The 129,660-nt window shown below is 37.9% G+C and overlaps 5 protein-coding genes across 20 annotated transcripts; 2 read left to right on the forward strand and 3 right to left on the reverse strand.

Annotated features, from left to right (window-relative positions):
- Window positions 1-5,070: 5,070 nt before the first annotated feature.
- ING5 (inhibitor of growth family member 5) lies at window positions 5,071-19,667 on the reverse strand. 5 transcript variants are annotated; one of them, XM_070753206.1, is made up of 8 exons: window positions 19,394-19,667; window positions 15,508-15,579; window positions 14,883-15,049; window positions 12,478-12,589; window positions 10,436-10,529; window positions 8,078-8,213; window positions 7,332-7,393; window positions 5,071-7,096 (listed from the first exon to the last, which is right to left on the reverse strand). In XM_070753206.1, exons 1-8 carry the CDS (start codon window positions 19,431-19,433, stop codon window positions 7,057-7,059), a joined length of 723 nt encoding a protein of 240 aa, XP_070609307.1. In that variant the 5' UTR covers window positions 19,434-19,667; the 3' UTR covers window positions 5,071-7,056. The 5 variants fall into 5 exon arrangements, with proteins under 5 accessions (XP_070609307.1, XP_070609305.1, XP_070609309.1 ...); XM_070753204.1 differs by having other exon boundaries at window positions 8,078-8,216; window positions 19,394-19,659; XM_070753208.1 differs by having other exon boundaries at window positions 8,078-8,216; window positions 19,390-19,651.
- A 1,158-nt stretch (window positions 19,668-20,825) lies between these two features.
- On the forward strand, window positions 20,826-26,169 carry DTYMK (deoxythymidylate kinase). Of its 3 annotated transcripts, XM_070753211.1 has the most exons (6): window positions 20,829-20,918; window positions 21,132-21,440; window positions 22,456-22,564; window positions 24,049-24,139; window positions 24,701-24,898; window positions 25,350-26,169. In XM_070753211.1, exons 2-6 carry the CDS (start codon window positions 21,311-21,313, stop codon window positions 25,458-25,460), a joined length of 639 nt encoding a protein of 212 aa, XP_070609312.1. In that variant the 5' UTR covers window positions 20,829-20,918; window positions 21,132-21,310; the 3' UTR covers window positions 25,461-26,169. The 3 variants fall into 3 exon arrangements, with proteins under 3 accessions (XP_070609313.1, XP_070609312.1, XP_070609311.1); XM_070753212.1 differs by having other exon boundaries at window positions 20,826-21,440; XM_070753210.1 differs by lacking the exon at window positions 20,829-20,918 and having other exon boundaries at window positions 21,221-21,440; window positions 24,668-24,898.
- A 2,049-nt stretch (window positions 26,170-28,218) lies between these two features.
- On the reverse strand, window positions 28,219-51,630 carry ATG4B (autophagy related 4B cysteine peptidase). The gene is made up of 13 exons (XM_070753213.1): window positions 51,511-51,630; window positions 47,826-47,924; window positions 46,790-46,861; window positions 44,510-44,608; window positions 43,643-43,744; window positions 40,907-40,979; window positions 39,516-39,595; window positions 38,754-38,950; window positions 37,912-37,990; window positions 33,905-34,050; window positions 33,086-33,142; window positions 31,153-31,246; window positions 28,219-29,782 (listed from the first exon to the last, which is right to left on the reverse strand). The coding sequence occupies exons 1-13, from the start codon at window positions 51,518-51,520 to the stop codon at window positions 29,709-29,711; spliced, it is 1,182 nt and encodes a 393-aa protein (XP_070609314.1). The 5' UTR covers window positions 51,521-51,630; the 3' UTR covers window positions 28,219-29,708.
- A 274-nt stretch (window positions 51,631-51,904) lies between these two features.
- THAP4 (THAP domain containing 4) lies at window positions 51,905-77,301 on the forward strand. Of its 4 annotated transcripts, none has more exons than XM_070753217.1 (6): window positions 51,905-52,045; window positions 57,889-59,042; window positions 69,820-69,979; window positions 72,681-72,790; window positions 72,972-73,075; window positions 76,970-77,301. In XM_070753217.1, the coding sequence occupies exons 2-6, from the start codon at window positions 58,235-58,237 to the stop codon at window positions 77,087-77,089; spliced, it is 1,302 nt and encodes a 433-aa protein (XP_070609318.1). In that variant the 5' UTR covers window positions 51,905-52,045; window positions 57,889-58,234; the 3' UTR covers window positions 77,090-77,301. The 4 variants fall into 4 exon arrangements, with proteins under 4 accessions (XP_070609318.1, XP_070609316.1, XP_070609317.1 ...); XM_070753215.1 differs by having other exon boundaries at window positions 52,041-52,407; XM_070753216.1 differs by lacking the exon at window positions 51,905-52,045 and adding an exon at window positions 52,149-52,265.
- Window positions 77,302-80,374: 3,073 nt separating this feature from the next.
- On the reverse strand, window positions 80,375-116,762 carry BOK (BCL2 family apoptosis regulator BOK). 7 transcript variants are annotated; one of them, XM_070754055.1, is made up of 6 exons: window positions 116,395-116,462; window positions 114,385-114,470; window positions 113,536-113,908; window positions 100,277-100,405; window positions 86,337-86,500; window positions 80,375-81,641 (listed from the first exon to the last, which is right to left on the reverse strand). In XM_070754055.1, exons 3-6 carry the CDS (start codon window positions 113,756-113,758, stop codon window positions 81,516-81,518), a joined length of 642 nt encoding a protein of 213 aa, XP_070610156.1. In that variant the 5' UTR covers window positions 113,759-113,908; window positions 114,385-114,470; window positions 116,395-116,462; the 3' UTR covers window positions 80,375-81,515. The 7 variants fall into 7 exon arrangements, with proteins under 7 accessions (XP_070610156.1, XP_070610153.1, XP_070610152.1 ...); XM_070754052.1 differs by lacking the exons at window positions 114,385-114,470; window positions 116,395-116,462 and adding an exon at window positions 116,522-116,762 and having other exon boundaries at window positions 113,536-113,904; XM_070754051.1 differs by lacking the exons at window positions 114,385-114,470; window positions 116,395-116,462 and adding an exon at window positions 116,522-116,762.
- Window positions 116,763-129,660: the final 12,898 nt, after the last annotated feature.

The raw sequence follows: 129,660 nt of genomic DNA on the forward strand, positions 1-129,660 counted from the left end.
AGTTCCTGGCCAAACACCAAGTGCCAACGCTGCCCCACCCCTCCTATAGTCCTGATGTCACCGGAGCAGACTTCTTTTTGTTCCCAGCCCTGAAAGGAACCTGTTTTTCGTCCATAGAAGAGATCCAATCAGCCGTGACGAAGACCTTGTGAGAGATCCCCAAAGACGCCTTCCAGGGCGTGTACCTGTCATGGCAGAGTCGCTGGGGAAAATGTGTAGAGGCCCAAGGACAGTACTTTGAAGAATTTTAAGTGTTTGTGCAAATCTGTTCAATAATTTTTTTTAAAAAAAATTGCATTACTTTTGGAACACACCCTGTAAACTATATTTATTTGAACCTTAGCCTATCTACGGTCGAGCTCACCCCATTCCTAAGAGTGGTGGGGCATGGATAAGCACCATTGTGCTTACTGTCCCTATCCTACTGTTCTATTTTCTATATTTGTTTGAGCTGGAAGGGACCTTTTAGGTCATCTAGTCCAACCCCCTGCTCAGGCAGCAGTCCCTATATCATTTCGGACAAATGGCAGTCCAATCTCCCCTTGAAAGTCCCAAGTGTTGGAGCGCTCACAACCTCCATAGGCAAGCTGTTCCACTGGTTGATAGTTCTCACCGTCAGAAAGTTCCTCATTTCCAGATTGAATCTCTCTTCAGTCAGCTTCCATCCGTTATTCCTAGTCTGGCCTTCTGGTGTTTTGGAAAACAGCCTGACCCCCTCCTCTCTGTGGTAGCTCCTTAGGTACTGGAACATTGCTATCATCTCTCCCCTGGTCCTTCTCTTTGCTAGACTAGCCATGCCTAGTTCCTGCAACCTTTCTTGGTATGTTTATCATTCTGGTTGCTCTCTTCTGCACTTTCTCTAGAGTTTCAATATCTTTTTTGTAGTGTGGTGACCAAAACTGGATGCAGTACTTTAGCTGTGGCCTAACACTAAGGCTTTATAGAGTGGTATTAGTACCTCCCTAGTCCTAGATTGTATCCTTCTGTTAATGCAACTCGGGATTTTATTGGCCTTTTTGTTTGCCACTGCACATTGCTGGCTCATATTTAGTTGGTTGTCCACCAAGACTCCAAGATCCCTCTCAAAGTTGCTGCTATTTAGCATGGTTTCACCCAGTTTATACGTATGACTTTGGTTTCTCTTATCTAGGTGTAGAATTTTACTTTTCTCTGCATTGAATTTCATTTTAGTTGTTTGGGCCCGGTGTACAAGTTTGTCAAGATCCATCTGGATGCTGAGCCTGTCCTCTGTGGTGTTGGCTATTCACACCATCTCGGTGTCATCTGAAAATTTGGTTAGTTCCCCTTCTATTCCCTCATCTAGGTCATTAATGAAGATATTAAAGAATACTGGGCCTAGAACGGAACCTTGTGGTGTCCCACTGCTTACTTTTCTCCATGTGGACTTGGACCCATTGAGGACTACTCATTGGGTATGATTGGTTAGCCAGTTGTTAATCCATCTGGTTGTGTACCTGTCTATCCAACTTTTTTTTAAGCTTGTGGAGAAGTAGGTTGTAGTCCACTTTGTCAAATGTTTTGCTATAATGTACTCTGTCCACTGCATTTTTCTGGTCTATTCATTTGGTCACAGTGTTGAAGAATGAAATGAGATTGGTTTGGCATTACTGTATTTGTTCTTATTACCTGTACCTACTTTGCTAATGTTTATGTTTATACCAATACCTACTATTTTGTACGTTTGACACATAAATAAATAAAAGTCTTGCTCCACTCACTCAGCTTTTTGGGCACGATAGAAAGGCAGGGGTGGGAGTGAGAAAGAAAAGTGTTCAATTTCCCATCCACACAGATTTTAAAATGTAACTGGAAAGTCGGTAGATAACATCAGTTCTCATTCTCAGTTCAGGAACATTGAGGAGCAGTTGAAGCATTAGCCAAGCATGCTGGCTCGACCATTCTAGAAGTTGAAGTCCACACATCTTTAAAAATTGCTGAGGTTGAGAAACACTGGGTTTATTTAAGGTGTCAAGAACTCAAACTGCAATCACCTGGTGATTCTAGATGTGCTGGAACTATTTATTGAATCCTGAGTTCTAGTCTTTCTGGAAGTCACAAAGTTGGCAGAAGTAGTGCTGTTAAATCAGTTTTGCCGGATAGTAGCTAGCATGCTGGATTTTATTAAGCTAGCATTCCAGGTTAAGATAATGCTATTAAAATCAGCCAAACGTGAGCAGAGAATATGCCCTTGTGGACAAGGGGTCATTCAAACCATAGCTCTTATCCTATACATTGCACCCTCTGCAAGGATTCATAGACTTGTATCTCCTTACCACAGAAAAATACTAAGAAACTCTGATGTCTTCTATGTAGTTACTATAAAATCAGCATCTCTGAACATAGCTAAATTCTGTTACTCCATCTAAAGTTAGGCAGACTTTAGCCACCATTGATGATCACACCATTAATTCTAGTAGCCATTATGTTTTGTTTTGTTCTATTTTATTTTAATGTTCTAATTTTTATTTTAGTCTGTAGCTGTAATAAAATATTGAAGTGAACTGAGTTGCAAAAATAGAGATTTGTCATCAGGATTTTATTTGGATTTAAAATCTCCAACTAAATGAAAGTCAAATTTAGAAATGTAAAGGTTAAGTGAAGGATTACAAAATACTGCAATCACCCAAAGGAATTATTGATCTGATAAGTCATCCAATGCACTGAGATTAATCTTAGAATATTAAGGGCTGAATTTTACTCTTTAGAAATGGACAGGAAATTAAATGTTGTGACTGAAATAACTGCTATAAGTGTGGATGAATTCAAAGTGGTTATGCCATCAAATGGATAACCTTTAAGCTAAATGTTTTCAACAAGAATAGAATGAAGCAGGTCAAAGCCAATGATTCTTCTTCCATAGTTTTCTATAACATTATATAGTGGTGAAAATGGGTTAACTCCATTTGAAGCATCAATAACTTATACTCCAGCTTTGGTGTAAAGCAAAGGTAAAATGTAAATATTCAAAAGTGCTCCTGAAATGGAGCTTAAAATAAAAGTCAACTACGCAACTGAGTTTTCTTCCCAAGAACTTTGAAGCAAGACTTAAAAGTTCAAACCTTAGATAGAGATGATAGATAACATATCTTGATATCGAATTTTCATCACTTAGTTTGTGCACTTTTCTTTCTTAGAAACAAAACATATCCATATATTTGTTCTCAAAAATACTTTATTTATAATATACCTAATATATCTATAACATGATCAAAAATACATTTCACATTTTAATAAAAAGATTTATAATATTCTCTTCATTTACAAAGAAAACATAAACCTAGAGTTATGATTAGAAAATGTATGCTGTGACATTTATTTATGAGGAACAATGGGAAAAAGATAACATTTCTTTTTGAAAAATTGAGTTCTTTATTTTTTAAAATGTGTATTCAGCTTCTCACATTCAAGTTTCAATAATGAAACAGGATACTGTACAAGCAATATTCAGAACAGTTTCTCAAAAGACAAGAATCGAGTTGACAAGTTCAAAACCAATAAGGATTTTAAAACTTCAAATATAAACTAATTGGTATCAATGCAAAGCCTCCTTTCAAATTGGATGATGAAATTTTACTCATTCACTCACTTATACTAAATACCTAATTCTTGATACTGAAGAATGATTTTCAATCTTGCTTATGATAAATTAACTAATCTAATTTGCTTCAGGACCGATGTAGCAGCAGTAATTGTTGGTATTACATAAAAAAAGCATTTACCATCAACCCATAGTACTGTACTCCTTACTGACAGGAAAAACATAATTTAAAAATAATTGCTATTGTAGTATAATGTCACTTTCTTCTAAATTTGGAATGGAAGGTTAAAAGGCATACTATTTGTTAATAACTGAACTACTGATCTGTGAATTCTTACAAAAATTGCTGTCAATAAGAATGCATACTGTTTTATTGGAAGCTAGAAAAACTGACTCAGCAGCTATTATAAAAACTATAGCAATAGCATTTCTAGAATCAGCATATTTGCCCCCAACAATTTGGGTCCTCATTTTACCCACCTCGGAAGGATGGAAGGCTGAGTCAACCTTGAGCTGGTGGTGAGATTTGAACTGCTGAACTACAGTTAGCAATCAGATGAAATAGCCTGCAGTGCAGCACTCTTAACCACTGTGCCACCCTGGCTCATTCTCTCACATTTATTACAAAAATCCCATAAAGTACTCAATATAATTTTTATTATGCTACAATTGGGATTGTGAAACAGAATTACCAAGCGTTTGGCAGATTGTAAAAGATTAGTCAATGATCATCACTACCTATAGAGGCACACTTTATAACAGATCAATATTCTTTATAACAGTTCAATATAAGTACACCCACAATTTCACATTTATCTTTTTGCTCTATTCTAGGAATTGACCATAACTTAGAGCAGAGACTTGGGACAAAGCCAGTCATTCTAAAATTCCTGAACGCTGAAAACACTATACAGTGGTACATTACTACTCAACTGCTTTGAAACTCATCAAATTTGGTACTCAATGCATTCTGATGAGAACATTTGGCCCTGATACTTGTTTATTTGGGACTTAACTTGCAAAGTGTCAGATGCTTATGAGTCACTAACTTTTCCAGCAAAAACAAAGGGTGATGTGATAGTCCTTGCCTTGTGCACATCCCTTGTAGTCTTATCCGGTGGTGGGCTCCTACCGGAACGGCTAATTCCACACAGCTCTGCGGCTCTGGCACACGAGTGCAGGATTGAGCGCAATTTTGCTTCCCGCACCTGTGTAGGTAGCCAAATCTTGCACGGGGACACACATGCGTGCGTGTTTCGGCAAGTTTTTTTGCTTCCCCATATGCAGAAAAGCAAAAAACCCTCACCAAAACATGCATCCCCTTGCGAGATTTTGGGTCCTGCATAGCTGCGGGAAGCAAAATTGCGTTCAATCCCACATTCTTGCGCCAGAGCCACAGAGCTATGTGCAATTAGCCATTCCGGTAGGAGCCCACCACTGGTCTTATTCTAGTTTCTGTGGTCATTTTTTTTGTATTTTTGCACCTTTTTTTCTCATCAGTACAATTAAAGTTTTTATTTTTTATATTTATTAATTTTTAGGTTTGCCTCTCATGTAAAGTAATGATATACAATCCTACGTTTTTACATATTGTCTTAAAATGTGCATTGTTTTTGGTTTGGGAACATATTAAATTTATTAAGATTATTCCTTATGGCGAAAAAAGTTTGGATACTCCTTGTGCCTCTCAGAACCGACAAGTACCGTAGTACCACTATATAGCAATACAACATTACAGAAGAATATAAGGCATGAACACTTCAATGTTATTTCTTCTCTCCTTCTTAGGAAAATAATTCAGTTTGCACTTTTGGAAAGCAAGTATAGTTACAGAAAACATAACATGGTACAAAAAATACTGTAACTGAATTGCATTACTAACTACAAAATTGTGTAGTTTGTCTTATAAATTGTGTGTCTTATGAAATTTAAGAATTTGCATTCTTCCATAATAAAAACTAAACTTATAAATGTAAACTAACAATTTTGAGGATTTTGCAACATTCTACAGATCAGCTTTTCCAGATTGAAATGGGATTCATTACATACTGCAAATGTAACTGTGACAATTGTTTAAAGAAAGGTATTGATTGCTAACATTTCTGGCAATTATTTTTACATTACCAAGTCTAGCAAATTAGGCCACTGGATATTTTCAGGAGAGTATTCCTCCATTTAAACTGATTTCACTTTTTATTTTAAAAAAAATTATATTAATTAAAAGCTGATGGTTGTATGGCAGAATCCTTGGCGAATAAGTGTATGTTTTTGTCTAGCAGAACATAATTGTCAGGTTGATGAATTATACAAAAGCATGCAAATCTTGACCGAACTATGAGAGAATGACAGATGGATAACAAAAAGCTCTATGTGTATGTGAATATGTGTGGTGGGGAATGCTTATCTCTTACCTGAGAAAATAAGAAAAGAATGTTAATATTTACAGTGGGTAGCAGAAAGTATCTCAGTGAAGTCAGAACATGAACATACATTCTATCCAACACTTTCGTGTAGTTATGGAAACTTCTCATTTTCTAAACTGTTATTCCCTCAAAATTAGTTTTCCTGGTCCTTTGTTAATCCAAACTTATTTTAAAATATTAAATCTTATTTTATGAGGGATTTATACTATACTGATATGCTTATCAGCAGGAATGAGAGCAATAAATCCAGTTTCAGTGAAACCCGAATGAAGTTTAAAGGGGATAGTACACAGAAACAATAAGCATTTTGAAATAAGCAGTGTGAACAATCCCTATCAAAAACAAATTCTCTGTTCTTTTTGTGAAATATAACTTTGCAAACTTACTTCCAAAGTGGCAAAATTTCGCATTGAAAATCTCAACCCACTCCTTGACAGAATCAAATGTTATACAAATGGAAAAATCTACCTGCAAAAGTGAACTACATGATTCTCCATCTTATCAACAATGATAAAGATTCTGATATTGGGTTTAAAAGACTTCATGCCTTTATTGTGCAAAGCAAAGATTTGCATCAAAAAATATGCAAGTCTATCCTTCTCACATAACAGGACTCTTACTTCATTGTGAACGTGTTTCCCAATGCTCATTTCAAATCTCTAAAATAATTTTAGAGCACGCATTGGAAAATATAAAAGAAAACATGTCATTCTACCAGTGAAATGGCACTAGTGAAAGCTTCCCAAAGAGACTTCATTTTGTGACAACAAAAGATGCTATCTTTCACATGAAAGGCCACAGGCAATTTTCACAGGTTTCAGGATATTAGAAATTCCAGTGCAGATCTATCTTCAATACTTCATATCTTTGATTATAGTGACGAAGAAGTGTACTTTCTAACCCAAATAATCATCGCTAATGAACTTCCTGTATACCCTACTTTTATTATTTGTATGGCTAATAAAAAGAACACCTGGCTACTGCATTTTTTCAGGCCAAACAAGATGGGTTGGTGATGAAAACAAAATACTGCAATATATGAATATATTAAAAAAAATTCATAGTATATCATTTCTATTTCTTCTTCTTTTCCTGCACACAACGAGGACAGTACCTAAAAGAAGAGAAGTATATTTAGCCCAATACACTTATATAAAACCACTGTTATTTGACAAAGCAATAAATTTATTTATGAATATATTAACACAAAGACCACTGGAGGTCTCATGTCTCCTATTAATATTATCACAGACATACAGTATATCTTGGCAATAGTTATTTTCAACTTTCTTGGGACAAATGATCTATAAAGAAAATAGAACAAAAATTAAACAACTCATGGTACATACCATTTTCCTTTGGGTTTGGTCGTGAGATCCACACAAGCAAAGTGAAACCATTCAATTGGACACTACATTTGGGGTTGAAAAAAATGGCATTAGTTTTCCCTCATTAGTCTTATGAGCAATGTGCTTTTGGCTCCCTAGTCTTTCCGTATCATATGCAAAATAACAAATTTTATTTTTTCTTGCAAAATGCTTACATTGTAAAATTACATGGCTTATTCTTTACAGCAAAGGAAAAAGGAGTGCATTATCGATATGCTCATGATTTCATAATAATATGTATTCTGTGTGTTTGTGAGAGTTATGTAGTATAAAATATGGACCAATGATATCTGGAGAATGTTAATGTGTAGATTTTTTCAAATTAAAAAATAAAATTGAACTTTTCCAAAATTGTATAACAAAGAAAGTCTACAGAAATTTTCCATGGTGTTAGTATAGCTTTTGTGATTTATTATTATTTTGGCTTTGCATCTTCTTTTTCTTTCCTTTAAACCTATACATCAATGTACAGTAATTTTAAACAATTATTGCAGTGCTGCTTCTTCCAAATTTTGCAATACAAATTCTTGAAAAATAAATTATGTTTATGGAACTCAATGTTCCAACACTTTGCAAGAACTAGGGATCGGTTTGTGATTTTATGAAGAATCCTATACTGTACTGGCAGTTGTTTTTGGTTTACACAGCAAATTTCAGCTTATAGTACAAATGGATAGCATTTGTCATACTTTGGTTTCAATACTCACATCGGGATTGTCACACCCAATCATTTCTCCATAAGATACTTGATGGCACAAGCAGTATGTGGGCTCATTGGGATCCACTGGCATGTCCAAGACATCAGAAGGGTGAACCGACAAGATGGTATCAGCTAATTCAGATCTGCTTTGACATAAATTCAATGGAACTGGATGAATATCAGTGACTCAGTAATTCAGAATGTTAAGAATGTCATTAACTAGAAGGGATTCAAAAAATAAATTAAACTTGCCAAACTAACTCTATTGCATGTTTAAAAATCAACAAACATCCTTAATAAATTGCAAGAATGTTGTGCATCCTATACCATGATTTCAGTAAAACATCTGACAAAGTATTCCGTGATGTTCTGATTAGCAAGTTGGCAAGATCTGGATGGGTTGACAATTAAATGGTTAAAATCCCTTCTATTTGTCAACATTTATATTAATGACTTGAAAAAAAAGATTAGGACATGCTTAGCAGGCCTGCAGACAAAAAAAAATAGTACAAGTAGTCCTTGATTTACAACCATTTGTTTAGTAACCATTCAAAGTTAGAACAGCACTGAAAAAAGTGACTTGTGATTGTTTTTCACATTTACAACTATTGTAGCATCCCCATGGTCACATGATCAAAATTCAGATGCTTGGCAACTGACTCATGATAGTTGCAGTGTCCTAGGGTTATGTGATCACCTTTGCAACCTTCTGACAAGCAAAGTCAATGCAAAGCAAACCCGATTCAGTTAACAACTGAGTTGCTAAATTAACAACTGCAGTTTGATTCATTCAACAACTGTGGCAGGAAAGGTTGTAAAATGGGGCAAAACTCAATAGTCTCACTTAACATCATGAATTTTAGGCTCAGTTATGTCATAAGTTGAGGGCTACCTGTATTATTAATGCCTCAAAGCCAGAAATAAAATTTAACACAATATTAATAGACAACGAAAGTTTAAGATACTGCAATGTGTTCAGAAAGGATATAAGAATGATCAAAGGGCTGGAAAGTAAATTCTAAGAAGAGAGACTATTTCAGTATGTTTTATTTTTTAGGAAAAAAGGTGAAGAAGATAAGACTCTTCAAATCCCAGGAAGAACATTCCAGGGTACAAATAAGTATGATCTTATGTTTAAATGTTATTATCAACAAATCTTTTCAAAGATGATACATAGCAGAAAGACACCGCCATTGTACTGTTTTGTCTTGTTCCCACTCATAAATTCATGTCGCCTAATAAAAATATTCTCTTCCACTCTATTCATTGAAACCTAAGACAAAGAGTCACAAGCCTATGGTTTTCTGCTTGAACATGCATCTGCAGTCATTTAGTAGATGCCATTGGTTCCTTTAGGATACCTACAGTTTCATTCATAATTAAACATACAACTTTATCTCCTTGTAATATCCATCAGCCCCATTGCACAAGATCAGATCTCCTTCATTCAGATCTACTACATAATTATCAATGTTCTTTCATTAATTTCACTCCTTAATGGCTTGCTCTTTATCATTTATTCCTTGCACATTCCCAACGGCAATCTTTTGTAAGTAGTGGGCATCACCAGATTGACTCAACAACATTAACATTAGCATGGCATTGGTGGGCAGCTTTATATGACTTCTCCAGGCAACCCCAAGAACCTGTTTTTCTCCCATCATAGAGTCACTGTCTTTACACAAGGGTACCATTTTGCACTTGCTGAAATTGGGGAATAGGGAAGAATTCCCCCCTCTTTTCTGCTGCTTCCTTTTTCCTCTTAACTCACTTGTTTCTTCTGTTCCTCTTTCTTTTCAATGCATCTCTCCTTACCTCTACACCTGTTAGAAAGTACCACAGCCATGATACTCTTGGTCTATTTCTCTATGGCAATGCTCAATGTTTTACCCCAAGCACACGGGAACTACTCTCTATGAGCTAGGATATCTAAACTGGGGATCAATATTCACAATAGCTGTTTTCTGCTCATATTCCAACCCTTGTTCATATTGTTATCCATCTGAAGCCAGCCAGAAAAGAAGGCAAAAAACTAGAAGTAAAATGGAATTTCCTGTCTCCCTTTTTAAGCCTACTTGGAAAGAAACTTTCTTTCTTTTGACTAGTTGCTCAGAGGTTGGGTTCCTAAGCTTTACTCGTTTCCATCCACTCTCTATAGACTGACAGATCTAATTTGAATAATCTTGAAATCTTTTGTCTGAATGGGATTTTTTCTTCTTACCGAAAGCTACAATCCAAAAAATATTTACCCTAGAATAGTTTCATGGAGTCTGAAATGAAAAAGTGTTTCTACTACAAGCTCACTTTGGAAGGAAAAAGCCCCAAACCCAAGAACTCTTGTCTATAAATTGTACTAATTTCTAACCTTCGTTTTGGTTTCTTTTTCACTGGAGCATCTTCCTCTGATGTTCGCCGGCCTCGACCACGGGAAGTTTTCTTATCCTTCGGAATTCTCCCCTCTAAAATACAAGCATTTTTCGTTAACTACATTGTTAAGGAAAATATTAATTTGGTTTTAGATGTATGCACTAATATTATCACATGAAGCTTTTATCCATTGCTATTTTCAATTGACAACTTTTCTCATAGGTATCCAGGCAAGGAGTAAGCTTTTCTTACAGGAAGTGGTGGGCATAAGGAAGGTCACATTAATACATTTTCCTCCTCCATCTATAAAGAAAAGCATATTGACACAAAACAAGCTACTCCTATAGCATATTACTGCACTGCATCACTGTGTTACCCTGATACTAATTAATATGGTATAATTTCAGAACAGGGTTTGGTGGGTTCCCAAATCCCCTCTTCTTCTACTCAGCATCACCTGGTGGCAGGACTTCAAATACAAATTGTTTCAAGGACTATCACTCTCCTGAATCCTATTAAAGGAAGATTAATATGTTTAGTTCAAATAAATTCTCTTCACAAAATCTGCCTAATTGAAAGCATCAATTTGAAGTACAGGTAGACCTTGGCTTATGACCACAATTGAGACCAAAGCAAAATAGTTGTTAAGTGAATTTTGCCCTATTTTACAAACTTTCTTGTCACCATTAAGTGAATCACCATAGTTAAGTTAGTAGCATGGTTGTTAAATGAGACTGACTTCCCCATTGACTTTGTCAAAGTTACAAAAGGTGATCACATGACCCCAGGATACTGCAATTGTCATAAGCCAGATGCTAAACAGCCAAATTTGATCACTTGCTGATGGGGAAGCTACACGTTTTAAATATGAAAAATGGTTGTAAGTCACTTTGTTCAAGGCCATTGTAATTTCGAATACTCGCTAAACAAATGGTTGAGAGTTAAGGACTACCTGTACAACGTAGATGTGCCAAAAATGCATTACTGGATAGTTCTCATTTTTCTCTTCTGAGGACAATTTGTCTCATAAATCATGTTTGGTCAGATAAACAGCCTTTTCTTTCTCCATTCTACTATTTGTGTAGTTATATCATCACTCATACACTTCCTCATATTACAAACTTTCCCATATACAAATATGTGTACACACCCCAAAGACCAAGATTGTTAGCTGAGGCTGATTAAAAAAATTAATTCAAGTTCTAGAGCAGACCTGGGCAAGGGGCGGCCAACGGGCCGCATCCAGACCGCCCACTGTCTGTGACTGGCCCACCCACTATCTGTGACTGGTTTCCTGGAGGAGGAAGCCATGGAGTGGTGGGGGGGGGGACACAAGAGCCTCGAATGAACAGGACAAAAAAGCACAAGGCTCTCTTAGAGCCCCACTATCGCGGGACAAATCGGGGTGGCACTTTTTAGTCCCGTTTTGCCTCAGGAAAGCAACAATCCCTCTTTCCTCACAGCTCTCTCTTCTCTGCGGTGCCGGACAAAAGGCAGTGGGTTAGGAGGGGGGTCAGTTGCTGAGGCTCAGGGCGGCGGCGGCAGCAGCCCAACCACGGCAGGAACAGGCTGGGCAGCTGAGACGGGAAAAAACAACAGCCCAGAGGATAGGATGCAAGGGTGGAGGGCTGCTGGGGGAGACTGCGGTGGGCTGACACAGAGGGGAGGAAGGCTTCATGCCATATGGGTGTTATTATGCCATAAGTGAGTGTTATTGTGATAATGTGGGGGCGGGGACAGCCGGGAATGGGGGTGTGGGCTGCTGGGGAGGGGCAGCGCGAGTGAGAAAGTGAAGGGAGGAGAACGGAGGGGCAAATAAATAAATAAGGAACAGGGGGGAGGTTTGCGCTCTTTGTGTGTGTATGTGTGTATATGGGGGGGGTTAATTTGGGAGAAAGCAAACAAGGAAGAGGGTAGAACTGAGTTAATTATATCAGTCCAGCCCTCTAAAACCATCCAATTTGTCATGCGGCCCCATGGCAAAATTAATCGCCCACCCCTGTTCTAGAGACTCTATCTTATTAGTCATACTATCCATACTTTTTAAGTTTGGTGTCACAGGGCTTTCAAAATCACTGCCTTCCAACTTATCCTTCAGATCAGCTTCAAATCGGGCAAGGTCAGCATCTAGCCGTCGAATGTGCTTATCCACCTGAAACAGAGACAGATACACAATAGAGCTGAAGAAAGCAAATATGCTTAAATAATATTTTAATTAAAAATTAGATTCTTTTTCCATAGTAAAATATTAAATAGAAATTTGGGTATACATGTTTAGAAGATAAAAGAAGAATAGGTTTAAAGTACAACGAAGCAGGTTTTGGTTGGATATCAAGGAGAATTGCCTAATCATAATAGCTGTTTAACGACAGAACAAACTGTCTCAAGAATCAAAACATCTCCTTCACTGCAAGGATATAAACAGCCTGAATGGCCGTCGGATGTTATAAGGCTGGGGTAGGCAAAGTTGGCTCTTCTATGACATGTGGACTTCAACTCCCAGAATTCCTCAGCTAGCATGACTGTCTCAGGAATTCTGGGAGTTGAAGTCCACAAGTCATAGAAGGGCCAACTTTGCCTATCCCTGTAAGGGATTCTTACACTAAGAGGCTCTTACACTAGATTGGGTATCAGCAACGTGCCGCTCTCGTCTTCCTGCTGTGGCTCTGTGTCGGCTGGCTAATCCCACTCCTCGCCCTCTCTTCCCAGTCACTCCTTGCGTAGCCTGAGAAGGTAAGGGTGATGGCGGACATGTAGACTCGCTCCATATTCCAGAATGGGAGGGAAGCGCCCCTGTACTTGCCTCTTATCTCGTGGGCGCTTCTTGGTGCTGTGTGCACATTGGATGCTTGGGGAGATGCACAGGGAGCCACAGCAGGGGGATGAAAGAGCTTCACTTATTTGGGAATCTGAAATGACTCTTGATTTAAATCACATGGTATAAGGCACCCAAAGAAGAAGAAAGAACATCAGCAAAACAAACAAACACGAAAGAAATCTCCCAATCCACCTGTTTTTGGAAATGGTTCAAGAGGAAACACACACAAGAGAGAAAGAGAGGGAGGGAAAGAGAGAAAAAAGGGGAGAAAAAGAGAAAGAAATGAAAAAATGATGATGGGAGAGAATGAGGAAAAAGAGAGAAACAAATGAGAAAGAGAAGGGGGTGGAGACAAAGAAATGAGAGCTGAAGAGAGAATGAAAGAGGGAAAAGTGGGAAACAAGAGATAGAAGGGGAGAGAGAAAAAGGAAGGAAAGAAAGGAAAGAAAGGAAAGAAAGAGGGGAGAGCAAAAGGCAAAGGAAAAATGAGAGGAAGGGAGAGAGAAACCCATTTACCACAGAAAACACCCAGAGCCACAAAAACCTGGATAGGCATAGGGTGGGTGGGTTTTCATGTGACTGAGTGGAGTGATGTTGAGTGGGCCACGCCCACCCAGGTTTTGTGGTTCCATGTTTTCTTTTCTGGGGGAAATGCATCCAAATGGCTCTTTGAGTGTTTAAGATTGCAGATCTCTGTACTAGATTCTTAATAATGTCCCTCCCCACTTTAAATATTAATTAAACATTTTTTTAAAAAAGGAAAAACAGGAAGAGAAAAAAGAAAACATCAGATTAATACTTAATTTAAAAACAATATAGAATTATGCCACATTTTTCAATATTTCAATAACTGAATATACACTGTTCATATATTGTATATATTTTTATAATTTTATAAACCACACAGAAATATTTGTATGTTTTTTCTCATTTACCAATGCAGCTAGCAGACATACTACATTTGCTTGCTTGCTAGCTGTCCTAAAGCTTCATACCAGTAAAAAAATATATGTGGTAGTTACAATTTTTTAAAGATATCTTTGGAAACATTTTTCTATAGGTGTGGAAACAAGGGAACGTTATCGTAAGAATGGCAATTCTTTTTATTAAGCAGAATCTATCAGTTATGTCTCAATGTTAAATGTGCACAATATAGTTATTCTAGCTGTCAATAGGCCAGGGCCAAAAATCATGATTTAGTACAATGTGTGATACCAATTGTTTCATAGCTGTTAATATATTCCTCAATTAAATTCTAATCAATAGTCCACTCCAGAAATATGGCTGAACAGACAATTTTGATTAATATATTTCTGACAAATATTGTTACTTGTCAGACACATTCATTCTAGACTTCATATTTTTTTACTATTTGTTCATTCTGCTAAATATCAAATGAAGAAATAGTACAATATTATACATAATCCCTGAAGCAGAAAATTTATAGTGATAGGTGCCAGCTGAAGTCCAGCGCAGCACCTCCATTTGCCAGTGAACAGTTACTAAATACTATTAAAAAAACAAGTTACCATCTGAAAGACAAACTAAAAGGTTAGATAAGAGATGTCACAAACATAAGCACTGCCTTGGTCTTCTGCAGTATCACTGCTCTGTTATTTAATCTTACCATCTCATAGGTCTGCATGGCCAACTGTACTTTGTCATCACTATATTCTTTGCATTTTGTATAAGCATTTTGGATCTTCTGCAAGATTTCTACTCTTTGCTCTGATGACAGACCCCGCACCGTTGAAATATACTGTGCAGCAAGACTATCAATTTCTGCTTTCTTGTCTGAAGGATAATGAGAAACAGTATAAAACTAAAATTGAAACGGAAACTAAATTAGATGATTACATACAATCAATAAAACAAGGATTTTACATAAAACAATACTGCACCTCTGAAAAGTATAAACATGCATATGAACTCAGTACTTGGTTTGGGCCTCTTTTGCAGCAATTACTACCTCAATTTGGTATTCTAATTTTCTGAGATGGTGGATTTGGGGTTTTCATGAGCTGTACGCCATAATTATCACAATTATGACAAATCACAGCTTGAACTACCTTACTTTGCATGTAATTGAGCCGCCCTGAGTACCTTGGGAGTTAGGCAGCATAGAAATATAAATAAATAAATAATGAGTCTCTCTCATATATTACGTTTCACCTTTTAAGTAGCATTACTGAAATAAATGAAATTTTACACGATACTCTAATTTTTCGAGTTTCACCTGTATTAAAATGTACCTTCTGTTCTCTGATCCAGTTCACGCATAAGTTGGAAGTTTCTCTGTAATTCACAGGGCAGGTTTTCAATGCCTGAAAAAGAGATAGAAAGACTGAATTCTTTTCATAACACAAACCTATTAAAATTAAATTTCTGGCCAAAACCAGTTTGTAACTATTAATGATTTCTTCCCACCAGACATCATTCCCAATTGTATATGCTGCGTGGTCTCATGGATCCCAGTGCCTAAGGCTGGAAAACAAATATTGCTAGAGCCCAAAATACTTTAAAATCTTTGATGTGAATTAAAAGTGGTAATTGCAGCTCATAAACACTGCTCACTTCATTAGTTCTGTTCACTAACATTCTTGTGGGAGAGAGCAGAAAAGCTAAAGTTGTAACAATGTCACCATGCATTTTCCCTGTTTTCTAACAATATTAGGGATAAGGGCAGAAGATATTGCTCAGAAGTCTTTCACCAACTTTACTTGTATCATCAGCATGTACAATATATTTTTGTCACAGGAGGTTTGCCTTTTCCTATTATGATAAAACATTTTCTGTACATTTGAACTCTCTGACACTTCACATTCTAATCCTATGGACCCTTTATCAATGCTGCTGAGTATCTGAGAGAATTCCTTATCCTCACAGTGGTCCGTCCATCTCACCAGTCTACTGTATTACTGAGTAAGAGGGGATTGAATGTAGTCTTCTATTGGAAAATGCATTAAAGCCTTCTATGTGAACCATCCTTGTTATATGGAAGAAGAGTATAAAAGAGATCAGCAACATGCAAGGTTCCAATTCTTCTGTTGCAAAACCACTCATCCCATCTAGCCATGAAAATTTGTTCTTTCATAGACATTTCTATATTGGCTGCTGAAGAGGAAAAAAACATCAATAATGCCAATTCTTTCTTTTATAATAAAACTATTGATCTTGTGGAACAGCTCTTCCAGGAAGCTGATATTCCCACGTACTGTACCTACAAATGGGCTGCCAGTGACAGCATGGTTCCTTACTTTATTTAGCTCCTCTGCTAAATCTAATATTTTTCTTGTTTCTAAGGAAGTATCTTCAGCTTATTAAATGAATCTATTTACTTTTGTAATACTTCACTCTTGAAACTCATTGCCCAGCTGGTTCCTGGGTTCTGCTATGCTGTCTTTTTCTAATAAAAATGGGAGTTTCAAATAATTCAATGTACTGCACGCTATTTCGCTTGATGACCAGTTGCGGCCTTATTTGAACATGGAGTCACCTCTCACAGTCACTCATGCCCTTATCACCTCGAGGTTCGACTACAATGCAATGCTCTCTACATGACGCTACCTTTGAAGAGCGTTTGTAAACTGCAAAGTGCAAAATGCAGCCGCCCAAGCTATTGTGGGTCTTCCAAGACCTGCCCACATCTCACAATCACTCCGCGAACCGCATTGGTTGCTGATTGGTCTCCAGGCGTAATTCGGAGTGTTGGCTATGACCTATAAAGCCCTACATAGCTTAGAACCAGATTACTTACGGGACCGTCTTCTATCTCATGTATCCCATCAGTCAGGTACCTGAGTCGGCCTTCTCCAGGTCCCATCAGTCAGGCAATATTGTCTGGCAGGACCTAGAGGAAGAGCCTTCTCTGTGGTGGCTCCAGCCCTTTGGAACCAATTCCATCCAGAGATTCGTACCGCCCCACTCTCTTGGCCGTTCAGAAGTCCTTGAAAACTTACCTTTGCCAGCAGGCCTGGGACCGCTGAATTTTAACATCTTGCCCGGCCTTTAGTATAACTGTGGGGTGAATGAGTAGGATTGTATGATTTTAAGTCTGGGGTTTTTATACTGTTTTTAAATATTGAAGTGTTTTTTTGTATTTTTATTTGTATTTTTATATGTTGTGAGCTGCCCTGAGTCTTCGGAGAAAGGCGGCATAAGTCAAACAAACAAACAAACATTTCAGCTGCTTGCTCCAAGTTGTATCTCCCAACCACCCATCTTTCATCTCTGTTTTCATGTAATAAAACAACAACCTTTTTAATTGGACATTTAAAAAATGACCAGTAATAATAAGCCGATAGTTCAGTGAATATTCAGGGCTGGAGAAAAGCAGGACACATCTTTCCTATTTCAAGCACTGTTTTCCATAGTCCTAGACTAACCAATCACCGAACATAACATTTGATTCTTTTTATACAGTATTGGCAGCAGCAGATCCCTTGCTGCAGAAAGATGGTACAAAGACAGATGCTTTTGGGGGGGGGGGGGGGGATCTGTCTTCCATTTCTTCAAAAGTGGGGGGGGGGGTCTGTCTTCCATTTCTTCAAAAGTTCTTCACTGATCTTTTCTAGTGCAATAATTCAGTATCAGCAATCTCTGAACTCTAATTATGCGACACGTTCAGCCTGAGCTGTACGTATTTGTAGAGACATACATTTTTCCAATCAAGGATATGAGGCATTCACATACATCCATGGGGGGACATGGATAAGCCTAACAAGGGGAGCAGAACGGATTCTCAACTCAATCTTTATACAGATAGTCCTGGACTCACGACAACTGAGCCCAAAATTTATGTTGCAATTTGTTAAGTGAGTTTTTGCCCCATTTTAAAACCTTTCTTGACACAATTGTTAAGTGAACCACAGCAGTTGTTAATTTAGGAACACAGTTGACTTTGCCATCATAAATATGAACCAATTGCCAAGTATCCGAATCTTGATCACGTGATTACAGGGATGCAATTTTATAAGTGTGAAAAAACGGTTGTAAGTCCCTTTTTTCAGCACCATTATACTTTGAACAGTCACTAATGAACTGTTGTAAATCGAGGACTATCTGTAGATTATGAAAGCTGGTCTGTAGCCGACTTCTGGTTCTTTCCTGGTTGCCTCTTGTGGGAGTTTTTCCTCACTGCAGTCCTGAATTCAGCAATAATAGCATTCATTTTGACGTTTTCATGATTCTCTCGTCGGCACTGGGTACTGAAGGGAAGCTTTCGGTCGAACTCTTCTGAGCCAGCCACAAGAATGCCACTTTGCTATAAAAGTCTGTGACAGCTCAATTTGTTCAAGAACGAAATCGGTAAAAAAGATGATTCGCTTTTGCTATTGAAACAGAGTGCTACAGAGCACTGCAAGCCAAGACAACTAGGCACAAGTTTTTCCCTGAACGCCATCACTCTGCTAAACAAATAATTCCCTCAACGCTGTCAAACTATTTACTAAGTCTGCACTACTATTACTACTAGTTTTTTCTTATCATTCCTATCACCCATTTCCTCCCACAATTGACTGTATGACTGGAACTTGTTGTTTGTATCCTACGATTTTTATTAATATTGTTTCTTCATTGGTCATTTGTGATCCCTATGACAACCATTAAGTTTTGTACCTCATGATTCTTGACAAATGTATCTTTTCTTTTATGTACACTGAGAGCAAATGCACCAAAGACAAATTTCTAATGGGTCCAATCACACTTGGGCAATGCTATTCTGTTTTAAAATAACCGTTTTAAACAACTGCCGCCGACCTGCAGTGAGGCATAAAAAGAAAACGCTTTCATGGCCACGAGGTTGTTTCAAGGGGCCTGTTGTAAACTGGGCGGTCACCCGGGAAAATGCTCCAAGTTTTAAAGTGTTTGCGTAATAAGCTTACAGGTGGCACTGATGGCGAGGAGCGCAGAAGCGACCCCCTACCGGCAAAGGCCACCAATTACAGCGCTAGACCCGGCTGAATGTGTTTTTTTTCGGCGCCCAGTTAAGAGGTGACGCAGCAAAAAAATACCTCTCCGGTTCGTTCCTCTCCGCATTCGAACTCCCCTCCCCGACACCCACCGGGGCTATGACGCCGCTGTAACAGCCGGCGAGAGCACGCGGCGCTTCAATCCTCCCCAAACGCCGCACTCACTCACTGTCCAGGTAGTGCTCCAAATACAAGGCCGCCGCCGCCATCTCGAGCCAGCCAACCGGCCGACGCCCACCTTTCAGCCGTCGCGCGCTCGGCGGCTGTCACCCCAGCGCCTTCGCAATGGCCGGCCAAGCTTTCATCGCATAGTCATGAGGCGCCGCCACCGATTGGTCGCGCCGCCACCGGGCCGCCTATCAATGAGAAGGCGGGGGACGAGGACTGGAAGGCCGGCAGCAGTAGGGCCACAGCTTCCCTCCCCCCCGCCCCCCCCAGCGGGGGAAGTTGGCTGGACACTGGGAAGTTTCCACGCTCTGGCGCCTGCGAGGAAGTGTACTTATCTCCTTCAAGCCTTTGCTTAATATCAAATGCAGCTTGGGATGCCTAAAATTCTCCGCCTCGAAGGCTTTTGGGAAATTGTATTTGTTTATTTTTCAAAGTAGAGAGGGCTTTCCCCTGGTCTTGGTCCCACCGGTGTCCTTTTCTTGTTAAGTGAGGCCAAACGAAGAGGAAACGAACTTAAAACGAACTGCGAACTGCTATCACGTTTGTCAACCCCTGGAGTGAAATTTATTTTTTATTTATTCATTTATTTATTTTATTTATATTTTGTTTGTCAAACATGCATAGGATAGTAATAGTTTGTATAAATATAAGTAAAAAGTAACGATAAAAGGACAGTAGGACAGGTTATTTTTGTGAAATAAAATAAATATTTTTTAAAAAATCGTTGAACTCATCATTTATTAAAATTTCAGGCATTTATAATTTTTTCCAACAGTAAAAGATTTAGCTATTATAGTTAAATATAGTGGAAGGAGGGATGCAAGCTATCTATATCTACCTACCTGCCTACCTATAAGTAAATGGTTTTTTAAAAAAATTGGTAATATATTAGTGAAATAAAATAGATATTTTTCACAACGGATTGGGGTTATAAAGCAAAGCGTGTTACTTTGGAGGGTTCTTTTCCAATGAAGAATTAAGGGAGGGGGAATAGATTTTTGAAAGTGATGCTTTATTGTCGTGGCGAACTTGCAGAAATGGTGTTGAAAAGATCCAGTCCTTCCCAATGATCTCCTTGGTTTATTATATTATTGAAGCCAGCTAACCTGGCCGTGGGGTCGTTGTGGGGATAAACGAGGGCAGTGCCACGTGCTCAAGCCTTCGGCAGCCCAAGCAAGAGGTTTGGTTTATGTAAAGCCTGAAGAAAAATCCTGGGATATACTGTACATACATACATACATACACACCCCGCCCAAATTTATGGGCGACTGTTTACACCAGAATTCTGGGAGTTGAAGTCCACAAATCTTAAAAGTTGCCAAGTTTGAGGACTGCAGGGGCAGGCAAACTTGGCTCTGACTTGTGGACTTCAACTCCCAGAATTCCTGATCCAATCAAGCTATCTCAGGAATTCTGGGAGTTGAAGTCCACATGTCATAGAAGAGCCAACTTTGCCTACCCTTGCTGTGTGGGATTATTTTAGAAGGTACTGTAGCCCCCCAAAGACTTGGTGGTAAACAAATACGGTAGGTTAAGCGATAAAAACGGTAGGTTAAGGGGGGGGGCATAAAAAAACCCCCAATCAATCAAATAAATGCGAGTTTAGAGAAGAAGCCACGAAGCACCGGGCAATCGGCACCCCTTACTCGCACCTTTCATTAACTCGTACTAGGTTTTGGTGCCCCAAAAGGAAATCCCCCCCCCCCCCCGATAAACCTTATTTCTGGGTATTTTTCCAGCACATCGTGTAAAGAAAACGTTTGCGTTTCCGGTTTCACCTTCCTATTTGGTTACCATGGCGACAGCGGGGCCGCTCTGCGCGCCGGAACACCCATTTCTATGACTGCGTTCGAGCGCGGGAAGTTGCAAGTTCGGTGACTTTTCGCCTCGGATAAGAGAGGCTGGAAGGGTTTAAAAAATGGCGGGCCGACGAGGAGCTCTGATTGTCCTGGAGGGGGTGGACCGAGCAGGCAAAAGCACGCAGAGCCGAAGGCTGGTGGAGGCCCTCTGGGCAGAAGGACACCAGGCCGAACTTCTCAGGTTTCCCGGTAAGTGGAGTGCAGACCAGTTAGAGTGGATACACACACTGCAGGAATGGCGTCGCCTCTCATTTCGTTAAAGGAAAAATGATCTCAATAGAATATAGCAGTGCAGCCCTTCAGAATCTGACAAGCATGGTTTAGATAATGTGGTTGAATTTGTATTTCTTGAGCAACTGATAGAAGAAAGACATGGTAACACTAAGAAGGCTTTGGGATGGTGTCATTGGTGGGAAAAGTGTTGTACACCATCTTTGTTTTATTATAATGTGGGATTAAATTGTGGTTAAATACTTAAAAGTAATCCTATCCTACACTTTTAAGCTTTTTTAAAAAGCTCTTTCTATTGGAACACTTTTTTCTAGCATTTTCAGCAGCTGGTTCTACACAGAATATGTTTACATTTCATTAATTTCCGGCATACTAGTGAGATTTTAAACAATGTTTCCTTTATTTCCACTGCAGATTATTTGATACAGTACTACCTCGGTACTCATTGTTAATTGGTTTCAAGAGGTGTGATAAGTACCATTTTTCCCCATAAAGAATAATGCAGTGAATCACAAAGCAGCTGACACGTTTTAGCTTGTGCGTTCAGTACCAAACAATGAGTACTGGAATAAAATGTTCATGTCAAAATTCAATATGTTTCAAAGCAGTTGAATATCAAGGTACCACTGTACAAACGGTATTTAAAATTAATACTCCATGAGGATCTTGTTTCCATGTTCATTTGGATTCTAGCACTAAAGAGGGAAAGGGCACATACAGCTTTATTTCTTACACTCCAAGACATTAAATGTAACTAACAAACATGGAGTCGTAGTCTTTGTATGTACTTATCAGTATTTTAATTACATATTGAAGTCTTGCCATACTTTTCAACTAAATTTTGAAAGAAATGAAATCATCAAATAAAGCAGTGCATTTTATGAAATGCATGTTTAATGCATGTGGTGTATGTTTAAAGAGGAAGAATTTGCAGATACTAAGTATTTCATTTTTTTCTATTTGTTTATTACAGAAAGGTCAACAGAAACTGGACAGCTAATAAGTTCTTACTTGGAAAAGAAAAACAACTTGGAGGACCACACAGTGCATCTACTATTTTCTGCAAATCGTTGGGAGCAAGTGTAAGATAAATTTGTATCCAGTACTAGGGAGTCTAAATATTTAAATCCAATTTGATTTCACATTTTACTTTGGGGAAATTACGAATGCATGTCTTTCAAATATTGTGTTGGCTGCAATCTTATGGTCAGTGTAGAATATCGCAAGATCCAAAATATTTTTAGATGCCCTTCTCGGTTTCAGTTTCAAAGAGGGAAAATGGACATAAAACTCCCTCTCCCCAAAACATTTGAAACATCAGTAGTTCTTTTCAGAAAAAGGTGAAAGAAGCAGGTCGGAATTTGATTATTGATATTAACTACTTGTTATTACTGTATAAACTAGCATGTAATTAAATTAGAATTATTTCAGGAGGTTAAGCATTATTTCTGGGAAGTTTATCTTTTCACATGAAAAGGCAAAGTGCCTTTTCATATTTCTGCTGTAAAAAGTGCACTAACAACACAGATGGGATTGTTATCGACATATTTTCTGAAAAGGATGGGAAAGGTAATCAGGTAACCAAATGAAAAAAAGAATACTATCTCTTGTCAAGTTTCATAAATTTCAGAATTATAGTATAGAAATGCTGGTAAAATATTTAAAGAAATGTTATAGAATAACGTAATAAAGCAGGTGCAAACTATCTTTAACACAAGTTTAAATTATACTGTTCTAAAAGGTTAAAAAAAAGATTCTATCACCCATTAAATCTGGTACAGGTATAGCAATGTAAGAAAAGGGCGAAATCAACTTAGAATTATAACACAATTTCATAGGCCAAAGGATTGCAACTCTGGTGCAGTATTATATAAACTACCCAAAAGTTTGTGTACTGAAATTCTTGTAAAGACTCGCTCATATCTTTTTCTGCCTTTGAGACATGTTGACACCTGGAGACTACCTGGACTAGCCCTTGCAGTTTTCTTGGCAAGGGTTGTCTTAAATGGTTTGCCATTGCCTCCTTCCTAAGACTGACAGGGATGGCCAAGATCACCCAGCTGGTTTCATGACTAGGCTGAGTCTAGAACTCAGGGTGTCTCAATTTCTGGTCTTAAAACTGCATCAAATAGATTCTTAAAAACATAATCTAGTTTTTAAACATTTAAGTAACAAAATGAAAGCACTGAAAACTACACTGTTAACAAAACACCTTAAAGAGCTGCCCAAGTGCCAGTAACTATATATGTCTTAAAAAAATATCTAATGAATTAATTGGTTTTAAAACTAATAATTGGTTATAATTTTGAAGTAGCCCAATCCATTTGATATATTATCTCTATTATATTAAAGGATGTTATAAACAATGCAGTCTTAAAAGTAATCTATGTAAAGGAATAGTACTGAAATCTCCCATTTCTGCACCATTGTTTTCTTCTGGAGTTCTTCCCTAAGATGTGTGAACATTGACCTCTCTCACACATGCTAAATGAATAGTCATGGAATGCTAGTACTGTAACTTAATTTATTTTTATCTATGGTAAATTCATGCCATTCTCTTGTTCAGGCCATCTATAAAAGAAAAATTAAGCCAAGGTGTCACTCTAATAGTGGACAGATACGCTTTTTCTGGAGTTGCCTTCACAGGTGCAAAAGAAGTGAGTAAATCAAACATGCTAGCCTAGCATTGTATCAAAAAATTATTTTAACCTAGCAGAAGTCTCTGGAAATCCGATAGTTTATGTCAATTTTCTGCTTGCTGATAAGATTTTTTTATACATTTTGCAGTGTTGCAAAGTTTTGTTAGTATAAAGGCTTTGACAGGAAATCCATTTTAACATTAAGATGCTTATTTGTCTTCTCTAGGCTCTGATTTACTGGCTAAATGCAGTTATAAATAAAATTGAAACAGCCTGGCCTATTTAATCCTATTTACATTTATCCTTATATATTGGGTTACTGCTCTCAAAAGTCTAGTCTAAATATTATGGGAATTTTAGCAGAATAGACGATACCCTTGTGGATGGGTAGCAGTTTGTAGCACATCTGTCAAATATTTCTATAAGATACAAACACTACAAGAATGCTTAACTGTTGAGAACTGAAAGTATGGACAGTAGTGAATAAATAGAACTATAATTTATCTTCCTATAATCTTATCAAATGATTATTTGTTTACTTTTAAGTATTTACTACAGGTCTTAATTATCTCTGAACAGAACTTCTCTTTGGAATGGTGCAAGCAACCAGATGTGGGGCTTCCAAAGCCAGATTTGATTCTTTTTCTTCAATTGAGCACATCGGAAGCAGCCAAACGAGGAGAGTTTGGAAATGAACGCTATGAGAATACGTATTTTCAGGAGAAAGTTCTCCGGTGCTTTTACCATCTGATAGAAGATAAATCTTTAAACTGGAAGGTAAGAAATTAAATATTAAAAAAATTGAATTAACTGGTAGTACTTGCAGTTTTTGGTTAATCATAAGCCAGTGAGGGCGAACCTTTTTTTCCTTGGATGCCAAAAGATCATGTGTGTGTGCCATCACACATGCACGAGTGCCCACACCCATAATTCAATGCCCGGGGAGAGCAAAAACAGCTTCCTCACCCCTCTCCCAGAGGCCCTCTGGAAACCCAAATTCTGGTGGGCCCAGGAGGGTAAAACATCTTTCCCAATCCCTCCAGAGGCTCCATAGGTTCGCCAACACTGCCATAAGCTATTAGTTGTTTTAGCTTTTTATGACTAGAAGACAGAATGAGTCATTTCTTTCTAGCTGAAAAAGCTAAATTTAGGGCATTCATTTAACGACACTTTTTTCTTAGCTGAATAATAAGTGCTTCATTTCTGTATGTCTTGTTTTTGAACATAGTTGATTGATGCTTCAAAGAATATAGAAGATTTGCACAAAGAAATTAAATCCTTTGCGGAAGAGGCAATGCAAGAAGCTCAGCACAAACCTCTAGGAGAACTGTGGAAATGAAATTTACGTAACTCCTAAAAGTCCAGGCTTATTTGATCAAATTCTGCACTATTTGCATTCACATATTCGGCGAACCTGCATCTATATTTGAGAGGCCAAGCAGATTTCGTTTGCTAATCTTTACTATTTATCAGTTCAGTTTCTTTACAAACTGTGCAGTTTTAGAAGAGTGAAGCTTGTCCTTTTGTTAGAAAGCAATTTTGCACAGACTCACATGTAGGGAAAAAGGCATGAATGGAATATCTTCCATATTCTGTTTAGATAAGACTTGATATGTTCAGTACTACAGTTTTCTATAAATATATTGAATGAAATCATGTATGAGTACATCAACTTTTTCTCACTATAGTAAGGTTTTGTGTGTGTATATTTGTACTATGTAGAGAAAGTATCAATAAAATATTTCCAAATATGCAGTGGGCATGTTTGGCTAATGACATTTAATAACTTATGGTATTAACAATGTGAGTGTATGTCTGGGTAGATTCTAAAGGAAGTTTGATGCCACTGATGTAACACCTTAAAATAGTGTTTGTATGTATAGAGACTGGTAGTAATCTGACACAGACTCTTCCAGGCATTGTAGGGAAACTACAGGTTAGTTTATAGAAAAGTAAAAATCTGGTAGCATCATTTTAAATTAACATTTTATTCTATTGTGTATTGAATTAAAGCAAAATAATAAACTCAATAAACTTTTTAAAATTTTCCCAATTGATAAATATTTTGTCAGGAACAGTTTGAAATAGATCAATTTTGGAAATAATATCTTAATTGCTGATATATGGCCTAAACTCCTATAAGAATTTCTGTTCCACCTTTTTATATTATTTTATCCCAAGCAAAGCCAGAATTATAGAGTACCCAATTTAAATTCTTTAATATGTTAATTTTTATATTTATGTTTTCTTATATTTTATGTGATTTATTTTAAGTTCAAATGGAATTTATAAGTCATGGATATATTTTTTTTCTTACAAGGTGAATATCAATGCTATTTATATACTATCATAGAGTTTTAAAAATGATTTTTTAATTAAACTGGCAGGTATATGTTACAGAGGATTATAATAACTATTTTATGTCCTTGAATTTTATTATTCACACATAATACAACCACTGACATTTCAATAATTAAACACAGACTGAATATAGATTGAAGCAATAGTAATTTCTAAATTATCTAACTGAATTAAACAAAAAAAATATCTTTATCACTGTCTTGTAAGTTTCTTGCAACATAATGGTTGAAGTGAGATAACCTAATTAAGACCATAACAGCCCAAAATTTATGTTGCTAAGTGAAACAAAGTGAGTTGCCCTTTACAACCTTCTTGCCAGTTAGGAGAATCACTGTAGTTAAGCTAGTAAAATGATTGTTAAATGAATCTGCGTTCCCCATAGCTCTGCTTGTCAGAAAGCCACAGAAGGTGATCACATGACCTTAGGACACAGCAACAATCATATATATGAACCAGTTGCCAGTTATCAGAATTTTGATCATGGGGACGCTGCAAAGATTGTAACTGAAAAATTGTCATGTCACTTTTTTAAGGCTGTTGTAACTGGTCATTAAATTAAGTCAAGAATAACCTGTTCTTGATTTGCTAAATTTTGCAAGTTTGTAATTTTGAATTCTGCACTTCAATCTAATGTACTTTTGGGAAGAGATCATTAAATCTTACTACTGTATTTTTTGGAGTATAAGACACACCTTTGTTTTGGGGGAGGAAAACGAAGGCCTCTGCCTCCCAGCAATTTGCCAAACAGCACACAAGATATATATTGTCTGCTGTGTATTTCTATGCATATGTGCCTGACCCAGAGAAATGTACATTATGGCAATATATTAATCCCAGAAAGTTTTCTTAAATGTAATCATACTTCTCCCAATTATTTAAATAAATCTCCTCCAAAACAGGACATTTCAGATTAGACTTTTACAGATCTTTAAAATTGATGTGGATTTCTGGAAATATTCTCTGCTATTTAAAAGAAGGTAAAATAGCATTGGGCCTCTTCAGATCAAGCATTTATTTTAAAAAGCTTCATTTTGTTAAGTTGTCTAGAACAATAATAAAGCAGTCTTTAAAAAATAAGTCTAATAATTTGAACATTCTGTAGACATTTATAGTTATTGACATACCTCCTTGCAGCAAACAGCCAATTTCAACCTTTGTCTCTCCCTTCAGCAATTTGCCTCAGTGTAGCTTTAGTTTCACTTTCATTTCAGCATGTGGGCTTGCCGGCAACTTCAATCAATCGTCTGAGTGTTGGGAGGCAGATAATCAGAGACTTGTGCTAATCAGGCTCTTGCTGTTTGCTGCAAGGAGGTAAATTGTTGGCAGACAGACTAAAGAGTAGTCTGGGTGGGGCTACATTTGGTGTATAAGATGCACTCATGTTTTCACCCTCTTGATGGGATGTGTATGTAAAAGGGGTGTCTTATATTCCCAAAAATATGGTACTGTGTAATCCATCACATTGTTAGGTGTTTTTCTTTTGGTAATATCTGAGCGCTTCAAGTTACTTCATTTGTTACAAACTTCAGATTTTGCTATTTTATTTATTCAATTATTTGCTCTTATTTTAATCTCTGATATTCTGCTAAATCGACTGTACATTACAGTCATTTTAGCATTTAGGTTATAAGCTTCACTTATTAAAATAGAGCTTTTATTAAAAGAAACTATGATTCTCTTTTAAGTTTGTCTTACTTTCAATCAGTAATGCAGAAAAAAGTACCAGGAATACAAAAGCCTTTTAAAATGTGTTTTATTCAGATACAAATTGAAAGCAGTTGATGAATGAAACAATCTGACTATGCTCTTCTTCCAAAAGAAGGAGAAGCACAGCAAGCTATAACAATGACAAATAAGCAACATGGTTCCAATTTGATTTCTAGTAGCTAAATAGGCAACTGGACCTACTATATGCATTTACTTTATAGATGGCTATAGAACCATCTGTAGTTTTGACAGTTCTGCTTATAAATGCAGGCAAGAATGCTTTGTAAACATATTTGCCACTGCAACATCCATTGATTGAGCTAATGCTTGGAACTGATGGGTTTTTGCCAGCCATTCCTACCTTTTAGAAACAGAGGAGCTCTTCTGCTATTTTGGAATATAATAGGCTGGAAATCCTGGCCAAAAAGCTAATCATTTAAGGGATGCTGAATTTGCTTTAAGTTTCTTTAGAATTTCATATTAAGAACTGAAACATAAGAAACAAAGACACCTAATATAAATAGCCTTGTGTAGTATTTTCCAAAAGAGGGAGATGAGAACACACCTTTGGCCTAGGATGGTGGTTTTAAAACAGCTGTTAATGCAAGATTTGTGTCCACTACAGTCTAAACTATATTAAAAGGAAGAATCGGAAGGTACTTTTAATTCATGAGCTAATGGATGTTTTCACCTCATTTTATTAAATAGCAGCCATATTTTTAATACAAAATAGAAAAATGTCCAAATAAAAATTAGATATAAAGAAGCAAAATGTGAATAACACCATTCAGTTTGTGCATACTATGAGAAGAGTCAAGTGAGTAACTTAGAGCCTTCCATATAGTGATTTCTCTTGTCATCTTTAGAACATATTGTAACATGTTCTGTATGATATGCTCTTGTGATTGCTAGAATGCAGACCATTATATTTTTAAAAAACAAATTGCAACTTTGAAATCAAAAGTATGGAAGCACTGTATTGGAGAAAATCTAAAGTACAAGTTGGAACATTTGGTGTAGTCAATCTTGAGAGAGCTTGTGGCCCCAAATAATTCAGAATATGGCCGGCTGGTTAGGGAGACATAATGCAATACCTGTCTCACAGCTGTTATGCTGGTTTTCATTTCATACTATAAAAATGGGAACAGAAGTAATAAGACCCCCTAAGTCTCAATTTAGAGAGACTTAAGACAAACACTCCGAATGACTTTTACTATTATAGTTAAGCCTTTGTGCCTGTTCCTATGAAAATAATTTCCAGCTCCTTGGAAACTTTGCATCCTGTTCCCATGGATATCCTTGCGCTGAGAAAGTAACTAAAGCTATTAAGGCCTTAATGACGACCCGTTTTCTTGATCCCACTGCAAAAATCCACTCTGCTCCAAGGTTTGCACAGAATGCTGGGGTAAATGGGAGGCAAGGATGTCAACAAGCACCTATGAAAGCTGGTAGCCCGAAGCTCTCCAAGGAGCTCCCCTCCCCCCTCAACCCAAATTGGCAGTTATTGTAATTTCTTTTGTTAGAGTGATAAGATTTCAAAATCTTCATCTTCCGAATCAAAGAATCTTTCCAATCTGTCTGCATCAGAAGAATCTACAAGAGATTTACCATATATGCTTCAGTATTGCATTTAGACTGTTTTCACAACACATTCAATTATAATTAAATATAAACTCTGCGAAACACCAGCTGTGATTTGCTAAAATCTGAATAATAAAAACACTAGGTAATGCCAGTTTAACTATTATTTTTAGCAAATGTACACAGTCTATGATAGCTTAATTGGCATCAGCCACAGTACATAGGTAGAATGATAGCTTAGCCTTAAATCTATTTTCAGAATTTTTTTCAATGTACAAAGTAGTTCACGCAACAAAAATCTTGCAAAAGCAGCTCTGCTTTGTAGGATTTAGAATTGTTTTATAATGTAGTGAGTAAAGAGGATGACTTCCAGGACGGAAGACTCCCCTCACCAAATGTGAGTCCAGGTGAAAAAAAATTGCTTTGAGAAAATGCCTCACAGCTATCCTCTCCAATTTTCATGAAGATAAAAGGGAGGGAAGATCTGTTAAACCTGCAGAATTCTGTTACTATAGAGCTCAGGGTATCAAACTCAAGGCCTGCGGGCTGGGTGTGGCCTGCAGGGTGCTTAGATCTGGCCCACAGAACCCTCCTGGAAATAGCGAAGAACTGGCCCACGGTGTCTCTGCCAGCAAAAACGGAGCTTGGGAGGACCACAGATAGAACTCTTTGGCTACAGCAGCCTCCTGCTCCCTCTGCAGGAGGATGCTCACAAGTCCACCTGGGTTACCACAGGTGCTCCTGACATGGGTGATGAGCTGGCCACCCGGACCCTGGCCATGTCCACCCGGCCGCTGTAAGGGAAAACACAACCCTGATGCGTCCCTCAATGAAATGGAGTTTGACACCCCTGCTAAAAGTTGTTCTGATAAAAGTAACTTTAGATCTGCATAATGTCTGTTTCATAGTCTGGTTATCTGATACAGCTGACATTACAATATTATAGTATGAAACTGCATCTAAAAACAATCCCAATGGTTTTTAAAGATCTTTCTTTCTAATTAATTAATCATTAGAGTTGGAAGGGACCTTCATTAATTATTAGAGTTGGAAGGGACCTTGCCGGTCATCTAGTTCAACCCACTGCTGGTGCAGGAGCCCTACATCACACTACTCCAATAGCAGTCCAGTCTTTTCTTGAAGGTCCCTAGTGTTGGAGCATTCACTACCTCTGCAAGCAAGCCGTTCCACTGATTGATTGCTCTCACAGTCTGAAAGTCCCTCCTTATTTCCAGTTTTCAAAATATAAAATTTGAAAACTAGTATTATTTCTTAAGTAACGAAGAAACATGCTATCATAATTTATCCGGAATAAAAAAAAAATCAAATATTAAAACTCATACAGCATTTACTCCTTCTATAACCAAATAAATTAACATTACCTGGAGTGAGATTCAAGACATCAGGACTAGAGAAGTGTGAAGGCTGATGTTCTATTAGCTCAAACATGGGAAGGGCTCCTCTAATCAGTGACAACTGTTAGAAATGTATTAAAAACAGTTATACTCCTTCACTATTTCTATGGGTATTGAATATTTGATTTAAATAATGCACCTTCAGTTTCACTTACAGAACAAATTTTCAGTCTTTATGATTGTAAAGACTTGCTTAAAATGTATAAATGCATAGCATATTGCAATACTAAAAAAAGGTTCTTCTGAAAAGCATAGTGGTTTTACATTTGGTATAATTCTCTTCAGCTTCCAACAGTAAAAAGGAACAAAATAATAAAAGCACAGGAAAATATGCTGTATTTGAGAATAGAAAGGTACACAGTTCCACTTAAGAAAACAAATCAATGCAACCAGTAAGACAACAGCTTTCAAGGGAGATTTGAACCCGACGGGCAAATTTACATACGTAGTTTGATTTCACTGTTTTTCATTACATTAATCTATCCTTATATGCTAGCTTGTACAAATTTGAATATATATTTTTGTGTGCATTTTGCCACAATATGCAGAGTTGCAAGTGCAATTTTATTTAACAATGCATTCAATTCAATTCAAATTTGTATTGTCACTGCACAACATATGTACAATGAGATTGGTTGCGCTTCCTCAGTACGATTTGCAATACAATTTGTTGTATTGCAAATTGCCTCTAAAATGAGGATTAGTGCAGATGCTGGAAAACCAGTAATTTTGCTTTTTATATATATTTGTAAAATGTATGCTTATTTACGAGGGTCGCCCAAAAAGCAATGCACCACATATTTTTCCTCAGCCTACAGTAATGGAACAAATGTGAAACTTTAGATATGCATTATTTGATTGTCAGGAGTGCGTGTGTAAATTTTGCATTTCTTCAGACAGATAGTGTAGCTGCAGCAGTGTTTTGAAAGGGCGTCTGTAAGTGATGTACATTACAAGCAGTGTGTCGTCATTGAATTTCTCACTGCAGAGAAAGAAACTGTTGGGAACATTCACAAACGTTTGTGTAGTGTTTATGGAGAATCTGCATTCGGCAGAAGTACAGTTAGTCATGGAAGACATTTTGAGGATGACAAAGAGGTGATTTGCACAGTGCAGAAATTGCTTCATGACCAGAACAAGGAGTGGTACCGACAGGGCATACACATCCTTGTGTCTCACTAGAGGAAGGCCATAGAACGGGACAGAGATTAGCGAGGATTTTTTTTTCCTAGAAGAAACATCATTTTTTCTTGTGTGTAAGTTTCACTGTGTTCAATAAATAATTGTTGCAGAAAAAAATGTGGTGCATTACTTTCTGGGTGACCCTCGTATACTAATCATATTTATATCCACTATCTCACCAAGGGAGACCTATTGGATAAGTTTAATTATTTTAACCTTCCCCCCATTCCTGTAATGTACAATTAGGTTCCTCTTCCTTTTCCCCCACTATTGATTTAATATACAAAAGTAAGAAAGTTGTTACTGTTACAAATCAAGTCTGCATGCCTTTTAAAGAAATTAAGTCATTTAGACTTTGCTACTGTAATATTTTTTTGTTCCATCCTCTTTAAATACCAAAAAATGTTAGTTTCTTGAAAGTGAAAGCAATGCTAGAAGTGCTACAACTAGCTAGTCTCAAAGCCCTTTTAGTAATCAATATTATTTTACTGTCTAAATAATTTCAGACTTCAGTGTTGAATTTTCTATCCAACCATTTTAGTGTAACCTAAAATCTATTTTGCATTCAATACAATATACTGACGTGGAAATACTGTTTCTAGCACCGTATCATTATATTAATGCTTTAATAAATAGGCTACAGGATTTCCATCACAATAGTTTGTATATTTATTCTTGAAACTACATTCCCAAAGTTCCTTGCCTAGGACATACAAACCTTCTTGATTTGCTGGCACCAGTCACTGAAGTCTTCTTCTTTCTTGCAGAAGAATCCCTACAATGGCAATATTTTTATTATTCTAAAACAGATTCAAATTAAGAAGACCCCCTATTAGAAAAGTGACGAATCCTTCTCTTCCAGCATTATCACAGAGTGGTCAATAAATGTATTTCGAAAGCTCACAAGCTTGTACTTGGAAAGCAATATGAAAACCCGGTAACTAGTATTTAAGATATGCTGCCTATGATTCTATCCTCATTAGTAGGCAATAATAGCCTGATTGTCCATCAACTTGATCAGTTTCCTCTAAAACCACCCCAATGTATTGCCATTATATTTATAGGGAGAACATTCTATATTTAGTTAGATTCTGTATGAAATTATGTCTCTCCTGAATCTTCCTACATTAAATTTCAATGGATGATCTTTACTTGTAATACTGTAATATTGTAACATGATGTAAAGAATATGGTGTCTGACCATTCATTTGTCTAGATTTATCTAGGGTACCTGTCTCTCTTCTGTTACCCCATAATCTAAAAGCCTCAACTATTGTAATCTGGAAATAATTATTTTTCATGCTTCAGAATTTAATTTTATGATGAAAAGGGAGCGCACAACAGAATATCTTCATAAAGAGAGGAATTGGTAGCTAAGTAGAGTGGGGTCTCCAACTTTGGCAGCTTTAAGACTTGAAGACTTCAACTTGAAGTCCACAAATCTTAGTTGCCAAGCTTGAAGAACCCTAACTAGGGGATTGACCAAAATCATAGCACTCCCTTGATAGGAAAGTGAACTTCAGATAAGCATACTCACTACTGCAATAGAAGGATCCAGCTCTGCAATACTCATTCTGCAAGGCGGATGCTGGCAATGAAAGCTTTCATCAGAAATGTAGCAACTGTCTACAGGATCCACTGCAGGCTGAGTAGTGTGTGGGTCAAGATAGATTAGTTCTTCACCTAAATAAAGATCAATGGAAAGATCATTAATCTATAAGCTCCTTAATATTATCAGTAAACTCTGTGCGACACATATCCATTGGAAACTTAAAGTATTACCTGCAAAAGAAAAAGCTGCTTAATAGAAGGTCACTCTACAATTAATCAGTGCCTTATACTTGAACATCTTACTGAGAAATATAGACCCCAGAATAGTATTTCGGTCCTGCCTTTATCTTGATTCCATATCTCAGACAAAACGTATCACAAAAGATGTTTAAATACCACCACTGATCATTGACTTATTTCTTATTCATGAACCACAATAAAATATTCTAATACTGTATGTCATTGTGAGATATCTAAGGAGAAGGGCGGCATAAAAATTGAATAAATAAATAAATAAATAAATATCAGACGACACACCATTCTAGCTACCAAAATTCTAAAACAGAACTGCACATCAGAAACTCTTTATATTCAAATTGTATTCAAACGAAATGGTAGATTGGCTTGATAACCTGAATTTTCAACCACCCAAACAGTAAAGAGGCATATTGCTATTCTGCTTGTTTAGTCATACAATTATAAAGTTATAAATATATGATGCAGTAATCCTCTTGGGGACCCCTATTGCTTGTATATAGCTAAATAAAAAGGAACGATTGGAAATTAATTACAGTGCTCACCCTACAAAAAAAAAATTACTGCATTTGCCAATTGACTCTAAAGGCTCCTGAGTATCCACAACAACGCCACTGAATAAATGTTTTGCTTTAAAAATATAGCAGTGGTCTTTCAAACTAGTGGAAAGAAAATGGGTGATGCTAACTATGTTACACAGAATGCACATAAAATGACAGTGGATATTTTAAGATTTTACTACTCTAGTAAAGGCCAATATAAACACCTGCAGCTCTTAAGATTTTTAAGCCAAACCTCTAGCATAATTATTATATGGTGCAGTTTGGAACAGTCCACAATCTTTCTTTGTTGAAACTCATGCAGTCCAAATTTCTAAGGGAAATTTTGAGTCCTCCACCTAATGAATATGGAGCTGGAAGTGTGGAGATGGGAATGTCCAGCCACATTAAATTATTGGTTGAAGTAAATACTTCTTCCATCAGGCTTAGGACAGATTTCAAAGCAAGTCAAAGCAAGCAAATTCATACGGTTTTGCTCCTATGACTTTCCCTTTTCTACACCTACTGTAATTCTATTTAGGTTATTAGCCATGAAAAACTGTTTGATATATATGTCAAATCAATGCAAGGCAATACAATACTTCTCAGTTTTTCATGGCTAATAAGAGATATATAAAATACCATATATCTTCTAATATATGTTCTAATTCAGAGAAGGGTTTTTACTCCAACCTTACCACAATGTTCTCCCTCAGCATTGCTAGACAATGTTAGAAGATACCCTATCTTCTGGCCCCCGGACTTAGAACATGTTGAAGCATGTTCTTCCATACTGACATTTGTGCAGTATTCTTGCTCCTCTTTTGAACAACATAATAGGATTTGTTATCATGTGCAAATCCTACTTTTGGGCCTTGTTCTGGCAGTTGTTAAGTAAATCACTGGTTTTTAAGTGAATCTGGCTTCTCCTATTGCTTGTTAGAAGCCAGCTGGGAAAATTACAAGTGATGATCATATGATCCCCAGACAGTGGAACTGTCAGAAATGCATGCCAGTTGCCAAGTGCCCAGATTCTAATCACATGATAATGGGGATGATTCAAAAGTCTAAGTGTTATTGTAAGTTCAAAACAGACACTAAATGAGTGGTTATAATTCACGGACTACCTCAAATTGTATGTGTGTTTAATTCTGTGTAACTATGAAACTTGTTATATAATCTTAATAGTTTCCAAAAATACAGGTTAAAGATTGTCAAACCACTTTATCATAGTACAGGCTAGAAACAAAGTTTAATATATTTTTGCATGATCATGTAAGAAGTTTAGTTTAGTTTTAGTTTAGTTTATTAGATTTGTATGCCGCCCCTCTCCAAAGACTCGGGGCGGCTCACAGCATAACGGTAATACAATACATTACAAATCTAATAAATTCATTTAAGAAGACATTAATAACATAACAAAACCCCTAACTATGCAGTCATACACATTCAACCTAATCTATCATACAGTAAGGCCAAAAACATAATAAAAAGGGGGAAAGATGGTAATTATCCCCACGCCTGGCAACAAAAGTGGGTCTTCAGCATTTTACGGAAGACGAAGAGGGTGGGGGTTATTCAAATCTCTGGAGAAAGTTGATTCCAGAGGGCCATGGCCGCCACAGAAAAGTCTTTTTCCCATGGGTCCCACCAGTCAACATTGTTTCGTCAACGGGACCCGGAGAAGGCCAACTCTGTGGGACCTAACCGGTCGCTGGGATTTGTGCGGCAGAAGGCGGTCTCTACTAAGACAAGCTTAAAAAAAATGATTGAAACAGAAATTGTGAATTTCTAATATAATCATAACAATCCGATACTAATTTTATCTCCACAAATACGGTAACTCTTTGGAGATAACCGGCTTATATTTTTTTTCTGGCCTACAATTTTCCTTTTTTTTTATTAACCATCTTACAGTTTTATATAATGTGTACATTTAGAAAATAAGATGCGGCAAAGTTATGCTGGCATATTAATCACTGCTTAGACAAAACCCTTTAAAAAGATATGTAGGGTGTTTTTTAACCTAACCTAACGATAACAAAAGAAAATAATAATAATAATGCAAGAAAAAAGGAAATCAACCAGAAAATAAGTGAAATTGTGGTAAGAAAAAAAAAGAAAGAACAAAGAAAAAACAAATAACCATTTGTATTTATGATACTCTAGTCTTAAGCAACAATGAAACCCTGACCATGTGGAATTATATATTATATATTACATTGTAATTGATAGTCATGTGTGAATAATGTAGATGTGAATATTCAGCCAGATAGCATTAAATGATCCATTAATTTAGTTTTTGCTCTTAGTTTTTACTTTAAACCCTCTCTGAGGGGGTCAATAATTCCCCCCCCCCCGGGTAATGGACGGGACAGATGGAATTATCCTTGGGAGGCAAAACCCACAGCCACTCCGTCTTGTCAGGGTTGAGTTTGAGCCTGTTGAAACCCATCCAGACCCTCACAGCCTCCAGGCACCGACACATCACTTCCACTGCTTCACTGACTGGACATGGGGTGATGATACCTCACCCCATGACCTTGGATGATCTCACCCAGCGGTTTCATGTAGATATTAAATAGCAGGGGGGAGAGGACCGACCCCTGAGGCACCCCACAAGGGAGACCTCTTGAGGTCAACCTCTGACCCCCCACTAACACCGACTGCGACCGACCGGAGAGGTAGGAGAACCACTGCAGAACAGTGCCTCCCACTCCCAACCCCTCCAGCCGGCGCAGAAGGATACCATGGTCGATGGTATCGAAAGCCGCTGAGAGGTCCAGAAGCACCAGGACAGAGGATAAACCCCTGTCCCGGGCCCGCCAGAGATCATCCATCAGCACGACCAAAGCAGTTTCCGTGCTGTAGCTGGGCCTGAATCCCGACTGTTGAAGGCCTAGATAATCGGCTTCTTCCAAGGACCACTGGAGCTGGAGCGACACCTCCTTCTCAACAACCTTCCTGTTACCTGTTTACAGATCAATGTTTGAGGAAATACAAATTTTAGGGATGACTATGTTTGAACAAAACCAGATGTTTCCTACATAGTATAAATATAAACTTGTCAATCAACAGCACTGTTTTGTTCTGATTATCTTGGCTCACAGCAACTGGTTTACATCTGAGAAAATGGTTTAAAATATCTTACAGACCCATACTCTTTAATATATTCAGCATACATAGAGCTTAAACTTACCAACATATCCAATGAAATAATGAGCACTATTGGGTTTTCCTCCAATCACACCTAAGGACTGAGGCATCATAAAACAATGCTGGAAAGTAATAAAGGCATAATTAATCACAATGGAAAACAACACCATCACAATAAAGAGCATTACACAGCTATTTTGAATAGTTTGGGGTTTTTTTTTTACATATATCCACTGATCAGTCAAATAAGTTACTTCAGCACTGGCCATTTTTAAGACAAGAAAACAGAGGAAAGCCATTTACAGTGCAATAGTTTTCATGAAATAACAGTGTCAAAACTACTTTATATAATTAGTAAACTCCAACAAAGATTGACTGACAATGGTAGCATGAAATGATGATTGACTCCCTACACAAACCTACCAGCACAATTTTATGTATACAGTACTACTTACTGAAAACTAAACCCTATTCTCAGGCAAATGTTTATACAAGCTTGTGTTTAATCACGTTATTAACTAGTCAATGAAGACACAATTGCTCAGAATTAGCTAAGAGAAAAATATATCTATAGGATGATCAAAAATGTGCATTAGGCACCTGCATATTTCAATCACTGCAACAATACTACACAAGTACATTGCAACAACCTAAACAATTCTACCTATTCAGCATGAGCTAATAATGACAGTTCTGGATAGCACAGTTGAGCATGTAAATTTATGTATTTCAGACATTCTGAGCTTTATAAAGAATTGATCTTAGAATGCTATTGCGTTCATAGTTAACTGTTAATTATGAATATGGACTAGAAGTTTAAGTATTGAAAATGCATATAGCAAACCACATGGTTACAGATATCCAGGTATTTAAATTATTTTATACCTTTAGTGTTTCAATATAGGCTTCATTGATGTCTGTGAGACCAAGGCGAAGGGGTATCAGCAGCACTAGTGGCTTCCAAAGCAATAAACTGTCTGTAGATGCATCTCCATCTGGATAACCATTGGAAAGAAAATCTGATTCTGTAGAAGGAAATGCTGAGGCTCCAGGACATGGACAGTTGGACTTGCATAACCTTCCTGCCAAAAGATTTTTAAAAATCAGCAGAAATAGCCTTGGTTATGCCCATGTAATCTAACTTGCTAATTTAAAAATAGTGTAGTCTAATTCAAGAAGATATATTCAGCAAACAGAACTACAAACAGTACATCTACCACATATTAATTTCATCTATTATTGATAATTGTTTATTATATTGGTATGGAAATATTTATAATCAACATTGCAAAGCCTGGAAGCAGGTTCTTCCACACATTCTGTTGCTACCATAAAGCTGCAAAAATAAAATTGACTTTTTCATAAGTAGAAAAAATATGTATCCTTAGCTTTGAGAGATCAACAATTCAATTTTATCAAACATAACAGTAAATACTGAAATTAAAATTGCGCTATTTCAGAAATCCACCTTTAACAACAGTAACAATAACAAATTACTCAAATCAATCAATTACAGATCTGATACACTACAGCAGGCATCCAATAAACCTAACAATTGTCTTGTGACTTTCTAAGCCCAATTATCTTAAAATCCATATCCCTTTAAAAATAGGCACATATTTTCACAAACAGTACAATGATACTTACTTATTTCCTCTATCACAACAGTATTGTCCATAGCTATGTGCACTGCCAAAGAACTCCACATATCAAATGTGGCAAGTTTTCTAAGGATAAAAATTAAAGACAGGTGTTTAAGTGAATGTGCATTAAGACATCTAGAAATTTTCCAAGGACAACCACATCACCTGAGTGAGAATCAATGAATCAACACAAAACCCCAAATTTTAATCTGTCATATTTTTAATGAAGTACAGTACACAAAATGATAACATTTGAAGTTATATAAAGAGAATATAAATATGTATTACAAATTACCTACATTCCTCTTTTCCATACAATTTAGTAATACTTACATTTTTATCATTTTGACCAACAGAAAAGAAAGCTTACAAAGAAAAGGACTTTCCAGTTTCCACCTATGGTTAATATGTTCTTGTTATGGTCATTCAAAGTACATTTGACTCCTGATGAAAGGCAGTTTATTTGGCAGTATTTTGAAAATGAATTCTCAGTACCTTTTTCCTTCCAAAACTCAATTCTGCCTATTCCTAGTTTTTAACTACTATACCAAATCTGTTCTATTTTTAATCCTATAAATACTCATTTACCTATACTGTATAGTGCAATAAATGTATGTAAAGCTTTTTTTAAAAAAAAAAATAAAGTAATTATATTTTTTCACAGGTCTTTTGAGCTGAAAATATTGTTTTCTTCATTAGGCAAAAACTCATTACTTTCTTATGGTCTTTGTATATACATCTGGTTGTCCCCTATTGGATGAAGATGCTGAATCAGATAAGTGTTTGGCCTGATCCAGTAGGGAATGGAGCAAGGGGTGAGAAACGGCGACAGAAGAAATGGATAATTCAATATTATATGAGTTACATGAACTTCATTTTGAAGTTTCAGGACAATATTGAATCTCAGTAGCTTTTCTAAAATTCTTGGAAACAGTGAATTATATGGGACCATGATGGCAAACCTAGGGCATGCATGCCCAAGTGGTACCTGGAGCCATGTTGCCTAGCACCCACGGTGTTGTCCATTCCTCTAGCTAGTCTTCTGGTTACTGGTGTGCATGCGTGTGCAATGCTCAACTGGCCTTCACACGTGTGGCAGTGCCAGGAACCAGATCAGCCGGCCAGCTGATTGTTGCGCAGGCATGCGTGCCACTAACCAGAAGACTAACTGGCAGGTTCAACATGCATGCTTAGGGACATCCATCCAAAACTATAAGATCTACTCACAAACTCTAGGAATACCCCATGGAATTTAATATCCCAAAACTTGATACAGAATTTTGGTGGCATACTGAGTAGAAAATACATTTTAATATTTCTTTGGGATAGGCAATTTAACTGTTTTATTTTATACAGTATCAAAAACTATAACTATTGGAGCTACAGAATACTTACTTAAGTACTTGTGCAACTGTATTTGGTCCATACCATTGGCCTATGGATTTGCCTTCTCCAACTCCCATCTGGGCTACAACAAACACATTATAATTGATCCATAGTCTCATTCAAGGCTACTTCTCAATCACTTAAGAAACTTAATTAGACAAGTATTTAGACTCCCTAATAGTACAGAACTAAAGTCCTATAAAAATGTGAAATGTTTCAAATAACAACATACCTATTCAGCAGAGAAGTGTATTCATGAACATTGGAGAAATGTACTATAATAAATTTTTTGAAGGTCATACAAAAAAATTCATCAGGGAAAAATCTTTCTACCCTGTCTGGATAGGGAATCCCACTAGGCTTCGAAACAAAGAACTAATTCCAGGCATATACAGTATATTGCAATGTTTGTCAACCTTCATAACTTTAAGAAGTCAGGACAAAATTCTGGGAAGTGAAACCCATACATCTTAATGATGCCAAGGTTGAGCAACATTGATTTATTGACATCCCTTGCTACTATAAGATCATTATGCTTTTTAGGGCAAGGGCTTTTTCCTCGGGGAGCATTTTAAAATCTGATCTCTGATGCTGCAAGCAAGATGTCTGGCAAAGGGATGACCTTGCTGAGTGAACACAGCTAGAAAATGTTGGCCTTCATTAAGACATGGAAGAAGTTTAATGATTGGAAAAATATAGACAAAGCCTTGCAAAGATGTCATACTTTAAAAAGTGAAAAATAAGCAGTAATGCCTTATTTTGCCATTTTTGGGTGTAGTCTTGAGGCTATGCATTTCAGATTATGAGTTTCAGTGTCAGTGGCTCATCCTGGTGCAGGATAACAGCCTATTTTGAGAGATGCAAAGAATGCCCTCTTCGCACTGAACAGAAAGGTAATTTTTCCCTTTCAGTATCCAGAGAGTATGTTTTCCTGTATTCTCCATTAATTCCTTTAAGATAAAATGCCACCTTTTCTAATTATAGCTCTTAAATCCTTGAGTCACTTATATTTCTTTGTGATTGATGGAAAATTGAGAATGCTGCAATGCAAATGTCTGAAGAGACAGATTTTTAAAAAAAGGATTCTCGCAGCAAGAGATTATCTTCCATAGAGAGAGAAGAGACACAAAAATAAACAAAAATGCTTAGATAATAAAAGAATAATTAGATAATAAAAGTTGCTATTAAATAATTATTTTGAACAAATTGCTGGTTTAAAACGAATCTTAACCAAAGTGTCTGCCATATGTTTTTCAAAGAGGAATTTTCTATCCATAACTAAGAGAAAATGGAAAAATATAAAGATCTGAATGAAGGTCTGATTCATACAGGGGAAATTATATTACCATACGTATTGGGAAGTGAAGGAAAGATTTCACTATGGATGGGCAGAAAAAATGAACTGCAACTTCTAGTTGTTGTAGATGCATATGAAAGTAATTATACCTTATTTCTTATTAAACAAAGTTATATGGCTACCCTTCTATTAGAAGGGACTCTAGGAGCAAACAAAATGTGAAAAGTATTAGAAGGACCTCCAGGGGTGTTGTGGGGGGGAGGCTGTTTTCACCCTCCCCAGGCTCCTAGAAAGGCTCTGAAGGATGGGGAGAGCGAAAAATGAGCATGCCATCGTATGCTGGGTAGGTCACATATGCATATACGGGGCCACCGCATAGAATTATGGATATGGGCACACACACACATGCCCCTCCTGCACGCCCCTCCCCTTTTTGGTATGAAAACTAAGAAAGGTTTGTCATCACTGCCCCAGCTCATGTTTTTAATTACCTTGGCTTAGTATTTCTGATTCCCTTGTTTCAGTTTGTATAACACTGCTTATTCTGAAAGGGATTAAAGTAGGGCTCATGTAAAGTAGGGTACAGCTACAGGTTACATATGGTTTATATACTGTAACTTATAGTTGAAGGCAAATTGAAGTGTTAGTGTCAGGCCAGGAAGCAGGCTTAGGCCTTGGATCTTCAGGCCTGCCACATTTAGTGCTGTGGGAAATTGGGAGGGGAGATTGTAGAGAACTAGGGAGATACAGTATATAGCCATAACAACATTCCTTTCTCTAAGAGTCTGTCCTGCACCTGGAGGGGTGTAGTAGGGAGGCATCTCCAGTTGGGATGGAGCATTGATTGGACCATGTGATGGGCTTATGGGTAGTGGGGAAGGGACTTAGACTTTCTTTTGGATGGTAAAAAAACCTGAAAGCTTCCAGATTTGGGTTTCCCCAGATGTGCCAGTATGACATATCTAGTACAATGGAACTTTGAGGAATGCCTAGTTTCAGAGTCTTCTTTCATTGGGATTGTTACTTGAAATCTTGACATTTAGCTTATTAATCTTATAATCCACAAAACAAAATTTCTTTAGGATTTCTTCTTCCAGCACAAAATGTACAAACTCTTTTAAATAATAAAAGTGGTCCTATGTTGTTTGGATGGATTGTAAGGTGAAAATATAGACATGCTCACATCGGAAGGTAAGTTCTATTAAACTCCGTGGAATTTATTTCTAATTTGTACAGCAGTTGGCCATTACACAATTAAGTTTTATTTGGAAATGCCTGTCCCTAAATAATCTAGATCTATAATAGAAGAAAACTGAAAGGTTGGGCCAGTTTCTACATTACTATTTACCTAACCCAATTACCAATAATAAAACATGGTAATTTATACTATGTTTGCAAACAAACATATTCTCACACTTGATTGCCTATAGTGCTAATAATCATATTACCTATTTGGTGGATTGAGTAGTAACTGTCCTTTTTATCAATGAAAGCATTGAGAACACTGTAATAGTCGTCTGTCTGTTTCTTTCCTTTCATCCACCTCCAATCTAAGAAACAAAAGGCAGTGTTAAAGAAAATACAGCTGCCACATTTATATTTTCAAGGTATTCATACCATAACGATCAACTTGCTTTAAATGGATCCTTTCTAATACAAAAGTTAAAACTGGTCTACATGTAATCTGCATGTAAAATGACAAACACTTTTCTGCTTTTATTTTTATTGTATTTCACAATCAACTCCAATAATTAATTTCTATGGAAAAATGTATGTACAAAATATACTTTACACTGCAAGAAGTAAATAAAATGATCTGTCATCAAACTTACTAATTTCCATAGCCCTTTTAATCATGACAAGAATTGTCATCACATTCGTGCTGGTGGCACTTCCAGAGTGAAAGGATTAGCCAGTGATATCACCACTGCTCATGGGACACCTGTTTGGGGGTCCCTTTCATGTCCCCATTAATGGGCCCACCACTAATGGTGGTACCTATTTATCTACTGGTGTTTTTACACAATTTCGAACTACTAGGTCAGCAGGAGCTGGAGCGAATGATGAGTACACATCCAATCACAGAGCAGCAGTTGCTGATTGTCAACCCAGTGAGTCACCATGTTTCCCAAGAAAAGAGTTATATATTTAAAGGAAATGGTGCTACCAAGGAGAACTTGGAATATATATAAATAGGCCTGCTTCGTTAGGCATTCCCTTTACAGTATAAAACACCTTTATGAAGAACTTCGTGTTACCTGAATATAAGGACAGTCATGATTTTGCATTATAATCATCACAGTAATGTGACTTACCTCTACTTAAGTGCCTGTCAACCAAAGCCTGGGCAAAAATCATCTGGCCACATCTTAGCATACAACCCCAACCAGTGTCAGATGTTGGACCTGTTCCTCCTGCATAAACAAATCACACAACCAAGATTTTTTTTATAAGTACAGTGTTCCCTCGATTTTCGCGGGTTCAAACTTCGCGGAAAGTCTATATCACGGTTTTTCAAAAATATTAATTAAAAAATACTTTGCGGGTTTTTTCCCTATGCCACGGTTTTTCCCACCCGATGATGTCATATGTCATTGCCAAACTTTCGTCTGCCTTTAATAAATATCTTTTAAAATAAACTTTAATAAATAAACATGGTGAATAATAATCTGAATGGTTGCTAAGGGAATGGAAAATTGCAATTTAGGGTTTTAAAGTGTTAAGTGAAGGCTTGTGATACTGTTCATAGCCAAAAATAGTGTATTTACTTCCGCATCTCTATTTTGTGGAAATTCGACTTTTGCGGGCAGTCTCGGAACGCACCCCCCGCGAAAAGCGAGGGAACATTGTAATCACTAATAATTTGAATCATTGGAGTTTTATGATGTACCTGAGTAGGATCAGGGGCCAGAAGTCAAAATACAGTTGTAAATATAAATATACTAATTTGATGTTATGCTCCTCTGAATATAAGGAAACACGAAACTATAAGAAGTCCTCGACTTACAACCACAATTGAGCCCAACACTTCTGTTACTAAGTGAAACTTTTGTTAAGTGAATTTCTCCTAATTTTACGACCTTTCTTGCCTCAGTTGTTAAGTGAATCACTGCAGTTGTTAAGTTAGTATCATGATTGTTAAGTGAATCTGGCTTCCCCATTGACTTTGCTTGTCAGAAGATCGCAAAAGGTGAACACAGGACACCAGGATGCTGTGACTGTCATAAATATAAGTCAGTTGCCAAGTGGATGAATTTTGACCATATGACCATGGAGATGCTGCAACAGTCATAAGTGTAAAAAACAGTCTGGTTGTAACTTTGAACAATCACTAAATGAACTATTGTAAATCATGGGCTACCTGTACATATATAGTGTTATATCCTATTGAGTGTGAGTAATATTTTGCTTCCTTCTATTGTGTTGTTGTCTACTCAGATACTCAGTAAATTAGGAGAGGAAAATAAAGAACATAAATATAGACATTTTAGGACAATGTAACTAAATATAAGTGCAAATGTATATGGTTATGATAATGTTAAAGTTTCCTAACCATTTCATAATAATTAAGTCCCAAAATACTAGACATGACAATTTTTAAATATATAGCCCAAATGCACTATGAATATTTTAAAACATAAGAATTTTACATATTTTTTCTACCTCTGTGTAGGAACAACAACTACAAGAAAATTTTAAGCAAGCCAAAAATTCAATCTTTTTAGAAGTATCTCTGGCTCTCAGGCCTTTTTAGAAATTTCACAATGGCTTAATAAAGGCAGATAAATTATTTTCAAACTTCAAAACTTTTCTATTTTTATCATTTGCTTTTTAATCTTTATGCAAATAGAAAGAAAAAAATGATATAAATGATATAAAGTTGGTTGAAAGATGGATGGCTTATATCAGTGGTTCTCAGCCTGGGGTTTGGGACCCCTTTGGGGGGGGTCAAACAATCATCCACAGAGGTTAAAAGACAAATTTCCCACGGTGTTAGAAACTAAAGCTTCTATTCTGCTGCCTTGGAACATATTTTAACAATCTGACCAATCAGGCGTTTACAGTGGGGGTATCCCTCTGACCTTCCTATCAACCAGCTTAAAGCTCTGTTGGGAGAACTGGGATAGACTTATGGTTGGGGGTTACCACAACATAAGAAACTGTATTAAGGGGTCACGGTATTAGAAAGGTTGAGAACCACTGGCTTATATGCTTTAAATATACAACCCTGATTTTTTTAAAAGGACACCTTTTTATTTTCTGCAATTTCCATCCTTTCATACTATTTTCAAAGTGGAAGAATCTTATTTTCAATAAAGTGAAAGCATATTCAAAAGTCCACAACAGACCATAAACCAATGTTATGTGCTGAAACCTAGATAATTGAGTATGAACTTAAATGTCAGGATGGTTTAACAAACACTAAATGTAACATTTATTTATTATGAAATTTATTTGCCGCTCATCTCCTAACCAACAAATATGCCAGACCAATGTATTCCAATTGGCTTCTTTAGGTTGTAAAGAAATCAGATTTTTAGAAATAAACATGCACCATTTCCAGAACAATTTGGAAAACAAAAACTGGTGCTTACCAATGGCTGGAAAACCTTTTCTATATGTAAACCAAAGACGGGAAGTCACATCCAACAAAATCTCCTCTTTCTCTAAAGGGAGGCAAACAACATTTCAATACACTTGCATGGTTTCAGTGATAAATGTTCACTGAAATACATTCATTTTTAATTAGAGCTATTCAACATTTAAAGTTAAAAATTGTTTGGCACTTATAAAACAGTATATGTGATATAAGTTCTTTGAGGGGGGAACAGTTTAATATCTTTCAAACTTCTCTCATATAAGTATTGCCCACAAGATCATATGCTGCAACGTCCTTCCGGTCAACGACTACTTCAGCTTCAACCGCAACAACACAAGAACACACAACAGATTCAAACTTAATATTAACCGCTCCAAACTTGACTGTAAAAAATATGACTTTAACAATCGAGTTGTCGAAGCGTGGAACTCCCAACCCCCAACATTTCTCCCTTAGACTCTCCACGATTGACCTCTCCAGGTTCCTAAGAGGCCAGTAAGGGGTGTACATAAGTGCACTGATGTGCCTATCGTCCCCTGTCCAATTGTCTTTGCTTATCTCATATATCATATATATTCTCTCCATATATATATATATATATATATATATATATATATATATATATCATATATATATATATCATATATATTCTCTCCCTATCTCTTATATCATATATATTCTCTCCCTCCCATCTACTTCTCTTCTTCTTTACTTTCTATCTTTATATATATTACTTAATGTCTATTCTCTTCCATATGTATTGTATATTGGACAAAGAATAAATAAAATAATAATAATAATATCAATAGGAAAGTAGAATACCATCTACCATTTATCATCTGCAAAACATGTGCTTTCTCTAAGGTTCAGCAGAAAGTAAGGTGTTTGTTAGGATGGCAGAGCTGGTCCAGAATAAGATCAGGAAACTGGCCTACATGCATTCTAAGGCATGTCAAATCTATGAAGAGACAGCAGACTTGAAGTCATGGTACAGAATCATAAAGCCCTTGAAATATTAGCAGAAGAAATACCTGTTAGTGCGCTGTATTTTCTCCCCAGGATCCAAACAGGCTCTTTGGTTTCTGGGAAATCTTCATACTCAAACCGGAGAGTATCATAAGTGAGAGTAGCTGCACAAAACAAACAAAGAGAGTAAACACAAACACTTTTCAGGATCTGCCATTCGAGATACAATATAAAACTGTTTCAGATAATGGGAAATGTAGCAATTATCCTCCAGGTTCTAACATCAAACAACAGAGACAGAAAATATTGTGACTTAATTAAACTAAAGCACTGTTTTCCTTCCCACAGATGTTTTTTTAAAATGAAAGGGGGGGGGTTTCCCCTGAGATTATTATTTTAGGTCTGATCCTATTTTGAAAATAAGCACATTATCAAATGCCAGTAATAACCATTTTCTTCATGTTATGAACTGAAATAACTGCCTTAATTTCTCACCTTTTTTTCAGAACATATAGTGATCACATAAATACGCATTCAGTATTATGACAACAATTCAAATACCACTTCACTATAACTATAACCATCCTTGCCTCCCTTCAAGTGACTTTAATAGTAATTGAATGGATTACTAGCAAGAAACATTGGATGAACATTAACATCCAGGTTCAATATTCTTCTCAGCATCTTTAAACATCAGGCCCGTCTTGCCAAAATCAAGACTGATATTAATATGTGCAGATGTGCAAGCATAAACGGCATGGGCTAGATGGGAAATCTTAATAATAGCACCCATGCTTTAGAACCAGTTTCTTACCTTGTTGTATTTGGCTATTTTCACCCTTTCATTTTGCAACCACTTAAACTATTATACTGCATTCTGCCAATAGAGAAGAATATTTGGTAGCTCAAAGTTGAAATGAAAAGTCCTTGGTGCTCCCTGAGCTTGGTTGTTTTCTTGCAGAAGTTTCATTACCAAAACTAGATAAAACCATCATGGTCACTAGCACAGATTGTGTTACCTAGTTTTGGGAATGAAACTGCAAGAAAACAGCCAAGCTCAGATAGCACTAAGGATTCTTTATTCCTTCGTGCTTTAAGCCCAAGTTGACTGTGAGCATATATTTGCTTCTCTGCTTTCAGAAATTAAAGTTTGTTTTACTTACATTTTTTTTAAAAAGAATTGAGAATCAGTACAATGCACTCTAGCATAAACCTACATCGCATCCTTCTATTTTCCTCAGTTGTTAAATCCAAAAATTGTTAAATCCCAAAATTACTGTCCAGAGAACCCATTCAGTTCAAATTTCACATACTCTGCAACCTTGCCTGAGAGAACATCATGTCCCATACACCATGTGATTCAGAATGGTATTTAATGTGAGAGGTTCCAAGAAAAGACTGCTAAGCCTTTTTCCTCAGCCTAGTCTAGTATGAAGTCTCGTTACATTCAATACACTGTTTACATGAAGTTAAAACATTATCAATACATATGTTCCAAAATTTAAATTATCAAATTTCAGAATTAACATCGGAGATTAGACTGGGAAATAAACATAAAAACAGAAAAAGGAAATGCCAATTTTTAAAGAACAGAACATAAAAAGTGAACTAATATTACTCAGTCATTTAGCTTATATAATATTAACATATGTTCAAATGAAGATGCAGAGAAGGAAATTCATAAAGATTTATTCTGCTAATGGTCAAAACACTAAGTGACTGAGATGGAAATAACTGTTATAGGAGCCAAGCTGGAATAAATGTATTTAAATATCCCAAATAGATTTACATAGAAGTGCATTCTACCTATGCCTTATTCCTCAAGTACAGTACAGCATATATAAAATTGCAGTAAAATTGTAATACATGGGAATAGTATATATATATATATATATAGCTGAAGAGATTGGATACTTTAGCCTAGAGGTTAATTCGCTGCCTTACAAGGCCAAGGTTGCACGTTCAAGTCCCAGTGAGGGTATGGCTAGCTGATGAGGCCAAAATAAGGCCGAAATAGATCTATCCTAATCTCCCTTAATTTTCAAATTCGGCAAAAACATGTGACATATATATACACACATATATATATGAAAAAGCATATATATATATATATATATATATATATATATATATGTTTTTCTTAAGTCGGATCACCCTGGTATATTTAAGGAACGTCACAGCTCCTTTTTGCCTCTAGGCCCAACCCAGGACCACTACAAGGCAGTTAATATATTTATAGCCGACAACTATATTCTGTATGTGTTAAAATTAGAATTTTAAAATTCCAGCTGAAAACATTTTAACATATATATATATATATATATATATATGAAAAAGCATATATATATGTATCACATGTTTTTTGCTGAAATTTTAAAATTAAAATTAATTAATTTTAAATTAAAATTAATTTAAATTTCAGCAAAAAACATGTGATATATATAGAATATAGTTGTCGGCTATGAATAAATTAACTGCCTTGAAATGGCCCTGGGTTGGGCCTAGAGGCAAAAAGGAGTTGTGACATTCCTTCAATATACCAGGGTGATCCGACAGAAAAAACATATACATATATTGTGGAAAAAGCATATGTATTTTATATGCCTTAATTATCAATTGTTTATGAAAGATCAGTTAAAAAAAGATAATTTTCAAAATTCATTCTTTAAATAGAGAGCCGGGGTCCATGAGTGCAAACTGCTTTAGACACAAAGCTAACTGGGTGATCTTGGACCAGTCATACCCGCTCTGGCCTAAGAAGCAGGCAATGGCAAACCATTTCAGGAAAACCTCACTTAGAAAATTACAGAAAGTTTTTGACCTGGAAGTCATCAGATTGATTAGAAGACAATCAATCAATCAATCAATCAATCAATATCCTTAACTGTCATTACTAAGATGTATTTGGAAAGTTTCCACAAGAATTCAATTTGGTATAGATCTACTACAGAACACTGCACTTATCTTCATAATCTTATTCAGACAGTAAAACCAAGGACCAAATGCTTGTTTTATGTATCTAAGTATTTTTTATCTGTTTGGGGAAAGTCAAAAAATTGATGAAAAGGAAAGTATTACTCATTTGCCTTAGAGTCTTAGTTATCCCATTTGGGCTATGGCACTTTGGTAGGTAGTATTAAAACATCACGATTTTTCTTCCTTCATATCTCATGTTGTTGTAGGAATCAGTGCATTCACTTGTAACTACTTCAACCAGAAAACCTTGGGTCCTTTATAAACTTTAGAAAACTTCGAAGATTATTTCTATAAATCAAAGCATTGAAGGGCCAACACTAAAGCTTTATAAACCACGCAATCAATTAATGCTAGGGGAAAAAACATGCCAATGTATACAGTACAGTCTTCAAACTGACAGGCTTTGTTATAGTGGAGTTGCCTCTATTTGAAAAGAGAGAGCGAGGCAAACTACCATATTAGCCCAATTGCTTTAGCAACGTCTATCAATCCCAGTCATTTAACAAATTAAAAAAAATATCCTAAGAAAACACAGTTTCCAAGGCAACAGAGCTGACCCTTCCTCGATCTCTCTCTTTTAGGCAATCCATGACCACAGTTCCACCTACTAGCCCAGTCCGCAATTTAGTCCTCCCATGAAACAAACAAACAAACCGACTTCTTTCTTTCCACACCCATTGCCCGCTACCCCAAATATAGAGAGCTGCATGTCGACCCACGAAGCTTTCCCAATTGACAGCTTCCCCCCACCCCTCAAACATTTCCCTCACTCACCCGCGTCCATCCTTCCCCCGCCCTCTTAAGCTCGGGGGGCCCCACGGCGGTCTCCTGACTGACACAGCTCACCAAAGCGGCGCACTTTATACTTCTCATCCCGTTGCGCTGCTTTTGCCCAATCGCGGAACGGTTCGCCGCTCATCTAAGCGACGATTGGTTCGTTGCAGATTGCGATGGTTTCTTTCCGCTCTATGGCAGGTGCCATTTTGTTGTACGGAGAGAGATTCGCGGGCGCGCAAGGATTACATAAATCGGCCTTGCTTTCCTTTGTAAGCAGGAGGGGATTTCCCCCCCCCCTTGATTACCACGTGCTGCTTTCTATTCCTCGGAGTAGTTTCAATGACCTATGGTTATTTTCAGGTGTAGAAGGGAGCCTCCATATTCTTGTACGGAGTATTAAAAACACCATCCCACTTCGCCCAATATGGCGCTCTCAAGTAATTCGCATCATAGCGTGGTTTTAACAACATTGGCCCGACGGCAGAGCAGCAGTTCTTCGCTGCTTCTGGTTTGCCTGACAGCGAGTCAATCGGTGAGACGCAAAAGGGGGGGAGGACAAAAGAGAATGAAGGAGGGTTGCGGGTGGTTATTAAAGCGCCGCTTCGCTCATATATACCGTCTACCACCGAAGGCACGTGGGGGGTGTAACTGAATGACAGCTTCTTCCGTACGGAAGTTGCTCTGCAGGGTGTGGCGAGACAGCTGTGTGCGACTTGCTTGGCTTCGCCATCTTGTTGTACGGCTGAAGGGAGGTAGGTGGGGCGGAGAGGGGGGTGGGGGTGAGGCAGGGCCGCCCGTGCGGCCTCCAGCGATGGTGATCTGTTGCGCGGCGCTGAATTGCTCCAACCGGCAAGGCAAAGGTCCCCGGGACCGAGTGGCCGTCTCTTTCCACAGGTAACCGGGGGGAGGGATGGGATAGGAGCGCTCACGCCCGCCCGTCTCCTTGCTTCGTGCCTCCGACGCGGCGCTTCTCCAGGCGCACCTTTTCTCCCATCGGGTGGGACCGACGAAGAGCTTCCCGTTTTTTCTCTTCCGCTCTCGCAGTTCGGTGACAGGCTGATGCCCCCCGAAGCTAGCCCGGCTGCCCCCGTTCACGAGCCTTTTTGCACTCGCCTTCTGGGGAGTCGGACGGCTCGCTCTTTTTCTTCCATTGGCATCACTCGCTGCTGGTTTGTCCCAAGCAGGCCAAGTGAGCATCCCTTCAACAATAGGAGAACAACTTCACATTCCCCCCACACACAGACACACACACAGAGAGAGACAGAGAAAGAGACACACACACATAGACAAACACACACACACACACACACACACACACAGACAGAAAGACACACACATAGACACAGAGAAAGAGAGAGACAGACACAAAGAGAAACACACACACATAGACAGACAGACACATAGACACACAGAGAGAGACAAACACACACATAGAGACAGACAGACAGACACACACACATACAGAGACAGACAGAAAGACACACACATAATCACAGAGAGAGAGAGAAAGAGAGAGAGAGATAGACACAGAGAAACACACACACACACACACACACAGAGACAAACACACACATAGACACTGAGAAAAACACAATGAGACAGAGAGAGAGAGAGACAGACACACACACACACACACAGAGAAACACACAGACACACAAAAACCATTTGTTGCCTTTGGGTCAATCTTTGTCAAGTGGACTAGGTGTCCCTACTCGACCACCTTCAATTTCAATTAAACTTACCCCATACTGTATATGGCAGTGTTTCCCAACCTTGGCAACTTGGGGATATTTGGACTTCAACTCCCAGAAGGGAATTCTGGAAGTTGAAGCCCAAATATCTCCAAGTTGCCAAGGTTGGGAAACACTGCCTTATGGTGTAAAACTGAGGCATGCCAAATGTTAGGATATGGACCTAAAATTCGGCACACCTCAGTTTTATACCATGTGCAAAAGTTTCATTGAAATTGAAGGTGATCGAGTGGGGAAGAGCCTGAAAATTGGTCCACTTGACAAAGAATGACCCCTTTCTAATCTTTCTTATTCTCCCTCCCCGCTTCCCCAAATTCTCCTTGCTATCTATGCCCAGTTTAAGATAAAATAGTGAAAGGGGTTGCAGCTCATGTGAAAACGGTTACAACGTTTTGGGCTAAAAGTTTCTTTTCTGTTTATAGAAAGAAAAGGGAAGGACTCTCTGTACTTGCTTGGTTATAGTGACATGCATCCCTACCCCCTTCCCAATCCTCCACTGCCACTCTGCATCATGGATTTGTAGTTGAAGCGTTCCAGTGTTAAGATAGGAATAGCAATAATAGCATTTAGAGTTATATACTGCTTTCTTAGTGCTTTTTACAGCCCTCTCTAAAGCGATTTACAGAATCAACTTATTGCCCCCCAACAATCTGGGTTCTCACCTGGGAAGAATGGAAGGCTAAATCAACCTTGAGCCGGTGGTGAGATTTGAACTGCTGAATAGAGCGCTGGCGAGACCACATTTGGAATACTGTGTTCAGTTCTGGAGACCTCACCTACAAAAAGATATTGACAAAATTGAACGGGTCCAAAGACGGGCTACAAGAATGGTGGAAGGTCTTAAGCATAAAAAATATCACGAAAGACTTAATGAACTCAATCTGTATAGTCTGGAGGACAGAAGGAAAAGGGGGGACATGATCGAAACATTTAAATATGTTAAAGTGTTAAATAAGGTTCAGGAGGGAAGTGTTTTTAATAGGAAAGTGAACACAAGAACAAGGGGACACAATCTGAAGTTAGTTGGGGGGAAAGATCAAAAGCAACATGAGAAAATATTATTTTACTGAAAGAGTAGTAGATCCTTGGAACAAACTTCCAGCAGACGTGGTTGGTAAATCCACAGTAACTGAATTTAAACATGCCTGGGATAAACATATATCCATTGTAAGATAAAATACAGGAAATAGTATAAGGGCAGACTAGATGGACCATGAGGTCTTTTTCTGCCGTCAGTCTTCTATGTTTCTAACTACAGCTAGCAGTTAGATATGGTTCAAATTTTAGCTCTGATTTTTTTACGTATTATTATTAGTTACTAAATTTCATCTGTGAGAAACGGAGGCATGAGTAAGCAGTATTATTGTTGTTCACAGGTTTACCTGTTCTGTCTTGTCTGAGTTTTGCAAGTATACACCCATTGGAGAAACCAACTTTATATTCAGTAGCAAATCGGTCTGTAGGTGGCTTCTGGAGCAACAACTTTCATAAGAAAAAAGCTGACGGTTGATTTTCCTGTCACATTCTAATCCCTGATTTGCTCTGAGACGTGGCATATTTGCCAATCCCTGCAAGAGGTAGATTGTATTTTAGAAGTATCAACTGAATATGGATTGGGTTTTTTTAATTCCATATATAATGCTGTGTGCGAATCCTCATTTAAACTGTAAAAGGAACACGTTACAGCTATGAGAAAATAAGCAAAAAAGTGACAGTATTGTTTAGTATACTGTCAGTGTAAAACAAGAAATGTCATCTGTGTATATTCAAACTGTGAAGGCATTTTCATTTTATTTATTGTACACACAATAGAAAAACTATATTATTATTGTTAACAGTGGATGGTTCCTAATGTTTTTGATATTGGGGTAATTGTAAACATTTTAAGAATTAAAACATTCAATAACTAATAATTATTCCTATCTAAGATTAAATTTTTAAAAAGTGAAAGTAGTCCAGTTAATCAATAATAATTTAATTTAGTTGAGGAAATTCATATGAATTTAAGATAAGGGTTGGAATCATGCTAGATAGTGACTCTGCTTAAAAGCATAAAATGCAATGCATCTAGAAATTCCCAAGTATAATTCAAGGACAATGTCTGTGCCCTGTTTGCTACTCAAAACATGTATTCCCTTTTCAGCATAGGCGTTTGATTCAATTATTACAACTAGTGAGTATTCTTTGGGTCCTAGATTTTTCTTCTGCAATTGTCTTGTGATTTATTTTTTGTGCATGTGAAATGAATTCATATTTCTGAAAATTATTATAAATGGGTGCTAATTCAAAAATATGAATTCATTAGAAATAACCATTGAAGAAATCTATGGAAAGTTTTCTTTGTAACTATTTATTTTTGCTTGTCTCCATATTTTAAAGATGGCTTATAGTGTTTGATAGTATCAATTGTTTATTTTCTGGGACCAAGGTAGGACTGATTATACAAGGATAACTTCTTCAAGAAGTCTTTTCATTGATATATTTTTCCCATTTCTTTGCAATCAATGGAATCTTGCATTGTTCCCCCATTCCAACTTCGTTTAAATGCATTGTTTGCATTGTTTAAATTGCACTGTTGCCCTACTCTAAACCAAACTAAGCATAAAATGGAGTCAATAGTTTTTCCAAAATTTGCTTAAAACTGAGTTATTTCAAATAACTTTGATGTGAATTGTAACATCATCAAGCTTGTGTTATGTGGTTTTAATTTTAAATTAAATTTAACAATTATTCTGATTGTTAAATTTAATTGTGGTCAATCTTACCTCTAAGGGCAAAATAAATTATTACTGCTGCTTAATTTTTGCTGCTTAAAAATTGGAAATAGATGTGTGACATCTTTGCAGGGTTCCAACTACTGTATATACCATATATGTGGTTAAATTTCTTCAAATGAAAAGGACTGGAATTTTTCATTTGTTAAGATACAGAAGAAATTTAATCACATATACGGTATATAGTTGCTTTCCTATTTTCTCTCTGTTTCTTTAAAAAATAAAAGGATCCAATTATTTCTGTCTTTCTTTTGGATTGTAATTTCTTGTACCTTGATAGTTATCATTGATCTTCTCTGAATGTGTTCCAGTTTCTCTGAATAATTCTTAAAGTATGATATCCAGAATCGAACACAATACTTGAAGTGGGGGTGTAACCTCTCAAAATAAAATGAAGTTATAGTTCCATGATTTGAGGCTACTCTTTTTGTTTCAGCCCAACATTTTTGATATCTCCTTGATGACTCATAGCCAGTTTAGATCATTCTAGGAATTTCTTATATACAGTGTTCCCTCGATTTTCGCTGGTTCAAACTTTGCGAAAAGTCTATACTACGGTTTTTCAAAAATATTAATTAAAAAATACTTCGCGGTTTCCCCCCTATACCACGGTTTTTCCCACCCGATAACGTCATATGTCATCGCCAAACTTTCATCCGCCTTTAATAAATATTTTTTTAAATAACTTTAATAAATAAACATGGTGAGTAATAATCTAAATGGGTGTTAAGGGAATGGGAAATGGTAATTTAGGGGTTTAAACTGTTAAGGGATGGCTTGTGATACTGTTTATAGCCAAAAATAGTGTATTTACTTCTGCATCTCTACTTCGCGGAAATTCGACTTTCGCGGGCAGTCTCGGAACGCATCCCCTGCGAAAATCGAGGGAACACTGTATAACCAAAACGTATCCTCAATATTTGATTGTAGCTTTTGAAGAGAACTCTCCGTTTGATTCTGTTCAATTTAATTCTATTTTTAACCATTCTGATTTTTTAATTATGTATTTAATTTCTGTATTAGCTATCTCATCCAATTCTTTGTCATTTTTAGTTTACAGCTTGATCATATGCAGTTAATTGACTGAGAACCTTTGGGGCGTAATTTAACTAGGGCTTAATGTTTGGTGACTAATTTTTTAAAATCTAATTGTTGAACCCCTTTTTGGAAAGGATTGAATAGATAAAAATCTAAAACAGCTCAGCATCTTTATGAAATACTGGTTTTAAAAATGTAATGAAGGCTACTTATGCCTGTATATTATATTATTATTTCAGAATACAGTGTTCCCTTGATTTTCGCGGGTTCGAACTTCGCGAAAAGTCTATACCACAGTTTTTCAAAAATATTAATTAAAATATACTTTGCGGGTTTTTTCCCTATACCACGGTTTTTCCCACCCGATGTCATCATATGTCATTGCCAAACTTTCATCTGACTTTAATACATATTTTTTTAATAAATTTTAATAAATAAACATGGTGAGTAATGATCTAAATGGTTGCTAAGGGAATGGGAAATTGCACTTTAGGGGTTTAAAGTGTTAAGGGAAGGCTTGTGATACTGTTCATAGCCAAAATAGTGTATTTACTTCCGCATCTCTACTTCGCGGAAATTCGACTTTCACGGGCAGTCTCGGAACGCATCCCCCGCGAAAATCGAGGGAACACTGTATTGAGGTTTATTTAATTTAAAATAAACTTCAATCTATGTATTTTCATGATTCTAAGAAAGGGTGGGCCGCTCCGAGTCTTCGGAGAGGGGCGGCATACAAATCTAATAAATAATAATAATAATAATAATAATAATAATACCGGTAGTAACTTTCTGATTTTTTACTTTTTTTGAAGGTTTCCATTAAAGGATTCAAAGCGACTAATCCAGTGGTTGAAAGCAGTACAACGGGACAATTGGATTCCCACCAAATATTCCTTCCTCTGCAGTGAACACTTCACTAAAGACAGCTTTTCAAAACGGCTGGAAGACCAGCATCGGTTACTGAAACCCACTGCCATCCCAACTATATTCCATATTTCTGAAACAAGGAGCAACGGCAGGATCTATGTCAAAAGAAAGAGGAAAATAATAACCCAGACACTACAAAGAAATGGCAATCAATCAAGTGAAGGAAATGGGGAAGTAGTTGAAGAAATCTTATCATCTGGCCAAGATTTGCTGGTGGAAGGAACTAATAATATGGAGCACATGACTCTTCAAGCTGAAATTGGGTCAATGACTGAGCAGGGGGAGAACTTTCAGGTCCAGCTTGAAGGTTCTCTCAGAAGGATATTAGCAGATAACTTAGTTACCAAAGTTACTCAGCATAAGCCAGAAAAGCATTCTATGGAGGACCATTCTGAAGTGGTTATCCACCCAGGAGGTTTCAAAATCGATAAAAATGGAATATCAGAGGATGACTTCACACCTCCTGTGTCAGGTGCATGTAAATTTATTGGATCGCTTCATTCTTACAGTTTTTTCTCCAAGCATACTAGAGAGAAATCGTCATTTCCAAAGGAGCAAATAGAAAGAAAAAGGTTAAGGAGAAGCGTGGAATCAAACTCTGGTAACAACCCTGTGGAGCAGGACACTAGGTTTAGAGAAAGCTCCTCTACTTCTTCTCTTACAGCCGTCCCCCAGAAACCTTCCCAAAGCCTGTCTGCATCTCCTGCAGATCTGACCCCTATATCAGCCACAGAAGCTGTAGTAGGTCAGAAAGGAGAGACTGATGCCAACCCCATGTCGATCAACGAGGTCATTATGTCTGCTTCCGGAGCATGCAAGCTCATTGATTCCCTCCATTCCTACTGCTTCTCCTCTAGGCAGAGTAAGAGCCAAGTGTGTTGTTTGAGAGAACAAGTAGAAAAGAAGAATGGAGAACTGAAGCAGCTACGGCAAAAGATCAGCCGCTCCGACAGCCAAGTTAGAAAGCTGAAGGAGAAGCTGGATGAGATGAAGAGGACTAATTTCCCCTTCTTGAACAACCTGTTGTCCCAGGACTGTGGTTAGTATATTCTGTGCACTTTCACAGCTAAGAAAAATTGATAGCAAAATATGTAGGTATCTAGCATAAAATACAGTGATACCTTGTCTTACAAACTTAATTGGTTCTGTAACCAAAGTTTGTAAGACGAAACAATGTTTCCCATAGGAATCAATGGAAAAGCGATTGATGCGTGCAAGCCCTTTTGCCAGCCGAAGCACCTGTTTTTGCACTGCTGGGATTCCCCTGAGGCTCCCCTCCATGGGAAACCCCACCTCTAGACTTCTGTGTTTTTGTGATGCTGCAGGGGAATCCTTGCCAGCGAAGCGCCCATTTTTGTGCTGCTGGCATTCCCCTGCTGGGATTCCCCTGCAGCATCACAAAAACACGGAAGTCCGGAGGTGGGGTTTCCCATGGAGGGGAGCCTCAGGGGAATCCCAGCAGCAAAAAAAGGGGGGTTCACTGTCAACGGAAGTCCGGAGGCTGGGTCATCCCAGCGGTGTCAGTGGGTTTGTAAGGTGAAAATAGTTTGTAAGAAGAGGCAAAAAAATCTTAAACTCCAGGTTTGTATCTCGAAAAGTTTGTATGACGAGGCGTTTTTAAGACAAGGTATCACTGTATGATGTTACTTACCTCCCCCTGTTCAAGAAAGATTCACACTTGCCTCTTGCCATAGCTCTTTCTCTCAATATTACAGTGTTCCCTCACTTTTCGCGGGGGATGCGTTCCGAGAAAGTCGAATTTCCGCGAAGTAGAGATGCGGAAGTAAATACACTATTTTTGGCTATGAACAGTATCACAAGCCTTCCCTTAACACTTTAAACCCCTAAATTGCAATTTCCCATTCCCTTAGCAACCATTTAGATTATTACTCACCATGTTTATTTATTAAAGTTTATTAAAAAATATATTTATTAAAGGTGGACGAATGTTTGGCGATGACATATGACGTCATCGGGCAGAAGAAACCGTGGTATAGGGGGGGGAAACGCGAAGTATTTTTTAATTAATATTTTTGAAAAACCGTGGTATAGACTTTTCGCGAAGTTTGAACCCGCGAAAATCGAGGGAACACTGTATTATCTTTACTTCTTTCTCTATACATCTTCCATTTCTATTGTTCTCAAGATCTGGTCCTGCCTGTCTAGAAGAGATTCCTACCCATCATTCTCTCGTCTTAATTTTTAATCATGCCAGTCACGCACTCCAATGTTCTACACTTTTCACCCATCAACAACCCCATGACCTTTCTCCATCATTTGGATTCCCTTGCTTGAGTTACTCAGTAGCCACTACTAGTTGCAGAAATGGCATCTAAATGTCCTCTAATTATCCTAATCCCAACCAATATCAATTATATTTCCACTCTTCCCAAACAGACTCTACTGGTATCCATAATTGGAGGAAAATATCAGCCTTAACTTCTGATTTCCCGCACCTACTCTGTGGAGAAGAGCATATATCATTTTCCTTATCAACAGATCCAACACACATATTCCAGTTTTATTAACTTTTCCTTTATCCTTCCTTATTTTATTTATTTATTTATTTTATTTATTTTGTCCAATACAAATTAAAAGTTAAAGAGAATAAAAACATGTAGTAGTAAATATCAGGGAAGGGATAGAAATAGAGGTATGAGAATAGAATACATCAATGAAAAGTAGAGGGAGGATATATGAATGGGAGAAAAGATATATAAAATATAGGAGAGACAATTGGACAGGGGACGGAAGGCACACTAGTGCACTTATGCTCCCCCCTTACTGACCTCTAAGGAGAGGTCAACCGTGGAAAGTCTAAGAGAAAAATGTTGGGGGTTGACACCACGGAGTCTGGTAATGAGTTCCATGCTTCAACAACTCGATTGCTAAAGTCATATTTTTTACAGTCAAGTTTGGAGCGGTTGATATTAAGTTTGAACCTGTTGCGTGCTCTTGTGTTGTTGCGGTTGAAGCTGAAGTAGTTATCCTCACCTCAAATAGATTGTTTTTCCAAATGACCTTCCACAAGACCGATTCCATCTACCACCTTTCCAAACTAGCCAGTGGTCCTCATAGAGTAGTTGAAGTCATGGCCATTTCCTGTTTTCTTCTTGTTCAAAGGTGAAGGCAGTTAAACGACCTCACAGAATAGTCCTTATGGATATACCCAGCCAAGTCAACCATGAGGCTTGAACAGCTTCTGCTAACTATAGTGCTCTGGGCCACCCATCCCATTTTTAATATTGTCTCACCTTCAGACCACTTCTACTGTTCTACTCATTCCTTGCATGCCATCAATGTCTTCTACCATCTGATGCCTCCAACATTCCATTCTCATGTTTAACTAATGTTGCCACTTAGATTTTCCTTCGTTGCATGCCGTATAATCTCAATCTGTCTTTCTTCCCTTCCATTTCACCTTGAATTTTCTTCTTTCTCCAGTAAGCTGACATACTAATCCTTCCATCTTCTCATCTACTCATAGTTCACCAGCTCATTTTCACTAATCTTAATTCCCTTTCGCTTCATGCTGCTGCTATGCAGTTATTCTTTCCTCATTATTTTCTCATATTTAAATTCCAATAAATTAACATCCCTTGATTAGTATAGCATTTCCTAAGAGATAAAATTAATTCTGTTTGAACTGAAGAGTTGGCTATCAAGTGGTGGAATACAGACCTATATAAAAATATAGGTCATGCCAAACATATAACTCAACCAGCATTTGAATGAAATTTCAAACATGAATTACACCCAAAATAAGTTGGAAAAGAAATAAATGATGCTATGCTCTGGGCAACAGCTATAATTATAGAATCTTGCAAGTCTTGAATGTGTTGCCACCCTCCTTCACTTTATCTCGTTGTGAATTAGAGGGGCTTGTTTTTTTCAATTAGTTTCAGTCCTCAATCAATCTAGTTTCTTAGTAGTGACTTTCCCTCCTGTCCTTCACATCCATTTCTTATGCTCTTTACAAGTAAACTGTGTGTTAATTAATGCAAATTTACTAAAGCCTTCAAACAGGGTGATATGATGTGTGCCTGTATTTTTCCAGTTGGGAATCGGCAAATCCTGCCTTTCCTAATATTGAGGCTATCAACACTAGGGCCCAAGTTTTTTCTCCTAAATACTGATTTAAAACAGTAGTTGCCCTTGATGGGTCAAAAGAAAAACGTGTTTGAAATGAGGTCAGAATGCTTTCCTTGCCTGCATTCCAAGACCTCCTAATGGTGGGTATTCTTTGTCCCGATTTCAATTATTTGTATGCCGCTGCAAGTCTTCGGAGAGGGGCGGCATACAAATCAAATAAATTGAATTGAATTGAATTGAATTATATAGCTGATTATAGCTGTTGTCCCAAATAAATCTATGAAAGCCATGCACTTTACGTTAAAAGAACAAGTGTTTCATTTGCGATTATGATGGAAACATTTAGAATTTTTATATAATGTGAGATCAGCACCAAAGAATTGACCGTTGGCCTGTTACGATTTGGCATTACAATAATCTCTGTTGGTTATGTTATATGTGCTATAACGAAGAACTTCTAAGGGATAATTACTGTTACTTATTACTTGTTTAATGAGACTAAAAAAACAGAAAGAGATATATTTCGGTATTCTGTAGGGGAAGTTATGTACTCATTCCTTTAATGTTGGTTAACGAATGTTGCCAGCCTTCAGATTTTTATAGAAGGTTTATTCTGAATGCCTAATTTCTGACATAATCTTTTTAATTTATTTTTAAAATAGGATACAATTTAATAGGAGCATGATGTCAATTTATTTAACAAAATTTATATCCTTCCTCAATCATGATAAATACGGGGAAACCCAAGGAAAAACATTCAAAAGAAGAAAACGTGGATAACATTTAAACCAGATAGTCAAGGCACTTTGAAGGAATTAAGTGCCAGAAATAAACTGGTTCAAATTTTAATGGATTTTGGACTACACATTACTTGAAAGATCTGCACTAACTTTCATCTTTTTCTGGTCTTGGCTCAAGCAGAATTAAATTGCAGCAGCATATTGATGTTTCTGGGTGATCCGCCTATTGATTTCATATTTATGCTAAATAGCATAGGATGCAGGATAGAACTCTGCTGCATCAGATTTTTCCTTAAGTGTAACAGGTAGGCAAGGTCAGATAATTAACCACGTTTCTTAGCATAGAATATTTTTGTTGTACATACTCTTGATCAGTTGGAGGATGATGAAGATATTGAGGATTCAGATTCAGATAGTGTTTATGAAGTAGTGGGGGCCCCGGGGTTACAGGTAGTAGAACAGGTGGGAGGCCAGCCACAGTATGGGGCTATGAGTTCAGGATCTAGTGAGGGAGAATCAGACACACGCTGGGTTAATCCTAAATTCAGAAGGATTCAGAAACGTAGAGAGCAAAGGTCTGGAAGCAGATTTTAAGGAGAGGAATGGGTTAAATATTGTAGTGAGGTACAGTATTTGGCACGTCAAGGGGCTAGTGGAGAAGAAGGGTGGAGTTTAAACGTTGCTGAAAGGAAATATGGAGGTGTTTTCGCCACGCTAAAATAAGCCAAGTATTTTATATTGCATTTAGTCAGTGCTGCTGTCTTTTTAAAAGCTATGTAGTTAGGAAATAAATCTTGTCTCAGTGAAGCAGGAAAAGGAATGTGAGAAATGCGGCTAAGAGAGAGATAATAAGACCGAGTGATGTCTGGAATGTGTTGAGAATACAGGAGAGCAGAGAAATAAACGGAGTTGCTTTATTCATGAAATGATGCATTTAATGAGAGTTATTTGTAATTACTAAACTTCTACCAGAAACCAGAACAATTTTCAAGGGCCAGTTGCTCTGTTTTTCCTCTCTATGCATTTCTCCGGGGGGGGGGGGGGGTCAGGTAAGTAGGATTAAATCTGCTTCAAAATGATGCCTTTCCTGGGAGATGGATCATATCAATTGTTTTGGTTCCTGCTTTCATGGGGTACCTTCAGAGGGCCTTGTGCACAAGCGTTGAGTTCTGTTTGTGAGAACCAGTTGTTAAAGTGACAGATCAAAGTGACACACCTCATACAGGTCCTATTGCTGATTTAGCTGCAGTGATAGTGGTAGGATCCCCCCCCCCACTCTTTGGGCTGGTAGTCTCTATGGATTAGCCTGCCAATCCAGCTGATGAGTGAGAGATCCCAGGCTGCTTGCTCAGCTGGACCACATCTTCATTGGTTACAGGTGAGAGCGATAGTGGCTGGTAGTCCTGTGTGGCAGACTCACTAAATCAGCTGACCACACAGATGAAATTGGGTAAGATAGTTGCCTGGCGGGCAAACTCTTGGATGCCCCCAATCACACACTCCCAACTTAGAGAGTTGCAGAAGATAATTGGAATACACTACCACCTAATTTAGATAACACCCATGGGCTTGGAGAAGGGTTCAGTACTTGAGCCTAACCCTGGTCACATGCACCTGCTTTAGGTCAGTTCCTTATAGCAGTGTTTCCCAACCTTGGCAACTTGAAGGTATTTGGACTTCAACTCCCAGAATTCCCCAGCCAGCGAATGCTGGCTGGGGAATTCTGGGAGTTGAAGTCCAGATATCTTCAAGTTGCCAAGGTTGGGAAACACTGCCATATTGCACTTTCCAAATGAAATCTAGGAACCACATTTATACTATGTTGGCTACAGTTACCTGGTGCTACAGTTTACATCTAATCAAAAGAACCCACAGGGCCACATTGCCTTTTTAACATTCCTTAATTAGATTATAATCTCAATTAGATTTATAACCGTTCATATTTTACCGATAAAGGAGAATATTTATAACCCGGGGTTGAATTGAGGGATCCTTGGTAGTTCTCTATGCTTGGTTGTTTCCTTGCAGATGTTGCATTACCCAAACTAGGTAACATCATCAGCAGGGGTGGGCTACTGGCCGGACGGGGTGGAACGCAGTGGGGTAGCAAAAATGGAGCTCCACCCCAGAGCACCCAATTTGCACTGAAAGATGTTGAAAGAAAATGCAGGGCGTCCTGCATAAGCCACAGCCACAGTGTGGTAGTAAAGATTTTGGTAGCTCTTCACTGATCATCAGTGCAAGTGATAATGGATTAGCACTGATGAAATTACCTAATTTGGGTAATGAAAAATCTGCAAGAAAACAACCAAACTCAAGAGAGCACCCAGGATTCCTAATTTATGCTTGGAACATAAATTTGTTTTCATATATCAGTCATAATGAACTGTAATATTGTTGAGATACGTTTTCATTTGTAAATTTGAATAGGTTGCCACCATTTCTATCCCTTGTTTACTTAGCTCATAAAAAAAAGAAAGCCTGGCAAATTGGATTTCACTAGCAAAATAATTATTTAGTCGTGCTAACATAACAGTCTGGCTTTTAACTTCCTCCTCCTTTGCTTCTGCCCTGTTTTACAAATTGGATACAGCACTGAATGCTTGCCTTTGTTTTATGGGATGATAGCATGTGCCTTATCTTTATGAAAGAGCAGAAGGAACTGAAAAGGATTATGAGCCACAATCTATGCCAAACGTTCACGCCAGTTCTGTGTAACTTGTTAGATTTGACTACAAATCCCAGAAAACACTGCAGTAACCTTTATAGAGTCCAAAGATTGTTTCCTGTTTTGTCTTAGATTGTTGCTTCTTGTCATGGAGGCTAGGGAAAGGATTAGTGATCTAAAATAAGCGAGCTTTAAATAATATTGCAAAATATGACCAGCTTTGAAATCCAAACAGGTACTGTATAAAATAGTTATTTTAAAAAATTGAAGTACGAATACATTTTGCATATAGAGATAAGTGTTGTGTTGTGTTTTATGTATTGTATATTAAATTACGTTGCTAAGCAGACCCTGTACGTGCAGGAATATGCTAGGAAGAAGATATTAAATTACACTGCCGATTGCTATTCTTTTTCCTTTGCATGTAGAAAATATTTCAATCAGTGCTACAATAGGCACTAAAATCTATAAAGTTTCAATTTGTGCTGATTGTTGATTGTTTCTGGACCCATAATAGTACCAAAAATAAGAAAATTCCAGATTTGCACACTCTTTCTCCCACTTTGTTAAAGTTAATATTAAGAAGGGACCAGGAAGTTCCTATATGTTTTTGAATTCAACTGGGTCAATATTTGTTTGTGGTGGCAAGAATTTGGCTAACATTGAGCTCAATTTCCAGGGCGTGAATGCAAACAAAATATTATTGTATTCAAGATACATACACATTTTTAAATGTATAGCATGTTATTACTTTTCTAAGTCCTCATAAATGCTACAATACATTCATAAGATTTTAAACTCTATTTTTTATTATTTTATATTAATAACTGCATCTAATAGCACTACTATTAGATGAACTATTCAGAAGAGGATTGTGAATTTGATGGGTCAACTTGAAACATTTGTAATGTTTGTTAGTTTTTTAACTATATCAATAAATGTAGTTTCGTGAGTTTCTCCTTTTCAAAATATATACAATCATCATATAATTATAAAATTGTAGTACAGTACATAGGTATAAAAAATTTAAATCAGGTAACCATACTAATTTATTGGAAAACAATACGCATTCGGTGAAATTGTGCACTCCGTGAAGCTGTTCAATTAAGTACTATTGCAGCTTTTGCAATGTAAAATAGGAGCTTGAGTCGCTCCAAATAGCATTTAGCATAGTACTAAAAGGGAAAAAATGAGCAAAAAGAACTGGCTTAGACACTGTTTTTTATGTGGCTTTTGAAGAAGGCTACAAGTTAATAATGTGTAATGTTTTGTTCCGGATCGCTTTTCTAAATTAGAGAACTATTTATATTTCACCATTCTATTTGGTCTAATTCAATCCAAAAATAAAAATAAAGCTTCTTGCATGATCAGGTTGGAAAATTACCGTAGTTAAATTATGAAATAGAAGTTGCCTGTGATTGATTTGGAAATCTATTAAAAATGTATCTTTTAGTTTTTAGATCAATTTTTATATTTAAATTGTATGAATCATGATATAAAATTTCTACACGCAGTAGAAATTTTATATCATGATTCATACAATTTAAATATAAAAATCATTTCTAACCTCATTTAAAACCTTAATAATTTCTCCATTGAAATTTGTGGGTAACTTTCACGTTCATCCCTAGGGAAATTTAAAAATAATTTTAAGTATGGTTGCAGATTGCTTACCCAAACAATAACATTGTTCAATCCATCCTTTTATCTATTTCATCCTTTTCTGCATTGATTGTTAATAGCCACCAATGCATTCTATTCCTCTTCCCAATCTGTTTTCACGTTTTCCTTTCTGGTACCTAAAAATCTAAAGCCATTGAGTTCTTAGTCACTTAGTTGCCCTCTTCATTCCCTCCTTGAGTTAGTGTGTTTTATTTGTTTGTTTATATTCCTGTGCCACTGTACTCCTTAAGGACTCAGGGCAGCTCACAACAAAAATAAACATGGGCCAATATAAAAACATTTCAATTTAAAATAATTGCAGCCATCCATACATTCATGGGCCAACCTCACTAGTAACCCTCCGCCTGGTGGTCAGTGGCCCCAGGCTTGTAAGAAAAACCATGTCTTTATGGCTTTCTGGAAGGCCAATAAGGTGGAGCAGTGCATAGGGATGTGTCAGTGAGAATACAGGTGTACCTCTATCTACAAACGCCTGTACTTATTAACTTTTCTAGATAAGAACCGGGTGTTCAAGATTTTTTGCCTCTTCGCAAGAACCATTTTCCACTTACAAACCCGAGCCTCCAAAACTGTAACCAGAAAAGGCAGGGAGAAGCCTCCGTGGGGCCTCTACTGCGACTTGACTTCCTGACTTCAATCCTCCTCCGCAGGGAGGCGGAACCGATTAGGCAGTTCTGCCCCAGATGCCTGATGGATCCAGAGGGCTTTCAGAGGGCGCTTGGGGCTATTCCAGAGACACTCATCCACAGTTCGGCGGAGTCTCTTGCTGAGGCCTGGAACAAGGCTGCAGCGGAGGCTCTTGACCCACCCCAATCATTCATTCCATATATATTACTCCATCTACCTGTTATCCATCAATTAAAAAAAAAAACCCAATAATTTAGTTAAAAAGTTAAATTAAATTAATAGTTAAAAACCCACTAATAAAGGTAAAAATATATAAAATATATAAAATATAAAATATAGGGAAAAATACAATTGACAAGCAGTTCTTTAAGCAAATTAGCAGCAAAATGGTGCCAGACTCTTAAGTTGGCTGAGTTCCAGAACATCAGAGTCAATAAGAGTATCCAAGTCATTGAGTATGGTGATCTCTTTGGTGCCGGACGCCACTGGCCAGCACTCCTTGTTACCTCGGGCTCCTCTGTCTCTGCAACACCCCCAGTTCTCTACAGACATTCCAGTTGCCCTCCAGTATCTGTTGTTCTTATGGGGCGACATCTCTGGCCCTCCACGTTCTTCGCAGATGTGCACGATCTCTGGGTAGCTCCCAAACAGCCTCTGCCCAGCCTCAGCACAACCCGTCAGCCCTGTAATACCTATAGAGCATGTATTTAACTTGAATATGTGAATACATTTTTATTGTGCATGATGATACAGTTCTGGTTGCAGTTCTATAAGCAACCATAATTCCCTCTAAGCTGAGCAGTGAGCAATCGCTCACTTAAAAATCATCATCAACTCAGAGTTTTCCAAACCTGCCCAGAAGCCGAGAGGGAAAGAGTGAGAGAGGAAGAGAGAGAAACAGATAGAAAAAAGAGAGGAAGGAAAAGAGAAAGAAAAAGAATGGGAGTAAGGAAGAGAGAAAGAAAATCAAAACCTAGTTTGAAACTAGCTCAACTATTTAAGTGGCATTTTGATATTGATAGAGTTGCCCTATTATGAGCTCACTGTTATACACACACAGTACAGTATTTTATTTTGAAATTCTCTGAGGCAAAACAGGGTGGGTTTTTTATTTATTTGTTTGTTTGTTTGTTTGTTTGTTTATTTATTATTTCTGTGCCGCCCAGTCCCGAAGGGACTGCCGCTCAGACACTATACTTTTCCGCCCACCCCCCCCAAAAAATTAGAGGGAACACTGTAAGCAACTACATATTGAAACATTTGCAAAATGTTGCTTAATTTGAAAAGTAATTGTGTGCTGTGTATGTTTATGTTTTGAGTTGCTATAATGTGAGTTCATCCACTAGATGGTAGTAAAAACACTTCTTTAGCCTCCCTTCATTTTTCAAGTTTTGTTATTTGAATTCATTCCCACCAAAATATCTTATCAGTTCTTAGTTTCCATTCCATGGAAATACTATTTAACTCCAAATTCAGTCCTGTCTAAGCTTCACATGATCATAAGAAAATGTATTTTCTTAGACTCTTAAGATAATCCTTTTAAAGTAGATTGTCTATTATAGCTTCCCCACCTGATATCTGTGGAATAAAATTAACTTGATTTTTTTTAAATAACCACTCCATTGATAGAAACATAGAAGACTGACGGCAGAAAAAGACCTCATGATCCATCTAGTTTGCCCTTATACTATTTTCTGTATTTTATCTTAGGATGGATCTATGTTTATCCCAGGCATGTTTAAATTCAGTTACTGTGGATTTACCAACCACGTCTGCTGGAAATTTGTTCCAAGCATCTACTACTCTTTCAGTAAAATAATATTTTCTCATGTTGCTTTTGATCTTTCCCCCAACTAACTTCAGATTGTGTCCCCTTGTTCTTGTGTTCACTTTCCTATTAAAGACATTTCCCCCCTGGACCTTATTTAACGCTTTAACATCATTTTCTTCAGGTTTTCTCCAAATTCAAAAACAGTTTGATACTCTGAGATTGTTTATTTATTTAGAAACTGCACAGTTGAATCCTGTGATTGAACCGCTCTCCTGGATGCTGGGCACTTGGCTTTCTGATCCCCCAGGAGATGGTACCTTCCCTTCAATGAAGCCCTTCCAATACCTTGAAGAAGTGCACATCTCTCACGTTGGTCAACCCATGCTGAATTTCTCGTGAGTTTTCTCCCCCCCCCCCAGAAGAATATGAAACAATACGTAGTAAATCTGTTGCTTTGACTTCCTAAATATTAATGAGGTATAAAAGTCTTAACTACGTAGAATCCCGGTACACTAACTTTAGAAGGAAAATCCCCTCCTGAATTGTAAGCCCCAAAATCATTGCCATAGAGACATTGACTTATTTAGCTCTCTTTGTTAATTGTTAATAAATAGAAACGTTTAAACTCTTGCGGGAATTGGTGGTTTTTACATTATTTGCATAGCTTTTTAGGAACTGTTCTGTCGGGCTCTCTGGTAGAATCCTCCCAAAAATTCACAGGTACAAATTTCAGACACACACACGTTTGAAAATTCAAAACAATGTTCTTTATAATGAAAATTCACTTAAACCAAGCCCTCTTTTGGTATAGCAAAGAGCACTGGTCTCCAAACAAACTGGTAATTTGTACAAGTCCCTTATCAGTTCTGTGATACTTAGCTTGCAGCTGTGAGGCAATTCACAGTCCTTTTTTCACAAAGTGAAACACACTTTGCTCTGGTTTAGTTTCAAAGCAGGGAAACATCAGCACACAAAAAGTTAAAGTCAGTAAAGCAGTCATGAAACACAACGATCAGATAATCCTCCACAATGGCCAAACCCACAGGCTGCTATTTATAGCAGCCTCACTAATTACCACAGCCCCACCCAACCACAGGTGGCCTCATTTTCTTTGATAATAATCTCTCAGTTGTTGTTGCCTATGCATCGCTCTCCGCATGTGTGGCTGTATCATTAACTCTTGTTCTGAATCCAAGGAGGAGCTAGATAATTGATCTCCTTCTGAGCTGTCTGCCACACTCTCCTCCTCCCTGTCACTCATGTCTTCTTGGTCAGAGGAGCCTTCATCATCAGATTCCACTGGGGGCAAAACAGGCCTGCAGCATGTGGATGTCTCCCCCACATCCACAGTCCTTGGGGCAGGAGCAGGACCAGAGCTAACCACAACAGGAACCATCTAAGACAGTGATGGCGAACCTATGGCACCATGCCACAGGTGGCACGCAAAGCCATATTTGAGGGCACCCAGGGTGTTGCCTTATGTCAGCTCCAGCGTGGATATGCACCTGGCCTGATTTTCAGCCTTCTTTTTGGCCATTTTCATTCTCCCCAAGATTTAGGAAAGCGCTTGGGAGGTTTGTGCGCATATGCAGGGGGACAGAGCAGGGGTTGTGTATATATGCACAGGGGGAGAGCATTGTATTATGGGTGTAGGCACCCATTCACACACAGGCGCAACCTTTTGGCACCCAAGCCAAAAATGTTTGCAATCACTAATCTAAGCTATACATAAGCTTGCTTTGTGTACCATGAAAGAATTATAGAATAGGCAACTGTTCTGTTACATCATAAATCTTTTTATGTACCCTGAGAGCATATGCATCAAGACAAATTTCTTGGAGGTTATATAGAAAAATGTGGGGGTTTTGCCTGTATCACTTTTGGATCTGTTGTTTAGAAATAGCACTTTCTCCCAGTATTAATGCTCACGGATTGATTAAGATGATCAATGAACAGGAATTTATAATGAGCAAGAATTTGGGCATTTTATGCTTTCAGAAAAAGCAGTATCCCACCACTTTCGCATATCTATTTCTGAATTTTTCAAAAGTCAGATAGTCCAATAGTTATCTAATGACATTGATAAATTATTTTCTGAAGGAAGGTTATAAAACTGGTCCTATATTATAAAAGAGAGAAGTATATCTTGCTTCAGACAATAATTTTATGACAAACATGTTACTTTATATTTGAGTACTGTTCAATGATACTTCTACTTAAACAGTGATACCTCGTCTTATGAACTTAATTGGTTTGTAAGCTGAAAAGTTTGTAAGACGAGGTTTGTAAGCTGAAAAGTTTGTAAGACGAAACAGTGTTTCCCATAGGAATCAATGGAAAAGCGATGAATGCGTGCAAGCCCAAATCTCACCCCTTTTGCCAGCCGAAGCGCCCGTTTTTGTGCTGCTGGAATTTCCCTGAGGCTCCTCTCCATGGGAAACCCCACCTCCGGACTTCCATGTTTTTGTGATGCTGCAGGGGAATCCCAGCAGCGCTAAAACGTGTGCTTTGTTGGCAACGGAAGTCCGGAGGTGGGGTTTCCAGCGAGGGGAGCCTCAGCGAAATTGCAGTATCGTAAAAACACGGAAGTCCTCGAAAACCCATCTCCGGATTTCTGTGTTTTTGTGATGCTGCAATTTCGCTGAGGCTCCCCTCGCTGGGAAACACCACCTCCGGACTTCCGTTGCCAGTGAAGCACCTGTTTTTGCGGTGTTGGGATTTCCCTGCAGCATCGCAAAAACACGGAAGTCCAGAGGTGGTGTTTCCCTTGGGAATTCCTTCAGGGGAATCCCAGCAGCGCAAAAACGGGTGCTTCACTGGCAACAGAAGTCCGGAGGCGGGGTATCCCAGTGGCGGTGGCTTGGGTTTGTAAGGTGAAAATAGTTTGGAAGAAGAGGCAAAAAAATCTTAAACCCCGGGTTTGTATCTTGAAAAGTTTGTATGACGAGGGGTTTGTAAGATGAGGTATCACTGTATATGAAAATGCCACAAACCAGTTTTTCATCCAAATAATATTTTGGGGGGGAAATGGTTGAAAGAATTCTGATTTATGTGGATTTTTAAGAAAGCAGATAGTACTGTTTTTTATCCCAACAGTTTCAGTGCTTTCCATCCAGACACCAAGAAACCAATGCATCGAGAATGTGGATTTATCCGCATCCAACCCGATACTAACAAAGTGGCCTTCGTTAGTGCTCAGAACACAGGTATTAATCTTATTGCATTAGTTGCTTTTAATCCCATTTTTGAACTTGATTTTCCTGAAAGTACTTGGAAATTTTTCTGCTGTCTGCCCTTTTGTTTTTGTAAATGATTAGTTTAAAGGTATAGTTGATCTACTTCTGTGAACCCTATTGATATTAATGTATGTTTGTTTGCTTTATGTAGGGTTGGTGGAAGTAGAAGAAGGAGTGGTAAATGGGCAAGAGCTTTCTATAGCTTCCCACTCAGTAGCAAGGATTTCGTTTGCTAAGAAACCTCATGTAGAGCAAGTGAGTGTTCTTAATTGTAATTTAGTTGATGGATATGTACTCAGTATCCCATTGCTAGCCCAAACAGTATAATTCTGCTATTATGTTACCCAGAAACTCTAAAACCTGGCTTTTCCGGAAGGCCTGGGGCTGTTGATCTCGCGGTTGTAATCGGTGAGATTCAGCCATAAGAGCAATATGTATGAGGCTTTTTTAAAAAAAAAATATTGAAGATGTTTTAAATGTTTTTTTTATTTATTTATTTATTGCATTTGTATGCTGCTCCTCTCCGTGGACTTTTGTTGTAAAGCCAATCAGAGTCCTTTGGGGAGTTGGGCAGCATATAAATGTAATAAAATAAATAAATAAATAAATAAACTTTTGTGTTCTCTAAAGCAGTGATTTTCAACCTTTTTTGAGTTGCGGCACATTTTTTACATTTTAAAATCCTGGGGCACACCACCAACCAAAATGACACAAAATGACACCCTAAGACACTCTCCTCTCTTTTTCCATCCGTCTCCTCCCCATCCTTGTGTCTGTATACACACTCTTGAACCATTTCCAAAAACAGGTGAGGGTTGGGGGGTTTTTCTCTCTTATTCTTTGGGTGCTTTTTATCATATGCTTTAAATTAAGAGTCACTTCTCTTTTGTTTCTCTCTTTCTTCTCATTCTCTGTCTCAATCATGTTCTCATTTCTTTTTTCCTCCCCTTTTTGCTCATTTGTCTCTCCCTTCCTCTCCTTTTCTCTCTTTCTTTCTTTCTTTCTCTATCACTCTTGCTTTCTGTTTCTCTCTTTTCTTTCTCTTGCTTTCTCTCTCACACTCTTTCTCTCTCTCTTGCTTTCTTTCTCTCTCTTTCTCTCTCTCTTGCTTTCTTTCTCTCTCTCTCTCTCTCTCACTCTCTCTCAGTAAAAAGTTGCGAGACCGGAACCTGAACTTCCTTCTTCACGGCACATCTGACCATGTTTCGCGGCACACTGGTTGAAAAACACTGCTCTAAAGTAAATAAATTGTATGTTCTCTAAAACCCTAGCTGTATTACCCACTGTGAAAAATAACTAGCTATTTTGTAAACATATGGATTTAATTGAATCATCAGAGATCATGCTCTTCTAATATTTTGTAATCATTTGACCTTTCCATTTAGTTTTAGCTACGTGAAAATCAAAGTAATGAAATGGAATTTAGGGTTAGGACATTTGCAGCTAATTCTACCAGCAGCACATTTGTTTGATGCAAAAGTTTAGTTGTGCTATTATAATATTTAAATTTCTTCAAATGGTAATTTTACTCACATTCCTGCATCGCTGCTAGGATTTTTTCATCTAGTCCAGTGTTCTAGTCCTTCTTATTTTAAGACTGGTAGAGCAGAGGTTACTTTGTACTGTTTTCCAGAGATTCTGATAACTCTGATGGAGTTTTGCATGTCTCCAAACCACACTATTGGTAACTAGACTTAGACTGGTTTGAAAATCAGTATCTCAGATTCTGCTTAAAATCCTAGTTAAAGTATGAGAATCTTTGAGATTGAGTGTGCTAATTTATCATTCTGCCAAAAAAAACCAATTACAAAAATACTTTTACCTGCAAAATATAAATATACAAAGGTTTATTCTGAAACTGTTGATAAATCCAGAAAACACTGATAGCAGCTTGATCACATTATAGTAGTATATCCTTGTCCATCCTCAAAAGACAGGTAGCTTTCACAATTAAGTTAAAAGGTTTGCTTTAAAAGTATCCTTTTCCTTTTTGAGTGGAGCGATAGTATCCTTTTTCTCCTCAATTAGCGACCAAACATTTTCTACAAATTGAGGAAGAGCAAAGAGGTTTATAGCCAAAATCTTTGGTCAAACTGTGCCCTCAATGTCCTTTCACAGAACTTAGTTCATACCCGCCTGATCTTTCTTGCTACCCTTCTCTTGACTAGCTTCAAATAGTCTAAACTTTCCTTAAGTGAAGTGGCCAGAACTGGACACAATACTCAAGATAGAGTTTGACTTTATTCTGAAGCAGTTATTTCTGCATGAAAGTATTGTTCGTGCAATATAAAATTGCATTTGCCTTTTTTTTTGCAGCCACTTGCAATCACATTAATAGTCTCAAAGTTTTGAATAACTTACTAGTCCAAATTGTTTTTCATAGTCATTACTCTGAATCTGGTCTCTTGCGTTCTATATCTTTGATACTTACTTCTTAGGTGAAGAGCTCTGTTTTGATATCTGCTTTACTTTATTTGGACAATACTCTAACAATAGAGAATTTTACATTCATACATACCCAAAAAAGGTCCATTCAGAAATTTAAAATGTGGTTTAATGATTAAGGTGCTGGACTGGGAGTCAGGCCCCCAAATTCTACTCTTTTAGTCTTAGCCCTGAATTGGAAAACCAGAACACACCTATTTCGCAACCTGCACAGAACTAACCTTGAAGAGTATGGTCCATAAACTTCACTAAAGAGGCCATTATTTTTCAGTGGATTGATTTGGGATATAAGAATTAGAGAAAATAAACAGATTTTGTTGCAGTAGTTGTCCTTTTTCCTAATACAGTGTTCCTTCGATTTTCGCGGGGGATGCGTTACGAGACCGCCCGCGAAAGTCGAATTTCCGCGAAGTAGAGATGCGGAAGTAAATACACTATTTTTCGCTATGAACAGTATCACAAACCTTCCCTTAACACTTTAAACCCCTAAAGTGCAATTTCCCATTCCCTTAGCAACCATTTAGATTATTACTCACCATGTTTATTTATTAAAGTTTATTAAAAAAAATATTTATTAAAGGCGGACGAAAGTTTGGCGATGACATATGACGTCATTGGGCGGGAAAACCCATGGTATAGGGGGAAAAACAGCAAAGTATTTTTAAATTAATATTTTTGAAAAACCGTGGTATAGCCGTTTCGCGAAGTTCGAACCTGCGAAAATCGAGGGACCACTGTATATCCCTCAAAATAATTGGTCTGTTAATAGACATGGGTCTATTAATGTTATAGCTGTGCAATTTTTATTATTCATCTGTCCCAAACTAACTGTTTTTCAAGTTGTTTTGAACACTTGCCCCAAAAGAAGAATTTTTGGCAGAATTTCCTGGGGAGGGTTTTGCAATCCCAGATATTTCATTTTCATTCTAAAAGTAACTATTTCAAAGGGACAAAGGGCACCAACAGATTCAGAACCTAGATGAGAAACAGAATTTATTTTTTAGAAACAATTTGATGAGCATTGCAGGAGGCCTGTGCCAAGGAGTTACCCTGCTTGGGTTTGTTATGTGAAATTGATTTTAGTTATTTATTTTGATCTAGCCTTCATTGTTTGTATATGTAACTCAAGGTGGTAAACTTACCCAATAGCCATTCCACCTCCTATTTCCCCCACAAACCTGGGCCAATAATAAACTCTTTGACATAATATCTTATAATTTTCAAAGGTAGTTAATTATAAACTATTCTTGGCTACCTCCCTTTTTAAGAATTACTATTAGATTAATTACTTATATTGTTTAATTGTAACTTGACAAATTAGAAGCAAATGTAGGTTGCAGACAAAGCATAGAGATCGCCATAATTTATTGATGGACTTCATTGATGGACATGATTTATTGAGGGGTAAAGGATACCCATTAGTCTGTGCTTTTTGTCTTAAATACCAGAATTCTGGTTTGTGTTCAGAAGCCTTCTAAAAAGGTTTTTCCTTCCAATAAGTGTCAAAATGAAAAGATAAACATTGAAAGAAGCCTCAATATCCTGCTTGGAATTTTGCAAGAATTTGAAGTATGCATATTGCAGTGGTATTTGGGAACATTTTTATTTGTTTATGTGCCTTCGTCTTAACTTGCTTTGCTGTTTTTCTTGAATTCTAAGCAGAACCCAATAATACATAATGTCTTTTTTATATATTCTTTTTAGATTACTAGAAAATTCAGGCTCAATTCTGAGGGAAAACTAGAACAGACGGTCTCTATGTCAACTACTACACAACCAATGACTCAGCATCTTCATATAACATATAAAAAAGTGATTCCTTAAAAAGGAGGATTTGTTTCATGAAGAAAAAGAACATTGCATGGAGAGAACTGAAGTAGCTTAAAAGTAAAATATGACTTTGCATCTTCACAACCGAATTCATAACCAAGAGTAGAAATGCAGTGGCTGAAGGAGTTTATTTTCAGTTTCTGTAATAGTAGACTTACAAAACCGAACAAAATCAAAAACCAATAAAGAAAACTTTTATTTTTAAAGGTGTGACTTGGAGTTACATTCTGTTGCTTTAAAAATGCTTGCAAAAGGGATGCATTAAAAATTCCAAAATGTATTATATAATAATTAAAATTAAAGAGATTTTATCTTGGGAGTTTTCTTTCAGTACAATTAGGGTTTGCACATAAAATATTGCATGCAAATGAGGATGACTCTACTTCAATGCAGCCCAAAGTTCCAATCTGTTAATTACTTTATGATAGTAATATAGTAGAAGGACCACTGCCTACTTAATGCTAAATGACCAGTGATGAATCTGTAGCTCGTGTCCAAATGCGACTTGTGAGTCCTTTGCCCTTATACTTTGAAGTCCATATGAATGGAAATAACCCACACAGAAGATATTATCCATAAATTAAAAGGGAGACGCTGGAACAACTGAATCAGTCTTTCCTACCTCTACTTCCTTTTTCAGAGAATTCATAGTTTTGAGTGTTAAGATGAGTCAATTTTCTTTTTCCGAATTCTTCAAAAAATAATTAATCTTTTAATTACAGTGTTCCCTCGATTTTCGCGGGGGATGCGTTCCGAGACCGCCCGCGAAAGTCGAATTTCCGCGAAGTAGAGATGCGGAAGTAAATGCACTATTTTTGGCTATGAACAGTATCACAAGCCGTCACTTAACACTTTAAACCCCTAAATTGCAATTTCCCATTCCCTTAGCAACTATTTAGATTATTACTCACCATGTTTCTTTATTAAAGTTTATTTAAAAAAATATTTATTAAAAGTGGATGAAAGTTTGGTGATGACATATGACGTCATCGGGCAGGAAAAACCGTGGTATAGGGGAAAAAACCGCAAAATGTTTTTTAATTAATATTTTTGAAAAACCGTGGTATAGACTTTTCGCGAAATTCAAACCCACGAAAATCGAGGGAACTGTGTATATATAATCTCAGCCTATATTTTGATCAGTGTTTACAAATGGTGACAAATCAAATGAAGGCAAATTGACCCAGGAAGTTAAAAAATTCACTGGTTGGGCAGGTTGCAAAGCCAGGGAGTGGGGTTTTCTCCCCCTGGTGCTAACACTTCCCTCTAAGACCCAGTTTGAGAAGCTCTGGGAAGTCAAATTATCACTGGAGATGAATATGATCTTTGTTTAGAAAGATGCAGAGATTTGGCCAGCATTCAACTCTATCTTTGCCAGGGAAAATAGCATGACCTCAGTGTACGTATTATAAAAATCCAGAGATTACTTCTGGAGCTAGGGCTAAGTTATAGCTACAAACAGATGCATGTTACTACTACTTTGCAAGCTTACTAGCTGCCAGCCCTAATTTAAGACGTTGGCATTTATTTACACAGCTCTAAATAATTCTGAACTAGGCTATCTGAGAACATTTTGCCTAATAGTATCTACAATGTGAGATTTACTAAGGAGAGATTGATGACGGTCCCATTTGTAGAAGAAATGAATTGGCAGACCTCCAGAGTTTAATAAAGCCAGAACTTGAAATAAACTTCCAACGGGCCTCTTTACTTTGGACTTTTTTAAACAGTTAAATGAATGATTAACCAATCGTTTTCTGAAATATGAATCGACCCCCTGAAATCGATTTAACATATTTTTGCAAGGTTTCCATTTTTAATGTTATTCTTTGCATGTTTGAAATCTTCATGCTATTCTTTTTGTATCACTGAAAGGCTTGAGCACTATGAGATGGTAAGGCAGTACATCTATGAATAAATGTGATGGAATTCAATAATTATCAGAATCTTTTTAGAGATGCACCTCAGTAATCACGGTTAATCTGGATTCATATTTCATTTGTCATACTCACATAACATGTTTATGTGAAATTTCACTACACACACGGCACTTTTCTCCCCTTTCTCATGCAACATTTTAGACTTACCCTTATTCAAACCCTGAATGGCCAAGAGTCTGAATATATTTAATTAGAATTACTTTACCATATATAAAATATGAAAGTGCTGTAAAAAGCCACATACTTTTTACAGCGTGACTTGCTTCTTCTTTGGTAAACATATTGTAAAAAAAGCAGCTTCTCTTTAATCAGACAGAATTGCTCTGTTATATTTGTCCATTCATTCCTTAACTCAGAGGATAATTCTTATAGTTCTTGCCATGTGGCTTGATGATCATATATATAACTTTTAAGAACACTTAATGCACCTGTTTTCTTGGGGTATTTCTTCTGTAAACCTAGAGTTTTTCCACATCTTTATACAGTAGTACCCCTAGATACGAGCATAATTCGTTCCATAAGGGAGCTTGTATCTCGAGGCAACTCGTATCTGGAACAAGTTGTTTTTCCCCTCCGAGATAACCAAAAGCAAGGATTCTTGCGCCACCTAGTGGACGCTCGGCTCGTATCCCGAATTTGAGCTCGGGAATAGAACAGAAATGTCTCTCCCCTCGTGGCTCGTATCTTGAAATACTCGCATGTAGAGCAGCTCGTATCTAGAGGTACTACTGTATATGTATTATTTAAGGATCTGATTGTATCTATGGCAACAGATCTCGCAAACTGCTTCTGCTTTGGAGCTGAAATAGTCAATTTCCCCCCACAATGTTATGTATTTTCAGAGATTGCTAAATATAATTTTGAAGGGTCCTCCCACTTTTCACACCCAACATATATATTTCTTCTCTTAGTGATGGATCTTTCAAGCCTGCTCCTCATCCCTGCATTATTTTTATAAGGACTCCTCCAACAAACATATCAGGATAGTAAAAATATTCTTTTAAAGACACATAATGCTGGAAAGAAGTTCTATAAAGGAAGGGCAGACATTGTCCTGCTTTATATTCATCAGAATGGAACTCAATTTTCACTCCTGGAAATTCCATTCCATTTCTTTCCTTGCAGAAGGAAGATTGAGTTTCAAAAAGCAGGCTAGATTCAAATGGAGTCTTTAGGGGGGGGGGGAACTTGGAAAAATCCCCAAATGTATCCTTTTTGGAAAGGCCGTTAGGGAGCCACTTGGAATATTGCTGATGCCACAAATCTAAAATCCACTCCTGACCACTTGACCCAGAGCAGAATTATGATTAAATGATTATAAGGAGTTCCAGAAGTCATGTTCTTCGTGCTCCGTTGTGTTTTATTTAGTCACAATAAATCAACCTCTTCAAGGCGTCATTTCATTATATACAGTGTTCAAATTCCTTTTCAATGGTTTAACACCAGAAGCCCGAAGCTTTGCTTGTTTTCACGAATTCCAAGGGTAATTTTCACTGCTAACCCCACTCCCATAGTCCAGCATTTTTCACACTGCAAGTTACAAAGTAGAAAGAAACAAAATGAGTTGGAGTATCTTTAAGATGTTTATACACTTCATTGTTTATATCAGTGTTTCCCAACCTTGGCAACTTGAAGATATTTGGACTTCAACACCCAGAATTCCCCAGCCAGCAAACGCTGGCTGGGGAATTCTGGGAGTTGAAGTCCAGATGTCTTCAAGTTGCCAAGGTTGGGAAACACTGGTGTATATGGTTCTTTTTCTGCATTTAGGCATCAAAGCAGGTTGAGATTTCCTTCTGTCGTGATCATGCTTGTTATCATATATGGGCTACAGTAGGATAAAAATCAAAGCACACAATTTGCCAATTGCACCTCACTTTAAAATGTATGCTCCGGATAGGGTATCTTTTTGCTGTATTCTAAAAGTTGTTGTGGTTGATGTCTCTGGATCCTTTTATTCAACATAAACATAGTCTTTAAAAAAAGCATGACCGTATATTATTTGAGTGCGAAATGTAGATTGGCAATCTATGATGCATAATCCCAATTTAGTTTCTTGGAGGTTGATTTACATTTAAACTAAATTTCAATACACTGTAGAAAATCCTCCCTTTTTTATTTAGGAATCATCAAACAAGAATTTAAAATCCAGAATGAACAACATTCTGAAAATCACAACTGGAAAATACAAAAGGTTTAGCATAGCTTTCCTCTTTGCACAACTCCAAATCAGCTTCCTTGTGTTTTTAGTCCATTAAAATGTGACACAATTTATAAACAGTAAACTGAGTTCTTCCATTGCTCAGCCTTGTGGACAGATCTATGCAAATGTCAAAGTACAAGAGATGTTTGGTATAAGACATGAACTAAAAAAAGGCTTCCCTTTGCTGGAAAAGCATTGAGGAAAGTCATCTCGTTGCTTCTTCACCGTGCCTCTCGGTCACTGAGAAGAAAATGGAACTTCTTTTGATAACTATAGATCATCTTTCTGGCAAGATCACAAAAAAGATGGCCTTCAAAACATGGCCAAAATTACAAATGGCAGCCACAAGCCAATGGGAGCGGAGGTTGGGATCAGTATTCACAACACATTTTGTTATGTCTGCCTGTGGTGGAAAAGAAAAAACAGAATCAGCATTTTTGCATATGTTATAAACTGAGCGCTAATAGAGCTTTGCACGATTCCTGCCAGATTGCTGTTGAAGGATTTGTCAAAATCCCTAAAACGACTTCCATTGATCTGAGCTTTGGAAACCTTGAAATTTCTCAATCCACTTCTGAATACTATCTCAGATATTTATATTTTCAGGGTGGTGTTGTGGTTAGCTCTAGCCCAGCTTCTGCCCCAAGGACTGTGGATGTGGGGGAGACATCCACATGCTGCAGGCCTGTTTTGCCCCCTGTGGAATCTGATGATGAAGGCTCCTCTGACCAAGAAGACATGAGTGACAGGGAGGAGGAGAGTGTGGCAGACAGCTCAGAAGGAGATCAATTATCTAGCTCCTCCTTGGATTCAGAACAAGAGTTAATGATACAGCCACGCATGCGGAGAGCGATGCATAGGCAACTGAGAGATTATTATCAAAGAAAATGAGGCCACCTGTGGTTGGGTGGGGCTGTGGTAATTAGTGAGGCTGCTATAAATAGCAGCCTGTGGGTTTGGCCATTGTGGAGGATTATCTGATCGTTGTGCTTTGTGACTGCTTTACTGACTTTGACTTTTTGTGTGCTGATTTTTCCCCGCTTTGAAACTAAACCAGAGCAAAGTGTGTTTCACTTTGTGAAAGAAGAAGGACCATGAATTGTCTCACAGCTGCAAGCTAAGTATCACAGAACTGATAAGGGACTTGTATAAATTACCAGTTTGTTTGGAGACGAGTGCTCTTTGCTATACCAAAAGAGGACTTGGTTTAAGTGAATTTTCATTATAAAGAACATTGTTTTGAATTTTCAAACGTGTGTGTGTGTCTGAAATTTGTACCTGTGAATTTTTGGAAGGATTCTACCAGAGAGCCCGACAGAACAGGTGGTGCTGGCATGGACAGGCACTAAGCGAGCACAGGTGGAAGAAAAAGCAGCAGATGCATGAATGCTTCTGATGTCATGATGGCTTTCTCACTGACTTTGCTGGTGGGAAACCAGCAGAGAACATCAGAAATTGTGGCCATGTAACAGTAGGAATATTGTGATGACCCAAACTGCAAGCACCACTTGTAAGTCCTGTTTGCTCAGTGCCTTCAGAACTTTGAATAGTTGTTGACTGAATGGTTATAACCTGGGGATTACTTGTGCCTGTACAAGTAGTCCTCAATTTACAACTATTCGTTTAGTGACTGTTCAAAGTTTCAATTGCACTGAGAAAAGTGACTTATGACCAGCTTTCATACTTACGGTCATTGTGGGATCCCCCCCATGATCAAAATTCAGGTGCTTGGCAATTGACTCATATTTATGATGGTTGCAATATCTCAAGGTCATATATATATATATATATTTACAGCAGCACGAAGCTCATAACTTCAGCCTGATGATGGTGAATGTGATTTCACCGAAACGTCACATAGACACTCAAAATATTACTAGACACTCAAAATATTACACGGGGCAAAACCCGAACTCAGAACAATATATATATATATATATATATATATGAATGATGAGGCAGCAGCCATCTCGATCACCGGAACATAAAACTTTAATAAAACAACTTAGCTTTCGTTAGCGTGCTGCTAACTTCGTCAGAGTATTAAAATGCCATGGGAGACAATCACATTTATAAAGCATTACTCAGTCTGCTCATAGCCCGCGTCACTGGGCCACACTGGGGTATCCGAAACAGCCGCACGCATACTGGCACCCCATGGGGTCAAAGTAGCGCATAGGCCGGATCAAACTTTGAGAAAATCAGTAATGCGCCCGAAGGAAACCTTAGTGAAGGAGGAGTCCTCCTCAGTAATTTACCGTATAAACTGCAATAATTGTGCTCACCACTATGTGGGTGAAACGGCTAAAAGATTGAGAACTCGTATACACGAACACAAATTGGCGGTCCGACGTCAGGAACAACGCTCCCAGATTTGGACACACATGGAGGAGCAGGATCATGGCTTCGATTTCCAGGGAACTGAGATTCTGGCGCGAGATGAAACCAAGGGAGGTCGCCTCCTAAAAGAAGCCTGGTTCTCCAACGAAAATTCTTTAAATAGACATATTGATATGCCATCAGCATACCAGGCTTTAAGGCACCAACAACGACTTAAAGGAGATAGGTCATTAGGATTGGATAAAGCCCCTAACAGAATTCTCCAGGTCAGGCATAGAAACCAGCTAAATGAGGGTGGAGCAACCCCTAGTGGGAAACAAGGGAACATACTGGAGCAACATGGAGGTAGAGGGGGAGGGGCACAATGCAGGTTTAACGCAGGGGACAAGGGGGGATTAGAACAGTGCAGACCTAGGACGAGGGCATGGGCAAAAAAATTGCAAGAGCAGACATGTACCACCATAGAAAGTAACAACGATAATTGGGGGAAGAAAGAAATATCAAATACCTCCAAAGCATTGCCTCGTAACTCCACCTCCTCCCTTGGGGAGGGAAATAGGCAACAGACACGAGTAAAAGCGGTAGTTCCCCCTTTAACCAGCATGATTAAGCCTACAATTAGGCTTGCTGCAGAGGGGAGGGAAGGGTGTGGCCCAGTGACGCGGGCTATGAGCAGACTGAGTAATGCTTTATAAATGTGATTGTCTCCCATGGCATTTTAATACTCTGACGAAGTTAGCAGCACGCTAACGAAAGCTAAGTTGTTTTATTAAAGTTTTATGTTCCGGTGATCGAGATGGCTGCTGTGATGTTCCTTCAATACACCAGGGTGATTCGACACAAAAATATGTAACCCTTCCCTGGTGCAGAGCTGAAGGGATTGGATACTGTAGGCTAGAGGATAATTCTCTGCCTTACAAGGCAAATGTTGCAAGTTCAAGTCCCAGTGGGTATGGCTAGCTGATGATGCCAAAATAAGGCCGAAATAGATCTATCCTAGTCTCCCTTAATTTTCAAATTCAGCAAAAAAAAAAGTGACATATATATATGTCACATGTTTTATATATATATATATATATATATATATATATATATATATATATATATAAATAAAATTTATTTATTTATTTATTTATTTATTTATTTATTTATTTATTTATTTATTTATTTATTTATTTATTTATTTATTTATTTATTAGATTTGTATGCCGCCCCTCTCCGAAGACTCGGGGCGGCTCACAACAACAATAAAAACAATATAGCAGTGGAACAAATCTAATATTAAAAACATATAAAACCCTATCATTATTTAAAAAACCAAACAGCACATTCATACCAAACATAAAACATAGTATAAAAAAGCCTGGGGGGAAGGGGTCTCAACTCCCCCATGCCTGGCGTGATAAGTGAGTCTTGAGTAGTTGACGAAAGACAGTAAGGGTGGGGGCAGTTCTAATCTCCGGGGGGAGTATGCAGTAGCGGGTTCCTACTGGTATGGTTGACGCCATTGCACCGATTGCAAAAATTGAGCTGACGTATAGCTCCGTGTCTGCAGCAAGCACACGCTCATGTCCAAGCGAGATTTTGATCTGCGCATTCACAGGAAGCAAAATCTCACAAGGGGAAGAATGGGCATCCCCTTGTGAGATTTTGTTTCCTGCGCATACACAGAAGCAAAATCTGTCAGACGCATGCGCATACACACCCACGCATACCAGACATAGAGCCACGTGCGCAGCGCACCGGTAGAAGTGGGAGTGGCAACCCCCGCCCTGGTCACATGATCTCCTTTTGTGACCTTCTGATGAACAAAATCAATGGGCAAACCAGATTCTCAATTTCACTTAACAATTGTGGTAAGGAAGGTCTTAACATGTGGCCAATTCATTTAATAAATGTTTCATTTAGGAACAGACATTTTGGGCTCAATTGTGCTTGAAAGTCCAGGACTACCTGTATAAGACTGTCCAGAATCAGCTCTACCTCCTTGTGCAGCATTCTGTGTCACACAGTGGCCCACCAATTGTACATGGGGATCTTGAGCAAAAAGAGAAGGCAAAACCCTCCCTTTCCCCTGACTCCCAACAAATGTTACTCAAGGGAATCCTGCCTGCCTCAACCAACATAGAGGAGGCACATGGACATCCATTTCAATAACCACTGATACACTTGGCATCCATGAATCTGTCTAATCCTGCCTGGAAGCTATCAAGGCTGACAGCTGTTACGACCTCTTCTGGAAGTGAATTCCATAAACCAACAACCCTCTGGGTGAAGAAATATTTCCCTTTATTTGTCCTTTCTTTCTTACCTATGAGCTTTAGGGAGTGCCCCCTCGTCCTAGCATTGTGTGATAAAGATTTTTTCTCTAGCCACGTTTTCTATCCCATGCATGATTTTATACACTTCGATCAGGTCACCCCTTAAACGCCGTCTTTCAAAGCTGAAGAGACCAAGGCGTTGCAATCTGGTTTCATAAGGGAGGTGCTCCATTTCTTTAATCATACTTGTTGCCCTTTTTTGCACCTTTTCCAGTTCCATTATATCCTTCTTGAGGTGAGGTGACCAGAACTGTACACAGTACTCCAAGGGTGGTCTCACCATCAATTTGTACAGAGGCAACACAACACCAAGTTTTATTGAAGGAGAACTTTGTCCTCTCATGAAACGCCTATCTAATTTGATTCCTGCCAGTAACAATCCCGTTATGTGTCTTCTCATGCTTTTAAGGAAGTTATAACTCTACAGGATGACTTACCCAGCCTCCTCTCCTCTTCATCCAAGTCACCAAAGTCTTGCGTACAAATTCTCCCAAACAGTCCACAATGATATGGACCATGGCTGGCTGGGCATGTCTCACACAATCCACAGCAAGGCCGGCTGCCACGGCATAGAGAGATGCAATTTTACCCCAAGTTATTCCTACAACAAGGGAGGGAAAAGTCAAACCGAGTTCACCCAGAGATGGCGGGAAAATGGTGAAGTTAGGTAGCTATAACCTGTGTGTTTAGGTAACCTCTTCAGGCAAATATTTTTGCATTTGGCATGTTCTTTCCCCTTACCCCACTATTATCATCGCACACCAGACAGTTCAGCTAGACAGGTGTACAGCCAGTTCTATACAAAATTATGTGTACACATAATTTATTTTCACATAGTTTGACCCAGGCTAAAGACAGTATATGGAGCAACAATGTCGTCTGGCGGGACCCAGAGGAAGAGCCTTCTCTGTGGCGGCCCCAACCCTCTGGAACCAGCTCCCCCCGGAGATTAGGATTGCCCCCACCCTCCTTGCCTTTCGTAAACTCCTTAAAACCCACCTCTGCCGTCAGGCATGGGGGAACTGAGATATCTCCCCTTGCCTATGCAGTTTTATGTATGGTATGTTGTATGTATGATTTTTAAACAATGGGTTTTTTTAGACTTTTAATGTTAGATTTATTATTATAGACTTTTAATATTAGATTTTTTCATTGTACACTGTTTTTATCACTGTTGTGAGCCGCCCCGAGTCTGTGGAGAGGGGCGGCATACAAATCTAATAAATAATAATAATAATAATAATAATAATAATAATAATAATAATAATAATAACTGTTGTGCAGTGTCACTTGTCCAATTGGCACATTAACATTGCCTATTTTGTAATGGCTCTCCAGGGATCGGCATTGGCTGAATGGCTACCGTTGGATAAGAACAATTCTTTAAAGATTCCAGTTAGATGAGATGCAATTCACACAATTATGGGCACAACTTATAAATGTGTACATAAATGTACTGTATATAAATATCCTGCTTTGGATCAGGTCTGGCTTGCCTTCTCTCTCCTCTTGTGCACTTGCTTCTATAAGAAATCTGGATGCATGTAATGGATTCTGATATACAGAAGAGGTAAAGTTATCAAGGGATAGCCCTGTCTCCATTCTCACCCCTTTCTACTATCTTAATTTGCTTTTAAACATTTATTTACAAAATTGCTTATATATGGCCTTCTCCGGGTCCCGTCAAGTAAACAATGTGATTTGGCGGGACCCAGGAGAAGAGCCTTCTCTGTGGCGGCCCCGACCCTCTGGAACCAGCTCCCCCCTGAGATTAGAACTGCCTCTACCCTCCTTGCCTTTCATAAAGTTCTTAAGACCCATCTCTGCCGTCAGGCATGGGGAAACTGAGACATCTCCCCTGGGCCTATCCAGTTTATACATGGTATGTTTGTTTGTGTGTATGTTTGCTTTTAATAATGGAGTTTTTAGTGTTTTTTAAATTATTAGATTTGTTCTTACATTGTTTTTGTTATTGTTGTGAGCCACCCCGAGTCTACGGAGAGGGGCGACATACAAATCTAATAAATAATATTTTAAAATAATAATATATGAGATAACGACTGATTTGGATTTTATAGTAGAGTATATTTTATGTAATGCCATCAATTAATATTCATTCTCTTAACAAATATAAAGCACAATACAGGAGATACAGTGTCCCCTCATCAATGAGAAGGGTGGTGCATAAAATAAACAAACTAACTTTGTCTTACATATGAAAGAACTAAATCCAGGCTAAGGGCAAGACACAAGAGTGTTCTAGAAAGATAATGTCAGCCCAATGCAAAGATTTCAGGCAGAGGTGAGGGTTGCCAAAACTGTTGTTTTCATATTTTTTTTAATGTAATAGACATCAACACCCAAGGATAGCCTCAGGATACAATCTTATTTCCACAATAAATCAGAAAATTAAGTTTCATCAGTACCTCAGAATAGAACAGAACCAAGAAATGTTTGGTTTTTTTTAAAGAAGTATGTAATAGAAATGTATTTCAGCATTCTGTATTCTACATTCTGAAAATTAGGAAGCTACTGTGGTATGAAGAATTTTGCTTTCATGTGTTAGAGTAAAAACTAAGAGCAAACACTAAATCAATGGATCATTTAATGCTATCTGGCTGAATATTCACATCTACATTATTCACACATGACTATCAATTACAATGTAATATATAATATAACATAATTCCACATGGTCAGGGTTTCATTTGTTGCTTAAGACTAGAGTATCATAAATACAAATGGTTATTTTTTCTTTGTTCTTTCTTTTTTTTCTTACCACAATTTCACTTATTTTCTGGTTGATTTCCTTTTTTCTTGCATTATTATTATTTTCTTTTGTTATTGTTAGGTTAGGTTAAAAAACACCCTACATATCTTTTTAAAGGGTTTTGTCTAAGCAGTGATTAATATGCCAGCATAACTTTGCCGCATCTTATTTTCTAAATGTACACATTATATAAAACTGTAAGATGGTTAATAAAAAAAAGGAAAATTGTAGGCCAGAAAAAAAATATAAGCCGGTTATCTCCAAAGAATTACCGTATTTGTGGAGATAAAATTAGTATCGGATTGTTATGATTATATTAGAAATTCACAATTTGTGTTTCAATCATTTTTTTTAAGCTTGTCTTAGTAGAGACCGCCTTCTGCCGCACGAATCCCAGCGACCGGTTAGGTCCCACAGAGTGGGCCTTCTCCGGGTCCCGTCAACAAAACAATGTCGTTTGGCGGGGCCCAGGGGAAGAGCCTTCTCTGTGGCAGCCCCGGCCCTCTGGAACCAACTACCCCCGGAGATTAGAATTGCCCCCACCCTCCTCGCCTTTCGTAAGCTCCTTAAAACCCACCTCTGCCGTCAGGCATGGGGGAACTGAGATATTCTTTCCCCCTAGGCCTTTACAATTCATGCATGGCATGTTTGTTTGCATGGGTCTTTGGTTTTGCAATAAGGGTTTTTTAGTTGTTTTAGTATTGGATTTACATGCTGTTTTTTATTACTGTTGTTATCCGCCCCGAGTCTACAGAGAGGGGCGGCATACAAATCCAATAAATAAATAAATAAATAAATATATATAAATATACAAAATTTCTGACCCTCCACCACCACCCACCCACCCCTGCCACAAAAGTACTGAGCCAGGGAATTACACACACATACACAAACACACCATTCTTCTTAAGATTGCTGGGAAGAGGAAGAATCCCCATCTTCTTCCTCCCATTGACTCTACTTACATAAACTGGGCATAAATTGCTTGCTACTTTGCCTTCCCGTGTAGAGCAGGCGATAGGAGCAGTTGCAAACTGCACCTAATAAAAATGCCACCAGGTCAGATTCCAGCTGAGCAAAACTGTCATTTTTTTAACGTAAGGATCTTCCTTATAGCGGCAAACAAGAAATCAGCTTGGGAGACAGGCTCCCTTTAGCTCAAAAACCAACTTCTATTAAAAAACTATGAGAGAGCAGAAAAAGAGCTGATTCTGTTGAGCTATTTTTTAAGAGCCGACAGATGGAAGCCATCTGTCGCGCTGAGGCATGTAAATACCAAATGGAGCAAAACAGAAAAAAAAAATTAATGAGAACTGGTCCCCTGCTTTACTCTCCTAGATGCTGGAAAATCTCCAGGAAACCATGTGGATAAGCGTCTGGTCAAATTTTTGAGCTCACAAAACTACACTTCCTTTCACTGTACAAATAAACCTACCCATTTGATGATCAAAGTGCACAGCTTTCATTCCAGTCCAAAACAAACTTGTGATGGACTCTATTACAAGAAGGTGGGGTAGGGAAGCGTGCTTTCTGCTTCCATTTCATCACCTTCTCACCACTTGCAAATGACAATATTTATTTATTTATTTGTTTGTTTTATTTATTTTATTTATTTTATTTATTTTATTTATTTTATTTATTTTATTTATTTTATTTATTTTATTTATTTTATTTATTTTATTTATTTTATTTATTTTATTTATTTTATTTATTTTATTTATTTTATTTATTTTATTTATTTTATTTATTTTATTTATTTATTTTATTTATTTTATTTATTTTATTTATTTTATTTATTTATTTATTTATTTTATTTTATTTATTTTATTTATTTTATTTATTTTATTTATTTTATTTATTTTATTTATTTTATTTATTTTATTTATTTTATTTATTTTATTTATTTTATTTATTTATTTTATTTATTTTATTTATTTATTTATTTATTTATTTTTATTTTTTATTTTATTTACTTGCTTGCTTGCTTGCTTGCTTACTTACTTACTTACTTACTTACTTACTTACTTACTTACTTACTTACTTACTTACTTACTTACTTATTTAATTGGATTTGTATGCCGCCCCTCTCCGAGGACTCGGGGCGGCTCACAGCATATACAAAAACAAAACAACAATATGAATCCGATTAATCAATTAATACTACATTAAAACAACCATTAAATTTAATTTTAAAAAGGAAAACCAATCAAACCAATCATTCAGCACTCATACTTAAAACAATCATTGGTCAGGGGAAGATTTAAAAGTCCCAAGCCTGAAGACAAAGGTGAGTTTTTAAGCTCTTTCAGAAGGCAAGGAGGGTGGGGGCAGTGCAAATCTCTCGGGGGAGCTGATTCAAGAGGGTCTGGAAGTGACATCACACCCCAAAGAGGCTAAGGTGGTAAGCTAATGCCTTTTACTATGCAACTCCTCTTGCCTTTTTCAGCAATCTCCTATAGCGAGAATCTATCCACTGACTATCCACTCTTTCTCATCCTCAGAATCTGACATGACCTGAGGTGGACAAGGAACACTCACAACATTGGGATTTTTGAAAAAATAATAAATCCACCAGTGCACTGTTTCATAATTTTCATAATTTTTCCAGATGCTTGACATAGAAGGGTTTCCCTTCCAGCTGCCAAAGAGCCCATCTGATTCATATATGTAAAAGTATGTATGAATCAGATTTTAGTATTTATATGTATAAGTGCAAATGCATATAAAAGCATTTATATCCAATAGAATCTTCCCATTGAAAGGAATGAGGTTGACAAGTGTTTGCTGCAATGGAAAACCACAGCAATCAGCACATAATAACATTTAACCCTCATCACCTCGAGGTTCGACTACTGTAACGCTCTCTACATGGGGCTACCTCTGAAAAGTGTTCGGAAACTTCAGATCGTACAGAATGCAGCTGCGAGAACAGTCATGGGCTTTCCCAAATATGCCCATGTTACACCAACACTCCGCAGTCTGCATTGGTTGCCGATTAATTTCCAGTCACAATTCAAAGTGTTGGTTATGACCTATAAAGCCCTTCATGGCATCGGACCAGAATATCTCCGAGACCACCTTCTGCTGCACGAATCCCAGCGACCGATTAGGTCCCACAGAGTGGGTCTTCTCCGGGTCCCGTCAACTAAACAATGTCGGTTGCCGGGTCCCAGGGGAAGAGCCTTCTCTGTGGCGGCCCCGACTCTCTGGAACCAGCTCCCCCCAGAGATTAGAACTGCCCCTACCCTCCTTGCCTTTCGTAAACTCCTCAAAACCCACCTTTGTCGTCAGGCATGGAGAAATTGAGATACCTCCCCCGGGGCCTATACAATTTATGTATGGTATGTTTGTATGTATGTCTGCTTAATAATGGGTTTTTAAAAATATTTTAAATTGTTAATTATTAGATTTGTTATGAACTGTTTTATTGTGTTGTGAGCCGCCCCGAGTCTACGGAGAGGGGCGGCATACAAATCTAATAAATGAATAAATAAATAAACTCCAGCTTCACTCTTACAGCAATTCTAAAAGTAAAAATTAGCTCTTGTCTTGCTCTATTTAACATTAAGCAAATAAAAGAAAATTATGACATATATTCAGAGGATCTAACATTATGCAACCATTGTAGTGGTTTAAAAGATTTTTTTTAAATCATAATAAAAAAGAGATGGAAGGAAAAAGAATTTGGGCTCAAAATAAAATAACTTATCCATATTCAGTGTATTAAGTCAGGAAAAACACACTGTAATTATAGGCAAGCATTACTCATAATAGTTTATATAAAAAAGAGGCAAAATATGACAGTTTGCTGGAGTCATACATTTTTCAAGTAAAACTAGATCAAAACAATATTTTTCATTGCACAGTTTTAACACACATATAGCGTACATGATTAACACGCATTTCTATTAATTCTAGTGTCACTACAGAAGATGATTGTTTTACAATGAAGTATAACTTCACCAGCTTCTTTAACAGAGAAATTATTTCTTGGCAGAAGACACAGAGAGGAAAAAATGACAAGGAGAGGTCTATGATGGAAATTCTGTTCCAAGACATTGAGCTTCAGAAAGATCCTGTTTAACAGATATAGTTTACATACAGGTCAATAGTCAATGGTTTATTTTCAGTAGAACTTTTTAATAGCATAGAAACCCTTGCCTTTTGTATATCTGGTATACTTTATAAACCCTATATGAATCATTCAGATGTAATACATTTGTGATGGCAAATGGTAATCATTTTAGGATTGGCAGGCTCGGTACAAAAAGATGGGAAATAAATTTAAATCGATCTTAGTCTGGAATGATTACTGTTATCTTTAATCTTTGCTCACAGTGGATACAGGGAATATCAAAATAGATTAGTCGGTAGAAAGAGGATGTGGAAGATAACCTCCCTCTTACCAAACTGACAATTAGGAAGTAGTTAGTCTGGACTCTGGAGTCAACTCTTTGCGTCTTGCTATTTATTTGACAGAGAAGAGCAGAGATTGATTGATTGGCAAAGAAGAACAGAGTATATGTAGTTTCACCTTTAAATTGTTTTACAATTGTATATGTAGTTTTACCTTAAAATAGAAACATAGAAACATAGAAGACTGATGGCAGAAAAAGACCTCATGGTCCATCTAGTCTGCCCTTATACTATTTCCTGTATTTTATCTTACAATGGATATATGTTTATCCCAGGCATGTTTAAATTCAGTTACTGTGGATTTACCAACCACGTCTGCTGGAAGTTTGTTCCAAGGATCTACTACTCTTTCAGTAAAATAATATTTTCTCATGTTACTTTTGATCTTCCCCCCAACTAACTTCAGATGGTGTCCCCTTGTTCTTGTGTTCACTTTCCTATTAAAAACACTTCCCTCCTGAACCTTATTTAACCCTTTAGCATATTTAAATGTTTCGATCATGTCCCCCCTTTTCCTTCTGTCCTCCTGTATAAGCACTGTATATCACACATTAGTTTATATAATGCCTTGTTTATAACAGAAGGCAGTTTCTCTCCACTTCTTCCTACGTTTCTTAAAATAATTGAGATGACTCCTCAAATGAACACCCATATCATATGAAAGATGCATCCCTGACTTGATAATTCTGGGTCCTGGAAGTTACCTTAGACCAGTGATGGCGAACCTGTTTTTTCTTGGGTGCCGAAGACCGTGAGCACGCGCTAGTGCACGTGTGCGAGTGCCAACACCCATAATCCAATGTCTGGGGAGTGCGAAAACAGCTTGCCCCACCCCCCCTGGAGGCCCTCAGGAGGCTAGAAATTGCCTGTTTCCCAACTTCTGGTGGGTCCAGTAGGCTCATGTTTCACCCTACCCAGGCTCTGCAGGCTTCTCTGGAGCTGGAAGATGATTGATTGATTGATTGATTGATTGATTGATTGATTCATTTATTTATTTTTATTTTTTTATTCATTCATTCATTCATTCATTCATTCATTTATTTATTTATTTATTTGTATGCTTCCCCTCTCCGTAGACTCTCTGGAAGCCAAAAACACCCTCCCAGAGCCTCTGTGCAAGCCAAATATCAGCTGGCCAGCACACACAGGCACGTTGGGTAACGGCTCGCGTGCCAGCAGATATGGCTCTGAGTGCAACCTCTGGCATAGGTTCGCCATCACTGTCTTAGACTAAACATGATTTGTTTGGGTTTGTCCCTACAGAGGAATTTATTTATTTATTCAATTCAATTGAATGTCTACAGCAAGTGTGCAAAACTCGCAACGAATCCCAGCGACCAATTAGGTCCCACAGAGTTGGCCTTCTCCGGGTCCCGTCGACTAAACAATGTCGTCTGGCGGGTCCCAGGGGAAGAGCCTTCTCTGTGGCGGCCCCAACTGTCTGGAACCAGCTCCCCCCGGAGATTAGAACTGCCCCCACCCTCCTTGCCTTCCGTAAACTCCTTAAAACTCACCTCTTCCGTCAGGCATGGGGGAATTGAGGCATTCCCCCCCTCCCCCGGGCCTATACAATTTATGTATGGTATGTCTGTGTGTATGTCTGGTTTAATAATGGGGTTTTTAAATGTTTTTTAAATCTATTATATTTGTCACGAATTGTTTTATTATATGCTGTGAGCCGCCCCAAGACTGCGGAATAGGGCGGCATACAAATCTCATAAATAAATAAATAAATAAATAAGTGAGTGAGTGGGTGGGTGGGTGGGTGGGTGGGTGGATGGACGGACGGACGGACGGACGGACGGACGGACGGACAGACAGACAGACAGATAGATAGATAAATAAATGTCACATGACGTATTAGAACATGTCCCCCCTTCACTAAATTGGGCATGGGCATGGCCAGCATCTGACGCATCCGGCCTGCAGGCTGGGAGGTTGACAGCCCTGATCTACAGGATACATTTTTAATCATATCTTGGCAGATATCCTCGCCTCATCATATTATACAGTGTTTGTTTGGGGGTTTTTTTGCAGGAAAACGAGCAAGCTCAGAGAGCACCAAGACCCCCTCATGCCAACCGTGATTTACAAATATTCACCTTTATTAATAAGCTATATTTGCAGGATACTTTTGTTTGTGTGCAATAGAAACTGATAAGGTGACATTAAAACACTATCACTAATACTTCTGGATTTAGGTAAACTTGTTTTCTTCAATTGCTAGTTAAGTTGTGACAACTGAACAATACCACACTTTGTTTACGATGGTTTTGTATTGTACTTTACTTAGGGATGGTTTTGTATTGTAATTTACTAAGGAAATATTTTTGTTGTCTACTACTATCATTCCAACAGATTAGACAAATGAGAAGAATATATTATCAATTATGGAGAATGATCTTCAGTTAAGAGGGGTTTTTTTTAAAGTTTTTTTTTTTTAAACAATGTTAGCATTTCAGCCCTTTTAGTAGATTGCTATATTCATTTTTAAAAAGTATACAGCACATTAGCTAGGCAACTTGATGGTGTTGTACTGAGGTTTAGTTGGCATGAGCCATGATGGTGCAGTGGTTAGAATGCTGACTGCCAGATGACTAAAGTTTGGCAGTTCGACTCTCACTGGTTCAAGATTGATTCAACCTTCCATCCTTCCAAGGTCAGTAAAATGAGAACCCAAATTGTTTGGTGGAATATGCTGACTCTCTAAACTGCTTAGAGAGGGCTGTAAAGCACTGTGAAACAGTATTTAAAACCTATTACTATTGCTATAACTACCTCCCCATTTATATTTATACTTAATGCATAGGTTGGCACATCCATTTTCAAAGACCCAAGGGAATGATCATTTACAATGTGAAAAAGTCCTGGATTACAGTGGAATACAGTGTTCTCTCGATTTTCGCAGGGGATGCGTTCTGAGACCGCCCGCGAAAGTCGAATTTTCACGAAGTAGAGATGCGGAAGTAAATACACCATTTTTGGCTATGGACAGTATCACAAGCCTTCCCTTAACACTTTAAACCCCTAAATTACCATTTCCCATTCCCTTAACAACCATTTACTCACCATTATTACTGGTACTTAACATTGAATAAGACACTTAGTGGTCCTGATATTTATAAACATAATTATTTATTAACAATAATTATTATTTTTTGTTGTTTATTTGCACAAATTATTAGTTTGGCGATGACGTATGACATCATCGGGTGGGAAAAAACATGGTACTGTATAGGAAAAAAAAACACGAAGTATTTTTTAATTAATATTTTTTTAAAACCGTGGTATAGACTATTCGCGAAGTTCGAACCTGCGAAAATCGAGGGAACACTGTAACTAGATGCTTCTGTAAGTGTTTGTCTGTGAGAGAGAAAGTGATGGCATCATTTACAGCAGTGTTTCCCAACCTTAGCAACTTGAAGATATCTGGACTTCAACTCCCAGAATTCCCCAGCCAGCATTTGCTGGCTGGGGAATTCTGGGAGTTGAAGTCCAAATATCTTTAAGTTGCCAAGGTTGGAAAACACTGATTTACAGTATGTATGTATTGCATATGGATGTAAGCCCAAATGACAAAAATCCAAAGGCAGACCTACCCACCTCTCTTTTTACTGAATACAAAAGGAAAATAAACATAGTACTTGAGAAATTACTATACTAAGCACAATTGTTTGTGAAAGAAAAGACATTTTGTTTCTCCACTGATACCTAAATTTTTCATTTTTTAACCGGGCCAGTGCTTTGTTATATTGTCACATAATTCTAAAGAAATGGAATAAATCATACATACTCCATTCAACAAAGCTAAATACAGTAAATACAGGGTTTCAACTTTAATCTTTTTTTCCAGAAATATCAAGCACTTCCCTCCCTCAGCAATCATAACCTCCCACTTTCTTGATATTGTGTCTTATGCAATGTAACCCTCCTGACAAAGAATTTTTTAAAAAAAATTCTTCTGTTTTCAAAGAGGCGCTGAAAAGAACAATGTATTGTTTTTGAATGTATTCCTTGGTTTCTTTTAAACATGGCCTATCTGAACAAAACAACTGTGTTTTATAAACATACATTTTGATAGGTTTCTAAATTGCATATGTGTTCAAAGATTCAAGGGAGCCTGAAATACATTTATACAGAAAGATTCATCAGAGCTAAATCAATATGATCAAGTTGGTTGGTTTTTCATTGGGATCCAAGGAGCCCAGTTTCAAATTCAGCAGACTCATGGGCAATGCTGAATTATCATGCAATATGCTAAACCACATAGTACTTAATTGCATGAATCTTTTTCTAACATAGAAACTTTGTGTTCTTAACTTTGTGCTTAAATAAGATGACATTAATCACAATGCGTAACTATTTAGTTACTTTTAAGAAGCGCCTGCTACGATATCCAACTCAGATTACAAGTTTGTTTACAGTTAAACAGCCATAGATCTGCACGAGTCAAAAAGAGGGCGGGGAAAATATTTACTGACCCCTCACATCCTGGACACAAATTGTTTTAACTCCTACCCTCAAAACGTCGCTACAGAGCACTGCACACCAAGACAACTAGACACAAGAACAGTTTTCCCCCGAATGCCATCACTCTGCTAAACAAATAATTCCTTCAACACAGTCAAAGTACATGTATTTACTAGATCTGCACTACTACTAATCTTCTCATCATTCCCATCACCCATCTTCTCCCACAAACGACTGTATATAACTGTAACTTTGTTGTTTGTATCCTTACAATTTATATTGACTGGTTCCTAATATGATTAGATTGCTTATTTGTACCCAGACTGTCATTAACTGTTGTACCTTACGATTCTTGACAAACTTATCTTCTTTATGTACACTGAGAGCATATGCACCTTGTGTGTCCAATCACACTTGGCGAATAAAATTATATTCTATTCTATTTTGTTCTGTTCTATTCCATTCCATTCTACTTTGGAAATATCCATTTTGCTCTCCTCCATTCATGGAGATGTAGCCCTAACCCTAAGTGGATTTCCCAACAATTGGATTGTCACATGTATTTTACTAGCAAATGTAAATAAGGCATGCCCCAAAAGTATGCACCCTCCAAACCATACCCATGGGCTCCGAATACATTGGCAATGTCCATTTTGCTCACTTAATTCTTACAGACCGAATAGTTATAATACTTATGGTTTTCTGCCAATGAGATTTTCCCATGCATTTTCATAGTAAATGCAGATAAGACAGGCTCTACAAATTCATGGAACCCTAACCCTAGGTGGACTTCCCAATAATTGGATTGTCACATGTATGGTTAGGAGGGTGCATTCTTATCTAGCTTTCTTGGAAAAATACATGGGAAAATCCTATTCCCCTAAAATCCATTTAGGGTTAGGATTAGGTCTCTATGAATTCAGACACCGAAAGGGATATCGCAAATGGATTTGGAGTTCTTAGGTATGGTGAGGAAGGTGTATACATTTTGGACTTGCCTGATCTATGTTTTCTTGGAAAATTGTTTTTATGGGAAATTCCCATTGGTGATAAATCCATGTAGGTTAGGGTTAGGTCTCTATGAATTCAGAGAGCAAAATGGACAGTGCCAGTGAATTCAGAGCCCCTCGACATGGTTAGGAGGATGTGAGGAGATAAATTCTCACAAATAGTCTTCAGGAAGTCACCACCAAATTTTTATAGAAACATAGAAGACTGACGGCAGAAAAAGACCTCATGGTCCATTTAGTCTGTCCTTATACTATTTTCTGTATTTTATCATAGGATGGATCTATGTTTATCCCAGGCATGTTTAAATTCAGTTACTGTGGATTTACCAACCACGTCTGCTGGAAGTTTGTTCCAAGGATCTAATACTCTTTCAGTAAAATAATATTTTCTCATGTTGCTTTTGATCTTTCCCCCAACTAACTTCAGATTGTGTCCCCTTGTTCTTGTGTTCACTTTCCTATTAAAAACACTTCCCTCCTGAATCTTATTTAACCCTTTGACATATTTAAATGTTTCGATCATGTCCCCCCTTTTCCTTCTGTCCTCCAGACTATACAGATTGAGTTCATTAAGTCTTTCGTGATATGTTTTATGCTTAACACCTTCCACCATTCTTGTAGCCCATCTTTGGACCTGTTCAATTTTGTCAATATCTTTTTGTAGGTGAAGTCTCCAGAATTGAATACAGTATTCCAAATGTGGTCTCACCAGCGCTCTATATAAGGGGATCACAATCTCCCTCTTCCTGCTCGTTATACCTCTAGTTGTGCAGCCAAGCATCCTACTTACTTTTCCTACTGCCCGACCACACTGCTCACCCATTTTGAGACTGTCAGAAATCACTACCCTTAAATCCTTCTCTTCTGAACTTTTTGCTAACACAGAACTGCCAATACAATACTCAGATTGAGGATTCCTTTTCCCCAAGTGCATTATTTTACATTTGGAACCATTAAACTGCAGTTTCCATTGCTTTGACCATTATGTCAAGGAACAGCATGCCTAGGATCTAGATGCTGAATAAATCCACTCCCTTCCAGTGAGAAATATATACACTATCTTGCAGGGCTACATTCCAAGACTAGCTTGGTTCTGATTTCAAATAAATTGGTGCAGAGCTAGGGGGGGAAATTGAGAGGGGGGAAACATTCAGTGAAATGCAACAAATCAGGTTCAAAACTGGTTCCAAAGTAACACAGAAACTTAGCCTATTTCATAGTGTTGCAATATATATTAGAAAAAGAAGAGGGGCAACATCTTAAATATCAACCCGAGTTTCTGAAATAAAGAGAAGAACCTCAAATATTGACGCTCCTTGATTTTCCATATCTAGACTTTTTCTTACTGCTTCATTACTTGAGAAACAACGTAAAATGAAGCTCATTCTGCAGCCAGGAGTATATAAGAGGAGAAAAAACAGAACTGTCTGTAGCAAACATAGCAGTTGCCAAGAACGTATAAAAATAAGCACTTGATATTAAAGAGGCTCCCTTTCTGGAAGACAGAAAACAGGGAGAGGCTAAAATATTTCTTTACCCGAGAAAAAATGTGCAATATATACTTAAAGTAACATCCATTGCCTCTTTGCTATGCCAGTAATATTCTTTGCCAAGTGGCCTCCACTCACTTCACTGACCAGCAACTGCTATGCTCTATACACATTGGCTCCTCTAATTTATCTTTCTTTTGCCCATAGTTTTAACACATCACCTGATGAAAAGATTTGAGTGGCCACAGCCAAGAATGCATCCGTCACAACGGTTTCTGAATGGAGAGAGATGTTTAGCTGCCGTGCTATGTTCCGATAAAGATTGGGCCTGATATACTCCAGTTCATCCCCTAAAAAAAAAAAAAACACAAAAAGCCTTTTATCCACATGCAAAACATATTAAAATATCTGAATCCTACTTTCAGTTAAGACATTCAAATGGGATGCAAATCCAGAAAAATCAATAAAATTATAGGGTGATATCATAAAGCTAATAATAACATGTTCTTACAGAGTAGCTAAAATGCTGGGATCCTGAATAAAGCGCTATTGGCTCCATCAAAGGGAGTCTGGTGTGGCACCAGATTTCTTTATTTCTTGTTTGTTTACTTGTTTACTTGTTTACTTATTTATTGGATTTGTATGCCGCCCCTCTCCGCAGACTCGGGGCGGCTAACAACAGTAATAAAACAGCATATAATAATAATCCAATACTAAAAACAGTTAAAAACCCATTATTAAAAACCAAACATACATACAGACATACCATGCATAAAATTGTAAAGCCCTAGCGGGAAAGAGTGTCTCAATTCCCCCATGCCTGGTGGCAGAGGTGGGTTTTAAGCAGCTTACGAAAGGCAAGGAGGGTGGGGGCAATTCTAATCTCTGGAGGGAGTTGGTTCCAGAGGGCCGGGGCCACCACAGAGAAGGCTCTTCCCCTGGGTCCCACCAAGCGACATTGTTTAGATGACGGGACCCGGAGAAGACCCACTCTGACTGTGACACCTAACTGGTTGCTGGGATTTGTGCAGCAAAAGGCGGTCCCTGAGATAATCTGGTCCGGTGCCATGAAGGGCTTTATAGGTCATAACCAACACTTTGAATTGTGACGGGAAACTGATCGGCAACCAATGCAGACTGCAGAGTGTTGGTGTAACATGGGCATATTTGGGAAAGCCCATGATTGCTCTCGCAGCTGCATTCTGCACGATCTGAAGTTTCCGAACACTTTTAAAAGGTAGCCCCATGTTTCTGCTTGTATTGCTTTCTTTGCCTTTACTTTTTTTTACGATGTTAGTTTTGCCTAGTGGTTGGGAGCCACCCAGAATTAGGGTTTTAAAATGGGCACCCAAGCAAATCTTTTAAATAAATAAAAGCATACTTTTCATTGAGACCTTAACTATATTTAAAGAGCGGAAATAAAGCAACAGGAGTTGCTGGTGCTTTCTGAACCTCACAGTTTGCTTGCAGAAGATTCATTACCCAAGTAGATAACACCTCAGTGGGACTACCTAATTTTCAGCAGCAACAGGAGACGCCTTAAACAAGATCTAAGTATTGCCCACAAGATCATATGCTGCAACGCCCTGCCTGTCGGCAACTACTTCAGCTTCAACCACAACAACACATGAGCACACAACAGATTTAAACTTAATATTAACCGCTTCAAACTTGACTGTAAAAAATATGACTTCAGTAACCGAGTTGTCGAAGCGTGGAACTCATTACCGGACTCCATAGTGTCATCCCCACACCCCCAACACTTTACCCTTAGATTATCTACGGTTGACCTATCCAGATTCCTAAGAGGTCAGTAAGGGGCGAGTACAAGTGCACTAGAGTGCCTTCCGTCCCCTGTCCTATTGCTCTCCTATATCTCCTATACCTTTCTTCTATTCCTATATCTCTTCTTCTATTCTTTCATTGATGTGTTCTATTACTATACCCTCTTTTCTATTATTTCCTAGATATATTTTACTATGAGTATGTCCTCTATAACCTTCACTATGTATTTTAATATGTGGATATAGATATACAGTACTGTATACCCAGTAAAACCCCCATTGTGCATTGGACAAAATAAATAAATAAATAAATAAATAAATAAATAGAATAAAAAATAAATAAATAAATAAATAAATAAATAAATAAAAAAAATAAAAAATAAAAAAAATAAAAAAATAATAATAATAAAATAAAATAAAATAAAATAAAATAAAATAAACAGGACTATTCCCAATTGGAACTAGGAACCATAGTGTGCCACAGATAAGTGTGCCATTAGTAGAATGACCAGATCTCTCAACATTATCTGATGGATTTCCCTTGGCAGATAAATTTCTCCATAGTTCTGAGAATAAAAATGAGAATATCAAAGGATAAAACAGGAGACCAATCTGTGCTTTAGGAATGCAATGCATCGTCTGAAAATGAACACAGTTTTTATCTAGACCAGTGGTTCCCAAAGTGGGGCCGACGCCCCACGGGGGGGCAATTTGATTTTTAATGGGGGCAATTGGAAACTTGTTTAAACCAAGTTAATGGCCTTTTAGGCCATGTGACTGGGGTTGCGTGAGTAGGAGTTCACTTTTTGAATAGTAAGAATTATATTTCATGGGAGAGGGGGGCATGAGGATTTTAGAGATGCTTAGGTGGGGCATGGCCAAAAAAAGGTTGGGAATCACTGATCTAGATATAGTGTGACAGACATGCAGCTAACCTAGAAGAGATACAATTAATGAACTGCCACCTAACAAATTAAAATAGTTGAAAATATTCTCAATTCAATCAGCTGTACAATGCTTTTTGGCAATGAGTGTCTTTGTTTCCTACCCTGGGGTGACCTCCTTAGCCTAGTCCTTCACAAGCATCTACTCTCCGTTGTGAAGTCAGATACCATCTGTTTCCTCCATCCATACCAATGGATCCAGTTTGCAGAACTATATATTTATTCTTATTAAGATTTGTTTAACATAATAAACAGTACATTGAACTAGGAAATGGTGATATTATCAGACGTTTATGAAGGATAGCATTCAGCCTATTTATTTTTTTGAAATTCCATATTCATATATTTATCCATATTCATATATTTGTTTCCTCTAATGCAAACAGAATGCAAATAAACTTTTTTAAAAAAGTTCTAAATAATGTTTTTACAAATCTTATCAGGTCAGGGACTTGAAAGTCAGCCACTGTTTATTTCTTCATCCCTCTGATCCTTCAGAGAATTATTTGGTGACTTTGAGTTGACCTAAAGAGGTGTTGCCCCAATGTGGAAATATATCTCAAAGTGGACAGGCAACTACAAACATCCACAAGAAATGAAACCGAGTCACCTATTCCGGCTTTCATACTGTGTGTGCACGTACTTGTGAGAAGTAACACATTTTCTTTCTTTTTTCCCTTTGCCCTATAGTTTTACCTTCCCTTCTTCCTCCCTTATTTTCCCACTATTTTCTTTTGTGCTTTATATTTTAAATTAATAAATTAAAATATGTAACAAAAAAGGGCTGTTGACCATTTTCTAAAATATTAGGGAGGCAGCCCTTCCTTCTGGTCTCTAAGCTGGGAATTCTGATGTTTTTACTCCCAACACAACAAAAGGATTATCAAGCTGAAAGAGGCAAACATGCTATTTCTTAAGATGAAGCTGCTACTTGAAATTCAAATGGCATATTTTTTTCCTCTATTGGAAAAATGGCAAAGTGCCCTTCTGTGCTTACGCTACCATGGATAGCAAAAGACAATATAATCTATGTCTTAATCCTGATTTCATGTGATTCAGTAGATGCTATTTAAAAACAGGATTAAGAGCAACCGGATGAGAGGGAAAGTACATTAGCCTTATATGCTAGTCTGGTATATTCTTTACTGTTCAGCTGTACGGTTATGATTTACCAGATTTTTTGCTTATGTTTTTGTTTTTGATAATCTTTGAAGCTATTCTGGATTCAAATGTTTAAAATAATATTTTGTTCAGACTTGCCTCCAAAATCTTTAGAAATGTGCTATTGTTTTGCTTCAGATATGGCTAGAAAAATGTGGTAATCTTCCCCATAGGACCCCAGACAAAATGAGGATTAACGTTTCATTGTTGAAAAAAAGGGTGTATCCCATTAAAGCAATCTGTCAACCTCATCTCAAGCAAAACAAAAAAGGATTTCCATGGTTGGAACATGATAAAAGTATATGGCTTGCCTGAAGCTGTGAAACGTTCATCAGACAGACTAATGTGTCATCAGTTATTTCACACTAGGGCAGACATGAGGTGCTAAAAATCAGGAACCTTATTTATTTCTTGGGTTCTTCCCTAGTTTGGCAGCCTCTCCTTGTTTCTCAGTATATCTTTCCCACAGAAGAATAAGAGAAAGATTATCTCATCCAGAAAAGGCCATATCCAACATCAACTTTCCCAACATCATCAAATATTCTTTTAAAAAACTGGAGTGAGGATAAGAAGGTTGGAAAATAGCCAGGGATGCTTGTTATCTTTGCAAAAAGACAATTGCTGAGGACAAGTCTCCAACTCCATTAATTTCCACAAACATCTCTAGACATTTTGCAAGTACACTTTCAGTAGGCATACCATTCTTGTTTTGCATGAAGTAAAATGATTTTGTCAGAAGCTCAGGTCCTGACAGCTACTACTATAGTAATACAACCAGAAGGTAACAACATTCAAGAGCCACCACTAATCAGTGTTTTAAAAATACACTTAGGTGGACCAGTGGTTAGATTTTCTGGATGGGAACCTGTTGTGTTCCATAACTATCTGTTCCCATTGTACAAACATTCATAACTGTTCTGTTTTCTATCCACTCATTTCTTTATCTTGGAAACTACATCTCCACCAGCAGTTTCAACAAGCCACTAGCTAGTTCTGCCATAAACATAAATTAGGAAAACATGGTAAATATGCATTTGTTTCATCTTTCATGCGTCTCTGTCCATCAATTCTTAATAGGAAGATTAATCCATATTTTATTTTCAGCCTCAAATCAGTGTGAACTCCTTCCCTCTGACAGGCATTTTCAGTTACAGTAATTTTAAAATCTTGTCTAGAAATTGGAAGAAAGCAACGGCAAACTATTTTGCATGCTGACAAAAACATTATATCAAAAATCAAACTCAACTCTGGGGATTTTAAAATTTTACCAAGATTTACAGTTCAGGAATTGAGTTTGGACATCTCTAGCTTTTGCAGAGAAACCAAAATGTATTTTTTTCATGATAAGTCATTATTAATTAATTTTAGTATTAGTTCTACTAGTTTTTAATATTTAATATTTTATTTGTTGCCAGCTGCTTTTACTTCTCAGTTAAACAAAAAGACAGTATATTTATTGAATACATTAAACTGATGGTTGAAAAGTCTTAACTTTTTTTTTTTTTGAAAACCTACTGGTATTATATTTCATTTATCTTATATAGTGAATAGCCTCCTGGGAGTTTTAGATTTGAAGAATGGCTTAAATGGTGGTTTTTTTAAGTAATAAAATAGCTCTCTAAATGAAAGCCATTTCTCCCTCCATCCCTCTCTTTTGTTTTATGAGTTACTTACACAATCGTTTGGAAATCTCATTTAAACCAACTTATGAAATATTTGGCAGAAAGCTGTAACATTTGACCCTCTGAAGGGCTAAACTGTTCCATGTAATCTGATAAAAAAGAGAGAAAGGAAACATAGCATATACATGCACAGCCTGATAAGAAACCTTCTGAGAATAGGAACTTTCTGCCCAGAGTGTGTAAAACTCCTTCATGAGATAAAGCCAAAAAAAGAGAAAAGGCAGGAAATCACCGATGGCAGCTTCTGAGAAAAATAAAATCGCATTTGGATGAGATATACAGTAACTGAAATTCCTAAGGAAAAGTTATTTGCTGTCATATAAGCTAATTATTTTGCTTGGGAGAAAGCCTTCTAATTATGGCAGACTGCCTATGTCACTACGCAAAGATTTAAAATATTTACATATCTGCCCTGCTCGCTTTTTCATGAAAGTGAATATATCTTAGCACCAATCTCCTGCTGGTGGTCCTTTCACAAATAAATTTAGAATGTAAACGGTTACAAAAAGACAATGCAGAGAGCTCCAAAAAGTTAAGGTGCAAGAACAAAACAGCAAGCACTCTGCAATGCAAGTATACAAGGATTGCAAACTCCCTCCTACCCGAATCCCTAAATTCACTCATACACTGATGGAGTCTGAGTTGACAGCTGGTGACTAAGAGAATCTGCGGTCATAATGGATAGATCAGGCTTCCCTAGCTGTTTGAGCGCATTCAGAACACTGAAAGTGTATGTTGTAACTCTTCCAAAAGGATTTGTGACAACTGCTGTGACAATCAGGTGTGGAAGTTCTGCACAGAAAAAGCAAACAAATAAAAAAACAGCATTGTGCTGCAGTCTCCTCTTAATTACATTAATAAGAATGCCCCTAGGATGTACAGTGGTATCTCTACCTACAAATGCCTCTACTTATGAAATTTTCTAGATAAGAACTGGGTGTTCAAGATTGTTTTGCCTCTTCTCAGGAACCATTTTCCACTTACAAACTCGAACCTCCGAAACTGTAACCGGAAAAGGCAGGGAGAAGCCTCCATGCGGCCTCTCTAGGAATCTCCTGGGAGGAAATAGGGCCGGAAAAGGTGGGGAGAAGCCTCTGTACGGCCTCTCTAGGAATCTCCTGGAAGGAAACAGGGCCGGAAAAGGTGGGGAGAAGCCCCTGTGGGGCCTCACTAGGAATCTCCCGGGAGGAAACAGGACCTCCACATGCCCTGTGGTTTCCCAACTCGCACACATTATTTGCTTTTACATTGATTGCTATGGGAAAAATTGCTTCTTCTTACAAACTTTTCTACTTAAGAACCTGGCCACAGAACGAATTAAGTTTGTAAGTAGAGGCACCACTGTATTTATGACTTTCAGACATTTTTGGAAATGCAGGTTATATCTGAGGCAACATTTTGCTTTGCAGCATGCAAGGTTCCAATGCATTATTGTAGTAAAATAAAAAATAGGTAGGAAATAGAATTTGATAGCTTCCAAATAATGTATCTCAGCAGACACACCAATTACCTTGTTAGAGCATAGTGGGGAGCCAATATCATACATTCATCAATACAGTTTAGAGGAAGAAGAACAGGTAAGAGAAAATTACATGTTAGAGAAGTAGGAAAGCAAACTACTGCAATCCTTTAGCAAAGCTGTGATGTAATCAAATCTGGAATATTAAACATAATTATTATTAAGTATACTGTTTTGATAATCAATATCAAGAAAAGGAAACTAAATCAATGAGAGAGCTTCGTCAGTGCCTTTATAAGGAAAGTTACAGTATTTCTGGATTTTTAGCATTTTTGTTCTTTAACGGAAGTGACATATGTTACAAATTATCCAGTGAAGCTGAATGATAAGAACATTCTGGAATAAATAAAAGGAAAGACTTTGGGAAAGCCTGCGATTTCACTGTAATTTATTATAATAATGACCACCAACTGAGATAGTTTTAAAAGACTATGAATCAAGGGTATGAGGTCTAAACTTGCCAACTTTAAGACTTGTGGATTCCAACTCATGCTGCCTAGGGAATTCTGGTACAGTGATACCTCGTCTTACAAACGCCTCGTCATACAAACTTTTCGAGATACAAACCCGGGGTTTAAGATTTTTTTGCCTCTTCTTACAAACTATTTTCACCTTACAAACCCACCACCGCTGCTGGGATGCCCCGCCTCCAGACTTCCGTTGCCAGTGAAGCACCCGTTTTTGTGCTGTTGGGATTCCCCTGAGGCTCCCCTCCATGGGAAACCCCACCTTCAGACTTCCGTGTTTTTGTGATGCTGCAGAGGAATCCCAGCAAGGGAATCCCAGCAGCGCAAAAACAGGCTCTTCACTGGCAATGGAAGTCCGGAGGTGGGGTTTCCCAGTGAGGGGAGCCTCAGTGAAATCGAAGCATCACAAAAACACAGAGCTCTGGAGGCGGGGTTTCGAGGACTTCGGTGTTTTTGTGATGCTGTGATTTCACTGATGCTCCCTTCGCTGGGAAACCCCACCTCCGGACTTCTATTGCCAGCGAAGCACTTGTTTTTGCGATGCTCCTGCAGCATTGCAAAAACACAGAAGTCCGAAGGTGGGGTTTCCTATGGAGGGGAGCCTCAGGGGAATCCCAGCAGCACAAAAACGGGCACTTTGGCTGGCAAAAGGGGTGAATTTTGGGCTTGCACGCATTAATCGCTTTTCCATTGATTCCTATGGGAAACATTGTTTCGTCTTACAAACTTTTCACCTTAAGAACCTCGTCCCGGAACCAATTAAGTTTGTAAGACAAGGTATCACTGTAGTTTAAGTCCACAAGTCATAAAGTTGTCAAGGTTAGACATCCCTCCTATAAATTATTAGTAGTTGTGGTGATTATCAGCTCTGGGAAGTAGTAATGGCTATAACAGAGAGGAGTGTAGGCTGAAAAAATATGTAGAAGGCACTGAGATTTTAACTCATGATAGATTGTGATTTTCTTCCTGAAATCTGTACTGGAACATTTTGATGACTGGATTTGCATGATGTGTTGAATCACTAATTGGATGACCTCAAAATTGTATATTTCCCTCCTCCCTTAACTAAGTTTAATGTAACTCTGAATACATCATGGAAGCACAAGCTTGTTTACCACAAATTCACTCAGGAAAAAAGTTTGGAACTACGGTACTCTCATTATTATTTGCAGCTTTGCTTCAGCTGGCTGAGGAACTCTGGATGTTGAAGTCCACAAGTCTTAAAGTTGCCAAGGTTGGAGACCCCGGTTTACAGCATCTGCCAAAGTTTTAGTACTGAACTATATCTAAGTAATTGCCTAAAAACAATTCAAAAGTATTAAATTGTCACCAAGTCCACTGAGTTAATTGTAATGGGATAATAGCAATCCACCATCCAATTCTCAGTTATTTTCATTAAAGTAGTGTTTCTCAATCTCGGCAACTTTAAGATGGTTGGAGTTCAATTCTCAGAAGAACTTGAATTCTGGGAATTGAAATTCACTTATCTTAAAGTTGCCGAGTTTGAGAAAAAGCATTAAAGCTACAGCAAGTACGACTTACTGAACAGGAGGTTTACTAGTACATGTATTTCTCTGTGAATATGATTTTATTTAATGGCACTTCTAATTCTATATATTGTACATTTTACTTCAATCTTAACCAAGTCCTCAGAGAGGGGCGGCATGCAAATCCAATTAATAATAATAAACTGGATTTAATAGCCAGGAGGATGATTAAGCAGAAGTCCTTCAAGTCTTGTACTAACATCTCCCACTCATTTAAATATTTAACACCAACATAATCAATGCAAAGCAAGCTTGGTATTTATGTGCATCAATTAAACGAAGGGGTGCAAAAACAACAACAGGACAATTAGGCGGTAGGGAAAGCAAGTAGGATGCTTGGCTGCATAGCTACAGGTATAACAAGCAGGAAGAGGGAGATTATGATCCCGCTATGCAGAATGCTGGTGAGACCACATTTGGAATACTGTGTTCAGTTCTGGAGACCTCACCTACAAAAAGATATTGACAAAATTGAATGGGTCCAAAGACGGGCTACAAGAATGGTGGAAGGTGTTAAGCATAAAACGTATCAGGAAAGACTTAATGAACTCAATCTGTATAGTCTGGAGGACAGAAGGAAAAGGGGGGACATGATCGAAACATTTAAATATATTAAAGGGTTAAATAAGGTCCAGGAGGGAAGTGTTTTTAATAGGAAAGTGAACACAAGAACAAGGGAGCACAATCTGAAGTTAGTTGGGGGAAAGATCAAAAGCAACATGAGAAAATATTATTTTACTGAAAGAGTATTAGATCCTTGGAACAAACTTCCAGCAGACGTGGTAGATAAATCCACAGTAACTGAATTTAAACATGCCTGGGATAAACACATATCCATCCTAAGATAAAATACAGAAAATAGTATAAGGGCAGACTAGATGGACCAGGAGGTCTTTTTCTGCCGTCAGACTTCTATGTTTCTATGTTTCTAATTAGACTAAGGAAACAGATAGAAAGATCAACAACCAAGAAGGAAATAAAATTAATTCAGCTCCTCCCTCAAAACAAAATTCTGCTGGAAACAATATTGTAAAATATTGATAGTTAAATTAAATTAATTAAATTGCTAATAGCACCAAGATAGATTAAAAAATGACATATCAAGCTCTCTGATATTTTATGATGTAACTCTCATCCTGGACGATACAGTTTAAAAGTAGTGGAAGATGACGATCAACTGTACAGAGATATTACTGCGTGTACAACTCTTAAAACAGAGATGTCACTGCATATACAAGTCTTAAAACTGGTGTTCCAAACTGAGGATATCATTGATTACATTTTGGGATGTGGTACCAAAGAATATGTTGGCAGCTACCAGCTTAGCTGAATTCAAAAAAGAATTGTCATGAATTGATCAATTCATGACATCGTATATATGAAATAATTTAACATATTTTGCAGTTGCGGTATTTATCAACTGCACATTCAGCTTTATGATAACATTTAGAAATTAAAGTTATCTATATTTATCTTTAAAAGCTAAAGTTATCTAAAGATCAGAGTGATCTTTATCTCCACTAAAACTGTATAGATAACACTACTGTATATCCAAATAATATAATGTACTACCTGTGTTTTATTAAAATATATATATATAAAGAGGAGGGGGAATTTCTCAATAGTATCACCAGTGCCACTTGTTGCTATTTTTCCTCTTTCATTTTGTTTTTGCAATTTGGATTATAAATTGTTTTTATCCTTTGGCCACTTTTGGGGGGGGGATGTTATTACCAATAAAAGTCACTAATGTGAGGTAGGATAATAATCAAATAAATATGCTGAGGAAGGCTATTTGACATCCTTGTATACATCATTAGCACTGTTGATGTTTAATGTCACAGGGGGAAAAAATCTGAACAAACAATAAAGACACCAGGAATAGTTTTTGTTCCCCTTCAAATAATCTGTTGTTAGCCGCCCCGAGTCTCCGGAGAGGGGCAGCATACAAATCCAATAAATAAAATAAAATAAAAATAAATCTTTGTAGAAGAAAGGAAAATGGCTTCTCTAGGTACTGGCTAATAGGTGTCCACGAAAGGAGCAAATTCCAAACTCAGCTGTAAAAATAAAGTCTAAAACACTTCTAACCAAATTGATGTCTTGTTATGAAATCTAACATGCATAACCAACTTAGCCTGGGAATAAAGAACATCATTGAACTTCTTACGGAACTCAACACATAAAATCCATCACGTACACCGCCCTCTTCATCCATACAAACAATACGGAAAATATTGCTCTGGCATGAAACCCTAGAAGCCATTTCTTACTCCTGGCTAATCTAGGGCTAGTCCTGGCACAGCCCAAACCAGTCTGAGAGCCTGTGAGGAACAGACTTTACCTTTGTTTTCAATAAATTATATAAAAAAGAAAGGTATAGGAAGGCTGCTGCTGCGCTCAACAAAATGGGCTCACAAACTCAGACCAAATGAAAGCAGATTGCTTGTACACTATAGTGATGTATCTGCCTTCAGCAAATGTGATGCTTATCACAGCTTAGTTCAAGGAGAAGCTAGTTTGCTTTTGGCAAGAACAGATGAAAGCTTGAATCTATTATAGCATGAATGTCAAACTTGTAGCATCACGTTGCCATCATGTAATGTTTCGCGACATTTTTCCCATTCACGGAGCTAGGGTCGGGTTGCCCTCCACTGTGCGTGATGCATCCGGCCTCTGGGCAGTCGCCAGTGTGACAGAGAAGTTCAGAAAACGTAGCTGCTGAAGGGATACCTCTGATATGTAAAAACATGCACTTCTACCCAATATCACTCTCAAGACAATGTAAATTGCCTGCTTTGCATCTTGGTTGATCTTGTAAGAGCCTTTTCAGATCCGAGCAATATATAAAATGCAGCATTGAAAATAAATAAGGTTGAAGCTCTCTCTTACATGACAAACCTCTGCATGCACAAAGAATGAGGAGGATTTCACCCAGGAAGAATTTTATATTATACATTCCTTGTAGCCAGTATCAAATAGTTTCAAATGACCTAAATGGTGGGATACCTGATGTAGGAATATAAGACATTTATATTTATAAAAAATCTCTTATATTCCTAAATCAGGTACCCCACCATTTAATTGTAATCATATACTTATTATATATTTATTATATTAAAATATAATATTATAATGCATTGACATCCTTCAGTCTCGAAAGACCATGGTATCATGCTCTGGCTTCCCCAGTAATAGTAATAATTGCCACATATTTATATATGGTACATATTTTAAAATAATAAATATATGATTATAATTATATAAACACGTAGCCCAAATAATTTTCAAAGCACAATGGAAGCTTGCTTTATTCATATATTATAAATTACACCTTTTGCTTCACATACATGCCAAGTTCCAAAAAACATGTTGCCTGCCACTTCTTTTCTCCCTTTTCTGTAATTGAAGAGCACCCTGTTTTTAAGTACAGTGGTATCTATACTTAAGAACTTAATTCGGTTTGTGACTAGGTTCTTAAGTAGAAAAGTTTGTAAGTAGAAGCAATTTTTCCCATAGGAATAAATGTAAAAGAAAATAATGCGTGCAAACCCATTAGGAAAGAAATAAAAGCTCGGAATTTGGGTGGGAGGAGGAGAAGGAAGAAGAGGAGGAGGACAGTCACTGCCCAGAGAGAAGGGAGTGTTTCTTTTCTCTGGGTGCTGGCAGAGGTTTATTCCCTCTCCAAGCGCCCAGAGAAAGGAAAATGCTTTGTTCGCTCTGGACTGTCAAAGACTCCTTAAGCACCACCGAAAGGCTCCTCTGGCAGCCCAGAAAAGCCCGAGATGGCCAGGATTAAAGGGGGAATGGCAGGAAACTGACCGGGCCTTTGTGCTGTTCTCAAATTTCCTGAGAAATTTTTCCGTGCTCGGGTTGTTAAGTAGAAAATGGTTCTTAAGAAGAGGCAAAAAAATCTTGAACACCCAGTTCTTATCTAGAAAAGTTCTTAAATAGAGGCGCTCTTAAGTAGAGATACATCTTCGAATATTAACATATATACATGATGGATAAAGAACCAAGAAATGCACATCTTGGCCAACTAGCACTACATATCGGCTAGACATGTTTTCCATGGTGAGAAAATAGGAAGATTTCCAAAAATACAGGCAAGTAGATTTATTAACAATCTGTGTAAATTTGTCCCTCTTTTCACTGAAGGCAGGGGAGAGGGGGATAGGTTTTGCCAATTTGGACCTTGAAAAGAAGAGAAAGCCTGAGTCAGAAAGAGACAGAAGAAACAAATTATTAGATGATTTTGACATAAGGGATGAATAAGATTACAGGTAACTTTTGGTGAAAGGGGAAGAAGTATCACAAGCATTATGCCATTGTAACACAATTAGCCAGACATATGTTCTGTCCATTTTTGCACTTACCCAACCTTAAAAGTATGCTGGACACTTCTGCTAACTTGCCAACTGGAACAGGTGAGCTGTGCTCAGGTTTATTCCAGCCAATTCCAGCCCGAATAAGCCTCGAGTGAATGTAGTCCCTGCAAAGCACCTTGGCTTGAGATACAAGCTCCTTGTCAGTGGGAGTCCGGTCAAACACTTCCATCACCTCTGCAGCAAAGACAGAAGAACGACGGAGGACTTCCATTCTATCACCGGTCTTCAAACATGCTGGATAGAGTCTTCTTCAGGATTTCATTGGTAGGATACTTGGAGAGGAATATATGCCTAGAGAACGTGCTCCCGGGATACTGCTTCGCTGCAATTTTCAGTAAAGATGTTTGTTGGCGATCCCTGGCTGACCAATGAAAAAGAAGAAATTATCCAACTGTAATCAATAGCTGTTCATGTTAGCTTCCTGATAAAGCCAAGCTGGTTTATGCTGAAATAAATGTGCAGCGTTATCTGATGCCTTGTTGTTCAAAGTAGCTTTCTCTAGCTTGATTCCTTCAAAATGTATTAGCATTATATCTCCCAGAATTCCAAACCAACATTAGTAAGGAACCAGATCAAGGAAGGCTGAATCAAATTAAGTTGTTTTTTCTGTAGCACTTACACAGAGATAAATCTGCTCAAGGCTGCAATTTTACCAGTACTTGAAAATATGGAAGTACTGTAAACACTTTTGAATACAAATCACATGACAGACTTCAAGATCTCTGCAAAACCAATGAGATGAGCAAACACACATTTTTATAAACTACATTTTCTGAAAGACTTTTGTTGTTTGCCTTCAAGATGAAATTTTTACAGAAGATGTATTTGTTTTATTACCATTTTATGTTTTTTCCATTTCAACTGCCTTTTGCTTAAGGAAAAACCAGAAGCACATCCATTGAAACAGAAATGCTGCAGAGTGCCTTTTGAATGACAGAATAAGACACAGGAGTCTTGAAACAGCCTCACACACCCTCTTAAAAACCAGCAGTTATAAAAACAAATTAATGGAATCTTGAAATAATGTTCAAAAGCACCATGTTTTCTGTAAAGCAGAACAACGTGCTACAGGCAAACTCCAATGCTCAGTGGCAATGACATCAAAAGAAATAGACATGCCATATTACATCACTCACTTGGGGGATAGGAATAGCAACAGTATCTTCATCAAAGATGACTTTTTGTCAATGTCATCTTTTTAGGACACAAAAAACACCCAAATCATTTTGTATAATTTTTAAAATCTCTGTCTAAAATAAAAGCACATGGCCATACAACACTATCTGCCAGTTCTGCAAAGAAGCAAGTTTCCTTAAATTTCAACTCTATTGGCTTCATGTTTTAACATTCTTAAATACTCCTCTTAGTCAGAAAGTAATCTTGTTAATGGCGTGACTTGAAAATGTAATGCAGGAACCAAGAGTTACTTTAAAAGTTTCTCACAGGACATAGAAAACATTTCCAGCCAATCTGCTACTGATAAAATGTTTAATCAATATTGAGGTAGAGTACAACCCTGAGTATCCAAGCAATGTCTGCAAGCATAGATACACCTAAACTGAGAGTTATAAGCATAGCAGCATCCATTGCCAACCTATTCAGATTTCTACCGGGATTGCATGTGGCCAAAATACATTCCACCTGGAACATGATGATACAGGGAGTTAGAAACCTACCTAGGGATTAGACCCTTTAGCTGTATTCACAAACCATACACCAACACAAATGAGCGAGCATAAGTGCACTAGTGTGCCTTCCGTCCCCTGTCCAATTGCCCCTCCTATATTTTATACAGTGTTCCCTCAATTTTCGCGGGGGATGCGTTCCAAGACCACTCGCAAAAGTCGAATTTCCGCAAAGTAGAGATGCGGAAATAAATACACCATTTTTGGCTATGGATAGTATCACAAGCCGTCCCTTAACACTTTAAACCCCTAAATTACCATTTCCCATTCCCTTAACAACCATTTACTCACCATTATTACTGGTACTCGTCATTGAATAAGACACTTAGTGATCCTGATATTTATAAACATAATTATTTATTAACAATAATTATTTTTTTGTTATTTATTTGCAAAAATTATTAGTTTGGTGATGATGTATGATGTCATCGGGTGGAAAAAACGTGGTATAGAAAAAAACCTGCGAAGTATTTTTAATTATTTTTTTTGAAAAACCGTGGCATAGGCTATTCGCGAAGTTCGAACCCGTGAAAATCGAGGGAACACTTTATATATCTTTTCTTCCATTCATATATCTTTTCCTTTATTCTTCATTGACGCATTCTATTCTCATATCTTTTCTTCTATCCTTTTATTTTTATTTTATTGATTGATTGATTTTGTCCAATACACAATGAGGGTTTTAGTGGGTAAACACATAGTAAAATACATGATGAAGGTTATAGAGGAGATACTCATAGTAAAATATATCTAAGAAAGAAGAGAAGAGAAGTTATAGGAATAGAACATATCAATGAAAGAATAGAAGAAGAGATATAGGAATAGAAGAAAGGTATAGGAGATAAAGGGGAGAGCAATAGGACGGGATGGAAGGCACTCTAGTGCACTTGTACTTGTACAACCTTTCCTGATATTTACTACTACATGTTTTTATTCTTTTTAACTTTCAATTTGTATTGGAAAAAGTAAATAAAAATGAATAAAAACAACTATATAATAGCCTAGCGTCTCTTTTGCAAGCCCAGAACCATGAGAAATTATCTAAGTTCCAATCTGCCATGTGAACCTACAAAATCAAATTAATTGATAAATCACAGTTAAGTCTATCAGTTTAGCCTCTGTTTATAAACAAAAGCTTCTGACAGGCCGCTGTTATTCTTACTCAATCTGATCTAAATCAATCAAAAGGCACCAGCAACGTCCACCCGTAAAGTTTCCCGGCGATGCTGACTCTCTTCCAAGGCATTTCTACTCCGCAATGATGATCTGCAGTGCAGGAGGTTCCTTACGTGCTCTTTGCTTTACTTAAAGGAGCGTGCCTTGATTCTCCCCACTGGGACCGGGTTGGCCAGAGGTCCCAAGAATTCTTGGTTGAAATTCCGCAGAAACGCCGATTTTTTCCAAAAATAATAAATCGAGCGGCTGCTCCTTCTGCCGTTACGAAGCTTCAGAGATCCCAGCGCTCGCAAGATTCTCTCAGTGGAGGGGGAAAAAAACCCTTCTTGCTATAGCCTTGTAAGGCAAGTGAATTAGCCAGGAGGGGGAGGAGCTACAAAGAATTCGCCCGCCCCTTTCTTCTGTCTCTTAAGGAGGCACCAGGAAGCTGGGCCGAGGAGGGTTGAGGGGTGTTTTGTGCGTACTGTACGAGCTGGTTCTTCGGGTGTGCGGCTGCCGCCCGACAGCGGTTCCTTTAAGACAGTGTTTCCCAACCTTGGCAACTTGAAGATATCTGGACTTCAACTCCCAGAATTCCCCAGCCATTCGCTGGCTGGGGAATTCTGGGAGTTGAAGTCCAAATATATTATTAATTAATTAATTAATTGATTGATTGATTGATTGATTGATTGATTTTGTCCAATACACAATGAGAAGTTTAGTGGGTATATATATATAGTATATATATATATATACAGTATACTGTACACAGTAAAATACATGATGAAGGTTATGTGAGCCACCTCGAGTCTTCGGAGAGGGGCAGCATACAAATCTAATTAATAATAATAATAATAATTAATATTAATTATAATGATGATGATAATGATGATGATTATTATTATTATCATCATCATTATTAATATTATTAATATTAATAATTATTATTATTAATTTGATTTGTATGCTGTCCCTCTCCAAAGACTCGGAGTGGCTCACAACAACAATGTACAATACAAATCCAATGATTAAAACCAAAACAGTTAAAAACCCTTAATTTAAAACCAATCATACAACCCAAACAAACCATACATAAAATGGAACGGCCTGAGGGGAAGCCTAAAAGGCCATTAACTTGGATTCAACAAGGTTCTAATTGCCCCTAATAAAAATCAGATTGCCCCCCTGTGGGGCACTGGCTCCATGTTGGGAACCACTGGTCTGACCTACATAAAATTGTCTGCTTCAACAACCTATCAATGACTACTTTAGCTTCAACTACAATAATACACAGCAAACAATAGATACAAACGCAAGGTAAACCATTCCAAACGCAACTACAGAAGATATGACTTCAGAAATACAATGGTCAATGCCTGGAATGTACTAGCTGTCTCTGTTGTTACATCTCGAACCCCCCCATAGCTTTAACCTTAAACTATCTACCTTGGACCCAGCGGTGGGCTACGAGCTGGAACGCGGCTTGTAAGTTCTTGCGAGACCAGTGTGATTTTGCTGCTGCGCCTGTGGAGGTAGCAAAATTGCGCATGGAGTTGCTGGTAAAACCTCGCCAAATTACGAGCACAATTTTGCTACTTCCACAGGTGCAGCAGCAAAATCGCACTGGTCTCGTAAGAACTTATGAGCCACAGCAGCAAGCGCAATTTAGCGTTCTGGCTCGTAGCCCATAGCTGCTTGGACATCACCCCATTCCTAAGAGGTCTGTAAGGGGGCGTGCATAAGTGCACCAAGTGTACCTACCATCTCTGTCTTACTGTTCCCATTTATTCGTACTCATTTCCTGTGTTCATGTCCATGTTTATACTTACACATGTTATCTCGTACATGTTTGACAAAATAAACAAATACAAACAAACAAACAGGTGGGGGGAATCTTACATTCCTCTAAAGACTGCAGAGTTGTGGGTGGGGGGTTGGTTAGCCCTGCCTATTCAAAGGAGACCCATCCACTCCACTCATAATTCATACTGGATCAGGAGTTATTTCTTCTGCCATATAAATCTATTTGGCTGTGCCACTTCCACATCAACTACATCAGTCAATCACTCAAAGCTGGAGCTGTTGTTTTTATTTATTTGTTTGTTTGTTTGTTTGTTTTGTCAAGTATGCATTGGTGGTATACAAAGATATAATAATATTTATACACATGATACTAGTAAAAGAGAAACATTAGGACAGGGGACGTAAGGCACTCTGGTGCACTTATGCACACACCTTACTTAGGAATTGGGAGAGGTCAACAGTGGATAGTCTACGGGTAAGGTTTTGAGGGTTAGGTAATGATACTACAGAGTCTGGTAGTGAGTTCAATGCATCAACTTTTAGTTTAATTGCTCCTCTGCTCTTTTCAGTTACTGTGCTCAGACATTAAACTTGGTCTAGCTTACTCTGTTGTGTGAACAACTATACCTGTTTTAAATTCAGCATGTTTGTGAACCAACCATTTATGCATTCAATTAACATAACTGGCATTTGAAGTCCAATTGGCATTTATCCATTATCCGTTTGTGGTTTACATTTCTTTCACCCCATTTTTTAATCAGATGTAACCTCACCATTTCCCAAAAAGCATTTGATAAATGTGCACGCCAGCACTGCACAGTTTCAGCATAAAAGAATTCATCTTGATATGTTTCAAAGAGTAAACAGAGTCCTGTTCTGCACTTGCTTCCATCAAAGACTGCAATTCAAATATATCTCAGAGGAAGGATAGGTTTCAAGAGAGGATGACATTTTATGGTTTCTAACTTCCACTGCCATATGGACTAGTCAGATAGGCTGAGAAGCTCCTTATCATTAAATACTGTATAGACTTTGATAGACGCATTCTCCTTTCTTTAGGGGCTGGTAGAGAAAAACAGGATGACTGTTTTGGGTTTGCTCCTGTGTTTTATTTCCCAGCTGCCTGTTTTCTTTCCTTTCAAGCCCATTTTTTTTCCTGTGTTTATTATGATGCCTATTCGGCATTGTAAAATTTAACTAGAGTTGGACACACTATAAAGAATTAAGATTGGGTAAACTTATAAAATACACTTCTGAGGCTGAGCCATTTATTCCTACAAAGATCAGATTTTTCTCTGTAATACTCTATGGAAGCAAATGTTTTAAGAGGCAGAATAGGAAGAATATCGATACTTTTAAACTTTAAGGTTGGAGAAGACTGCCGAAAATAACATAGATAGAACAAACAGATCATCAACCAAAAATTCTCACTCAAGGAACAAATGTCCAGCTCAAACTTGGATACATTATGCAAAGGCCTAGCTCTTTAGACAAGCCTAAACAGCTAGGAAAGTTGTAATAAAAAAATAAGAAAATAATCATCAGTAAGGTGGATAGACTCAATTATAGTGGCAATTGCAGGACCTGAAGGATTAGGGCATAGACAGATTATTCTACTGAAATCTAGATGGTCACTGGAAGTGGCATCAATTTGATGTGACATATTCAATCAATCTCTCATCATGGAGAGGATAAGCAGAAAGGGATACTTTAGAGAGTCAGCAATTCTTTCAGGACTCTTTAAAAAAATATTGTTTCTTTAAAAAAAACCAATCTGAATTAAAGTCATAGGAATGAAGAACTTGTTCAAGCTCTTTCAGATTTACACATAAAAACCTGGATTTAAAAAAATAAAATCAGCATGCATGATAACATCTGAATCAACAAGTACAACGGTCTTGGTTACAAAACCCAACAACCATGTTTTTAATTACCTCCTACTCTTCTCTTACTTAAGGCATCTATGTCTCATGCTCACATTACAGTTTCAGCTGTAATAAATATATTGCATTACTTACGTGATTACAATTATATTTTGGAAATTTACCTTCAATGTGGAGAGTCACACAGTTTATAGTTACAGCATTTTCTATGGTGGCTTCTAATACTCATACTGTTGATATATAGCAGTTCAAGAGAGGCAATAAATACAATGACAGAATACTTTAATTGAAATTGAAAGACAGGGTGCTAATTTCAAAGCTACTAAAAGATGGCTTAACATATTTTGCGCAATATTAAAGATAAATGATAGATTAATTAACATTAATTAACATTAACATGGCACGAATGGACACATTAAAATTCATTTTATTTTAAGATAGTTTGTTTCTTGCGTGGTATGGGAGAAGCTCTTTAGTGGATAAAAAAAGAATTATTAAAACTGTGCAGAATATCATTGGGCTCCAGCTACCCACCCTGGATGATATCTTCACATCTCGCTGTTCTAGGAAGGTGCATAACATTCTCAGAAACTCTTCTCATCCTGCTTACAATCTTTTTGAACTGATGCCTTATGGCAGAAGATACAGAACAATTAAAACTAGGGCCACACATTTTCTGAATAGTATTTATCCCAGAGCTATACTCACAGTTAACAATGAACTAAAGGCTTGCCATCAGTGAGTTGTTGGACAATATTATTTGGTCTGTTGTGAAGATATTTGGGTGGTTCAGGGTGGGAAATTTGTGGTGGGTGGGGCATTTTTTTATTGCTATGTGTGTTGGGACTGTGTATACACATACAGTGACAATAAAGTATTTATATTTACCACTATGAGGTTCAATAGTTTTCAAGTCTCTGAAATATCCTTCAAAACACATTTGTAATCGCCAATTAGAACATAGTTGTAAATGTTGGAATTGGAGGTGGTGTACGACAGGGTCTCCAAACTTGGCAACTTTAAGACTTGTGGACTTCAACTCCCAGAATTCTTCAGCCAGCAAAGCTGGAGACCCCTGGTGTAGGATACCCAGTATAAAAAGTCTATTGTATCAGTTGTCAAGATTAGGACACAATGAATCTCTGTTAAACTTGCAGGGAACTTTGCCTTCGCAATCTTGGATTCTAGTTCTTTCATTCTAATACAAATTGGACCAACATGCCCAGTAAAAGAAACTTTTTGATGGGAAGAATATACTGTTATAGGTCAGAGGGACTACATTTTTTTTTCAAGGATTACAAGTTTGGATACATGATGGTGGCACTCATGAACAGTGGCTCAATAAACAGGAATGCAAGACAAGTTTTAAAACTGAAAAAGCATATGCTATACAACCTGTTAGGCTTCAAAATAGAAGCTATAGTATATGAATTAAAAATAAAATAATTGTTCTGTATTTTCACTGAAAAAGGGGATGGGTATAGGCAGGGGTGGGCTGCTGCCCGGACAGAGAGGGGGAACGAAGTGGGGTAGGGAAAATGGAGCTTTACCCCAGAGCACCCAATTTGCACTGAAAGATGTTGAAAGAAAATGCAGGGCGACCTGCATAATCCATGGCCACAGTGTGGTAGTAAAAATTTTGGTAGCCCTTCACTGGATATGGGAAAGGATTTGATAATCAAGGACACAATAAGAATTGAGCAAAAATGTTAAGGATCCAAAGCACTTCACTTCTTAATAATAATAATAATAATTATTATTATTATTATTATTAATAATAATTATAATAATAATAATAATAATAATTTATTGGATTTGTATGCCACCCCTCTCTGCAGACTCGGGGCGGCTAACAACAATAATAAACACAACATGTACAATCCAATAATAAAAAACAACTAAAAACCCCTATTATAAAACCAAACATACACACAAACATACCACGCATAACTTGTAATGGCCTAGGGGGAAGAGCTATCCCAACTCCCCCATGCCTGGCGGTATAAATGAGTCTTGAGTAGTTTACGAAAGACAGGGAGGGTGGGGGCAGTTCTAATCTCCGGGGGGAGTTGGTTCTAGAGGGCCGGGGCCGCCACAGAGAAGGATCTTCCCCTGGGGCCCGCCAAACGACATTATTTAGTCGACGGGACCCGGAGAAGGCCAACTCTGTGGGACCTTATCGGTCGCTGGGATTTGTGCGGTAGCAGGCGGTTCTGGAGGTAATCTGGTCCAATGCCATGTAGGGCTTTAAAGGTCATGACCAACACTTTGAATTGTGACCGGAAACTGATCGGCAGCCAATGCAAGCCATGGAGTGTTGAAGAAATGTGGGCGAATCTTGGAAGCCCCACGATGGCTCTCGCGGCTGCGTTCTGCATGATCTGAAGTTTCCAAACACTTTGCAGAGGTAGCCCCATGTAGAGAGTATTGCAGTAATCGAAGCTCGAGGTGATGAGGGCATGAGTGACTGTGAGCAATGACTCCCTGTCCAAATAGGGCCGCAACTGGTGCACCAGGCAAACCTGGGCAAACGTCCTCCTCGCCACAGCCGAAAGATGATGTTCCAATGTCAGCTGTGGATCGAGGAGGACGCCCAAGTTGTGAACCCTCTCTGAGGGGGTCAGTAGTTCCCCGCACAGGGTAATGGACAGACAGATGGAATTGTCCTTGGGAGGCAATCTAAACATTAAATTGACAAAGACAATCTAAACATTAAATTGACAAAGACAGTTCTCAATTTCTATTCTTACTACACTATATAAGAAGGAAGCTCCACAACAGAAACCTGCCTGGCATAATTCCTAATGACTATTGAATATAATATGGATACCAATCTTATTGTGAAATGGAATTGAACTATTACCCACAAGTTTGGTAGGAATTTACAGCCCTGAGGGACAAAGTTGGCCACCCACATTGTTGTGATCTTTATTCACTTACAAAGACTCTGGGATTCCTAAGAATATGACTAGACCAGATGAATCAGCTGCTTCTCAGAACAATTTCATCCACTATGTCTTAAAGATATAGGAACACTCTGATCTATGAAAGATATATTAAATCATAAAATGGTGTAAAACCAGGTGACAATGATTGTGATTTTTCTACAATATATCTTCTTATATTTCATCTTAGTACTATATAATGGTAATTTATGTTTTTCTTTTTTTTCTTCTTTACCAAATTCTAATTTTTTTCTTATTTTTCTTTCTCTTTTTCTGCACCTTCTACTTTTTTATGCCTTTAAGTCAGCATTAGTTATTTTTATATTTTATAAGTTGTAATAGTTAATAAAATTAGTATAAAATAATGAAACAGCCTTTCCCCAAAGATCCCATTGGCCCCAACCCCTTTGGCCTCTTTTAAAGCATTAAAAATTGGAAGCTCCCATGTGTATTTAGCCCAAGTGGTTGAGTGACACCAAATGATTGTTAATTTTGTCTTTGTGACTGAAGTGTAACTTTTTTTTTTCTTTTGGAACTCAGGCGTGTTGTGTGTGACTTTCCCCTCCTATATATTGTGTGTATTGTTTAAACTGTGTTTTGTCCTTTAGATTTTAATTTTTTACAGGCTACCTAGACTCAGTGCTGAGATACGCATCTATAGAAATTGCTTAAATATTTACTAGCATATGCTTATATTTTAATTAGAAAAAAATGATCCAAAACTTTAATTTTAATGAATTGGAAATATAACCCTACTAGAAGAGTATTTTTTAAATTGATTTAGGTTGAAATAAAACTGTTGTATCATGCTTTTGTGCACTTAAAAACCAGATTATATTATTTTTAAAAAATATCTCTGGTGAATGAGTAGGTTAAAAGAAACAGAGGGATTTCTACTTGTGGTTAATTTTAGGCTGCCCCGTCCATTGCCACTCTCTGGGCCCTCCAACCCCCGAACCTAAACACTGGACCCAAATGCCTTTGTTAAACCGTTTTTCAGATTCAGGCTTAACGAATCCTTACTGTAGTAGAGTTAAAAGCAAGGTCTCTCCTTAATGTAACCTATGCAAGGACAAGCTCAAAGATGTATACAATCTTTTAGACTACTATCTACTATCTTGAGGGCTGATGTGGTAACTCAGCAATTAAGATCCAGGACTTGTCCGCTGGAAAGCAGACAGCCCAGGTTCAAGACCCAAGTGCCACACAATGGGGTGAGCTACTGCCTACCTAGCAGTTCTAAAGCATGCAAATATGAATCAATAAAGAGGTAACACTTCAGTGGGAAGGTAACAGTGCTTCGTTATGTCATGCTGGCCACATAACCTTGGAAATGTTTTTGGACAGCGCTGGCTCAATTGCCTTGACATGCTTTTTAATCCTTAAGTAAGGTGACTGATTTTTTTGAAAAGGAGGATGAAAAAAATTTAAGAAAAAAGTGCAACATAAATAAATGAAACATTTATGTCCTTATGAATAAACAAAATTAATAATTAAGACTAAAACTTTTAATAACAAAAGCGATAAAACTTTACTAAATCTATATTTAAATTATTTTACACTTGTGTTGAAAACAGGGTTGTATAAAATTGAATTAATGAATTAATGAAACGTGAATTATACTTACCTGAGTATAATATTCACTAAGAAAAAATAACTTTGTATTTCCGTTAGAGGTAAACACGAAGTACTGTATAGAGGCAATGATGGGAGACAAGTGTGAGACACATGAAGTTCTCCTGTGTCCTGTGCATGCATTTCATAATTGCGTCTTTCTGAACTGTACCATCACATGACGCATAACAGTTCGCCACAGCATCTCTGAATACAGAGATTAACAGATTAGTTTTAAAAGGAGGACAGGTAGGAGGACACTTTTCAAGGAAGGACAGAACCTACAAAAGGACTGTCCTCCCTAAAGGAGGACGATTGGTCACCTTACCTTAAGCATCAGCTTTTGTGGATTCACACATTTTGCTTGCTGATATGTACAAAATTGTTTTCATTTTACCTTATGTAAATTAAAGGTTAAAAAATAGGACCTTAAAAGTGCTAATCCCATTAAATTGTTATGTCACTTAAGACAAGTATACATTGCAATTTCCTTTTGAAACAGTTTTCCTCCATTTTGCCGGCACCTATGCAAAGTGAAATAAACAGAACCTAGAATGTGTAAAATCATTTTAAGAATGAGGAACCAAGGTTTATTGGGCAGCAGCCTCAGGGAGAGGAGAGGCAGCGGAGGCAGCAGCTTTCCTAACTGGATATTCTGGCTCCTTGAAATCAGGTAATTCTGGTGACTGGTTGTTGTTGGGTTTTTTGCCTACCTGGATAATTTGTGCTAGCAAGCACATATTAATACTTTTGAAAGGTCTTTTGCCTAGGTGTGTGTCTGAGCACTTGGGGATTCAGACTCAAACCGCTTGATGTATAAATAGATCCTTTAGAATAATTGGCAAATACCACAGCTTATTACAACCTCCCCCAGGCTGGTGCTTTTGAAATATACTAGAGTAGACTATAGTTTCTAGAAATTAAAGTTAATGTAACCGATAAAATGTTGTTTCTCCTGTCTGGAGGATATCAGATTGGAAAAATGCTTGCTCATTCAATAAGCAATCTGAAGGCTTCAAAATGTATGGTACCTAAAACCTGGTGTATAATCCTCTAGCAAATACTATCCCAGAAAAGTACAGCTGTCAGCACAGGCCATTATCATGAGAAGAAGCCCAGCTTGGTTCCATTCCAGACGCTTATCACATTATCTGAAGTATCATATTAGACCCGTTAAACATTTTCTAGGGCTGGAGTTTTTAACATGATTCCCATATCATCTCTTTTTCCCAAATTTGACTTTGACTCCTAAAAAGCTCAAAAGCTTGACTGGCTACAGCCAAGTGATAGTGTACAAATCTAGAAGACCACTAGATCAGTGATTTTCAACCTTTTTTGAGCCACGGCTCATTTTTTACATTTACAAAATCCTGGGGCACACCACCAACCAAAATGACACAAAATGACACTCTAACACAGTACATATTATATACACCATCAGGATAGACATAACCAGCTGAGGCTGAGGCTTCATCTAGTGGTGGCAACATTTACCTCCAGTCCTGACCAACATTAGAAATCGGGACTATGGGGAGGAGTAGCAGCTTTAACTACTCTCTGTAGCCACACAATGACAAGTGCGCAGCAGCCTGAACGGTGACCTTCCTGGATGTGGATGAGAGGTGGCCTGCTATTGGTCCATCGCTAGTGGTCGGGATGAATCCTAGAAGGTGATTGGTCAGTGCCTCCACTCTTCCTGTCGCTGATAGCTGGAGGGATTGTGAGGGGAATGTTTATGTTCAGATGGAGGCAGCTGGTGGCAGGCTGGATAAATGGCCTCCATGGGCCATATCCGGCACGCGGGCCATAGTTTGAGGACCCATGTTTAATTTCCCCATGGCACACCTGACACTGGTTAAAAAACACTGCACTAGATGACAGCAAAATGATAGCACAGCTAAGAATGGCTTAAGGATATTTCTCTTATGGGCATGAGTCACCCAATAATCAAATAGCACTTCGTTAGAAAACTGTAACACTTTGCTTCCCTCTAGTGATCCTCTCGATTAGCGCAATTAAGATTTGATAGGCCTTGTAAGAGGTCCTACATGTCCAAGCATGTATGGACAGAAAGAGTAGAGAAGCAATAGCTGGCAATAATTCTGGCAAATGAATACTTCGTAGATGGTTGCATTGCTCACAGCAGCCATTTTGTGAATGACGACTCCCTCTTGCAGCAGCCATTTGACTAGAGTTGTCCCCAACATGTTCTCAATGTTTCAAATAAGCCCCAAAGGTTTCTCCTCATGTCAAGAAAAGCAAGCACTACCATACTGTTGTTCAGAACTATTTGATTGGTGGATGACTCCTGCCCATAAGAGAAATATCTTTATTATTATTATTTATTACATTTGCATGCCGCCCCTCTCCGAAGACTCGGAGCGGCTTTAAGCCATTCTTAACTGTGCTAGTGTTAGCTTAAGCCAGTGATGGTGAACCTTTTTTGGTTCGTGTGCCAAAAGTCTGTATGTTTATTTGTGTGTGATAACATGTGTGCATGTGACCATATCCCTTCTCCCCATACATGCGCACCTTCTGTGCTGCCACAGTGCATGTGCACAATGGCCCCTTGTCCTGCACAGCGTTAACTGAAAAAAATGACCAAATGGGCAAACCGGAAGTTCGGAAAACACACTTCCGTTTTGCCCATTGTGCTACTTTATGCATTCCAGTGCTTCAGGAAACTTCCTTGAACCCTCCAGAGTGAAAAAACAGCACAACGGCAAACCAGAAGTGCATTTTCCCGAACTTCTGGTTTGTCCATTGGGTGATTTTTTTGCCTCTGGGGCTTCAGGGAAGCTTCCCTGACGTGTCTGGAGGGTGAAACGGCCTTTCCCAAGGCCAAACATTAGCTCGCCAGGGCATGCATGCTAGAGCTGACACAGGTTCACTATCACAGGTTTAAGCCATTCTCCACCTACCCCTACAGAAATATCCTTAAGCCATTATTAGCAATGCTATAAGTTTCCTCCCCTTATTCAGATATATCTAAGGCAGTGATGGCGAATCTTTTTTGCCCTGGGTGCCAAAAGAGCGCGTGCATGCACTATTGCAGATGCGCGAGTGCCCACATCCATAATTCAATGCCTGGGGAGGGCAAAAACAGCTTCCCCTACCCTCTGGAGGCCCTCTGGATGCTGGAAACGACCTGTTTCCCAACTTTTGATGGGCCCAGTAGGCTCATGTTTTGCCTTTTCCAGGCTCCAAAGGCTTCCCTGGAGCCAGGGGAGGGTAAAAATGCCCTTCCCATCCCCCTGAGGCTCCCTGGAAGCCAAAAACACCCACCCAGGATATCTATGTGAGCCAAAAATCAGCTGGCCAGCACACACATGCATGTTGGAGCTGAGCGATGGCAACAGCTCATGTGCCAGCAGATATGGCTACGTGTGCCACCTGTGGCACCCATGCCATAGGTTCGCTATCACTGATCTAAGATATAGCCTCCAGCCTCCACGATATAGCCTCCAAATCAGAGGTGGGTTCCTCCCAGTTTGGACTGGTTCACCCAAACTGGTAGTGAACCACTGATGACATCACAATGATGTCACATATCTGGTTCAGTAAGTGTCGGTTCATAGGCACCGCTATTTTTTATTTTAAAAATATTTCTACATTTTTGTATTCTTTTTTCTTCTGCACATGCACAGAAGCCGAGTTTCTGGCACCGCACTTGCGTCGCCATCTTGTTTTTGGCTTTTTAATTTTTAAAAATTTGTTTGCACTGTGCGTACATGTCCCTATGAGGCATGGCCACACGGTACAGGAGGAAGTGAACCCAAAGCTAGGTAAGTTAGAACCCCTCCTGCTCCAGATGTATAAAATCTGAAATGATTTGTCACCCATCGCCTTGCAGGAAGTCAGGTAACTGGAATGATTTAAAACAGAAGCAACAATCGTAGGACTAAAATCAGCAAATGTTATGCCAATTAAAAGATGGGTAAACTAAGCACTGAGGCACACAAAACTGGAGTGTAACACAATTAGGATAGTGTTGGTGAGCAGTTACTGCCCTCTCATGGCAATAAAAGAAAAGACATGACTATGTTCATGCTTCACATATTAGTTTAGTTTAGTTTTAGTTGGATTTATATGCCGCCCCTCTCCGAAAACTCGGGGCGGCTAACAGCAATCATAAACAGTATACAATAATAATCCAATACTAAAAGCAAATTAAAAACCCCTTAATATAAAAAGCCAAACATACATACAAACATACCATACATACAATTGTAAAGGCCTAGGGGGAGAAGGAATCTTAATTCCCCCATGCCTGGTGGCAGAGGTGGGTTTTAAGTAGCTTGCGAAAGGCAAGGAGGGTGGGGGCAATTCTAATCTCTGGGGGGAGTTGGTTCCAGAGGGCCGGGGCTGTCACAGAGAAGGCTCTTCCCCTGGGTCCCGCCAAACGGCATTGTTTAGTTGACAGGACCCAGAGAAGACCCACTCTGTGGGACCTAACTGGTCGCTGGGATTCGTGCGGAAGAAGATGGTCCCTGAGATAATCTGGTCCGGTGCCATGAAGGGCTTTATAGGTCATAACCACCACTTTGAATTGTGACCGGAAACTGATCGGCAACCAATGCAGACTGAGGAGTGTTGGTGTGACATGGGCATATTTAGGGAAGCCCATGATTGCTCTCGCAGCTGCATTCTGCACGATCTGAAGTTTCCGAACACTTTTCAAAGGTAGCCCCATGTACAGAGCGTTACAGTAGTCGAGCCTCGAGGTGATGAGGGCATGAGTGATTGTGAGCAGTGACTCCCGGTCCAAATAGGGTCGCAACTGGTGCACCAGGCGAACCTGGGCAAACGCCCCCCTCGCCACAGCTGAAAGATGTTTCTCTAATGTAAGCATATCAAAAGAGTACAGAAGTATGACCCTTAGACTGCACATAATTCATCAGCATGACTTTTGCAGTCCAAAATTTTCCCCTTCCCAGTTCCTTTCCTTAAAAAGAAAAATGAGTATCTTAAAAATTGGTGCTTATTTCATTTCTTAAGCCAACATCCTTTAGGTCTTTTTAAGATCCT

Source organism: Erythrolamprus reginae, chromosome 5 (assembly GCF_031021105.1).
Source record: "Erythrolamprus reginae isolate rEryReg1 chromosome 5, rEryReg1.hap1, whole genome shotgun sequence".
Lineage (NCBI taxonomy): Eukaryota > Metazoa > Chordata > Lepidosauria > Squamata > Dipsadidae > Erythrolamprus > Erythrolamprus reginae.

What these genes read in the sequence shown, in the direction of transcription:
- THAP4 (XM_070753215.1), top strand. Translation starts at nt 52,166, where the DNA reads ATGACAGCTTCTTCCGTACGGAAGTTGCTCTGCAGGGTGTGGCGAGAC. An exon ending in GTGGCCGTCTCTTTCCACAG is followed by an intron (nt 52,408 to 57,888) that starts GTAACCGGGGGG and finishes CTTTTTTTGAAG; the next exon opens with GTTTCCATTAAAGGATTCAA. An exon ending in AGAAACCTCATGTAGAGCAA is followed by an intron (nt 73,076 to 76,969) that starts GTGAGTGTTCTT and finishes TATTCTTTTTAG; the next exon opens with ATTACTAGAAAATTCAGGCT.
- ING5 (XM_070753204.1), bottom strand. Translation starts at nt 19,433, where the DNA reads ATGGCGGCGGCGGCCTTGTATTTGGAGCACTACCTGGACA. An exon ending in TTTGGAGCACTACCTGGACA is followed by an intron (nt 15,580 to 19,393) that starts GTGAGTGAGTGC and finishes TCTCTTTTTCAG; the next exon opens with GCATTGAAAACCTGCCCTGT. An exon ending in ACCAAACCCAAAGGAAAATG is followed by an intron (nt 7,097 to 7,331) that starts GTATGTACCATG and finishes CTCTTCTTTTAG; the next exon opens with GTACTGTCCTCGTTGTGTGC.
- BOK (XM_070754052.1), bottom strand. Translation starts at nt 113,758, where the DNA reads ATGGAAGTCCTCCGTCGTTCTTCTGTCTTTGCTGCAGAGGTGATGGAA. An exon ending in CACTCAAATCTTTTCATCAG is followed by an intron (nt 86,501 to 100,276) that starts GTGATGTGTTAA and finishes CCCTTGTTGTAG; the next exon opens with GAATAACTTGGGGTAAAATT. An exon ending in TGAAGAGGAGAGGAGGCTGG is followed by an intron (nt 81,642 to 86,336) that starts GTAAGTCATCCT and finishes TTTCCACCACAG; the next exon opens with GCAGACATAACAAAATGTGT.
- ATG4B (XM_070753213.1), bottom strand. An exon ending in ACAGTTGCACAAGTACTTAA is followed by an intron (nt 39,596 to 40,906) that starts GTAAGTATTCTG and finishes TTTTATCCTTAG; the next exon opens with AAAACTTGCCACATTTGATA. An exon ending in TGTTGTGATAGAGGAAATAA is followed by an intron (nt 38,951 to 39,515) that starts GTAAGTATCATT and finishes ATCTTTTGGCAG; the next exon opens with GAAGGTTATGCAAGTCCAAC.
- DTYMK (XM_070753210.1), top strand. Translation starts at nt 21,311, where the DNA reads ATGGCGGGCCGACGAGGAGCTCTGATTGTCCTGGAGGGGGTGGACCGA. An exon ending in CGAACTTCTCAGGTTTCCCG is followed by an intron (nt 21,441 to 22,455) that starts GTAAGTGGAGTG and finishes TGTTTATTACAG; the next exon opens with AAAGGTCAACAGAAACTGGA. An exon ending in ATAAATCTTTAAACTGGAAG is followed by an intron (nt 24,899 to 25,349) that starts GTAAGAAATTAA and finishes TTTTGAACATAG; the next exon opens with TTGATTGATGCTTCAAAGAA.